The 102,965-nt window shown below is 44.9% G+C and overlaps 1 protein-coding gene and 1 pseudogene across 14 annotated transcripts; one reads left to right on the top strand and one right to left on the bottom strand.

The window, feature by feature from the left end:
• Positions 1-33,034: 33,034 nt before the first annotated feature.
• Positions 33,035-100,236, bottom strand: Ogdh (oxoglutarate dehydrogenase). 14 transcript variants are annotated; one of them, XM_087583870.1, is made up of 24 exons: positions 100,109-100,211; positions 93,008-93,255; positions 80,119-80,310; positions 76,615-76,705; positions 69,652-69,696; positions 60,423-60,538; positions 56,280-56,434; positions 55,916-56,062; positions 55,194-55,284; positions 54,534-54,713; positions 46,714-46,842; positions 43,871-44,050; positions 43,180-43,332; positions 42,308-42,410; positions 41,892-42,020; positions 41,448-41,598; positions 41,048-41,175; positions 40,781-40,959; positions 40,344-40,415; positions 39,675-39,803; positions 38,488-38,560; positions 34,582-34,745; positions 34,224-34,378; positions 33,035-34,120 (listed from the first exon to the last, which is right to left on the bottom strand). In XM_087583870.1, exons 2-24 carry the CDS (start codon positions 93,227-93,229, stop codon positions 34,000-34,002), a joined length of 3,105 nt encoding a protein of 1,034 aa, XP_087439996.1. In that variant the 5' UTR covers positions 93,230-93,255; positions 100,109-100,211; the 3' UTR covers positions 33,035-33,999.
• LOC120096860 (U4 spliceosomal RNA) lies at positions 63,234-63,303 on the top strand (annotated as a pseudogene).
• Positions 100,237-102,965: the final 2,729 nt, after the last annotated feature.

Below are 102,965 nucleotides of genomic sequence, written 5' to 3'. Positions count from 1 at the left end.
ACCCTGTCTTGAAAAGTCAAAAAAGGAAAGAAAAGGGGAGGTGGGGGAGGGTTGACCGGTTTTGCAGAGACCCAGGTTTCACTTCCCGGAGCCAACAGGTGGAATTTCCCAGAATTCAGACTTCCCTTCAGACTTCCATGGGCACCAGGCAGATAGTGTGCAAAGATGTAACAAGCTAGCAAAGTAATTATGTACATAAATAATTAAAAAACTATTTTCTAGCCAAACGAAATGGATCTATAGATACTTTTGGCATCCTGTAAACCTGGCAGGCTCATCCAGCCCTTTGACATTGCAACATGAGGATTGTCACCTATGAAGTTCGTACTAGAGAACCAGGCAATAGACTTAAAAATACCTCATGTGGGGGTTGGGGATTTAGCTCAGTGGTAGAGCGCTTGCCTAGCAAGCACAAGGCCCTGGGTTCGGTCCCCAGCTCCGAAAAAAAGAAAAGAAAAAAAAAATCTCATGTGTTAAGTAAATTCATGATTTTTTTTTTTTGGTTGGACAAAATCTGTAGAAATCATCTTCCACTTGTATGCATGCAGACCCCCAGGTGACAGATTAGACACCACCTGCAAGGCACCCACTTTTTCTACCTTAAGTTTCAAAAGAGCGCATTCTCCTGATTACCCACAATTATTATTGCTATTGTTCTTGCAAACTACACTGTACATTTTGATCATGCTCAAGTGTCCAGGTAGATACTCTCAAACACATGCTTTGTCATGCCACTACTCTCCATCTGCAGGATTTTATTTTCTCCAACAGACACTCTATCAATAAATCAACCTTACTAATGCTGGGAGCATCAATACTGTTCCTCATGTCACGGGGACCCCAAACATACAATTATTTTGTCGCTACTTCATAACTGTAATTTTACTACTGTTAGGAATCATAAATATCTGAGATGCGGGGTATCCATTATCCATCCAACATGTAACTGCCAAAGGGGTGGAGACCCATGGATCGAGAGCCAGGGCATTGCATAATAACCTCTTACTTCTCCCACCCACTCCACTCCTGTGTCCCTGCCTTTGTCTTCTTCTTCTTCTTCTTCTTCTTCTTCTTCTTCTTCTTCTTCTTCTTCTTCTTCTTCTTCTTCTTCTTCTTCTTCTTCTTCTTCCTTCTTCTTCCTCCTCCTCCTCCTCCTCCTCTTCCTCCTTCTCCTCCTCCTCCTCCTCCTCCTCCTCCTCCTCCTCCTCCTCCTCCTCCTCCTTCTTCTTCTTCTTCTTCTTCTTCTTCTTCTTCTTCTTCTTCTTCTTCTTCTTCTAGATTTAATTTATGAGTCCACTGTAGCTGTCTTCAGACACACCAGAAGAGGGCATTAGATCCCATTACAGGTGGTTGTGAGCCACCATGCGCTTGCTGGGAATTGAACTCAGGACCTCTGGAAGAGCAGTCAGTGCTCTTAACCGCTGGGCTAGAGAGAAGACTCAGCGGTGTACTCATATATAATAAATAAATAAATCTTAAAAAAAAAAAAAGAACCTCATATAAGTTGAACCACGGTGTTTGCTGTTTGGAGGCCAGCTTGCCTCACTAAGCTTTGTGACCTCGAGGTTCATCTGTGTAGCAGAACTCCTTTGGATGGGGAGAGGGTGAAATAGGTTTTCACGCTGTAGCTCAGGCCAACTTTGAACTTGCAACAATCCTTTTTGCCCAAGCCCCTCAAGGCCTGCATCTTTATGCCCTGACAGAATTTCCCCCCTTTTTATGGGTGAAGACCGTCTCATTGAATGGAGACAGCCCATTTTGCTCATCCATTAATGGATCCAGGGATCCCCTCTAATTCGATTTAACATGGCTGAAGTTTCTTTCTTGAGTCTTGTGTCTTGTTTCTTGAGAGAAATCATTAAAGCACTAGACTAATGTGACAGTTCTGCAACATGACAGCCTTGGATCTTGGCTCTGTGACTTAGATTAGCTCTCGAGGATATGGGCAGTTAATCTCCACAGCCCTTGGAACAAGTGGGCAAACAGAAGGTAGCACTCTATCAGGGAGAGTATCAGGGATTAAAAGCAGGATCAAATGAGGTGATGGGATAAGAAGAGGGGAAATATTCTGTGAGGAGCAGATGACAAAGACACCCAAATTAATGGAAGGGCGACATCGAAGTTCTGAACCATCTGCCTCAGAAGTTTTGTGTTTCGTGGTTGAAACAGGCTAGAAGAATTCTTTGGGGGGGGGGTGTTGGGGATTTAGCTCAGTGGTAGAGCGCTTGCCTAGGAAGCGCAAGGCCCTGGGTTCGGTCCCCAGCTCAAAAAAAAAAAAAAAAAAAAAGAGTTTGTCAGGGGCTCAGGCACCCTCAGCGCTGGCTGTTACCATCCTCTACCTGCTTTAGGAACTCTGGTCCTAGAAGATCCACATCATGCTGCTTCCTTTCTAGATACTGTTTTTGTTTGTTTGTTTCTGTCTTTTGTTTATGTGTTTGGTTGTTTTGTTTTTGAGCCAGTGTCCCATGGTCCCATGTGACCCATACTGGCTTAGAACTTGCTATACAGCTGAAGGTAATTTTGAACTTCTGATCTTCCTGCCTCTGATCTGTATTTGGAGGCGCCACTCTTGGTTTCCATGTGGGGTTAAGGACACCGAACCAAAGGCTTCAGGCTGTCTAGTCAAGCCATCTTCCCCTAGCAGTGATAGCCCAACCTTAGACAATGTTTTTATTATGTATATAGTGTATATAGTTAGGGAAGTGTTTGTTTACTAGAAAGAATAAATAACAAAACAACTTCCTTCCTAAAACCTTCCTTCTAAAACCAGGCAAGATAACACCTCATACTTTAATAACTGATAGTTCTTTGGTATTAGAAAAACTGGGTATGGGGGAGCACACCTTTGATTCCCATACTTGGGAGACAGAGACAGGTGGATCTCTGAGTACAAGGCCTAGGAGAGGGCCTCATTATGTTGGTCTGTCTGTCTTCTCTTTACTTCTTTGGTTTTATGAGACAAGATCTGATTTTTTTTTTTTAAGATTTATTTATTTCGGGCTGCAGAGATGGCTCAGCGGTTAAGAGCACTGACTGCTCTTCCAGAGGTCCTGAGTTCAAATCCCAGCAACTACATGGTGGCTCACAACCATCCATAATGGGATCCTATTTCCCCTTCAGGTGTGTCTGAAGACAGCAATAGTGTACTTACATACATGGAATAAATAAATAAAATAAATGTTAAAAAAAAAGATTTATTTATTTCATTTATGTGGGCACACTGTCGCTAACTTCAGACACACCAGAAGAGGGCATCAGATCCCACTACAGATGGTTGTGAGCCACCATGTGGTTGCTGAGAATTGAACTCAGAACCTCTGGAAGAGCAGTCAGTGCTCTTAACCGCTGAACCATCTCTCCAGCCCGAGATCAGACTCTATAGCTCAGGCTGACTTTAAGACCTCCGTCTTCTGGAGTGAGGAGTGAGTGACTAATCCCAGCTGCGAATCACCAAGCCCAGCAGCTCACTAGACTTAAGCTACCCTTCTTCATCAGCTACAGTCCTAGTGAGTGGTAACATTGTTTCCCTGCTCCCCCTCACAAAGCTCGGGATCTCACACATGCCACCCACAGACTCAGTCACCAAGGTCACCTCAGCATGTACACATATGCCATATACAGACTTTATTCAGTGACCTGTTGTACATTTGGTGGTGGTTCTATTCTACTACACTGCAAGTGACCTAGTCCTTTCAGGTTAGGTAGGTGTGCTCTGTGGCGTTTGTACAACCAGGACATCTCAAAATAAGTTTTCAGAATGTATCTGTTCATTTTTTTGCCTCTCTCTCTCTCTCTCTCTCTCTCTCTCTCTCTCTCTCTCTCTCTCTCTGTGTGTGTGTGTGTGTGTGTGTGTGTGTGTGTGTGTTTAATTACTTATTACCAGAAAGGCCCCCACATATCATTGCACATAAGTGGAGAACAGAGAAAAAAAACTCCTGGAAGTTGTTTTTTTCCATCCACCATGAGCCCCAGAGCCATCAGTCTTGGCAGCGAGTGGACCCGTGGCCCATCTTGCCAGCCTGTATCTGGTACTTTTCAACTTTTATCTTATGTGTATAGGTGTATTACCTGCATGCATGTCTGAGAACCATTTGCATGTAGTGCCCACAGAGGCCTGAAGACGCATGGAATTCTCTTGGAACTGAAGTTACAGAAAGATGGGAGCTAACATTGTCGGTGCTGAGAATTGAACCCAGTCCTTTGGAAGAGTAGCCAGCATTCTTACCACGGAGCCACCTCTCCAACCCCTGTATCTGGTTCTTTTTTTTTTTTTTTTAAGTTTAAAGATTTATTTATTTATTATATATAAGTACACTGTAGCTGTTCAGACACACCAGAAGAGGGCATCAGATCTCATTACAGATGGTTGTAAGCCACCATGTGGTTGCTGGGATTTGAACTCAGGACCTTTGGAAGAGCAGTCACTGCTCTTAACCACTGAGCCATCTCTCCAGCCCCCATGTATCTGGTTCTTAATCGACAGCAATCAGATTGTCATACATTTTCTCTCATTATTAACACAAGCATTTGTCTGCTTGTATACATTAACTGTAAGCCTCATGAAGTAAATGCTGCAAACCAGGCTCAATGGTCCCCACCTGGAACTCCAGTACCCAAAAAGCAGGTGTTGGGGTCGGGGGAGAAACTGGGGGTGGTGCACACTTTAATCCCAGCTCTCTGGGGGCAGAGGCAGATGGAGGGGCAAACTCTCTGTGAGTTTGAGGCCAGCCTGGTCTACCTATCGAGTTCCAGAAGAGCCAGGATTACACAGAGAGACTCTGTCTCAAAAAGCAACAACAGAAACAAAACAAAACAAACAGTACAGAGGCAGGAATATGATAATTTCCAGACCAACTTGGGCTGGACTACATAGAGCCTTTTTTTTTTTTTCTTCCTCTTTTTCTTCTATTGTTGTTGTTGTTTTCCAAGACAGGATTTCTCTGTGTGACAAGGTCTGACTGTCCTGGAATTTACTATGTAGACCAGGCTGACCTCAAACTCAGGGATCCACCTGCCTCTGCCTCCAGGGTCCTGTGACTAAAGGCTTCTGTGGGGGAGATGAGGTGGGGGCGTGGAGCACACCATTGTTTTGAGTGTAGTCTCCTGGCTAATCCCTGGGTAATCACAGTGGAACAGCCCATGGGCCCTGAACTCACTTCCTGTGTTTCATCACGTGACCTCATGCACTGTCTCCTCTCCCCCTAGGGAGCCCTCAATGTGCCTCTCATTCTTCGGTTTTCAGCCCCTCACTGTGGCCTCAGTTTATCGCTGGTGAGGGGACACAGCCCTGTGCTGTCACTCTCACCAGCCTGGGTCGTTCCTCTAGAATTTTAGGGACCTCAACTCAGGTCAGCCTGGAATCTGTGGCTTCGATGCTGAAAAGAAATTTCAGGACGGCGGGTGTAGCACAGTTGGGGTCTTTAATAAAGGCGTAAGCATGAGTGATAGAGGGGCTCAGGGGACACACCAGGGGACACACCGTGTGAAGAGAGAGTAGGGGAACATTGTTCTTAAGTGTGGGTCTGGACAATCAGTGATCTTAGCCATAGCCATACTGAGGTTTTGATGACTCTCAAGTTGCATCTCAGAAAGGTGATAAGAAACCTTTTTGTCCTCCTTCTGATGAGACACACAAGATGGACTCTAGACATCCTTGGATGGAGAAAGTGAGACCAGAAGCTACTAGGGCTACGCAAGGAGGTTAGTTCATATCTTTTTCCTGTAAATGGAGTTTGTAGTGAGATTCCTAGAAACTGCAGGTTGATGGCCAGATTGAGGAAAAAAACCTTAAACAGTTGCTAATTGTACTGGAAGTCTTGGTCTGCTGAGGTGAGAGGCTCCTTTTCCTCCTGAGGAAAGCTCAGGATCTTCCTGTCTTTCTTTACTGCCTCAAACTGACAGGGTCCAACAGTTGGCACAGCCAAGGTATGCTTCCAAATCTCTGGAAACCCTTCAGGCAAGAGGGCAGTATGTGTGAGGCAAAACAAGTCCTGCTTAATGCTTCCAGGGAGAATGAATGGCTGGACATCGCCGTGGTGCATGCCTGTAATTGCAGTACCCTGGAGGCTGAGGCAGGAAGATTCTAAATTTGAAGCCAGCCTGGTTTGTATATGTATAGTATGACTGTCTCAAAAAGAAAGAAAGAAAAGGGGCTGGGGATTTAGCTCAGTGGTAGAGCACTTACCTAGGAAGCGCAAGGCCCTGGGTTCGGTCCCCAGCTCCGAAAAAAAGAACAAAAAAAAAAAAAAGAAAAAGAAAAAGAAAAAAAAGAAAGAAAGAAAAAATCCAGGTGTGATGCATACATCAGGAATTCTGGAAAAGTCGAAACAGGAGGATCACCATGAGTATGAGGTGAGCCTGTCCCAAAGAACAATAACACAGTAACGACAAAGTGGAAAGAAGAAAAAAGGAGAAAGATTTTCAACTGAGCTCCTAGCTGTCCTTGGCCTTCCTCCCAACTGGCATCCCATACCAACAGCCCTCATCCTTCCTGACTGAGGTACAGTGTACAGATGAGGAAGAGAAGGGAGAAGAGACAGAGTCCTCACAGCCGAGCTCCTAAAGAACACTTGGAACACATTCAGGCCACTGACAAGGTCATGGCCATGTTTGAGCCTTAAGGTTTGTGCTGCCTTGAGTCTCTGCCCTCAAGCCTTGTCAAGCCCTCCCTCTCCAAGCCAGACACCAGCAGCGCATGGTGTCAGGGACAAAATCTTGGTCTTGCTGTCTGCCCTTGGCCTGACATTCTGACCATTGCCTTAAGAGAGTTCTGGGGTGATGGACCAGGTCCTCCAGTTGATGCAGTCTTCCTAGAGACTAGCTCCAATTGGCTCATAGCATAGGCCACTTTGCTCCTGAGTCCACAGAGTTGTGAAAGTGAGATGGGACCTCTGAAGGTGTTACCAGTTGGCCACCAAGCTGTCCTTGGATCCAGGTGTCCCTTGTTCGTTCTTCTGACGTTACCTTGAATGCTGCATTTGAATGCTGTCCACACCCCCAACCCCCAAATATCTCATCCTGATTTTCAGAACCTATCAACGTCACCCGCAGCCAAAGATGGGATTGAGAGAAGGAATGAGGAGGGAGATGGGAGGCCATCTGAAGGCAGGACAGAGGTGTGGCTATGATCAAGGGATAATAATGGAGCCGGCAGCAGCTACAAAGGCAGGAAGGCAACCCCCAGGGCCTGCTAACACACCATCTCAGCCTCTGGTGCTCTGGACCATGGGAACTGACTGTTAGAGCTCTTTGATCTATGGTCATTTGTTACGGTGGCCTCAGAACACTGGAACATCCCTGCAGCTCTGGTGCCCAGTTCCTGTGGCATCTGATGCATCCCGCAGACACCATCTGTTATCCACCTCTTTCTGCTTGGCTACTTCCTCCTTTCTCTGACCCCCAGGGGCTTTCCTGTCCTTTCAGTAAACCTGCTTCTCTTGGACGGGCCTCTAAGCTCATAGTTGAAGAGGAAGTCACCAGACGCTGTGGCCACCTGATGTCACCTTCCTGAGAGCTGGGACGAGCTTTCTCCCATGTTCTTCCTCCTTCCCTTCTCCCTGGAGACTCCTGAGAGCTCACGGTCTGAGCCTCAAAGCTTCCTCCTTCCCCTTCCCTCCAGGGACTTACGTGCTTTGACACTTCAGGCACTTCTTTGTAGAAGGACTCCCATACTCACATGGCCGGCTGTCCACACCCTTCCTGATTTATTTAATTGCTTGCTGCCTTGCCAACCTCTTCACTTCCGATGTGGATCCTATTTGCTTGCTTGCTTGCTTGCTTGCTTGCTTGCTTGCTGAGACAGGGCTTCTCTGTGTAGTCCTGGCTGTCCTCGAACTTACAGAGATGCACCTGCCTCTGCCTCCCAAGTGCTGGCATTAAAGGCTTGAGCCACCACATCTGGCTTCATTCCTTCTTGTAGCAAAGGTTTCATCTCATGAATAAGACACATTTGCTGCTCTGTCACTTGGTTGGTGGTTGGTGGCTGTTTGGGGCATTCTTCATATATACTAAACATGAGTCTCTCACACACACACAACACACATACAGCACACACACACACACACACACACACACACAATACACATACAACACAGAGATAGAGATAGAGAGAGAGAGAGAGAGAGAGAGAGAGAGAGAGAGAACTCTAGTTCCCTCTTCTGACATTGGCACCAGACACATGTGAGGCACATACATACATACATACATACATACATACATACATACAGGCAAAACAGTCATACACATAAAATAAGTATATTAAAAGAAAGGATGAAGTCATTCATAGGAATGGATGCAACCGGAGATAATCATAAGTGGATTAAGACAGGATCAGAAAGACAAACATTAAAGGTTATCAAATATTTGCAGCTTCCAGATTGTTCTGTCACATAAAATCATGTACACACACATAATATAATGAAGTGACAGTAGAGACAAATAAGATTAAAGGCAGGTGCTAAGGAACGGCTGAGTGGAAGGCTGAGGGAGGCGTGTCCAGCACACAGGGTAATACCGAGTAATAGCGTCTCAATATGTAGCCCTGGTTAGCCTAGAACTCATGATGTAGAGCAGGCTGGCCAGGAACTCACAGAACTCTACCATCTCTGCTTCTCAAATGCTAGGATTAAAGGCATGCGCCACCACACCCAACCAAAAGAGACTGCCTCTTCCTTTGCTGGTGGGGATGGGAAGAGATTACACTCTCCGTCTTTACCTGCACACCCACAGCGAGGGAGCCCTCTCAGAACCCCCTTTCTCTCAGTGAGGTGAGGGGTCTGATTTGCTGGCTTCTGACTTCATCCCTGTCACCTTGAGCTTTCCCATTTCTCCTTTGGCAGCTCCCCCTACTGTAAAAAGTCAATTTGGGCTGGAGAGATGGCTCAGTGGTTAAAAAATTTGAATTTATTTTTTTAAAGAGATTTCTTTTATTTATTATATATGATTTATTTATTTATTATATACGAGTACACTGCAGCTGTCTTCAGACACACCAGAAGAGGGCATCAGATCTCATTACAGATGGTTGTGAGCCACCATGTGGTTGCTGGGAATTGAACTCAGGACCTCTGAAAGAACAGTCGGAACTCTTAACCACTGAGCCATCTCCCCAGCCCGCAGCCAGTGCTCTTAACCGCTGAGCCATCTCTCCAGCCATGTTTTAGTTTTCTGGAAATCAGAGGTGCTTTGGGCCATGCATGAGACAGATTCAGAAGTCGGGGGAAATGGCAGGCCCATGACTTGACTGGGGTTTTACAGGGGTACAGACTCTGGCTTTTGTTGTCTGGAACCTGGTCCTTGGTTGGCTTAGAGCAGGGGGAGTATTTGTTTGGTGTGTTTGGTGTTTGAGAGGAAATGGTTGGGGATGGGGATGGGGTCTGGGATGGATGGTTTGCATGTAATGGCCATGTTCTTGGAGGTGAACTTTACTATCCGCTAGAGTTGACAGTCCCGGGAAGGGTTTTCCCAGACAGCAGCACCATGCGTAGCAAAGCATCTAGAACTCAAAGAGGGAGAAAACGCAGTTCATACAACTGACTGACGCCAACTGGACATGCTCCCAGACTAAGAAAAAGAGCCCCCTCTTCCTTCCCTCTTGGGTCAGTGGTGTCTTCTCTCTCTCCCTCTCTCCCTCTCTCCCTCTTCCTCTCCAGCCTTGTACTTTCAGAAACTTTGAGGGAACAAGGTGTGTATGTCTATAGACATAATCTATAATCTTAGGATGGGGAAACAGGAATGGGGACCAGGAGTTTCCTGTCATCCTCAGCTAGAAAGCAAGTTTGGGACTAGCATGGGCTACAGGAAAACCTGCTTCAAAAAACAAAATGATTAGCTAACCTTCTGTTTCCAGGAAGACAGAATAGGTAGAATTCTCTGTATTTCTTAATAAAAACAAAGTACCTGCACATCGCTATTTAAAACTACACAAGAAGACTCTGATGGACAGGGGATGGGAGAACGCTGAGCAGAAACACTGGAATCCGAGGAGAGCCCTCTACCTTTGCCTTCTCCCTCAGCTATTTCAGGCTCTGAGCTACAGACGTTGGCAACCTGGAACATAACAGGTGGAAACCAAAAAGGCCTGTTTTCTCTAGCCAGAGGACCCCGAAATGGCAGCTTAGAAAAGATAGAAATTTTAGCAAAAATTGCACCATCCCAGCCCAATGATGCAGAAAAGGCTATGGAACCTGGACTTCCCACCCCTGCCAACCCCACCCCCACCCCCTGTGTGCAGAGCCAGCCTCTGCTGCTATGGTTTCAAAGCCAGGACAGTGACTGGCCCTGAGGTAATCAATCTCTCTCTCTCTCTCTCTCTCTCTCTCTCTCTCTCTCTCTCTATCTCTCTCTCTCTCTCTCTCACACACACACACACACACACACACACACACACACACGGAGACCTCTACAGTATAGTACAGTAAGAGGCTCAGGCACAGTTAGGGAGATGAGGAGCCTTGAGCAGCAACCACTCCTGTCCCAGCAGCAGAGACCCAGCCCTGAGTGGGGAACAGGCCTGGCAGTGCTGGGCTCCCGTCCCCACCTCCTGCTGAACTGGAGCCAAACACCTTAAAAGCAAGGTTTAGGCAAGTTCCAGTCTTCTTTTGCTTCTTAAGTTATTTATGTGAGGGGTTGGGGATTTAGCTCAGTGGTAGAGCGCTTGCCTAGGAAGTGCAAGGCCCTGGGTTCGATCCCCAGCTCCGAAAAAAAGAACCAAAAAAAAAAAAAAAAGTTATTTATGTGTATAAAGTCCTTTCCACATCTCTGCACTGTGGTGTGTGTGTGTGTGTGTGTGTGTGTGTGTGTGTGTGTGTGTGTGAGTGTGTGAGTGTGTGAGTGTGTGTGTGTGGTGTGGTGTGTGTGTGTGGTGTGGTGTGTGGTGTGGTGTGTGGTGTGGTGTGGTGTGTGGTGTGTGGTGTGGTGTGTGGTGTGGTCTGTGTGTGAGTGTGTGTGGTGTGTGGTGTGGTGTGTGAGTGTGGTGTGTGTGTGTGGTGTGTGTGTGTGGTGTGTGTGTGTGGTGTGTGGTGTGGTGTGGGTGTGAGTGTGTGTGTGTGAGTGTGTGTGGTGTGTGGTGTGGTGTGTGAGTGTGTGTGTGGTGTGTGAGTGTGGTGTGTGAGTGTGTGTATGTGTGTGTGGTGTGTGTGTGGTGTGTGTGTGAGTGTGTGTGGTGTGTGGTGTGGTGTGTGAGTGTGTGTGTGAGTGTGTGTGTGTGAGTGTGTGTGTGTACTGCCTCAGGAAGTCAGAGTTGCTATAGATGGTTGTGAGTTGCAATGTGGTCATTGGGAATGGGACTCTGGTCCTCCACAAAGATTGGTCCATGCTCCTAGCCAGCAAGAGATCTCTCCAGCCTCAGAATCCCATTAAACAAAAACATTTAGTTTCCTTCCTTCCTTCCCCTCTCCACCCCACCCCCCTCTGGGACAGGATCTTACTATACAGTCTTAGTGACCTGGAATTCACTATGTAAACCAGGATGGCCTTGAACTCACAAAGATCTGCCTGTCTCTGGTTCATGAACGCTGGGATAAAAACTGTGCTACCTGCCAAGCCTAAAAAAGTCCAGTTTTTATTGTTGTTCTTTGCCCTTCAAGACAGGATTTCTCTGTGTAGCCCTGGCTGTCCTGGAACTTTCTCTGCAGACCAAGCTTGTCTGGAACTCAGAGATCTGCTTGTCTCTGCCCCTCCAAATATCTGTCTGTCTGACCGTCTGTCTGTCTGAGACAGGATTTCTTTGTGTAGCTATGCTATCCTAACACTCACTTTGCAGACCAGGTTGGCCTTGAACTCACAGAAATTCATCTGCTTCTGCCTCCCGGGTCCTGGGATTAGAGGCATTCTCTACCACACCTGGCTAATTTTCAACCAAAGATCATTTATCATACCAAGACTCAGGAAGATCTCAAATTAAATTTGGGAAGATAATTTAATAGATACCACCAACAATGTGACAGTTTTTTTAGAATATCTGAAAAGATTTTTTTTTCTTTTTTTCAGAGCTGGGGACCGAACCCAGGGCCTTGTTACTTTTCTTTTTTCTTTTTTCTATTTTTCAGAGCTGGGGACCGAACCCAGGGCCTTGAGTTTGCTAGGCAAGTGCTCTATCACTGAGCTAAATCCCCAACCCTGCCTTGTGCTTGCTAAGCAAGCGCTCTACCACTGAGCTAAATCCACAACCCCATCTGAGAAGATTTTAAATGGACTTCAACAACGGGGCTGGTGAGATGCTTCAGCAGGTAAGAATGCTCACTGCTCTTCCAGCTGGGTTCACACCAGCACCCATGCCGGGTGGCTCACAACTGCCTGTCAGTTCAGCTCCAGGAAGTGGTGGCTCACACCTTTAGTCCTACCACTTGGGAGGCAGAGACAGGTAGATTTCTGGGTTGAAGGCTAGTCTGGTCTACAGAGTTAGTTCCAGGACAGCCAAGGCTGCACAAAGAAACCCTGTCTGGAAAGAAAGAAAGAAAGAAAGAAAGAAAGAAAGAAAGAAAGAAAGAAAGAAAGAAAGAAAGAGCGAGCGAGCCTTGATATTTAAATAGAAGATCTAGACAGATATGGTGCCAATACCTATAATCCTAACACATGGTTATCCAAAGGGAGGTAGTTCAAGGGTAACACATACACATACACACACTGAGGAGGGGGGAGGAGGAGGGGAGAGGGGGATGGGAGAGGGAGAGGGAGAGGGAAGAGGAGAGAGGGAGAGGGAGAGGGAGAGGAAGGGAGAGGGAGAGGGAGAGGGAAGAGGAGAGAGGGAGAGGGAGAGGGAGAGGAAGGGAGAGGGAGAGGGAGAGGAAGGGAGAGGGAGAGGGAGAGGAAGGGAGAGGGAGAGGGAGAGGGAGAGGGCTAGAAGAGCCAAAGAACTAGATCAGACTAGCCTTGAACTTGTGAGACTTTGATAGTAGCATTAAAAACCTTTAGAACCTGATAGCTTTAGAACTAAGAAACAAAGTACCAAAAACCTTAAAACTCATGGACACATTCAAAGGCAGAATGGAAGGAACCTCAGACAGAATCAGGAGGATAGAACATAGAACAGCAGAAATTTCTCAATCTAAAAAGAGAGAAACTATTAGCAACTTCAGCCCGTGGTTGCTGGGTCCATCCTTTCTGGAACTTTGGTGAGGGGATGTGCCAAGGAAGAAGAGCATGGCAGAGCAAAGCTAATTCCTGGCCAGGAAACAGGGTCAAGATCCACTGTTCAAAGTCACGCCTGCGGAAACCCCCTGCTTCAAACTAGACCCCACCCTCTCTAGCTCTACCTCTGTCTGAATCTATGATAAAGTCAACCTGTGGTTAGGTCAGAATCTAATCCGCTCTGGAAAAACCCTCTGAGATACCCTCCGAGGTATGCTTCATTAATCTCCTAGGTGTTTCTTAATCCCATCAAGCTGACAGGGAAGACTAGCCCCCGTGGAGTTTTGGAAGAGGAGGAGAAAGAGGGCACTGAGTACAACTCCAGTGAGCATGGAGAGACCAAACCACATCAATGCCAAGAAACCCCACAAGCACACACCTGAAACTAAATATTCAAGCCAGATGTGGGCGTGAGGCCTGCAATCCCAGGGCTCAGGAGGTGGAGGCAGGAGGATTAGGAGCTCAGGGTCATCCTTAGATACTTAGAAAGTTCAAGGCCAGTCCAGAGCATATAAGACCTTGTCTTAAAAACAACAGAACTGAGGGGCTGATGGGAACTCATTCTTCTCATATAGAAGACCCAGGTTCAGTTACTAGCACAAATACCAGAAGCTCACAGCTGCCTGTAACTCCAGCTCCAGATCAGAAACCACAGGCTTGGGTTGGGGATTTAGCTCAGTGGTAGAGCGCTTGCCTAGCAAGCACAAGGCCCTGGGTTCGATCCCCAGATCTGAAAAAAAAGAAAAGAAAGGAAAAAAAAAAAAAGAAACCACAGGCTTCTGCAGGTTCCCACTTCCGTGTGCTCACCCACCACACAGACACATAATTAAAAATAGTAAAGGTTGGGGATTTAGCTCAGCGGTAGAGCGCTTGCCTAGCAGGCGCAAGGCCCTGGGTTCGATCCCCAGCTCCGGAAAAAAAATAAATAAAAAAATAAAATAAAATAAAATAAAAATAAATCACCAAAGAATTTTAAAAAAAAAATAGTAAAAATACGGGCTGGAGAGATGGCTCAGCGGTTAAGAGCACCGACTGCTCTTCCAGAGGTCCTGAGTTCAATTCCCAGCAACCACATGGTGGCTCACAACCATCTGTAATGGGATTGAATGCCCTCTTCTGGTGTGTCTGAAGACAGCGACAGTGTGTGTGTGTGTGTGTGTGTGTGTATTAAAAAATAGCCAGAAGTGGTGGAGCGTGACTTTAATCCCAGCACTCAGGAGGCAGAAGCAGTGCATCTCTATGAGTTCAAAGCCAGCCTGGAGCTCAATATAGAGTTCTACATCCATACACAGCCCTACATCCAGAGCTAAATGGAGAGACCATGTCTAAAAAACAACAACAAAATAATAAAATAAAATAGCTGGTCATGGAGGTTCACTCTTTAATCCCAGCAACAGGGAAGCAGAGGCAGGTAAATCCCGATGAGTTTGAGGCCAGTGTGGTCTTCATAGTGAGTTTCAGGACAACTAGGGCTATGTAGAAAGCTGTGTTTCAAAATAACAAAGAAATGAAACAGGGCTGGAGGGATGACTCAACGGTTGACAGCACCGACTGCTCTTCCAGAGGTCCTGAGTTCAATTCCCAGCAACCACATGGTGGCTCACAACCATCTGTAATGGGATCTGATACATTCTTCTAGTGTGTCTGAAGACTGCAGTGTACTCATATAAATAAAATAAATGTGAAAAAAAGAAATGAAACAAAAAATAAATAGATAAATAAATAAATATAATTTTTACAAAAAACTAAAACTACTGAATGGTCTGGCAAGATGATCTCTGGGTGTCTGAGTTAGGGTTTACTGCTGTGAGCAGATACCATGACCAAGAAAAGTCTTATAAAGATGACATTTAATTGGGGCTGGCTTACAGGTTCAGAGGTTCAGCCCATTATCATTAAGGCGGGAGCATGGCTGCATGCAGGCAAATGTGGGGCCGGAGGAACAGAGATTTCCACCTCTTGTTCCGAAGGTAGTTAGCAGAAGGCTGGCTTCCGGGTATTAATGCCCACACCTACAGTGACACAACTACTCCAACAAGGCCACATCTCCTAATAGTGCCACTCCCTGGGCCAAGCATATACAAACCATCCCAGTGGGTAAAGTCTCTTGCAGGCCCAGTGGCCTGAGGTTTATACACAGGACAAGGGTGGAGGGAGGAGAGAACTGACTCCCGAAATTTTTTTCTTTATTGGATATATTTCTTTATTTACATTTCAACCGAAATTTTATTTTGACCTCCACACACATGCTATGACATGTACACATGTATGTGTGCATAGGCATACACACATGTACACATGTATGTGTGCATAGGCATACACACACAGTAATAAATAAGTTTCTCTTGTGTCACAAAACTAGCCCTTCACACTTTGAGAAGTGCGTAATTTTATTACTGTGTAGTTTTACTGTGTTTGAATACCCATAGCCCCTTGTTCATCGATTTTTGTCTGACCACTGATCACCATTATTTAAATCTTCAGATGTTTGCTGATTTTTTTTTAGATGACCAAAGAGTTGGAGTCATGCATTATGGGTCCTATTCAGATTATTTTTCATTTATTAATATATGTTTAAGGTTTCTAAATCTCATTTTGTGTGGTGTAATGGCTTCTTTTATTTTTTTGTTTTTACCACTGTGAAAATTCTACTGTATAGTTGATCCATTCACCTATGGAAGGTCATTTTTTTTGGGGGGGGGCAAGGTTTTGCAAGTATGAGCAAAGCTGCTACAAGCATTATTTTCTCTCTCTCTCTCTCTCTCTCTTTTTTTTTTTTCTTTTTTCTTTTTTTTTGGAGCTGGGGACCGAACCCAGGGCCTTATGCTTGCTAGGCAAGCGCTCTACCACTGAGCTAAATCCCCAACCCCAAGCATTATTTTCAGGTTACTTTGCGGATGGGGATGTCTTTTGCTCAGCTGGTTTGATTCCTAGGGGGGTGTAACCACTGGAATTAGCATTGCCTGAGAATTTTAGTTTTTATCGGGGGCACATAAGTTCTTGAACCCACAGATCACTAGAGAAACCAGGAATGTTAATTACACAGGGACATCTTTTTTTTTTTTAAAGATTTATTCATTTATTATATATAAGTACACTGTAGCTGTCCTCAGATACACCAGAAGAGGGCATTGGATCTCTTTACAGATGGTTGTGAGCCACCATGTGGTTGCTGGGAATTGAACTCAGGACCTCTGGAAGAGTAATCGGGTGCTCTGAACCGCTGAGCCATCTCTCCAGCCCCGGACATCTTTTTTTTTTTTTTTTTTTTTGGTTCTTTTTTTTCGGAGCTGGGGACCGAACCCAGGGCCTTGCGCTTCCTAGGCAAGCGCTCTACCACTGAGCTAAATCCCCAACCCCTCGGGACATCTTCTTAAAGGAGGAATTACCCATTTTCTACCCAGAAGACTGGGGGTGGATACTTTTAACGACCTCGTGACCTTTTGCTGTCTGTTCAGGCAGACCTTACCCAAATCCCCCAGAATGTTTATTCCAGACTCTCCTTCCCTATACCTTTCTCGTTAGCTTCCCAGATCATAGAACCTTTGCTGGTGATAACCACCCGGCATCAGACTCTCTACAAGTTCATCCAACCTGGTAGACTAAGTCAGGCTGAACTGAGTTTCCATTTTCACCTCTTTGAGGTTCATTTTCCTGCTCACCGTGCCTCCTACAGGGACCCGCTCAAGTTTTGAAAGAAAGCATCCTTCTCGTTTCCAAATCGCACGCTCGCTCCATCATCTTGCGTTCCCCTGAGCTGTAGATGAGCTCTTGTTCTACATTCTTGTCCGCATTTGATGACGTCACTATGTGGCGTCTGCCCATGCTACTCAGTGTGTAGTGAGATGTCATTGCTGTCAAGCCGCACACTTTCTGAAAAGGATACAGGATCAGTCTTGCTGGTCTCAAAATCTGTCACTGTGACCAAATACTAGAGAAAACAGTTTCAAGGGAGAATTGACGTTGAAGCCTGAGCCCAGGTGTCTGGGTTTATGGTTGTTTGGCTCCTGGGTTCAGGAATTCATGGCTGGCTGCATCCACTGGCGTGGGCCCACAGTGAGGAGAACATGGCAGACAGGAAAGGACTGGGGACCAGAATAACTCTCAATGCAATACTCCAGTTCTCCTACCTTCAGATAGACTCTTCAAACTTTGAATCCATCTGTGGATCAGTCCATTCTTGAGGACCAAGCCCTTATGATGGAGTCACATCTCCCAAGCCCCATCTCTGAACACTGCTTGTACTAGGGACCAAGCTTTCAATACAAGAGCCTTTGGGGGCAAAGGTTCCATATCCAAACCATGGCATCAATCTAATCAATGCGGTGTAGTGTTGGAGAGAGGACAGAGATCAATGGGCAGGATAGTAAACCTAGAAATAGATGCTAACGAATAATGCCCAGCCGATGTAGTTTAGGGGTGTTTGTAGCTCAGGCTGGCCCATAATTCACTATATAGATTAAATTAATCTTGAACTTGTGACAAACCTTGCGTTTCTGCCTTCTGAGTGGCGGAATTACCGGTGTGGACTCACACTCCCGACTCCCCAGTTGATTTTTTTTTAAACAAACATAAAAAATAAGTTCAAGGGCTTGGGAAATTAGGTCAATGGTTATAGTGTGACTTTCAGGACCCGCCAGCAGCTAAATAATGACACAGAGACCTATTAATATTTATTCTAGCTTAGGCCTTTAGCTGAGCTGACTGTCAGCTAGCTCAATCTGAATCAACCTTGCTATTCTAGCCCATGACCCACTGTGTGACTAGTTCTCTATGCTCCTGGTCACATCGGAACACCTCTGTGTCCCGCTGGTGGGAGGCGTGGGGGGCTGGGGGGAATGGGGTGACGACACCCCTTCTGATTTCTCCCCACAGAGCCCCTTTCTCTGCCCGGAAGTCCCGCCCTCTACTTCCTGTCTGGCTATTGTCCTTCAGATCTTTACTAAAGGCAATCAGCAAGTGAGGAAGGTGAATGTTTACAGAATAGAAAACCCGGTGAGGGGCCACAGCTCTACACTGGTACAGAATTAACAACAGGACACGAAGAGACACACCTTCACACAGTGCGCTTCAACAAGTGGTAGTTGCAAGGTTTTGAATTTGGTTTTCAGTCCCAGGGACAACACAAAACAAGAAACAAATCAATACAGAAGCCTTGGTTTTTGTCAAATGGTACTGGAACTGCTAGACACACGTGGCCAAAAAAAGAACCCTGACCTTAACTCCACTTCTTATACGATTATTCAAGATGAGTCACTGGCAGAATTAGAAACAAAACAAAACAAAACAAAAAAAAAAGCCAACCACAAGTGTGGGAGGGAACTGGGTCAGTGTCTCAGCTCAGCAGGTAAAGAAGGGACAGTGTGAGCTTGACAACTTGAGCCTTGGAACTGATTCCACAGAGCTGACCTTTGAACTCCACGGGTGTGCCACGGCATGGGTGCCAACATATACATGGCCTGTGCGCACGTACACACACACACACACACACACACACACACACACACACACACTTATTTTTAAGTAGAGAGGAGCCTACTTGGCGGGGGTTGGGGTTGGACACTGGCAGGAAGTGAGGGGGCACATAAAGAGGGTGGTTGCCTGGTGACGGTAAATGATTGAAAGGCATTGCACACACACACGTGAAAAGAGCTTGAGGGAACTCATTCTTTATACAGGCCCAGTGGTATGGGTCTGCTGTTATAGTTAATGTTGAATGTCAATTGAACAAGATCCAGAATCATCCAGGAGACAACCTTGGGGTATGCCTATTGCTGGAGCTTCCGGCAAATGTACCCTATGTATAAGGAAGACACGAAGGGAGCTGGAGAGATGGCTCAGTGGTTAAGAGCACTGACTGCTCTTCCAGAGGTCCTGAGTTCAAATCCCAGCAACCACATGGTGGCTCACAACCATCTGTAATGAGATCTTCTGGTGCGTCTGAAGACAACTACAGTGTACTTATATAGAATAAATAAATAAATCTTTAAAAAAAAAAGGAAGACTAATACTGTTTAAAGCCTTAGGCCTTTTGCTGGAGCTGACTCCCAGCTAATGTTTAAACCTAACCTAACTATTTTAGCCTATGACTCTCCACGTCGACAGTTCTATACCTCCCTGCTCAGGTCCAGTTCACGTCTGACTCCTTCCATCTGCATTCTCAATTCTCTTGAGTCTCCCTGCCTCACATCTGCTCGGAAGTTCTGCCCCTGTACCTCCTGCCCCAGCTATTGGCATCAGATCTTTATTACAGCCTATCAGCAGCGAGACAACACCTGATACCTAATACATCACTTAGATTGCCTTTCGGTAGGTGAGGAAGGACAGAAATATACAAAATAGAGAACTTAGAGATGGGCGCAGACATGACAATACCAGGATCCTGCCAGCACTTAGCTCTCTGCAGATACAGAATCAACAACTGAAAATTCAGAGACATTGGGGTTGGGGATTTAGCTCAGTGGTAGAGCACTTGCCTAGCAAGCGTAAGGCCCTGGGTTCGGTCCTCAGCTCCGAAAAAAAAGAAAGGAAACCCCCCCCCAAAAAAAAGAAAATTCAGAGACACACCTTCATACATTGTGGGGACAGTCACCCCAACACTTGCCTGTAAGGGAGTTTCTATATTGAGTTGATTCAGGTAGAAAAACAACCCTAAAGCTGGGCTAGGGAGATGGCTCAGTGTTAAAGACTTACCAGGAATTCAGATCCTAAAACTGAGCTAAATCCCCAACCCAAACTTCCCTTCTTTAAGATGTTTTGGGGGGCTGGGGATTTAGCTCAGTGGTAGAGCGCTTACCTAGGAAGCACAAGGCCCTGGGTTCGGTCCCCAGCTCCGCTCCGAAAAAAAGAACCAAAAAAAAAAAAAAAAGATGTTTTGGTAACAGTGATGAGAAAAAGGGATGATACCGTTACAATCCTAGCTACTCAAAACCTTGGGGTGCACTTAAGACCAGTCCGGAAACTTAGTGCAACTATGTTTCAAAGCTTTAAAAAAAAAAAAAAGGGAAAGTTTTGCTGGGTCTGGTGGCTTTAATCCCAGGACTCCAGAGGCAGAGAAAGGTAGAACCCTGAGTTCCGGGCTAGTCTAGTTTAAGGCCAGCCAGAGTTACAGAGGAAGACCTAGCTTAAAAAAATCAAAACAATAAACAAACAAGAACAACAAACAAACAATAAATTTAAAGGATCTTAAAGAAATGTCAAATATACTTTTTTGTTTTTCCAAATGTTGTAAAACGTATGTTAACAAGGAATGTATATTCTTTTATTTTTTATTTTTTTGGTTTATTTGAGACAGGGTCTGCCTACTCAGTCCAGCTGTCCTGGAACTCACTGCAGAGACCAGGTTGGCCTCAAATTCACAGAGGTCCAACTGCCTCAGTCCCCACCCCCACCCCCCACCCCCGAGTGCTAGGATTAAAAGTGTTCATCACCATGCCTGGTGCCCGAGCCCCTTGGTACTGGGGTTACAGGTGGTGGTGAACTGATGTAGGGGTCTGGGAATCAAACCCTGGTCCTCTGGAAGAGCAGTCAGTGCTGTTAACTATGGGGCCATCTCTCTAGCCCTAAACTCAAACCTTTTATCTCTCCTACCCAGTAAAACTTTTTTTTTTTTTTTTTTTTTTTTTTTGGAGCTGAGGACTGAACCCAGGGGCTTGCGCGTGCTAGGCAAGCGCCACTGAGCTAAATCCCCAACCCACCAGTAAAACTTTTATGCAAATATTTTAATCCAGTAAAACCTGTGCTTATTGCCAACTGTCCAAGAGGAGAGTGAAGAAGAGGAGGTTGATGAAACGGGTGTAGAAGTTAAGGACATAGAATTGGTCATGTCACAAGCAAATGTATCAAGAGCAAAAGCTGTCTGAGCCTGAAAAACAACAGTAACGATATCGTAAATGCTACTATGGAATTAACAATGTAACTATTTGACAGCAAGGTCACCTCCCTCCCCCTTTTCCCCCTTTTAGTGTTTGAAAAGTGGAACTACAACTTGGTTTAAAATTTGTACTGTTTCTATCATTAATAAAGTTGTGGCTTCTTATTGGATGGAAAAAAAACAAAAACAAAACAAAAAACCTGTGTTTATACAAAGGCCCGATGGATTAAAGTGGTTGACCTCACCCCTTCTTCTTCTTCTTTTTTTTTTTTTTTTTGCATGGATTCTTTTAAAACTAGCCAATCTCAAAATACTGTGAGGTTGGATTGTAGCCAATGGGGAAAAGACCTTCACTACCTGAGTAGAAAAGAAAAACTGCACTTCCTGTCTCTGTGTATTTGCTTTTCTCGGCACACACCCTCTTGATCAAGAGCAAAGTTTTGTCTTGTGGAGACACTTTTAAAAAAGTTAGTTGAGCTGGGGAGTCCGAAAGCACTTGGAACAGTTGAGAGTTATATTAACAGTCACAGACTGCCTTACATTTTAAATGGATCTACAGATGCATGATTTTGGGCACTGGCCATCTGTGTATTGCTTTGTTGAGTTACAAAAATCTCCCAATTTTAACACATTTTAAGATGTGATGTTAAAATTTGTAAAGCAGGGCTGGAGAGATGGCTCAGCTCACTGGCTGTTCTTCCAGAGGTCCTGAGTTCAAGTCCCAACAACCACATGGTGGCTCACAATCATTTATAATATGATTTGATGACCTCTTCTGTACACTATGCAAGTGTACATGCAGATAGAGTACTCACATAAAATAAATAAATCTTTATATCTATATATTATCTTTAAATATATTATATATTATAAATCTTTAAATATATAATATATATTATCATGAAGCTCATCAATCAAAATTTCCATATTCTTTTTTCCTCATAAAACCTTGAATCTGCATGATAGAAACTCCCAGTTGTTTTCCTTGAAGTAGCCACCTCTACTACTTCATCGTCTTGTTCTTCTTTCTCCTCCTCCTATTCCAGACAGGTGTAGCCCTGGCTGTCATTCTGTAGACTAGGCTGGTTTCCAGCTCAGAAATCCCCCACCTCTGCCTCCCAAGTGCCAGAATTAAAGGCATACACCACCACAGCCAGGCCCATCAGTTCTTTTTAAATGTTTGCTAGACATCTGAGTTTGTAAGTCAGTTGTCTTTTCACATAGAAGTGACTTGGTGTGAACCAGGAACTGCACAAGTATATTTCTTATTTCTCAAAATGACTTGCCTAGACTGGCCCACTTTTTAGACCTAGTCTCCTTAACTGCCAATTTGAAATCTGTCACGGAATCAGCCTAACCTTTTCAGTACAAAGGCGCAGACTGTGGTGGGCTGCACGGACTTCTGGGGTTACCACATTAACACAGACCATATTCATGAGTGGCCAGGAGCATTCTAACAGGCCCAGCCAGTTAGACCCTTTCAGTCTCTGAGGTCGGGGGTCAATAAGGTCAAGTCAGTTTTCAGAACAAGACTTTACTTGTATTTTGTGTGTGAACTATTTGCTGGGAATAGTAGGGCCTTCCCTTGGTTACAGGCCCTAAACGAGAATGGCACATCACAGTGTGGCTCCACGCTTCCTCAGATGGCTTAAACCAGTTAGCACAAACCTCAAAGTTTACTTCAGAATTCCCTTGATAAAGCAACTGAACTTAATTTGTTAAATTTAACCACTTGATGCATGTATGAGAGGGAAAGGGAAACCCAGGTAGCTCAGGCAGGACAATTACTAAAAGAAAAACCCCCAGGCTTCAGCCTTCCTATCCAGGTAATGGAATGTCCCAGCCACCTGGCTTGTGGCAAGGACAATGGGTCAGCAGCAGTTTCCAGACTTCCTCAGCTACTTCCTCAGCAACAGTTTCAAGACCTCCCCAGCAAGTTTCCAGCTCCCACACCCTGGTAACAGAATGTCCATAGAGACGGACCCAACAGATTAATATAGAGGTCACCTACCCCGGAATTCCCTAATGTGCTTTTAAATCAGGCCTGCAGGCTCACTTGGAGTCTCTGTCTTGGTAATGGGAGACCCCAGCATGCTGGATTTCTGCGAAATAAAACACTCTTTGCGCTTATACGCTATTTGAGGCCGGGTGTCATTCTTTGGCGAATCATGGACCCTTACAGCATCAGTCTCCTCACCTTCCCAGAACTTGCCAGTCACTATTTCTCCAAGCCTGTCGTTAATGCCTCTCTTATTCCCTTAGGGCCTGTGGGCAAGGCTGACTGAGAGCTCAGCCCTGGCCTGCATCCTTCCTGGCTGCTGTAGTGGAGGGGCCTGACCTGGACATATGGAACAGTAGTCACCTGTTTTCTCTACAGGCCACCTTTGACTGTGTTCCTTTCATCCTGTTAATCTTTATTTTAATATTTACTGACCGTTACAATTTATTTTATAGGTGTGTGTTTTTGTGCCTGAGTTTATGTGTACTGTGTTGTGTGTGCTGTGTTCATGGAAGCCAGAGGGCACGGGGATTCCTGGGGCTGGAGTTACATGAAATTGTGAGGTACCATGTGGATAAACTGAACCCAACCTGGGTCCTCTGCAAGAATACTTAGTATTCTTAACCCCTGAGCCATTTCTTCACCTCCGTTTTGTTCTCTCATGCTGACTGTCCTGGCTTCAATTACCTTTGGTGGTCATGTGTCTAACCACAAACTCCTGCTAATGTCCCGAATTTTCTTATCGCATTGCCTTGATTCCTGTTAACTCCTGGCCCACACTCTTCAGTGGCATTGTTCTCAGTGCTGCCCTCTGCTGCTGGAAACGATGAATGAAAAACTCATTTTATTAGGAGAGCTCGACACCTCCCCCAGGCTGTTCACTGTTCCAAGTCTTACCAATTGCCTGTCCAGCAAGCACAGTCTGTCTGCAGTACACACGCATGTAGATGTACACATGCACTGTTTCATTTAACTTCACTGTAAGGCTCTCTCTTTTTAAAATAATTACTCAATTATTTATTTTTATTTCATGCACATGTATTTATTTATTTTATATGTATTCCCTGCTTGTATGCCAGTGTAGCATGTGTGTGCAGAATCCAGATCCCCAGGAACTGGAGTTACAGGCAGTTGTGAGCTGCCACGTGGGTGCTAGGAATTGAACCAGGGTCCTCTGGAAGAGCAGCCAGTGCTCTTAACCACTGAGCCATCCCTCCAGCCCCTCCCCCACAAAGGTTCCCAAAGGCAAAGATGGACAAGCAATGTCACCATCTTTCTGAGAAAGGAAGTGTGGTGGTGGGTGAGGAAAACGCAGCAAGACCACTGACAGATACTGATGTGGTCCTAGGTGAGGGTCGTGAAGTAGGAAGATGGGGGACTTCAGGCCACTGTAATAGTTTGAAAATGGCCCATAGGGACTGGCACTATTGGGACATGTGGCCTTGTTGGGGGAAGCCTAGTGTGGCTCACTCTCTTTCTGCTGCCTGTGGCTCCAGAGGTAGAACTCTCTGATACCCCTCAGCATCACCTCGGCCTGCGTGCCGCCATGCTTTCCTCCATGATGATAATGGACTGAACCAGCCCCAGTGAGATAGTTTCCTTTGTAAGAGTCGCTAAGCTCATGATGTCTCTTCACAGTAAGGAAACTAACTCAGATAGCCATCCCTGAGTACAGAGCAAGTTCCACCATCTCCGTGAGGGAGAGAGGGAATTTGGGGAGGTAGAGGCTAACCTCTTTGGTGGTTTGAATGAGAATGGCCCCATAGGCTCACGTACGCAAATGTTTAGTCACCAGGGAGTGGCACTATTTGAAAGGATTAAAGGGATTAGGAGGTGTGCCCTGGGGCTGTGCTTTGAGGGTTTTTTTTTTAAAAGCCCATACCAATTCCAGAGTCTCTCTGTTGCTATTTAAAAATATCTATTTCCCTAAGCTAGAGTTGAATCTAAGTTACATATATGAGAGTTGAATTATGTAGTAAACCTTTAGTTATAAGTTTTTTTTCCACATTTTTTTTCCCCAGGAGCTAAGGACCGAACCCAGGGCCTTGTGCTTGCTAGGCAAGCGCTCTACCACTGAGCTAAATCCCCAACCCCTAGTTATAAGTTTTAAGCCGTTTTGTTACAGATTTTATAAATCATATCTAGTGAACTTAAAAATCCGGAAATAGAGTTTATAGCATAGTATTAAGAGGTTTTTGTTTGTTTGTTTGTTTTTTGTTGTTGTTTTTTTGAGAGCAGAGTGCAGAGACTGATAGCTCAGTGGTTAAGAGCACTGACTGCTCTTCTAGAGGTCCTGAGTTCAATTCCCAGCAACCACATGGTGGCTCACAACCATCTGTAATGAGATCTGACACCCTCTTCTGGTGTGCACAAAGACAGCAACAGTGTACTCATATATAATAAATAAATCTTTAAAAAAAAAAAGAGTTGGAAATTGAACCTCAGAGATAAGAGGTTCTGGGATCATTTGCTTGTGGGAGAAGTTGTTACAATCTGCAAGAATTTGGAAATCAAGTGTGCCAATTGTTGGCCATTGATCTGTACTAAGTCCAAGCTGTAGTAATAAAAGCTGAGTCTGTGGAAGAAGAGAGAGGCTGGCAAAGGGAACACCACATGAAGGGGGAGGGGGTCACCACATGAAGGGGGAGGGGAACACCACATGAAGGGGGAGGGGGTCACCACATGAAGGGGGAGGGGAACACCACATGAAGGGGGAGGGGGACACCACATGAAGGGGGAGGGGAACACTACATGAACTGAGAGGGGGCGTTCAAGCTGGGAGACTTCAGGCTGAATGGAGAGACAGCTAGGAGAACACTGGGGAAAGGGAGCCAGTGAGTGTCTTTAGCAGAGAGATGGTGTGGGTGTGGGTCACATGGTGGGTGACCCAAGAGAATAGCAGGCTCCAGGAACCAGAGGGACACTTATGGCACAGACTAGGAGAGGAGACCAGGTCCCAGGAGGACTTAAAAAAAGCTGCTTAGCGGGCTGGAGAGATGGCTCAGCGGTTAAGAGCACCCGACTGCTCTTCCAGAGATCCTGAGTTCAATTCCCAGCAACCACATGGTGGCTCACAACCATCTGTAAAGAGATCCAATGCCCTCTTCTGGTGTATCTGAGGACAGCTACAGTGTGCTTATATATAATAAATGAATAAATCTTTTTAAAAAAAAGAAAAAGCTGCTTAGCAGGCAGCTCCTGGTGGGGAAACTCTCAAGGTACAGGCCCAGGAGGGCACAAAGAAAGAAGAGCAGGGTAGGCAAATGGTTAGAAGTAGGTAAAGCAGCTGCTGTAGAATCGGACTTTAGAATTTGGGATCGATTTTTGTGGTTGGCAGAAGCCAGCAGAAACAAATGATGTTGTTATTAAACCCTAACAAACGGTCCATACATACCTCAGGAGAGCCAAAAACCCTAACTTGAAGAAAAAGGGGGGGGGGGGATAAAAGGACCTGACTGGACAGGTAGAGGAGTTTATTGTAGATGTGTGAGCGAGCAGAGCCAGAGGCAGCAATATCTGAGAGAGTCCAGGGTGGACATGTCCCTGAGCCAAGTGGAGAGAGAGGAGAGAGAGAGGGAATAGAGGGGAACCAAGGTGCAGGAGTCTCAAAATAGAGAAGTCAAAAAGGCGAGGTCACCAAAATGGTTGGATTGTATAGGGAAGGGTGGGGTGGAGGGGCAGTTAAGGGGCAGCTGAGGTGCCAGTGAGGAGGGCCCAGTGACAAGTGAGAGAACCTGGAGGCTTCGATATGTTAAATAGCCTTTTGTCCCAGGTTTGAAACCTAATACCTAGGAATCATGACCTAGCTCTCAGCTACTGCCCCAGGCCTGTCTGCTCACTGCCATGGTGATAACGGAGTAAACAGAAACTGTAAGCAAGTTCCCAAAGAAACAGAACTTTCTTTTATAAGAGCTGCCTCGGTCATGGTGTCTCTTCACAGCAAGAGAAGAGTGACTAAGACTCTCTCCAAACAAAACAAGCCATGCATCCTACCACACCCCTAAAGTGGGAACTTAAGGGCTCTTTAGAAATCCAGTTGGATGCTGTTTTGCCGGGGCAAACTCGGGAAGGAACATTTTGTTCAAGTGGACAAGGGAGTGAAAGGCTAAGGCGGACTCATAAAGCAACGTTTCACTGAGGCAGACTCAGGAGAGAGGATGTTCTGCTAAAGCAAGCACACGAAAGAGCACGTGATGAAAGATTCTTCGCTAACAACATGCATGTGTCGGTCCACCTAACATTGCGTAGGTGAGCTGCGTTTGCCGGACTCCATAGAGAGAAATGGAGTCTGCTGGTGTGCTCCAGTTTATTGTCGCTTCTGGAGACTCAGGGCTGATTGGTTGCATGGGATGAGTGAGGCAAGGCACGAGCTGAGGCACAGCCAAGAACTTCTCCCTCCTCTAGCTGCCTGGAGCTGAGGCTGAGGCATGGCTGTTTCTGCTAGGTCGTGTCACAGCTGTTGCTAATCTGACTCTACCAAGCTCTTCTGGTGTGTTCATGAAGTGTCTGTGGATCGGGAGGCTGCTGCCTGCTGTCCTGTGAACTGAACTGCCGATTTCCAGACAACCAGACGGGAGTTGCTCCTAAGAACTTTTCTAAAGAGGTGCAACTCTTTCTTTCCCACTACCTCTGGTGGGTGGTGTGGGCTACAAGGGAGGTTAAAGCGTTTAAGAAACACCATTAAATAAGGTTTGAAAAGACTGAACACCAAACACCAAACAAAAACTAACAATAATAACCCAAACCCTAAGGGGCTGGGGAGATATTCTAATCAGCCTGCAAACATGAGGTTGTGGTCTAGCTCTGGAACCTGGGCTAAAAAGCTGTGATTGACTGTATAGGCGTATAATGTCAGAGCTAGGGAGGTAGCCAGGTAGAGTCCTGGAGCAGCCACCAGGCAAGAGGTTCCACCGAAAAGGAGAAAACCTTTACATTTGAGAGGATTAGTTTCTAGAATATATAATGAACTAAAAAAAATTAAACACTAAGAAAACATACAATTTGAAAATGGGTTACAGAATGAAATATAATGTTCTCAAAAGAAGAGAGAAAAAAGGCTAGGGACATTTTTAAAATGTTCAGTATCCTTAGGCATTTTGGAAATGCAGACTAAAACCACTTTAAAATTCCGTCTGGGGCTGGAGAGATGGCTCAGTTAAGAACACTTGCTGCTCTTTTTTTTTTTTCTTTCCTTTTTTTTTTTTTTTTTTTCGGAGCTGGGGACCGAACCCAGGGCCTTGCGCTTGCTAGGCAAGCACTCTACCACTGAGCTAAATCCCCAACCCCCACTTGCTGCTCTTACACAGAGGACCTGGGTTCGATTCCCACATGGTGGCTCACAACCATCTTTCCTATTCCAGGGGATCCTATACTCCCGACTCCCACAGGCACCAGGCATGGGACACAGACATACAGGCAAAACACTCCTAAACATAAAATCTAATTAGCTGGACCGTGGTGGTGCATGCCTTTAATCCCAGCACTTGAGAGGCAGAGGTTGGAGGATCTCTGAGTTTGAGGCCAGCCTGGTCTACATGATGAGTTCCAGGACAGCCAGGGCTACACAGAGAAACTCTGACTTAAAAAACAAAATAGAAAACCAAAAAAATCCCATCTGACCCCAGTCTGAATGGTTTTTAATGTCCCTTTTGCTCCCAAGTAACCGCAGAGTGTTTCTACAGCTCCTGGTCAGTTTTAGTTCCCGAGCAATGGCACAGAGACCTTTATTTTTTACTAAAAAGCTGTTGGCACCATTGGCTGTTAGAACTGCTCACTGGGCAAGTTCTGAGCTATTCTTTATATTATTATTATTATTATTATTATTATTATTATTATTATTATTATTATTATTTTATATGAGTATTATTAATTTATATGAGTACACTGTAGCTGTCTTCAGAGACACCAGAATCTCAACACTTCAATCTCATCACAGATGGTTGTGAGCCACCATGTGGTTGCTGGGAATTGAACTCAGGACCTCTGGAAGAACAGTCAGTGCTTTTAACTCTCCAGCCCAGTTCTGGGTTACTCTAACCCTTTAAGGCTGCTAATACCCAGACAAATGCCCCATTACTTGACAATCTGGTCTTGTCCCTGCTTGCTCTAATGCGTGTGTGTCCTCATGGTGACTCCTTCACCTCCTGTTCCTACCACACAGTCTCTCCACATCTTCTCTCCAATTGGGACCCCTGGCTAGGACAGGAAGTCAAGCCTTTCTATCTCCTCTGCTCAGCTAATTGGCTGATCAGCTCTTTATTGACCAATCTGAAGATGATGGAGGAGAATATTTACAAAACACACCAAGGCTGGTGTCACTTCATAAAAATAACAATACCAAAGTCCAGTCCGGCCTGGACTCAACTCTGCTGAAATGCAGAGAACTCGGCATTTGTACAGAGAAAATCCTTACACAGTGCACAAGAAGATAACAGTGTCCATCACCAAACCACCAGTAACAGAAAACCCTGCCATCCTGTGGGGATGGAGAACCCTTCTACATAGTTGATAGGAACATAACAGTATAGTCACTTTGGAAACCAGTTTGGAGGTTTCCCAAAGTTAAAAATAAAAGTACTGGGCCAGCAGTGAAGAACTCTGGTCTTCCAGAGGAACTGAGTTCAATTCCTAGCAACCACATGGTGGCTCACAACCATAAAGGGTCCTCTCTTCTGCCATGTAGATATGCAGATAGAGCACTGTTACACTTAATATATGAACAAACAAACAGATAAATCTGTCATATGCCTCAGACATTCTACTCCCAGGCACATACCCAAAGGACCTTCTACCCTACAACAAGGATACCTGCACGTCCACATTCCTTGCTGCTCTATCTGCAAAGGCTAGGAAGTGGAGGCAGCCTTGATGCCCAACAGTCGGTGAGTGGATAATGGAAAGGTGGCATATATGCGAAGTACAATATTACTGTGTCCTACTTAGCAAACTGTCAATGTGACAGTATAGCATCTCAGGTGCGGAACTGTCATTTTTAGGTTGGTGTGCTGGATACTTGTGTGTCAACTTGACACGAACTAGTCATCTGGGAGGAGGGAACCTCAGTGAAGTAAATACCTCCAAACAGGCAACCTTGCAGGCGTTTCTTAATTACTCATTGATGAAGGCAGGCCCATCACATTGTGGGTGGTACCATCCCTGGGCTGGTGGGCCTGAGTTCTACAAGCAAACAAGCCATGAGAAGCAAGCCAGGGAGCAGCATTCCTCCACGGTTTCTGCATGGAGACTTCCTGCCCTCCAGGTTCCAGCCGTGTTTGAGTTCTTGTCTTGTCTTACTTCGATGATGAATAATGGACAGTAATATGAAAGTATAAGCCAAATAAATCCTTTCCTTCCTAAGCTGCTTTGTTCATGGTGCTTCATCACAGTAACAGAAACCCTAACTAAGATGGTTTGTGTCATGTCTGAAAGGGATTATCTTGATCATTACTTGATATAGGAGGGTCCAGTCCGCTGCAGCCAGCACCTCCTTGGCAGACGGTCTTGGTCTAGCTGCATATGAGCCCAGCCCACCAGTGAGCCAGCAAGCAGCATTCATCCATGGGTTCTGCTTCGATTATTATTATTTTTTTTTTGGTTCTTTTTTTCGGAGCTGGGGACCGAACCCAGGGCCTTGCGCTTCCTAGGTAAGCGCTCTACCACTGAGCTAAATCCCCAGCCCCCTGAGCTAAATCCCCAGCCCCCGATTATTACTTTAAGGGTTTAAGTATACGTGTGCTTTTGTCTGCCTGTCTGCACACCAGAAGAGGTCATTGGATACCACAGCCCTACAATAATGGACAGTTGTGAGCCCCAACTTGGTAGGTGCTAGGAATTGAACTCAAAACCTCTGGAAGATCAGACAAGGTTCTTAATTGCTGAGCCGTTTCTACAATCTCCAAATTGTTTATCTTTTAATGATTTATACTTATTTTACATGCATTGTTTTGCTTGCATGTGGGCTGTAACTGGCATTACACACAGTTATGAGCTGCCACGTGGGTGTCCTCTGGAAGAGCAGCCAGTGCTCTTAACTGCTGATCCTTCTCTCTGGCCCCCAAATTACGTTTTTTAAAAGATTTATTTTTATGAGTACAAGTGTTGTGCCTGCTTATATGCATGGATACCAAGTGCCAAAGGAGGTTAGAAGGTGGTATTGCCTCCTCTGGAACTGGAATTACAGATTGCTGTGAGCCACTGTATGGATGCTGGGAATTGAATCTGGGGCCTCTACAAGGACAACACATGCTCTAAACTGCTAAGCCATTTCTCCAGCCCCCTGCTTCAAATTCTTTTTTTAAAATTAATTTATTCCCTTTACATCCCAACATTGGCCCTTCCTCTCTTCCCAGAACCCTCTCACACAAGTCTTCCCCAATTCCCCTTTCTTCTCTTTTGTTCTGAGGTAACCGAGGCCCCAAAGGGACAAACTGCATGTTCTCTCTCATGTAACTCTTAGGATGGAGTGTCTTAACATGGGGAACCTATGCAAGCTGGGCACCAGGGAAAGGCACTCCTGAAAGGAGACGAGAAAGTAGGAGACAGGCACAAAGGAAGGAAGGAAGGGGAGAATGCCGTAGGTGGGAAATGTAGTCGGGTGAGATGGAGGAATAACCAGGATAAAAGGAGTACAAAGAAACCAACTGGAACGCAAGATACACGCATGTGTGCAATAGTGTCTTGATTTGTGTGTGGGGGCTTAGGGGCACAGATGCACGTTGAATGGATTCAAGACTCCTCCATGGGGGTGTGGAGGACCAGTGGCTGATTGTAAGCTTGGCTAACAAGCCAGGTCTGTGGAGGTAGACGCCGCTGTGGGATTAACTAAACTGTGCAGTAGCACAGTTGCTCTCTAAATACTGTTCAAATCCTTAGACAAAAGAGGTGCCCAGCTTTCATCAGGAAAGCATCTTCTTACAGTGAATGATGTGAATGAACACGGAAGGCAGATGTTTAGCAGCCCAAGATGCAGAAAATGAGTCACCGATGTGGCCAGCCCCGAACAACGTACTCATGCCACTGTCTGGAAGGCTCAGAACACTGCAGGAGGGGAAGCATGTAATAGCTGCCCTTCCTTGGACATGACACCCCCATTGCCGTTGACCGTAGTTACCTGACCCACACAAGACCAGTCAAGGAAGAGAGAGCCTCCAAGGACCCTGCCCGTCATATAGTTCTACCCTGTTTATTACTAAGTATATGAATAAGAAAAGCCAGTTTGATTCTAGAAAAACAAAACTCTCAAGGGTCTATGGCCACATAAACCTTGCCCCAGAGTTCTTGGCCACCTCCCTAGGGGGCATAAATAGCTCCTCCCAACCCCCCACCCCCAAATAAATGCACTAGTTCTCCTGCAGCTGTTCCCAGGTGTACTTACTGCCAGCCCTCTTACTGCTTACGGACAGCCTGTGCTGCACTCACCCACACCTGCCTAAGCTTCTCTCTCTCTAGTCCAGTTCTGTGTGCAAAACATTGGCTGTTCCAAGGGAGAAGGGGACACCAGGTGGCAAACAAGTATACACTGACCACAGGCAGAAACAACTACTCCTGTCCTCCCACCTCTGAGAGTAAGGGGCACTGTTCCTATCCTAGGACACTCTCTCCTGGTGCTGACTGTAGTTATTAGGCCTGCCTAAAATCAAGATACACAGGGTAGCAGGAGGAATGAGCCATTGAAGGCTCAGGCTTGGGTTGGTACAGCCTAGAAAATGAGGACCTGTGTTGATCAAGGCTCATAGTCAGGCTGGGTGTCCAGGCCTCAGATTTGCAGTCTAAAAGACTGCCATTAAGATAAGCCCACGTAGAATGCAGACTCAACTATCAAATGCACAGGCCAGAGTGCAGAGTACGGTCCAGGCAGAGTTGCTAACCTGCGTCTCATCCAGTACCTACCTACAATGGCTGCTGCCCGTGAGGGAGTACAGCAAACTGTGCGGTACACATCCAGTTGGCAAACGCAGCTAGCAGCCCCACCCCAATGAGGAGTCTGTTCTCAGGCAGGTGGGGGAAGGCGGAGCACAGAATGACAGCAGACAGGCTGGCCATGATAACTTAGTTTATGGGTCAAGCCGATGCAATGCAAAGTTGGTTGTTCTTTTTTTCATTTCCTTTTTTTTTAAACCAAAATAAATAAATCAGGTCTGTCCCTGTGGAGGTCTAAAGAGGGAGGAAGGACAGCTGGCTCCTCGGGACACCTTGCCCTTATCCATTGATCTGCTTCTGACCTGCCTTGGCACAGCAAAGAAAAGGATTCATCAACAGCTTCCGTGTGTTTGAGGGAACAACAGAGAAAATTAAGTGGCTGGGGTTAGGAGAGAAGAGTCAGCAGGACCAAGAGGCAGCCAGTGCCTGGGGTTTGGGACCCAAGGGAGCTTCTGGGCCTTACTCAGAGCCAATCACTCCTGACTCGGTAGTTAGGGCAAATTTCCCACATGTAGCCCGAAATCCAAGAAGGGTAGCAGAGCTGACCTAACACCACTGCTAAAGCCTCTCCAAAAACCCCACGCCATTCTCCACGCACTTAACGTCTAGATGACACCCAAACCCTGCCAGCTACAGCTCCTCCAGGAGCTCTCAGCTTGGCCCTAGCAAGACAAAACTACTCCTAGTCTTGAATCTGTGACTTGATGGGTGACAAGGACTGAGTGCTAGTACTGTGGGAAGCCACATAGGATTTCTGTTCCTACCCTGGAGGATTACACAGTGAGGATGGGGGGGCCAGGTCTGCCTTCCCTAGGATGTCCTGAGAGGGCTCCCTTTCCTCATCCTGCTCCTTATGGTCTTCGTGAAAGGTGTGCAGCCTGAGAGAAGTCAGCCAGGCTGGGCTGTGGCCGGGGAGCAGCTGGGCACTGGAGTGGACAACTTAATTCCTATGAGAACAGGGGCGGTGTGTGGCACAGCGAAGGGCAGACGTGTGGACAGTGCAGAGGCACTATTCTTTAGTTGAGAAGCAAAGAGCGTCATGGACACAGGGGGGCCATGGCCGGATCAACTCCAGGAGCATCTAAGAGAATTTCTTGAAGGCGTCCAGGTCAAAGGCTGTGTCCAGAAAGCGCTGCAGCTCTGTCAGGTGGGTCTTCTTGTTGCCAGTGGCTGGAGCGGCTGCTGGGTCTCGGCCAGCATACCTGAGAGAAACAGAAAGGGAGCAACAAGGATAAAGTCGGAGGTGGCTCCTGCCTCTTCTCTATCTTGCCTTACAGGCCTCCCCATCAGGGACTTGGGTCTTACCAGACAGGCTTAGCACGGTCAATGGTGGTCCGAAGTCTTGGCTTGACATAGTCATAGTAGCCTTGATTCTTGTGCTCTTCCTGGCACCAGGCCAGCTCAGCATTGGGATACTTCTGTGCCTCTTTCAGCAGGAGGTCGAAGGGGAATGGTGACAGCTGGAGAAAGCAGGGTGAGATCAACCAGGGGACACAGAGGACCGGTAGGGTAAGCAAAGGGAGGCTGGGATTCCAGAAGGGAAAGCCTTGCAACTACTGTAGATGGGAAAGGTTAGGAATCCGTTAATGATGTTCTGCCAGAGCACCGTGTGCAAAGACCCCACGGTGGGACTGATACCTGGCTGCTGAGCCACACGGCTCACCTGCTCAATCCTTGTAATAGCCACCTCCTCTGCCATGTCCCTGGCTTTGCGCTCTCGGGTGAGGTCATAGTACACCTTGCCAGTGCAGAAGAGAAGCCTCTTGACTTTGTCTGGGTTCTGAGCTGCAGGTCCATCTTCTGGGATCACACGCTGGAAGTGGGTTCCTGTAAGAAAATTTCCATATCTGGACTGGACTGGTTCTGTCTCCAGGCCTATTCCACAGTGGTTATGAATGATCTGAGGGCTGTCACACAGTGGCTGGAACCTATGGTTTCTGAGGGTTAGAGATAGTTCTCTCTCACAAGCTTCTACTATCTGTGCCATTTGCTCAGACTAAGAGTGATGCAAAACCAGGCCTGGGGATACACTCCTTTAACCCTAGTACGCAGGAGAAAGAGGCAGAGGGTGGGGGTCAGGTCTCTGGGAGTTTGAGGCTAGCCTCCTACATAGCAATTTCCAGGCCAGCTAGCCAGCTAGGGCTACAGAGACAACAGCACCAAAAAAAAAAAAAAAAAAAAAAAAAAAAAAAAAAAAAAAAGCAAGACGCTGTACGGATGTGATGTAATGTGAACAGAACAGCCTAGCATGGCATAGCAGGTTCCTTTTAAAAGGCCCACCTATTTACACTTTAAGAACAGATAAATCAAATCATCTGATGGAGGGGACCTAGAGAGGTGCTCAGCAGTTAGGAGTCCTGGCTTGTCTTCATAGGACCCAGGTTCAATTCTCAGCACCTACACGGCAGCACACAGCTGACTAACTCCAAGGAGTTAGGAGTTCCAGGTGATCTGATGCCTCAAATAAACATAAAAACAGGCAAAATACCAATGCACAGAAAAGAAAAAAAATTAAACAAACCACCTCCAGCCGCAAATCTGACAGAGGGCTGAAGAACTGGCTCGGGTTAAGAGTCCTTGCTGCTCTCGCAGAGGACCTGCTCGGACTCCAGCACACGCATGGCAGCTCCCGTGGATGCTCTTCTGACCTCCTCAGGCATCCACACGGTACACATACATATGAACATCCAGGCAAAATATTCATATTCATCTTTGAAAAGATTTATTTATTATATAAGCACACTGTTGCTGTCTTCAGACACATCAGAAGAGGGCATCAGATCTCGTTACAGATGGTTGTGAGCCACCATGTGGTTGCTGGGAATTGAACTCAAGACCTCTGGAAGAGCAGTCAGTGCTCTTAACCACTGAGCCACCTCTCCAGCCCAATAAAATATATATTAAAAATAAATAAATAAATAAATAAATAAATAAAACAGGCCTAACAGCACGTGCCTTTAATCCCAGCACTTGGAAGGTAGAGGCAAGTGGCTCTCTGTGAGTTTAAGGCCAGCCTGTTCTATATACCAAGTTTCAAGACAGCCAGCACTATCTATATACTAGAGAGACTGTGTCTTAAACTATCTATCTAATGGCTACTTACACAAATACCGCATAAGTTTACAAATAAAAAAAGTTAGTATGTTCAAGGGGGTGTATCCAAACAACTGTTGCAAGAACTAGTGTTCACAAAACAGAAGACTGTTTTCACAATTAAACATTCAACTCGAGATGACAGAGGGTACAGATGGAAATCCATGGCAGAAATCATATTCAATGGTGAAAGACTACAAACTGTTCTTCTTTTTTTTTTTTTTTTTTGGTTCTTTTTTTCGGAGCTGGGGACCGAACCCAGGGCCTTGCGCTTCCTAGGTAAGCGCTCTACCACTGAGCTAAATCCCCAGCCCCTACAAACTGTTCTTCTAAGGTCAAGAAAGAAGCTCTCGGGCCCACGCTCACCACTTCTGTCCCACACACTCCTGGAGCCCTAGACAGAACATTGGGCAGCAAAGAAAATACAAGTGACGTCAGTTGCAGAGTGGAGAGTGAGGGTGAGTGAGCTGTTTAGAGAGCAAAGCACTTGTCCTGCAAACCTTGCATGGGTTTGGTCCCTGGAATCTACATAAAAGCAGAAGACCCAAGTCCTGAAAAACATACGCCCTCCTTTCAGACAGACAGACACACACAAATAAATAAAAATAAGATCCAAATGATAACACTGTAGGAGAGAACATTTCTCTCTAAAATTCACATAGCAATTCAAGGAACAACGATTAACCAAATAAAAATTTTAAGACAGAGGGGTTGGGGATTTAGCTCAGCGGAAGAGCGCTTGCCTAGCGAGCGCAAGGCCCTGGGTTCAGTCCCCAGCTCCAAAAGAAAAGAAAAAAGAAAAAAAATTTAAGACAGAAAAAAAAAATTTGGAAGAGACAGTTTCTGCTTTGAAAACACTGTAGAAGCTACAGTACACAGTGTGGCACTGTCACTAAGACAGCCCAATAGAGTGAACAGAATAGAGCACAGGAACACGGCCTCACACACGATCAGATACCTTTCACCACAGGTGTCAAGGCCATTCCATAGTAAAGAATAGTCTTGTCTAATGGAGCTCAAAAACTGGAAATCCACAAGCAAAAGAATGTCAGGATCTTTTTTTTTTTTCAGGAGCTGGGGACCGAACCCGGGCCTTGAAGCTTGCTAGGCAAGCGCTCTACCACTGAGCTAAATCCCCAACCCCAGAATGTCAGGATCTTGAAGGGTTATTTGAATCCCCATGTTCAAAACAGTGTTACTCGCAGGAGCTAAAACCTAATGCAGCAGATCTATAAAACAGGTCGTCTCTTGGATAAGATCAAGTGTGCAGAGTGGATACTGTTCATCTTAATGAGACAGGAAATGATGGCATACACTGTGTCACACATGAACCCTGGGGATGTCACACTAACTGAAACAAGTCAGTTATAAAAAGAACTGTATAGACTGAGCACTCCTATTCTTTAGATCCAAAATCTGAAAACGTTCTGAATGCCAACATTACATCTCAAGTGGACTCTTCATTTGCGACGTGACAGGCTACAACCAATTCACGGTGTGCTGGAGACAGGGTGTTGCATGTACACAGGCTACACATAAAGTAAGGACAGTCCGCATTTGGACCAAAATCGAGAAAACTCCCAAGTCCAATCATCTCTGATCCTAAGCATTTTGGAGAAGAGTTGCTCCTGTCCTCTGATTCGAGTAGAACGCGGTTGCCAGAGCGAAAGCAGGGAGGTGTGGGAGTGCTTACTGGGCAGAGTTTCAGTTCTACCTGACGTAAGTTCTAGGACAGATGGTGAGATGGCTGTACAGCACTAGGAATGTTCTCTAGTGACACTCAACACTTAAAAATGGCTGATGGTAGATTCCACATTATGTAATTTTACCACACACAAAAAATAGAAACCAACAAACAAGAGGTTCACTGTATAAGGCTCTAGGGGCGTGGTGGTTGAGAGGAGACAGCCTTCCCGGCTTCATGAGCATTTGGGTGGCTACAGGCTGTATGAATTAGCACCTGCTCCTCACTTTCCATGTAGAAAGCTCAAGCCATAGACTCCCATCTCAGCAGCCCAGCTGACCCGCTCCCTCCCCCCTCCCTCCCTCCCTCCCTCTCCCATATCTTCTCTTTGCAAAGGACTTACTAAAGCTTGCACTCCTGAGCTGCAGTGAGCTGTCACAGGCGCCTATTTTCTGGCCCTAGACCCTAGACTCACTGACTGGTTTTTTTTGAGACAGGGTCTCACCATGTCATTCTGGCTGACTTGAACTTGCTCTCTAGAGGAGGCTGGCCCGGAATTCAGTCAGAGATGGGCTTGCCTCTGCCTCCATAGTGCTGGGACTAGAGGCATGAGCTACCAAGCCCTGCTATTTTAATGCAGTTCTAGGGGAACTCAGTCAGAGGTCTTTATATCATGACTAAAAATCCAGAAAGTCACAGGAGATCGCTAAGTACAACCCATAAGCCCCACAGGACAGCAAAGCAGCCCCAGCACTAACACCCTCCCAGGAAACACCTATGCCTCACACCTACCTGGCAGCATCTCATCAAAGCTAGTTCTTGCCTCAGGGTGGCGCAGGAGGGATTTGGGAGTGAAGACGATTAACTGAAAGACAAAATATGCTCACAGTAGACTATGTCTTAAAGATTTTAGAATGACGGCCCGAGATAAAGAACATCTCAGCGGAGCCAGGACTCCCTGTCTTCCAGACCTAAATGGGAGACTCACTCGCAAAATGCAGGAAGAAAAAGAATTAATTTCTCTGCTCTTTACCTTCTCTGGTGGTTGTTTACTCTCCAGGGCCATCTTCCTGGCCTGTAGCCTCTCCCAGGTGAGCTGAGCAGCTCACAGGTGGCCTCAGAGCTAACACACCTGGTCTACAGCTGTGACCAGGCCTACCACCAGGGCTGCTCTGTCTTGCGGACCTGCAGGCTACTAGGGACATAGTAGTCCTGAGTCAGCCTTGCACCACCCCCTTGTAGTATCTCGGGGCAGCAAGGCCCTCCCCGTATTCTTTTTTTTTTTTTGGAGCTGGGGACCGAACCCAGGGCCTTACGCTTGCTAGGCAAGCGCTCTACCACTGAGCTTAATCCCCAACCCCTCTCCCTGTATTCTTTTTTTTTTAAGATTTATTTATTTATTATATATGAGTACCCTGTCACTGTCTTCAAACGCACCAGAAGAGGGAATCGGATCCCATTTACAGATGGTTGTGAGCCACCATGTGGTTGCTGGGAATTGAACTCAGCACCTCTGGAAGAGCAGTCGGGTGCTCTTAACCGCTGAGCCATCTCTCCAGCCCCTCTCCCTGTATTCTTATCCCAGGTACCCTTTCTGATGCTTCAACACTCAGCTCGAGAGCTACTTTCTGGGGCTCCTGGGACTCCTTTGTCACCTCTTTCCCAGCCCTCAGCATAACTACATGACGACCTGTCTTATTTCTCAGTGTACTATGACTATTGTCTTCCTTTTGGACTGAGGATTGTATCTTGTCTGACTCTCTTACGTGCTGTGCTCATAAGCACATGAGGGCTCAGTTGGGCGTGAGAATGTTTCGTTCCCTGGCATTCACAGCAATAGAACCTGGCTTTGGAGACCACGCATCATTCATGTGGCATCACTCAACCAACCTAAAGCAAAAGACACCAGAGCAGTCCTTCCTTGTGCTAACACACGAAGGCGCCTGGCACCCTGTCATTCTGGAGACCCCAGCACTGACCGGCTTCCGGAAGGGCAGCAAGATCTGTCGTCGCAGCACGTGGAAGAAGTTGCCAGGGGTGGAGCAGTTGACGACAATCCAGTTGCAGTCGTAGAGCTGACTGATGTCAAAGTTTTCCTCCTGCAGGTTCTAGAGCATGGCAGGAAATGGCCAGAGGTCAACAGCAGTTGTGAGCATTCTGCCTGGGACAAGAGACAGCGTGGGGCGGGGGGTCTCCGGAAGTCTCATGGGGGACTAGAGGACTCACTGGAGATAATGAGGCACAGGTTCTCTGGGTCTGAGCCCCATTTAACCCTTGGCAGCTTCTGAAGGCTACTGTTTAGCAGAGGGTGCATGCATGGGACATAGGAGACACGGGTGCTGGCCCAGTCAAGTCTACTTTTCCTTAGAAACTGATGCTCTAGTGGTCCGAGTTCTTTTAAAACTGACCTTAAGCAATGGCCCTGTCACCTAAGAGTTCAGTCTGAGGACTGTTGACTTTCTGTAACAGTAGGATACAAATGAAGTAGCCTATTTCAGTGAGGTCATAGGGCATGGGGCCACTCTGGTCCACCCACTCTAATTCCTAAGGCAGAGAACAGTGAGCTGAGATCTGACCCCTCAGGACTTCCAAATGGAATTCTTTCCTAGATGCCTACGCAGCTGAGTACCCGGGCCCACTCTACTCACAGGCAGGACATCTGGGTCATCATTGCACATCTGCAGAAACCTCTCTGGACGGGCAGAGGAATGCTCGGGACCCTGAAACCAGACACACGAGTTACTTCTCAAGTTTTCACACGCTGACATCTGCTGTCCTTGCCGTTTCTTTTCCTTGATGTCAGGACTCATTTGATTCCCCTTCTTCTCACTAGCAAAGCACAGGGCAGCAGGGATGAGGGAACTGAGTACTTGAAAGACAGCATCAGCACAATTTGTTGTTTGCCCAGAGATGGCCATGCAGGGTGCATCAGACGGGCCATCCTTGCCTTCCAAAGTGTTACCACCCAGTCTTACCATCTAAAATGCCACCCAAGCACCAACAGAACCCTCTGGTCTCCTCAGGGATGGGGTCCTGGACAGGCTGTTCCCAAGATGTGAGTGTTGTGGACAAGGGAAGTTCTCACCATGCCTTCCATGCCGTGAGGTAGCAGGAGCACGATGCCATTCTGCCGCACCCACTTTGCCTGTCCTGGGCAGATGAACTGGTCAATGATGCACTGTGCCATGTTGTTGAAATCACCAAACTGGGCCTCCCAGAGAACCAGAGCATTAGGGCTAGCCATGGCAAAGCCCAGTTCAAAGCCTTTAATGCACAGAAAGGAAGAAAGGCAAGTTCAGGACCACCACGCAAGGAATGCAGAAGACTGAGGTGGGGCTGGGGCTGGCCTTACCCAGGACACCATATTCAGACAACGAGCTGTTGCACACGGTGTAAGGGGCCTGGTTAGGCCAAAGGTGGTTCATGGGGATGCAGGTTCTTTTGTCCACATTCTGGTCATGGAGCACATGGTGGCGATGGCTGGGGCAGAATGACAAGATTAATAAGCAAGAGTACAGATATCTGAGCCAACCATTTGAGCCTTGAAGAACTAACAGACCCATTGTGACAGCCTGGCTTTCTGCCAGGTACTGCAGGGCAGAGTCCTCCCGGCATATAAAAGGAACATCCACAACAAAACAAGGAAGGTGAGGCAGCGTACACATTGAAATGATTCCTCATCCCTGGAATATAGATCCCAAAGCCCTTCCTTCCCTTCTTTTTCCAACTGCAGGATAAACATTTTTGTTTACCTGAAGGTACCCCGCTCCACGTCCTGGCCACTCAGCCGGACATGGATGCCTTCCTTCAGGAGTGATCCGAACGCCATGTACTCTGCCAGGGCCCAGTCCACAGTCCGGTTTGTCACAAGCTCTCTGCGAGTCTTCAAGATCCGGCTCAGCCCTGCAGAAAGTGAGCATTCACAGTACTGTAGCCCAGCTCCTGTGGGCAGCTTACTCCCTGTGCTCCAATGACACAAGCACAGCCTTTGTCCCCAGTGTTAGGAGAGCAGAGTGGTAGCCTCTTAGCTGCTTCTCTGCCTCTTTCCATGTGAAGGAACTCAAGTGGGAGCTGAGTCTATCAACCCACCCATGGGCTCTGGACGGGGCATCTCTAAAGGGCATGGCTGGGGACACTGTCTTCAAGAGGTGCTGATCTAGGCCAGTGTTTCCACATGCAAGTATGGGGTTGGTTACCTCCATGGATGGTAAAGTTCTCCACAGGTACAGAACTGGCCACATTCCCAATGTGGGTCAAGACGTCCTCCTCCAGGCCAGTGGAGGGGCAGGTCATGCTCCTGGGCTGTCCATCCAGGGTGAAAAAGCCTAGGAGAACAAACATATGCTCTAAGGAACATCTATAGAGCAGACCAGGGCAATAGCTCTGCCTTTCTAGAAACTTCAGTACAGAACCACATGGCTTTGGGCAAGTAGAAGGTAGGAGACAATAAAGCCTGGATGGGAGACCACGGAGGCTCTGCTGAAATAGAACAATCACTATGTGTTATCACTAGAGTGGAGCGACAGGGGAGTGAGAGCTTTCTCTGGGAAGGGGGTTTATGGTTACATCCACTTCACAAGGAGTCTGTGTGTTGTGATGATCCCTTGTTTACCAGGCCAGGGGGAATCCAGCCAGTGCTTGATGTGCAAGATCTTCTCATCTTTGGATCTGGTAAATGCTTCCTCACAGATCTTATCGTACTTGGAGATTTCCTCCTGGAAGAGTGGGTACATACAGCTGACTGAGCACGGCATACTCATGTTGTGCAGGCCTATTGAGCCCTAGCCCTCCAGTCTCTCCATACTTTTTTTTTTTCTTTCTTTTTTTCAGAGCTGGGGACCGAACCCAGGGCCTTTGAGCTAAATCCCCAACCCCCCCCCCCCCATACTTCTGCACACCCAACAACATCTGTCTTTATTCAGACTTGTCAGTCTCCAGCACACACAGCCTCTTTAACATCTAAAAGAAGCCTGTAAATTCTGCTCCTCGTTCCGACGTCACTGGCTGGAGACTCTCTTTAGTCTGAGCCCTGAACATTTTTCATAGGAGCTCAGGTTTTATGGCTTTATGTGTTTTTAGAAGCCTGGGCTTTAGAGCTGTACCTTCAGCAGCTGTCCAATCTGGGCCTGGATACCACCCCATGTTTCTAGAACTGCTGCTCATACTGTCTGCATGGGACAGATCTGCTGCTCTGTGCAGATCATATAGGATCTTTATCAAGCTGGATGGATCCTTGTTCATACATCTCTCAACCCAAATGGTGTCAACAGAGAGAACCTATGGAGTAGCCCCTCATCACTAGAATACCTTTCCCCGCCTCTACTAAATCTACCTTCCTTAAAAAGCATTTGATACCCCAGATCCCCACTGAAGTTGGAATGCTAAAATGCTGTGGTTGCTGGGACTTCACATGTTTTCACTTGGGTCCTAATAATAAGACTGGTCTGGAAAAATCTCTAGCTTGCCACACAGCTAAGGACGCACCTCATATTCGGGCTGGTTGACGACCCCCTGGGATACCAGCAATTCTGCATACTTCTGCAGTACCGGCTTCTGCTTACGGATCTGCTTGTACATGAGTGGCTGTGTGAACATAGGTTCATCCATCTCGTTGTGGCCATTTCGTCGATAACACACCTAGTCAGAGTGGCAAGAGAGGTCCGTGAGAGAGTGTGACCAGTCTGCGCGCGCGCGTGCCCGTGTGTGTGTATATGTGTGTGTGTGTGACATGTAGTCTGTGTGATACAACATGTTGTCGCTGCTTTGCCTTAATTTACTTCCTCTATAGCTAAGATTTTTCTCTTTTTCTTTTTTCTTTTTTTTTTTCCGAAGCTGGGGACCGAACCCAGGGCCTTACGCTTGCTAGGCAAGCGCTCTACCACTGAGCTAAATCCCCAACCCTAAGATTTTTCTCTTTTACACAGTGGATTTGCTCTATCAAATGAGACAAGAGAGCGACTTGGGAATACAAATCCTCGATTTGTAAAGCAGTCATAGATAGGACCAGATGGGTTATAGAGCACTCACTGATGGGTATTCAGAGGAGAGCCTGGCTTCGAACATTCTGGTACTAGAAGGACTCTACCTTAAGTATGACATAAAGCCCCTCGTGACTTAGCAAGCGTGAGAGGACAGGCCAGTGTCGCTCTGGCACACTTACCCTGGCATCACTTACCAGATCAACAACAACATCCTTGTGGAAGGTGTTTCTCCACTCAGCTGCCACCTTGCATACATACATGACAGCTTCAGGGTCATCTGAGTTGACATGGAAAATGGGGGCGTTCACCACTCGGGCCACATCAGTGGGGTAGGGAGAAGAGCGGGCCATCCGAGGGTCTGTGGTGAAGCCAATCTGTAATTATGGAACAGAAGGTCTGGCAACAGGGTATGGAGGGTGGTAGGCACTGTTGGGCAGAGCCCGCACTTCCTGCTGCTGTACTACGAATATGTGCCCTAAGTGGTGTCTTTGCTGAAATTTTGCTTGTTTCCCTACTCTGACGACAAAATTCATATATGTTTCACATAGGGACTAGGTCATAATATGAGCATTTTTATGTTTTCCAGATTATTTTTTCTGGAGGCATATTTACGGAAATACACCTAAGTGTACATTTAAGATCTCACTTCACTAATGTGTAACTCTTCTATTCCTCTGCTATGGTAGAGTAGGGGAGTGGGAGCATGCTTCCCCAGTGTGCAGAAAGCCAATCTGTAATTATGGAATAGAAGGTCTCGCTAGGGGGCAGAAGCAGTATCCCCGTGAGTTCTATGCCAGTCTGGGCTACAGAGTGAGTTCTTGACCAGCCTGGGCTATATAGTGAGACTGTGCTAGAAAGAAAGAGAGAAAAAAAGAAAAAAAGAAAGAAAGAAAGAAAGAAAGAATAAATGAAAAAACAAAAGAAAAACCGCTAATGCTAATTCCACCCCCAGTGTGTGGGTAGCAACCCAGGGATTAAGTTAATGCATGTGAGGTGCCGAATTTAAATCATGGCTGGTCAATCATATCACTCAGTCAATGGCCGCTTTGCCACGTTGTGTGGTATCTCTTTGTCACTCACCAGTCCTGCCCAAACCTCACAATGCATCTGGACTGCAGCTTTCTTTGTAGATGCATGCATGTGTGCACTGGTATGTGTATATGTGCATGTGGTGGGCAGAGGACAACCTCAGGTGTTACGCTCAGGACTGCCGTCCATTTGGTTTGAGAGAGGTCTGCATTGATCTTGAGTTCACTAATTAGGCTAGAGATCCTCTTGTCTCCACCTCTGGAATTATAAGTGTGTGTGATTGTATGTACCTTTTTTATAAATTAATCTGTGTATGAATATTTTATCTATCTATATCTATCTATCTATCTATCTATCTATCTATCTATCTATCTATCTATCTATCTATCTATCTATCTATCTATCTATGTATGCATCATGTGTGTGTCCACAGAAGCCAAAAGATTTGAGGCTCACGGAACTAGAGTTACATACAACTGGAGCTGCCAGGTAGACACTGGGAATTGAACTTGGGTCCTCTAGAAGAACAGCCAGTGCTCAGTAATTGTTGAGCCATCTCTCCAGCCCTCAAACACAGCTTCTTGTATGTTAGGTGGGGACTGAGCTTGGGTCTACAGGCAAGTGCTTCGCAGTCTGAGCTATCCATCTCCCTGCAGCTTTCTCTGGGCACTGGCTGATGCAGTTCAGGCTCACTGAACATCTGGGATGAACAGATTCCCTCAAGACATAAAGACTTCCTTCCTCTCTGCCTGTCCCACTGCTGCCATTTGTCTACTCGACCTTTAGGTTTCCACTTAGGCATCAAGTTCTCAGGGACTTCATTGCTAACTCTGGCCTCCTTATCCTTAGGGACACTCTGAGTCTCCGCCCCTCAATAAATTATAAGCTCTGTGTTAGGGGCACAGGAGCCCTTGCTCTGTTTGATGTCTAAATGATATTTATATTGACATACATATATGACACCACATATTCATACGCACACACACACGAACACACATACACACACACACACACACACACACACGCACATGATACCACATATATATGGTCAGGAAGAGTTACACGTATTGAGTGAGATGTCCCAATGGGTAATAGATAACAAGTGTCAACACTGGGCAGAATTAAAACAGTGAGAACTAGAAGAATACTAGTAATTGAAGCATTACTAGAACAAAAAACCCTAAGATTAGAAGTCTGTTTTATCGGAGGTTAAGAGCACTGACTGCTCTTCCAGAGGTCCTGAGTTCAATTCCCAGCAACCACATGGTGGCTCACAGCCATCTATCAGGTCTGGTGCCCTCTTCTGGTCCGCAGGTGCATACATGCAGGCAGAAAGCTGTATGATGTATACATAATAAATAAATAAATGTTTAAAAAAAAAGTCTGTTTTATCAAACAAGACTTCTGTAATGACAGCTGCAAATAATGTGGTAAATAAAGAGTGGATAGTAAGATGTGTATATAGGATTCCAGTTTCTTTCTTTCTTTCTTTCTTTTTTTTGGGGGGGGGAGGGGGCTGAGGACAGAACCCAGAGCCTTGCGCTTGCTAGGCCTGAGCTAAATCCCCAACCCCTAGGATTCCAGTTTCTTAAAGAGAAAACTACCTATAACTGTGGCTCTAGACAGAAAAAACTCTAAAACTGTAATGCCCCTTCCTTAACTAATGTAATTAAAATCTGTCCACTATAAAAAGTGGCTATGTTATTCAAAGAATTTTTTAAAATCATTTGTTTATTTTGTGTGTAGAGGTGTTTTGCATACACACCGAAGAGGGCATCATATTGTAAGGACTATAGTTATAGACGGTTGTAAGCAGGCATGTAGGTACCGGGAATTGAACTCAGACATCTGGAAGAACGACCGATGCTCTCAACTGCTGAGCCAGCTCTGGAATCCCATGTGTTACCCAAATGTAATAAAAACCCATTTCTGTATATAATCATACAGCAGTGAAGGTTTTAAATGACCAGGAGGACATAGCAGGGGCTCATTGGACATCCGGGCTTACCTGGTTGTTGACAACCACGTGAACGGTGCCGTGGGTTGTATAGGATGGCAGGTCGCTGAGATGGAAGGTCTCATACACGATACCCTGGCCAGCAAAGGCAGCGTCCCCATGCAGCAGGATAGACATCACCTGCAGAGACCCCCAAGGTAACACATCTGGACTGTTCAATCCGAAAAACAAACGTTTCCCCCCCAACTTGTTTCCTGTGTGTTTGAATGTAGGATACGGGAAGAAGGGCGCACAGCACACTGCAAGTGTGCAGGTCAGAAGACAGCCTTTCAGAGTTGGGTTCTCCCAAATTTCTGTAGGTTTTGGGGATCAAGGGAGTTCCTTTACCTCCTGAGCTATTCCATGCAATAGTTCATAGCTCAGACGGTTCCCATCCTTACTAGCCCCTAACTCGTCACCATATATGCCACCATTTGCCAGCCAGCACTTGCTCTGAATACAGAGAAAGCCACATACCTATTGTGTCACCCCTTCTGCATCCTATAAGAATCCTCCTACACCTTACAAAACCTCTTATCCAAGAAGCAACTCCAGCCGCAGCCACTCAGCTACCCCAGGAAATAGGTTTCTTCATCTGTCATGACTCTGGCTGCTCCAACATCCAGCCTGGTCTGGTTACGTGGCCTGGTCACCGCCTGCCAACTTCCCTTCAAATCATCTTCTTGGCAATGAGTACAGCAGTGATTTCGAAGGGAAGAACTGTATCTTACTCCTTCTCACACCTTCGTCTAGCCTCAGCCTCAGCAACACGGGGACCCACCTCAGCTAGTTCCCTGAGTGGCTAATGGACGATTGTAATGGTTTGTATGTGCTCCGCCCAGGAAGTGGCACCATTAGAAGGTGTGGCCCTGTTGGAGTAGGTGTGTCACCGTGGGCGTGGGCTAGAAGTGAATCTTCCACTAGCAGCCTTCAGATGAAGATGTAGAACTCTCAGCTCTGCCTGCACCATGCCTGCCTGGTTCCTGACTTGATGACAATGGACTGAATCTCTGAACCTGTAAGCCAATCCCAAATGTTGTCCTTATAAGAGCTGCCTTGGTCATGGTGTCTGTTCACAGCAGAAAATCACCAAGACAACGATGATCCTGATTTGTGACTCCTGCATCTCTCAGCTGGCATCCTCTCCCTTCTCCCCAGTTTATGATCATTCCCATCTTGCCCTACAGGTGCACATAAGAAACCCTTAATACCATCTGTTACTCTGATATTTCTATATATTATAAATAAAATATTTATAAAAATAACAGGTTATTTCTGTGTCCTTGTGTACCACACCTCACACCTATCACAATCTCCTCCGGCAGCCCAGTGTTTACCTATTGGCTTAGGCATCCCTAGGAGGAACCATCTTTGGCTACACAGCCCATGCTCTCTCTATCCCTAATACTAGTCAGGGTTCTCCAGAAACACAGAACCAATAAGGCAAAGACCGGTATAGGATTGCTTAACTGATTTTAAGGAAGTGAGCTGGCCTGTTTAAGCATGAAGCAGGGCAGGCCAAAGATATAGGGAAGAGTTGAGGATGCAGTGAGTGTGAAACTATTTAAGAGGCAGAATTACTTCTCCTCTTGGTACCCCAACATTTAAAAGACAGGATTTCATGATCTAAGGCTAGTCTAAAATTTGCTATAGACAAGAATATCCTTGTGTGAATTTTCAGCCAACTAGGGGCTAGCTAACTCCCTTGACTAAGATCCTAAAAAAGACCAATAATGTTGTATACTTCTCTGCCACCTTTCCCATTATTTTATTCCGTGTCATTTAACATTTTTATCTTTATTTTTTATTTCATTTTATTTTTTTTATCTTTATTAACTTGAGTATTTCTTATTTACATTTCGATTGTTATTCCCCTTCCCGGTTTCCAGGCCAACATCCCCCTAGTCCCTCCCCCTCCCCTTCTATATGGGCTTCTCCTCCCCATCCTCCCCCCATTACCACCCTCCCCCCAACAATCATGTTCACTGGGTGTTCAGTCTTGGCAGTACCAAGGGATTCCCCTTCCACTGGTGCTCTTACTAGGCTATTCATTGCTACCTATGAGGTTGGAGCCCAGGGTCAGTCCATGTATAGTCTTTGGGTAGTGGCTTAGTCCCTAGAAGCTCTGGTTGGTTGGCATTGTTGTTCATATGGGGTCTCGAGCCCCTTCAAGCTCTTCCAGTCTTTTCTCTGATTCCTTCAACGGGGGTCCCATTCTCAGTTCAGTGGTTTGCTGCTGGCATTCGCCTGTGCATTTGCTGTATTCTGGCTGTGTCTCTCAGGAGCGATCTACATCCGGCTCCTGTCGGCCTGTACTTCTTTGCTTCATCCATCTTATCTAGTTTGGTGGCTGTATATGTATGGGCCACATGTGGGGCAGGCTCTGAATGGGTGTTCCTTCTGCCTCTGTTCTAAACATTGCCTCCCTATTCCCTGTCAAGGGTATTCTTGTCCCCCCCCCCCCTTTTTTTGGTTCTTTTTTTCGGAGCTGGGGACTGAACTCAGGGCCTTGCGCTTCCTAGGCAAGCGATCTACCACTGAGCTAAATCCCCAACCCCATCTTGTTCCCCTTTTAAAGAAGGAGTCCATTCCTCTGTTGAAGGGCATCTGGGTTCTTTCCAGCTTCTGGCTATTATAAATAAGGCTGCGATGAACATAGTGGAGCATGTGTCTTTGTTATATGTTGGAGCATCTTTTGGGTATATGCCCAAGAGAGATATAGCTGGATCCTCAGGTAGTGCAATGTCCAATTTTCTGAGGAACCTCCAGACTGATTTCCAGAATGGTTGTACCAATCTACAATCCCACCAACAATGGAGGAGTGTTCCTCTTTCTCCGCATCCTCGCCAGCATCTGCTGTCACCTGAGTTCTTGATCTTAGCCATTCTCACTGGTGTGAGGTGAAATCTCAGGGTTGTTTTGATTTGCATTTCCCTTATGACTAAAGATGTTGAACATTTCTTTAGGTGTTTCTCAGCCATTCGGCATTCCTCAGCTGTGAATTCTTTGTTTAGCTCTGAACCCCATTTTTAATAGGGTTATTTGTCTCCCTGCGGTCTAACTTCTTGAGTTCTTTGTATATTTTGGATATAAGGCTTCTATCTGTTGTAGGATTGGTAAAGATCTTTTCCCAATCTGTTCGTTGTCGTTTTGTCCTAACAACAGTGTCCTTTGCCTTACAGAAGCTTTGCAGTTTTAGGAGGTCCCATTTGTCAATTCTTGATCTTAGAGCATAAGTCATTGATGTTTTGTTCAGGAAACTTTCTCCAGTGCCCATGTGTTTGAGATGCTTCCCCACTTTTTCTTCTATTAGTTTGAGTGTATCTGGTTTGATGTGGAGGTCCTTGATCCACTTGGACTTAAGCTTTGTACAGGGTGATAAGCATGGATCGATCTGCATTCTTCTACATGTTGACCTCCAGTTGAACCAGCACGATTTGCTGAAAATGCTATCTTTTTTCCATTGGATGGTTTTGGCTCCTTTGTCAAAAATCAAGTGACCATAGGTATGTGGGTTCATTTCTGGGTCTTCAATTCTATTCCACTGGTCTATCTGTCTGTCTCTGTACCAATACCATGCAGTTTTTATCACTATTGCTCTGTAATACTGCTTGAGTTCAGGGATAGTGATTCCCCCAGAAGTCCTTTTATTGTTGAGGATAGTTTTAGCTATCCTGGGTTTTTTGTTATTCCAGATGAATTTGCAAATTGTTCTAACTCTCTGAAGAATTGGATTGGTATTTTGATGGGGATTGCATTGAATCTGTAGATTGCTTTTGGTAAAATGGCCATGTTTACTATATTAATCCTGCCAATCCATGAGCATGGGAGATCTTCCCATCTTCTGAGGTCTTCTTCAATTTCTTTCTTCAGAGGCTTGAAGTTCTTATCACACAGATCTTTCACTTGCTTAATTAAAAATCACACCGAGGTATTTTATATTACGGGACTATTATGAAGGGTGTCGTTTCCCTAATTTCTTTCTCGGCTTGTTTCTCTTTTGTGTAGAGAAAGGCTACTGATTTATTTGAGTTCATTTTATGCCCAGCCACTTTGCTGAAGTTGTTTATCAGCTTTAGTAGTTCTCTGGTGGAACTTTTGGGATCACTTAAATATACTATCATATAATCTGCAAATAGTGATATTTTGACTTCTTCTTTTCCGATCTGTATCCCCTTGACCTCCTTTTGTTGTCTGATTCCTCTGGCTAGAACTTCAAGAACTATATTGAATAAGTAGGGAGAGAGTGGGCAGCCTTGTGTAGTCCCTGATTTTAGTGGGATTGCTTCAAGTTTCTCTCCATTTAGTTTAATGTTAGCAACTGGTTTGCTGTATATGGCTTTTACTATGTTTAGGTATGGGCCTTGAATTCCTATTCTTTCCAGGACTTTTATCATGAAGGGGTGTTGAATTTTGTCAAATGCTTTCTCAGCATCTAATGAAATGATCATGTGGTTCTGTTCTTTCAGTTTGTTTATATAATGGATCACGTTGATGGTTTTTCGTATATTAAACCATCCCTGCATGCCTGGGATGAAGCCTACTTGATCATGGTGGATGATTGTTTTGATGTGCTCTTGGATTCGGTTTGCCAGAATTTTATTGAGTATCTTTGCGTCGATATTCATAAGGGAAATTGGTCTGAAGTTCTCTTTCTTTGTTGGGTCTTTGTGTGGTTTAGGTATAAGAGTAATTGTGGCTTCATAGAAGGAATTCGGTAGTGCTCCATCTGTTTCAATTTTGTGGAATAGTTTGGATAATATTGGTATGAGGTCTTCTATGAAGGTCTGATAGAATTCTGCACTAAACCCGTCTGGACCTGGGCTCTTTTTGGTTGGGAGACCTTTAATGACTGCTTCTATTTCCTTAGTAGTTATGGGGTTGTTTAAATGGTTTATCTGTTCCTGATTTAACTTTAGTACCTGGTATCTGTCTAGGAAATTGTTCATTTCCTGCAGATTTTCAAGTTTTGGTGAATATAGGCTTCTGTAGTAGGATCTGATGATTTTTTGAATTTCCTCTGATTCTGTAGTTATGTCTCCCTTTTCATTTCTGATTTTGTTAATTTGTACACACTCTCTGTGTCCTCTCCTTAGTCTGGCTAAGGGTTTATCTATCTTGTTGATTTTCTCAAAGAACCAACTTTTGGTTCTGTTGATTCTTTCTATGGTCCTTTTTGTTTCTACTTGGTTGATTTCAGCTCTGAGTTTGATTATTTCCTGCCTTCTACTCCTCCTGGGTGTATTTGCTTCTTTTTGTTCTAGAGCTTTTAGGTGTGCTGTCAAGCTGCTAATATATGCTCTCTGTTTCTTTCTGCAGGCACTCAGAGCTATGAGTTTTCCTCTTAGCACAGCTTTCATTGTGTCCCATAAGTTTGGGTATGTTGTACCTTCATTTTCTTTTCTTTCTTTCTTTTTTTTTTTTAAAGATTCATTTATTTTATTTATATGAGTACACTGTAGGTATCTTCAGACACACCCAAAGAGGGCATCGGATCCCATTACAGATGGTTGTGAGCCACCATGTGGTTGCTGGGAATTGAACTCTGGACCTCTGGAAGAGCATTTGGTGCTCTTAACCACTGAGCCAGCTCTCCAGCCCTGTACCTTCATTTTCATTAAATTCTTATTTTTTTTAAAAATAATTTAAGATTCAGATCTGATAATTTTGCTATATCTTTTTTTTAAAATTAATTTATTTATTATGTATACATCATACAGCTTTCTGCCTGCATGTATGCAACTACAGGCCAGAAGAGGGCACCAGACCTGATTATAGGTGGTTGTGAGCCACCGTGTGGTTGCTGGGAATTGAACTCAGGACCTCTGGAAGAGCAGACAGTGCTCTGAACCTCTGAGCCATCTCTCTAGCCCCATTTTCATTAAATTCTAAAAAGTCTTTAATTTCTTTCTTTATTTCTTCCTTGACCAGGTTATCATTGAGTAGAGCATTGTTCAACTCCATGTATATGTGGGCATTCTTCCCTTATTGTTATTGAAGACCAGCTTTAGCCCATGGTGGTCTGATAGGACGCATGGGATTATTTCTACCTTTCTGTATCTGTTGAGGCCTGTTTTATGACCAATTATATGGTCAATTTTAGAGAAAGTACCATGAGGTGGTGAGAAGAAGGTATATCCTTTTCTTTTAGGATAGAATGTTCTATAAATATCTGTTAAGTCCATTTGGTTCATGATTTCTCTTAGTCTGTCTATGTCATCATCTAACTTTCTAAACAATGTCTGCCTGAGTGGCTTGTTGTCCACATTTTCAAATGCAGACATCATCCAAACCTACTTACAACTTCATTTTATTACCCAGGACTAAATATCTGGGCCAGCCCCATCACAAAACCCTAGTGTTCTAAGTGGGTGAGAGGCTACATTTAAGACAAGGAGCCTCACTGTAGACATTCTGTATCTACTTAAAAGATTTTCTGTTCAGGCACCACCCAGCCCCTGAACTGGAACCCAGTAAGTATCCTTTATGTGTCCGTGACAGTGATCATCATAAATGAGAAACTGCTTTCAACTCCCAAAGCTATCCCAGCCCAGCTCTGTCACCTTCCTCTAAGTGGCTAAGCCTGATAATGTGATTTACAGGGCTTTTAAACTTATGTGTAGGTGTTTTACCTCCTATGTACCACATCTTCAAGAGCAACAAGTGCTCTTAATGGCTACAACATCTCTCCAGCCCCGAATTAGAGTATTTTAAGTATAAAAACCAGGTATGGTGGCTCACATATACAATCCTAACTCTCAGGCTGGGCAGACTCTCTTAGATGAGACCAGCCTGTTCTAAACTGAGTCTTTATCTTTAAATTAAAAAAAAAAAAAAAGTATTGCAGACCCCAGTAAGAGGATTGATTCTTCCTACTAAAACTGAGAGGTTTGGCTTGCTGCTATGGTCCAAAACCTCTCTTCTTAATATATCTGTACAGAACATTCATTTCTTCCCATCTCCCTAAATCATATTGTTTCTTCAATTAAATATTTTAATTTTTGTGTGTTTTAATCATGTGTGCGTGCATGTGCACTAGTGAAGGGTGTGCTGAGGCAGAAAGCGTTAGATTCCCTGAAGCTGGAGTTGCAGACAGTCACTGAGAGGTCTGACGTGAGTGTTGGGAATTGAGTGGCAGGAGTATCATGTATTCTTAACTACAAGTCAGTTCTCCAGCCCTGATATATCCGTCTGTCTGCCTTAGTCCTCATCCACTACAACACATCTATGAATGCTTATTCTACAGTGCTATGCCTCACTTTGCAGATCTGCTTCCCTTACACATGTTCCCTGACTTCCTGACATTTGCCTCCTTTCATTTACCCCTATTTCTTCAAACAGAATAAAGTTGCTTGAAAGGTTAACAGTGCCTTTTTAACTTGTCAATCAATGTACCATGTAAACTGAGCTTTTCTCCTTTCACTTCTGTATCACTATTAGTAAGAACTATACAATTTACTATACAGATACAAAATTTGTTACAACTAAGAATTACATCCTGAGGTTAAATAATAATAAGACTACAGTCAGGTAAGGGTTTTTATATTTGAGCAAGCCAGCCAACCATTACCCAGTATTCTGTCACACAAAGGAAACACCATGGCAGTTTGGGGCTGTCTATTACACACTTCTGGCCTCACCAGTGACAAATCTCTCCTGACCATCTGCGCCCCACACCTTTTCTTTGCAGTCCCCTTTTCTGTCCATAACCAAAACTGGCTTCTACATCAGTACTTTGAAGACACAAGGTAAAGCCTTCCGTGGTTTTGGTGATTATAAGTGTAGGAAGCCATGGGACGACACCTGTGCTCATAGACCTTTTAGGGCCTCACCTTTTTCCCTTCAGTGTCTCCACAGTAGAACTGTTCAGCTTTGGTCTTTCCCATCACTACAGGGTCAGCAGCCTCTAAGTGGGAAGGGTTAGCCACCAAGGACAGAGTGATGTTTCTGTCGGTCACACGGTTGATCCTTCGGTGATACATGCCCAGGTGGTACTTCATGTCCCCGGAACCCTGAAGATAAAAATGAGAAGTGATGCCAGGCAGTGGTGCACACACCTTTAGGCCCAGTGCTTGGGAGGCAGAGACAGATGGATCTTTGAGTTTGAGGTCAGCCTGGTCTACATGTTCCAAGACAGCCAGGACAAACAGAAAATAAAAAGACAAGTGATATTGGTTGGAGAGGTTCATTCTCAATGGCAGTACCCATGGGACTTTGACTCCTAAGACCTAACTGTGGAAGGATGGGGAGGCTCTCCCCAATATTATACCTCCCATGCACAAATATAGAGTTACTTGGGCAGAAGGAATATTGTTGCCCCAGCAGGAGGAATATAAGGCTTCACGGTAGAGGAGGTTGGCCAATTCTGATAAGGAAGGCAAACTGTAAATGGTGTGTAAGAGCAAAGCTTCAATTAAGACATTCTGAGAAACCTGGGAGTCTCAAGCAGGCTGAGACGACTGTAGCGGACATTCCTCCTCACAGAAGCTCACCTCATCAGCTGCCTCCAGCTTCGAGTCAAACTGACAGAATATCTGCTCCAGCTCCTTCCTGATGACATTGGCTAGCACGTTCAGTCGTCCTCTGGGACACAGGGAACACTGAGTAAGCTCCAGGGGAAAGCTGCTCCACCCTGCCCCTACCCAGGACACAGCAGCATCTCCTTGGTTTATAGCCCAAGAATGTTGTGATTCAAAGTTGATGTGGACACCAACTCTCTGGCTGTTGGGCATGCAGAGCCATAGCACACAGACAAGAGAAAGGCAGAAAGTACAGAACTACGAGCCCAGCTCCCCGTCTCTCCCAGATCTCAGAGAGCAGTCATTGTTACAAGTGAGACAGCAGCAATGGCACTGGGTTTACTTATGAGACATACTTTTATTCTGTAGTAAAAGCTAGTTTAGAACTTACTGTAGCCCAACATGGACTTCAAATTTGTGATTTTCCTGCCCTAGCCTCTCAAGAACTGAGATTATAGGCACATACTACCATGCCCACCTAGATTTAATTTTAACAAAACTCCTATAGAATGAAATACAAGTGTAATTATATTTGGCTCTGAGACTGACTCTGTAGTCATCCCGACGTGGGAGTGTAAGGGCCTTGGAAAGCAACACATCCTAATACACTCAGGCATTCTCAGATCTCTAGCTGCCACTCCATGCAGGAGCAACAGGGCCTTCTGTCCCTTCCAGGCTCTAAGGGTCTGAAGTACCTGTGTGGCATCCCCATGATCACATAGTCCACTCCATTTGCACTTGACATGTCAATGATTGTCTTGAGGGCAGGGATCAGCACCTCACAGCCTTCCAGACCAAAACGCTTCTCAGAGGACCACTTTCGCTGCAGGAACTCCTCAAACCTGGATGGAGAATCAGTCAACTTGAAGAGCGATGCCTACAGGCCCAGCCTCAGTATAAGCATTCTCCAATGACAAGAGGGTACAATGGAGGCCAACTTTATTCGCCTGGCCAAACCTATCACATACTTGTCGATACAGCCATTCCCATGCCTGGAGGACAGGCGACCAACACCCCATAAGTGGGCCTGGGAGCCCATGGCCCGACCACATGCTTTACCTGGTGGACCGTACAAGCCTGGCCAGCAGGGTCCGCTTCTCCTCATTGGTGAACTGCATGATCCCAGGGGTCTCAAACTTCTGCCGGATCCACTGGCATTGCTCCAAATCGTTAATGAACATGAACTCCACACCAATGTGCTGGCAGTAGGCCATCTGTCCACATATATACAGGGACACAAGAGTCAATGATGAACATAAACTATTCCAGTGTGTCAGCAATAAGCCATCTACCTGTCCACTGCCCTCCATACTGGCAAGGGTATGTTTAACCCAGCCACACTGTGTGAAGATTACCACTGCCCTTTTATTCAGGCCAGGGAGAAGCAAACTTCCTTTTTCCAGCCAAGGTGCTCTGACAGAAGGCAGAAATCAAGTTGTAATCCTCCTGCCGTGGCCTCCCTCGTGCCAGGATAAGCCACACTTAGCTTCTGAGGTCCTTCTAACATAGCCATAACCTTTTCTTAGGACTGGGAACCTGAGGGGTAAGAGGCCAGGCTAATGAACAACAGGTTCATTATTTTCACAGAGGTAGTGAAGACCATGCCAGCTTTTGGACTGGATCCTTTTCTAAGAAAGGTAGGCTGACTTTACAGTATGTCCACCATCCATGAAAAGAAAAGCTAGTGAGCTTGGTGGTTACTTAAAGACTTAAAACCTTTTAACCTCAACTTTCTAATAACGGACTCCTCTGGAAACTTCAGGTCTGAAGAACGGGACAGCTCAGGGAAAAGGACATGACTTCTTTTCTGAGACTGTATAGCTTGGGCTAGCTTCAAACTCACTACGTAGACCAATTTGGCTTCGAACTCACAGAGACTCACTTATCTCTGCCTACCAAATGCTTGGATTAAAGGTATTCATCCCAATAATTTAATAATAATAATGATAATGATGGTGGTGGCATGTGACACCATGCCTGGGTAAAAGCACAGGTCTTGAATAGACCCAATAAGTCTTGAATCACACCTGAGGAAGGAGGTAGCGGTCAGTTCTGCAAAGGTGGAGACCAGCAATAGAGCTGGCTCTTATGGAAAGGAAGTTAAGAAGAGAAGAGAAATAGCCTATACAACTGGAGGGATCTTGTAAGTTCCCCTCAGGGATGCCTAACTCCGGTATTCTCGCACACTCACGCTCCTTGCTGAGCCTTTACCACTTACACGACTAGATTGGAGGCCCAGACCACAGGTGCGCAAGCCAGGAGCGCACTGAACTAGCAAAGGCAACAGCAGACCCTCCACCCCAGCCGTCTTCAGAGCCAGAATCCGAACACAAGCCCAGGGACTCCATCTGGTTTAGACAATGAGGTCAGCTGGCACTGGTAGTTAAAGGCTTGTTGAATTTATGGTCAGGTGTCTGTCCTTTGAACAATAAAACAGACTTTTCCTGAACTTCTGTTCACAATATACTACAGCTTTTGTAGCCAAAAGAAAAATCAAATTGCTGGAAAGACTTTTGAAATTAAAGGTGTTTTTTTTTTTAAATATTTATTTATTTAATGTACACAAGTACACTATATCTGTCTTCAGACACACCAGAAGAGGGCATTAGATCCCATTACAGATGGTTGTGAGCCATCATGTGGTTGCTGGGAATTGAACTCACGACCTCGGGAAGAGCAGTCAGTGCTCTTAACCACTGAGCCAATTCTCTAGCCCCGAAATTAAAGGTTTTAATCAATCTACATGACATTTCTTTTTCCTTTTAGTTTTTCTGAGACAGGGTCTCACTATGTAGGCTTGGTACTTTGCTATTAGACCAAGCTGGCCTCAAGCAGAGATTGTTCTGCTTCTACCTCCCCAGAACTGATGATGTAGCATCTAAGATAATAAGCCTTAGAACTGCTAAGTCAGATTGAGCTACCCTTAGCTTCACAGCTTCACCAATCTATTGTCATGTCTCAGTTCTGCACATGACCAGCAAAATAAGGTGTGCTTCTGTATAACTCAGCCCCAGAGAGGCTATTAACACCAAGTGTCCCACAGGTTCTTCCTGCTACACCAACAACGGGCTTCTCTGCCTCTCACTGCCATGTGGCCTGCTGCTGGGGTAATGCTGAGGACAGAAGACTTCCCTTGGTCACTACTGAGCTGACCCCTGCACAGTCGTCTGTTGCCCAGAGCCATCCATTATGCCCTTTAAGTCCACTAGGCAGAACTTCCATCACTGAACAACTAAAAGCTCAGAGAAAACTACTGAGTCAAAGCCTCCAAACATCAACATTCTCCCTAATTTGTCAGCATTACTTCAGAAATGCAGTTAGACATCTTGTACCGGCTGGTTTTGTGTGTCAACTTGACACAAGCTGAAGTTATCACAGAGAAACGACCTTCAGTTGAGGAAATGCCTCCATGAGACCCAGTTGTAAGGCATTGTCTCAATTAGTGATCCAGTGGGGAGGACCCAGCCCATTGTGGGTGGTGCTGTCCCTGGGCTGGTGGTCTTGGGTTCTATGAGAGAGCAAGCTGAGCAAGCCAGGGGAAGCAAGCCAGTAAGTAACATCCCTCCATGGCCTCTGCATCAGCTCCTGCTTCCTGACCTGCTTCAGTTCCAGTCCTGACTTCCTTTGGTGAGGAACAGCAATGTGGAAGTGTAAGCTGAATAAACCCTTTCCTCCCCAACTTCTTGGTCATGATATTTGTGCAGGAATAGAAACCCTGACTAAGACAGATCTGGACAGTAGATAACGTTTTTGTTCCCTCTGTCCTTGGCTCAGTTCTCAGGAGAACTCAATTTGTTTTGGAAAGTTGTGTAAGTTTTGGGAAGTTATGTGAGTTTTGGGAGCTCTTAGCTTTCTGCTCTAATGAAACTAGTTTAAGGAGGTTGAGAAGTGCTACTTCTAATGTTTTTCAAGAGCTACCAGATGTGACAAACAGAGGGAAAAAGGGGAGGGCCCTTGAGCATGCTATGGGCTGTTTACTCCTTCACACCAGTATCAAGATTATTCAGGACTCATAATCTTGGGAAATGAACAGGAGACATGAGCCACTCTTCCTTTCCCAGAGGAGGAAATGGAGGTGCCAAAGGACCTGGGAAAAAAGGCAATAGATTTTTTGTTTTGCATGAAGTGGTGTGTGCACATCCTCACCAGACTCCTAGAAAGTGACACAGGTTCTTGGTATAAATGGCTCTCATCTGACTGCTGTCCTGACAGCACTAGAATAAATAAGATAAAGGTTGGGACACACAGAAAAGCCAAGTCACTTGGGACATGGCTTCTTGTGGGAGAACCGGCTTATCTGGGCCATTATCTGTGTGGTTTGGATGATAGAGCTTCTATGTCCAAGAGCCAGGAGAAATACACAAGACCCCAGAAAGCCTAAGCCCTAACTGTTGTCCAAGAGCAATCCCAACTCAAAATAAGGAATGCACATAAACCTCTCATTATCATAACATGTAGTGTGTGCATGTGTTGTGATACAATTAAACAGAGCTTAGCAAATATATCTTTAGTAAGCTCAATTTTCCAAGTAGAAACAGGTGAGATTAATTGTCCTATTTTATTTGAGCCAATATATTAAACACATCATTTTGACAGTTAAAAGTTGTCCAGGCATTTTGCCCACTTCAAGTTCTGTGGGCCAGGTTAGCCTCAAACTCAAAGATCTGCCTGCCTCTGCCTCCTGATGGTGTGCACCACCACCATCCAGCCAATAGTTAGCGCTCAATAGTTAATAATGGGCCAGGGCCTCTCAGCAAATCTACTCCCTTCTGAAACAGGCACCACAATTACCCTTATATACAGAACAGAGGCAATAACTTGTCCAAGAGAGATGGGCGGCACATAGCAGCCCAAGGCCAGGCTCTCAGCTGCTGCTTGTAGTACATGTAAGCGGGTCCCCTGAATACTGATAAGTTCAGGAAGGAAGAAAAAACAGAGGGACGGAGAACTGAAAGGAAGGAGTGGTACTCCAGGCCTGTACAAAGGTAGAAGAAATTTCCAGGCTGACAACTTGCACCTGAAAAAAAAATCTAGGGAATCTGAAAACAGGTTTTTAATGTTTTTTAACCAAAAAGTAGGTTTCTAGCTATAAAACAGAAAAACAAAAAAGGTTATCTTTCAGTTTCTAAAAACATAGGACCAAAACCAAACACATAGCCAGGTCTAACATCTGTTAGACTTTTTCCTAATAACTGCTCTTACCTCCAGCCGACGGATGATCTCCCGAAGAGGAAGTGCTGGCTCCTGTCCCCCGATGAAAGTGGTGGTGGGTAAGTGGAAGACCTTGTCAAGGTCAGACTCGTGTAGGCCATAGAACCCTACAGATGATGAGGGATAAGGCATAGCCATGCAGGGGTCACAGTTTATAGGAAGGGATGCCCCAATGAGCAAAAAAAAAAAAAAAAAAAAGAAAGAAAGAAAAGAAATATCACATACCCCTGATGTATATGAAAACAAACAATATTTACCATCAGAAGCAGAAACCTTAATAACTACACACGAAGATTATTACTCGGTAAACCAGAATAAAGCGATTATGCACATATTAGTCTAGTATTTGGCAATTATTTACAATTTAGAGTTAAATTTATTTCAAAGTCCAAAGATAAAAGCCAATTTGGAGAGGTGGAAGGAGTCAAAGAAATCAATCAAAAAGTAAATAAAAAGTTAAGAGAGTAGAAAATGGGGAACTGATAGAGAATAGCAGACCATATACATGAGTCATTTAACAGTAATGTGAGTACATATTACACAGTGAGTGACCAAGCTGGGTCTCCAATGTGAGGGAGAAATAGTCACTGGGAACCAAGCGGCTGGTGGGAGACCTGTTCTTCAGGATACAACTAGGGCAGCAGAGAAAGGGAAACAGTCTTGGATTAAGGGCAAGCCTCTTCTCCTGGAACATCCAAACTGCTAGACATTCCAGGGATATTCTGCAGTGCTATTACAGAGCTAACCCTCACTTTGACTATCTATGCTCCCTGAAGCAGTCTCTACAGGGGAGAGGCCTCTTCATCTGAAAGCTGTTTCAAACTGGAAAGAACAGTAGGAGGCTCTTTTCTTGAGCATCATGCTTGTTTCATCTTGAAATCATTAAAGGAGCAAACTATCAAATGATACCATTAGTTTGTTTCCAGTTTGGCACTTACTCTGAAATAATGTATCAATTCAAGAAGAGCAAAGAGCACAGTGTAAGTCACTAGCACTTGAATACCTGCTGCCAGCACTTTCTCAGGCTCCAGAATGAAAGCTGAACCAGCAGACAACATGCAGAGCCTGGCATTGGATGGCCTGAGATAAAAGCAGTCTCGTTTCTGCCTGAGTTAAGTGTAACTAAGGCTGCTGTGAGACCTATGAATCAGGGAACCAGAATGATGCCAGAAGCCTGCAAGCATAAGCAGGGACACAAATCTCCAGGTGACTTTGTGGCTCTGCTCCCTGACAGTTGTTATTTAGCTCTCAACTTGCCTTGCTATGTAGACCAGGATGGCTTTGAATGTTCTGTAGTCTTTCTGCCTCTGGAGTGGAATTACAGTGTGCACCACCATGGCTGCTTCTCAGGGGGGATTTATAAAAACTCCTTGTCAGTCTTTAACATCAGTGGCCCAGGAATCAATCTCTTCATGTTTCTTTCAAGCTAGGTTGGGAAATTATGTTCTTTCCCTCTTTTTTTGAGGCAGGGTCTTTGTGCATAGCCCTAGATGTCCTCAAACTCAGAGATAAGCCTATTTCTGTCTCCTGAGTGCTGGGATTAAAGACGCACACCACTATGCAGCTGGGGTAGTATTATATCCTTAAGTCTTCAAAAACAAGGTATATTTTTCCCTAAGCCCCTTTAATTTCATTAAAGCAAAAGACAAAAAACAAACAAACCCCCAAAACAAACAAACAAAACCCCCCAACTCCCCTCCCCACAACACCAAGCCTGAAGGAAGAAGGTGGTGAAAGTGGTTTACTTAGGCTCACTCACTCACTTCCATTATATATCATCAATAAAGGACCAGCAGCTATGGGCATCTGGAAGCACAAAGCTCTTGCCTCTTATAACCCAGCTTGTAAGCCACAACTCCATGGTATTTATGGAGAAAAACTAAGTTTTTTTCTGTAGTTTTGTTTTTTAAGGTGGGCTCATGTTATACAGATTAAACCAGCTTTGATCCAGCAGCAGCAGCCTCCAGCAGCAGCCTCCTAAATGCTTGGTTTATACAATTATTTTGAGAAACATCTTAGGTTTACAAAACTCAGCCCAGGCTGGGCATGGTTACTGTAATCCCAACACTTCAGAGATGAAGGCAAGAGGATCAGGAACTCAAGATCAGTGTTGGTTTCAGGAAGACTGTATTTCAAACAAACCAGCAACAACCACCAAGTAAAACAAGACAAAACACTGGAAATGTCCAGATCAGTGGACGATCAGTGGACCAGAGTGTCAAACAGTACACTATTCAGTGCAGAGTATCCAGGTGTGACTGATGTTAACCAGGCACACATTCACCTGCAGATGACAACTGTGCTGCTGCACCACCAGCATGAAGATCTGATGGAGGAGGCATGAGCTTTTTTTTTTTTTGGGTTCTTTTTTTCGGAGCTGGGGACCGAACCCAGGGCCTTGGGCTTCCTAGGCAAGCGCTCTACCACTGAGCTAAATCCCCAACCCCAAGGGATGAGCTCTTGATGCTCCCTCCTTCAGGTATATGTAAAACCTTCCGTGCTAACTCACAGCTCTTGTGCCTCCCTGATCAGCATCAGAAGTGCTGGACCCACTTCTAGATCTTCAGTCATTTGAGAAATGAAACCCGTACACCTGCTTTGGGGAGGTGGGAAAAAAAAATCACCTTTCTTTCTGTTTCTTTACTAATTCTTTTTTTTTTTTTTATTTTGGTTCTTTTTTTCGGAGCTGGGGACCGAACCCAGGGCCTTGGGCTTCCTAGGCAAGCGCTCTACCACTGAGCTAAATCCCCAGCCCCCTACTAATTCTAACTACAAACTTTAGACTTTAAAAAAAGAAAAACAAGCTTTGCGCAGTGGCAGTATCGTAGCCAATGAGGTTTATCTGAGGCGCGATTATTGCTAGTGGAAAAAAGGAGAAACAAACAAACAAAGGTAAAGGAGCCCTGTTGAAAGGGCGAAGGAAGGCAAAGACAGCCAGGGACGTCCTGGGGTCTCTTCTGCTCCCACATCCCAGACAGGGAGTAGAGAACGAGCAGCAGAGGAATCTCAGGAAGTACAGACAGCAAAGCCCCACAAATGCTGCTCTATGTGAAGATCAGGGGGGGGGGGGGGCTTCACAGGACCAGAAAACGTGAGGCGATCCCTGCTGCACGCTGTCCCACTGTTTCTCTCTACTTGTTACAACCTGAGCATCCACACTGAGTCTTTAGGGAAGACCCAAGCCTGAGTCTAAAACATCCTCCTCTCCAAGGATAAAACAGGAACAAGGCAGTGCTCCTGACAGAAGCCTGTCCAGAGGGCTGTTATGACAGACCTATATAAGATTCCAAAATCCACAATACCAAAATGTCTTTGTTTCTATTAAAAAAATGTTAAAACACAACAGAGCTGGTAAGATGGCTCAGTGGGTGAAGGTGGTTGCCACCAAGCCTTATGAATGAGTTGATCACCTAGTCCCGTGAAGTGGAAGAGGACGGATTCCTTCAAGCTGTCCCCGTATCCCTACACACTACACACTACACTTGGTGACCGACATGGCAGTGTATTCCAGCACTTGGGAGGTGAGGAGGAGGTGAGTAAGGGGTCAAGGTCAGCCTCGGGTACACAACGAATTTGAGGTTAGCCTGGGCTACATGAAAAAGCCGAAAAAATATAAATAGCGATCATCACTATCAAGCCTACTGTATAAAAAATAGAAATGGAGCCCTTAAAAGGTAGGCATAAAACCCCTGCACGACAAGAAGTAAAAGGAAAGAAGGAGAATGAAGTGAAGTGGTGCACACTTTTAATTCCACATCTGGAGGCAAAAGGAGGGCCTGTGAGTCTGACATACAGCCTGGTCTATGTGACAAGATCCTGTCTCAAACAATAAAACAAAACAAAATCCAAACAAAAACTAAAAGCAAAACTAAGCAAGAATATTTCAGAATGAGTGAGACGCAATAGCCAACACTCATCCCAGATACAGATGTTAGAATTACCTAAGAACCAAATAAAGCCAGCACAAAACTATCTCAATGAGTAATTATAAATACAGTGACAAAAAAGCTGACTTACAAATTGAAATTCCTGGCAAAAACTGAAAACATATTAAAACACCAGATGGAGGGGCCAGTGTGATGGCTCAATAGGAAAAAGTGTCCGCCACCAAAACCTTATGATCGGAGACTAGTCCCCAGACGGTGGAGAGAATTGACTTCTGCAAAGGGGCCTCTGACCTCCACAGATGTACTGTAGCATCTCATGTACAGAAATATGACTAAATACATTTTTAAAAAGGCAATAAAAACCCCACAAAAAATTTCACCAGACGGGCTCAATGGCACGGGTAAAGAGACTTACGGGTCTGAAGAAGGAAAGACAGATGCCCACCGACTGGATGAAAGCTAACGTTAAAAAGCACTGAGGACATGTGATAATGTAATTAAAGATTTTCCATTCATGTGGGGCAAATTTCTGAAAGAAAGTACCTGAAAAGGTGCTTAGAAAATGGCTGGAAACTTCCTTAAATATATCAAAAGAGTTAAATTTCCAGATTGAGAAAGCTGGTTGAATCCACAGGATAAGGCACCGATGCCAAAATGTGTAACTTGAGAAAATTAAAAACCAAGGAAAGTCTCCACTTACAGAGAGAAATGATACAAAACAAAACTGAAAGGGATTTAGAGGCTTTCTCAACATAAGTCCTGAAAGTTAGAAAAAAGTAGTACACTGCTCCATAGCTGAAAGATATCACATCTCTCTACTCAGAATCCTACAAACAAAGCAAGGGGAAATGAAAAGATTCTCAGGAAAGAAAAACAAAACAATCCCCCTGCCCCTGAGAATCAGCTAGGAGCACAAAGAATGGCCCTAAAAGAATGGGCAAAGGAAATGAATTCTTCAGACAGAGGAGACAAGAAAAAGAAGCAATCTTACAAAGAAGCAGCACGCAAAGCAGGAGTAACGTAACAGACTCTCCTGATCACTCCTGATCGTGGGTCCGCTAAATAGTGGTGGTTGAGGCGACTGTCTGACACTGTCTACTGTGGCTCCATTTCAAATGTATGTAGAAAAAGTATCTACGACTGACACTTTATAAATGGAGATGAAAGGAGGTAAGTGTTCTACTCTGGCTGAGTTCTGTCTACATAATGTAATACACAGAGCAGCTAAAGGAGCTACATGACAACCGCTCATAAAGACAGGGTTTAAAATAAGAGTTTAGAAATCCAGGGGCTGGTTCAGTGGGTACTTGCCACACCGGACTGACAACCTGGGTTTACCTCTCGGAAGGCATGGAAAGGTGGGTGGAGAGAAGTAAATCCTAAGTTGTCCTTGGGTCTCCATATCTGTACCATGGCTTGCACATGCCCCTCTCCTGCCTGCCTCTCATAACATTTCTCTAAAGATCTATAGTTGACGAGAAGGTAAAAGCCAGAATTCTTTTAACTGCTTTGCAAGAATAAAGATACTCTGTAGTGATACTTATAACCCTCCTTTGGTTATACAAGATAACTGGAATTTCCCAGGAGTTCTTCCTGAGAAAGGAAAAGCTGGAGCCTGGTGCTTGGGCAGTGACTTGTCACCTGGAGACTGACAGCCTGTCAGAGAGCAGGTCTGAGATGATGATGGACACAGCTTGACCAGGCCTCTGAGTTATGCATAGCGCTCACCCTCCTACTTAAACCTAGACTGACTTTATGTTAGGATCCCAGAGATGGTCTCAGGAGGGCCACTGGGCCACCACTTTACTCCTCTTCCCAGTGTGACCACATTGAATAAATTGTTTTCTGTTTTTCACCATTACTTTCTTTAATTGGCCTTTTTGAGGATGAGTTCTGCACCTACCTTGTTATGGCTTCCAGGGCCCTGGCTGACACTAACAATGCCAATAACAAAATGAAAAACACAAAAAACAGGAAAGAATAAAATAGTACACTTCTAGGGGAGGGGGAGGGATTAGGGGGATGTTTGCCCGGAAACCGGGAAAGGGAATATCATTCGAAATGTAAATAAGAAATACTCAAGTTAATAAAAAAAAATAATAAAAAATAAAATAAAACAAAACAAAAAGAAAAAAAATAGTATACTTCTACTCTTAATATATCAGTAGCCATACTAAATATAATAACATTAAATAAAAAGAATTGGCAGAGTAGATTTTTAAAAACTAACAAAATAAATGTCCATAGAAAAACTAGGACCTACGCATATGACTGTTTATAAGAAACTTACTTATAATACTGTGACATGAATAGATGGAAAATATCAGAAAAATATATTATGTAACATCAAGCCAGTACAAAGTTGGGAATACAGTGTCAGATAAAGTAGGCTTCAGAGTAAAACATTATTAGAAGCACAGAAAGATATATTATGACAAAAGAGTCAATATATATACTGAGAAGACAACAACTCTAAATGCACAAGCAGCAGATTTTATATACATTTAATATATTAAAAGCTTGGATTCACAACACTGAGGACAAGGCAGGAGGATTGCTACAAGTTTAGAGGCTAGCCTAAGTTCAAAGCCAACCTGGGCTACACAGTGAAACCATGTCTTGAGGGAAAAAAAAAGCTACAAACTATCTAAACTAAAAATGAATAAGAAAGTCAAAGGAGAAATGGACAAATTTAGCTAGGTAAAATTGGAAGATTTCAAAATCCGTCTGTCTCAGGAGTACTTAGAAAAAAAAATCAAAAGATTACTAGCTCTAGGAGAACAAACTTCAAACAAGAGCAAACTGATGTTTACAGAACACTCCATTGAATAACAAACAACACTCTTTCCAAATGACCATGGGCCACACATGAAGACAGGTGACAGACTAGGCCATTAACACTAACAAACGTATGTAGAAGGACTGCGATCCTAAGAGAATCAAATTAGAAACCAGTAATACCTAGATACTAAACAATAAATACTTCTAAATAAACTAAAGGTATTCAAAACTACACAAAACACCAAGTGTGGGAGTGGGCACTGAATTTATCAAAGCTTGCGGGAAATATAAAGGGGTACTTAAAGTAGAAAAATATATACATCAGAAAAAACAAAAACAAAAAAGGGCTTTAATCAATAATCTGTTTCTAACCCCGGCCCTAGGACTAAGAGGGAAAAACAAACAGAACCCAACAGACAGGCATAAAAACTAAAAGAACAGAAATTGATAGGGTTGAAGAGCACAAGACAGCGAAAACCCAGGGAAACGAAGGACTGCTTCTCTAAGATCTGTACACAGACAAGGGCAACACAAGTCAGGTTGTGAATGAACCATGCTGTCACTAAAGACCCTCGAGATATCAAACAGATAAAAAGGGAATGTCATAAATTCTTCAGGTAATTTACAGCTTAGAAGAAATGAACCATGGAGGGACACTTCTCAATTTCCCTGTAACTTTAACCTAATTCCTAACAACATAAGGCTTCATGTAGACAGAAACACTTATTCTAAAAGACTCTAAAATTGTCAGAATAATGGTAAAAATAAAGCGTAATAATCATAATAATCTAAATGTGAAATTGGTGGGAGGATATGAACAACTAAAAAAAAAAATCTGAAGTCTAAAGTAGATCCACACAGATAAGACCGGATGACTTTTAAAATAATTTTTTTTTTTTTTTGGTTCTTTTTTTCGGAGCTGGGGACAGAACCCAGGGCCTTGCGCTTCCTAGGTAAGCGCTCTACCACTGAGCTAAATCCCCAGCCCCTTAAAATAATTTTATTATGCATAGTCATGTGTGTGTGAGGCACACATGTTCCAAGGCCCGCGTGTGGAGGCAAAGGCTCTCTTCCTCCACCATTTGAGTCCCAAGAATGAAATCGGCTTCGTCAGGCTTGGCTGCAGGTGCCCTAACCCACCAGCCAGAGTCTACTAAATCTCACTCAAGACAGACTTTCCAGCTAACAATGTCAAAACAATTAGCGACTACAGGCAGAGTAAATATTTAAATAAATCTCAATTTAAACGTTGATCTTATATATAAACACATTTGAAATGTATTCTAGACTCATTTAACATAGTGTAAAAAAAGAAAAAAAAATTTATAGCCCAGGCTGGTCTCAAACTTAAAGCAACGCTCCTGCCTTGCTCTCCCAGTGGTATGATTATGGGTGCAGTCCACTGAGCCAATCGGAATATATGAGGGAAGAACTCTGGGATCCTAAGGCTAAGGGAAAAGTTAAAATTGACAACAAAAGCACAACAGGATGAAAAGTTTAATAAAGTGTACATCACAAAAATAAAATCTTTGTGCTTTGTAGAAGATCAGAAGTCTTTACCATGTAGATCCTTTAAAATAACTGCATTTCCATACCATGTGATAGCATTCATCATTAAGACACTAACAACTTGGGGTGTCTCTACATAGCCAATCTCAAAATGTGAATACTGAAGTCCCATTTCTATAGCAGTCATAACTGACAACATCACAGAAATGAAGAAGACAAGAGCAGCTCCCAGGCGTCAAGCTTTGTGGCAGGGTGAGGCTTGACCCTGGTGTGATGTGTGCTACAGTCATGATACTGCTGGGAATACTATTAAAGGTTATGAAAGTCATTAATTCTTACAGCTGCACGAGTCTTCATTTGTCTCAAAATGCAAGTTTAATAATTCATAGATATTATGAATAAGACAAAGGGAAAGAAAAATGTCTTAAGAGAAGACTGAAGAGAAAGAAACTGGCCGTGAGAGTGAGGCAAAGGTAGAGAAGATAGCAGGCAGATGGCCCCAGCACCTCAACTCTGGATTCCTCAAGGGCATTCTCCACAGAAACAAGGGTCACAAAGTACCCCTAGAAAGTTTTTACTAATACTCTGGTTTTCTTTTAATCAGAGGACAGTTTAGAAACCTTGTTCAAAAGGCCCGGAAGCTGAATCTGAAGGAATCCAGAGTCTAGCAAACCCACAAACAACAGAGAGGAGAGGACAAGCCACCATGCAGAGCTAATGCGGTCTCAGGCTCCCAGCTGGCTCCTGCAGGAGCTAAGGGTGAATAATGCTGCAGATGGACGTTTACAGCACAGTGGAGGTAAAGCACGTGGATATACGATGGAAATGCTCTTCAGAACACAAAATGAGCAGAAACAAGCCTACACCAGGGCACAGTTCTACTAGGTTAATAACTAAGTGAAAGGGAAAAAAATATTTTAAAACAGAAAACACTGATAGATGTTGTGTCAACTTTCCCAAAATCACATGCTAGGAAAAGTTGCACATACTAATCAAATGAAGTCCTCAACTCCAGAAAGGTCAAAGGCTCATTATTTTCATACCTCCTACTGTTAGCATTCGAAGTCGCTCCTTGAAAACTGCAAGATCTGAGAGGCAGAGTGGGGTAGCATGGGTGAGCGCAGAAGGAAAAAGACAGATGAGAGTTAGTTTCAAACCTCAACACCAAAATTCTATCCCATCACCATAGAGATAGGCAACACAGACACCGTAATACCAATGGAGGGATGATGGACAGATGGGTAGACATGGAGATACACACACACAGACACACAGACACACAGACACACAGACACACACACACACACAAAAGGATACAAGGATGAGTTTTGTGATCTGGGGTTCAATTGCAGAGACCTGTTCTGATAAATGTGGACATGTTTACAGAAGAGCTGGCATAAGGGAAACCAAGGGACAGGAAGGCCACTTTCCTGACACTGGAAAGCCACCAGGCAGCATCATTTGATCCTAACCTCTAAGAAGCCACTGTCATTTATGCGCTTCTAGAGCACTATGTGGTTGAAGACGGAGAGAAAGTGAAGAGAGCTGATGTGAAGTGGCGGCCTTTAGAACTGGATTCAGGGAAGTCGGCTGGAAGAGTAAGAGGATCTTTAGTCTCCCTGTGCAAGGTGGCAGAACTGGAACAGAAGAATCCAACACCCTATGATCCTTAACAACACACAGCTATGTACACCTTACACTGCATTCTACCTCTGAGCTTTTAGGTGTTTCTACCCCAACTTTCCTGGCCACTAGGGAAGCTCAAAACATTTACCAGGTATATAAAACTCTCCACCCAGAACGTGGCCAGGGTGTGCCTACGAGGGCAGCCAGGTACTTACTTCCCTTCAAGCAGAGGTTCAAACTGAATAGGTCCCAGTGAGCAGCGGCATGCATCTAAGACCTGAGCACCAAGCTCTTTGCAAAAGCAGCAATGCTCTGCTTAAGGTGAGGGTGACCATTTTAAGTTTAGAATCCAGACAGACCAGGTCAGCAACTTGATCCTGAAGAGCTCAGACACAGGGGAAGGTCTCAAAGGGAACTGAAATTGCCCATCTTGTTAAAAATATCTGAATACCATATGGGATACTGCTTGCTCTCTAGGCACTGGGTACACTGATACTTTTATCTCTTTTGTAATTTGAAAACAAAGACAAAGGACACAGCCAAAGAGTGATGCTGTCATTTATAGAGAGCACAACTGTGTCCCAGTGTACCTGAGTGCTTTCAGGTCTTCTCAGCAATGACGTTTAGTGTAGACCTGTCACTGGAGAAGGTAAGGACACGTATGGGGTGAATGTGATAGATTTACCAGTTCTTAGGCATACACAGGAAATCCCTGTTGAACACTAGCGGCTTTGATGGCCTTTGAATACAGACAGCTTCAGGAGACCTGACTGTAGTCACCTAAGGAAGCTTTCGGCTGCTACTCTCCAGCTACCTGACGTTACACAGCAGGCAATGCTAAACAAGCTGGTAAAATCCAAAACTGTGATGAGAAAGCAACTGCAGAACCAGGAGGTGTGGCAAACAGGTGTAGTTGCAGCCACCTGAAATGATGGAGGAGGTCGTCTGAGTACATGGTTTTGAGACCAGTCTGAGCGGTAAGAATGACTGCACCACCAAATAAACTCTAGACAAACTGAGGGTTCACACTGAGTTTCCAGCTCATCCTTCTCAAGGCCTCAAGGAAGTCAGGAGGATACAGAAACACTGGTATACTGTGTGCAATGCCACACAGGCAAATGCACATTCATTTAAGTAGCTGAAATTCTGACATAATTTTGAAATTAAAATTGACTTTTAAACTAAATGTAAGCTCATATCTTAATACTATTAAGAATTTACAAACACTAAACGTACAGTATGTTTGAGAATTTTCACATTTTCCTTATATTTGTTGACAAAATGTTCATTTGAATTCTTTAATTATACCTAAGGAAGATTAGGAAAAATAGTCATTATGTCCGTGTGAGAAGTTACCATGGAATACGTAACACAAGTCACATCCGATGGCAGTTTTAAGCAGGAATTTAGTTTGGATACAATACTTGAAAGGAAAAACTGAGGTCGAAAGATAATGAGAACAAGATGTCACCCCCCCACCCCCCCATGGCAAACTGAGCAAGAAAGAAGTGACTAGCACAGAATGCAAAGCCCGAAACAACAGGGCCACAGTGCAGCCAGCCCTGCTGCAGCCAGCCCTGCGGGCTGACGGCTTCTGGCTAAGCTGTCTATCTCCAAAGGACAACAATGATGGAGGCGCACTGTCTAGACCTGTCCACTCATAACAACTCAGTCATTTTGTAATATACACTCGTTTCTACCTTGGTACCTCAACCCATGAGCCTTCTTTAGAGTCATCTAGGGAAAGCCTCAAAGATCTTCCTGCCAGGAGGCCATGGGATGCCTTACCTGCACTACAACAGAAGCAGAAAACACATGGAGCAAACCATGGCTGTGGAGGACAGGAAATGTGTCCTAAAGGGAAGTCCACAACCCTGCACACATGAAAAATGTATCCCTAGTCCAGACACCATGAGTACAACCATGGAATATAACCCAAAATTCTTAATGAAAAGCCCAGTCCTAGTTATTCAGGAGGATGAGGCAGCAGGGCCCTCTGAGCCCAGCCTAGTTGAGGGGTCAGGGGAGAAGTGGAAGGCATGGAGACAGACAGGAAGGAGAGAGGTACCAGGTATGCTGGCTCACAAACAAAAGCCCGGGCGGGATCCCAGAGACAGGAGGATCACCCTGGCTTACACAGAGAGCTCGTGATACAGGCATGCTCCTCTATACACAGCTTAACTCTTAGCCTTAGGTGAGATCGGCACATCTGCCTTAAAGATGAGGAGACTTGAGACACAGAGGTTAAGTATCTAGCTTAAGGTCATCCAGTCAGGGATTACAAAGTTAGTATTTCAAGAAAAAGGAGATGCTGGGATTTGTGTGCTGTCTAAACTTCTATCAGACCTATGTACATCAAAGGTGGTTGTTCAAACTACTTTTCCTACAGTTTCACACATCTAACAACTGACACCTTTTTAACTTACAAATATCTTTATGTCACATTATTTAAAATTCAGAGTATCAGAGATGGGATGTAGCTAAATGGTAGAGTATCTGCCCTGCTTACTAGAGGCCCTGAATTTGATGGATGGACTTTAGGAGGAAGGTGATCATGGTGGCAAAGGGCTGCATTAACCCAACACTTGCAAAACCCAGGCAGGAAAACCGTAAGTTTCAGACCAGCCATGACTATACAGAGAGTGTAAGATCTGCTTAGGGGTTTATAATTTTACTCATTAAAATAAATAAAACTTACAGGATCAGGTGGTACATCTCTGTAATTTCAGAACCTGGGAGATGAAAACAAGAAAACTCAGGAGTTCGATGCCAGCCTGGACTACAGAGCAAGTCCTATGCCTGCTTGGGTGATATGAGACCCTATCTTAAAAACAAACACACCACACAACATCAAATGTCCTTTTCTCACCCCTGAATCTTAGCTTATCCACATGCTCCTGTCACAGGGAGTTGTGAAGAGGATCTCAGAGAGCGCTGAGCTATTTCTATGCACTTGAGCTTTATGATTTATAAAGTCTTCAACTATGATCCTCACAGAAGCACAACAACACTGAGGACATGAAAAAGTGGATATGAAGCTAAGCCCCAAGGAGGGTGTTGGGGTGCGGGGGGAGGGGAGAAAGGCAGGGCAGACTACTAGAATAGAGACTTAGGAGCTGGACTCTATTGGAATTCCTTTAGGTTTTTAACTCTTCAAGGACTGCTAAGCTTGCCTTGACCTAGAAGTCTGAGGGGGGGGGGTAGCCTGAAGGCCCCCAATTATTTAATGCACAGATAGAGCTACGTTTTAATGCAGGTTCCAAGGGTAGAGAGAAGGGCCAGTTTTTCCTCTGCTTCTCTCTAGTACAATTTTTTATTATCAATGGAAAACTAACCCTTGTGGTCTCTAGCCTGACTGCTATGGGGGGTGCTCCTCAGAGGAGGCTCCTAGAGTGCTTCTGTTTACAAGTGGGGTAAGAAGTCCACAGTCAGTGGCTCACTCTGAACCAAGCTCATGAAGAGGACCCTACAGGAGAAGGTTCAGAGTAGTCACTGAACTGATAGGATACAAACAGAAGAGTGAAGAGTCTTGGGATTCCCACTTAGTGGAAGGATGACACAGAGGGAGAAGGTACTAAGAACACCTAGAAACCATGCAAAGAGACCAGTCGTATGAGCACAAAATTTTCATCACTGAATCCCAGAGCAAGGGTGAACTCAAACCCAAGTCTACATCCAGAATTTGGCCCTATTTGGTCAGATTCAGAGGAGTTCCTCTACTTTCCTCCCATGATATTTTATGTTTATGTTTTTGTCCATGGTTCCTGACTCATAACTTTCTGCCCAAGTTAAGCCACAGATACAGAGTTCCTCTTTCTCAAGGTAGAAGAACATAAAGATCCTTAATCTTCCCCAGTCTTCCTATCACAATTGACCATAACATCTTTGATCTACCCTCTGATCGCAGTTCAGGCCTCATTTCAGAAGGTTCCTGCCCTATGCCTGAGAGGAAGAAATGCCAAGAAAATGTAAGCATTAAGTCCCTGGTATCCAACTGCATTTTAGCATGCCGGTCCTTGCTTTGATCACACCCGTGCAATAAAGTCTACACAGAAACCCACAAGGATAGTGTACTGCAGGCTATGTACTGTGAAACATGTGACAGCTGAACAGAATCTTGTCTACATGCCAAGATGGTGGTGTACTCCAAATCCATGCTACAGAGTACCTGAGACACTTCCAGACTTGCCCTCAGCTTCTCTTCACCTGACTGATTATTTACATTCTTAAAATAGCCTTTATAATAAGGTGGTAAATACATGCAAGTGTTTTGCTGGGTTCTGAAAACTATTTGAACATCCAGAGCATAGTGACATAAACCTTTAATGCCAGCACTTGGAAGGAGACAGACTTTGGAAGTACACCCCGATCCTGAATCTGATTCCAACACTAGGTAGACAGAAGTTAGACTGTCTTTACATTTACTTGTCTGTCTGTCTGTCATCTAAATGCCAGCATGGGTGTCCGTCTGTCTGTCTGTCTGTCTGTGTGTACACACTACGAGGTCAGAGCAGTACTCGCAGTAGTAGTGCTTCTTCCACCACGCGGGCTCCAGAGACCAGACTCAGGCTGTCAGGCTTGGCACAAAGCACCTGCCAAGCCATCTGGCTAGCCTCAAGTAGTTGGTCTTTGTCCATGGTTCCTGGCTCATAATTTCTTCCTTAACGCAAGCCATTGAAGTTAGAATTCCTCTTATCCAATAAGGATAACTTTCTGTTTTGGAGTTTACCATAAACAAGTTCTTCTCATGCTTGTTTGCTGGTGGGAGAGGTCTCTCCACCCCCTCCCTCGTTCACTCAATGTGTGTGTGTGTGTACACAGTAGGTCATTGGGTATCTCTGCCTTATTTCCTCGAGATGTGGTCTTTCACTTAACCTGCAGCTAGGCTAACAACAAAACCCCAGTAATCTCTTTACAGTGTTGGCATCGCATGCTCATGTGGCCTTGCATGTGGCTTTACACAGAGCTGTACTTAGGTCCTCATGCTTGTACTTCAAGCGTTCTTAGTCACTGAGTGACTGGCCCAATACCACCTTATACCTTCTGAGAATACAAGTTTTTTGTGTAGATTACCAAGAAAAAGAAAATGTTTATTTTTCTACATATTTCCCAAGTCTGCTAAAAGGGTATATAATATAGAGGAAATCCTGTAATATCCATGAGTGTTTTTGAAAATGAAAGAACAATTTATAAGCTGTAAATGCCAATTCCAACATCAATAATGTCCACTGTCTAACTGTAGCTGATTAATATCCAAATCCTTGGTTACAACTCACCAATGCCTGGAAGACCACAGGGTGTGTGCAACGCCCCAGAAACTATTCCTCAAAGTGCCTTCAAGGACACTAATTTTACCTTCTCCCCAAGAGTATTAGCAAGTTGGTGATCATCGATTCATTAGCATGCAAGGTGCCTGCTGTGAGCACTCTGGTCATTTCGTAATTAGTCACATCGTTGTTTCTTTAGTACAGGTTAGCAGCATGGTGACATAGCAAATTAACTTGAAGCAGCTTCAGTGAGCACTGCAATGCCGATTCACCTCACAGGGAGGAGCAGGTACAGGGTGGCATATCTTCTGGCAACAGTGACAAAACCCCAATTCTCCACACATGCACCTCCCCAAGGCCCTGGTCTCCTGACGCTGTAGGGAACGTCTCCCAAAGTTTCCTCAGTGTGATCACCAGCTTTTACAAATCAGGAGACCCAGATAGCACACCTTGCTCTGGAACTGGTTCCTTTGGAATATGAACACCCTCTAGCCCCACCAGGCCCCACCAAACTCCAGAACAGGACAGTCTCGACAACAGCAGCCTTGCAAGGCTCATCAGTGGCCTTGTGAAAGGCAGTGTTGTGCAGGATGTGAAAAGCTGGAGTCAGAAGAGCTACTGTCTGAAGCAGTTGGCCAGGTTTTCTCGGTACCACAGAACCTTCCTTTGAAAAAAAATTGTCCAGATTGAGACTTAAAACAATCTGGCTGAAAATTGAGATAAATATTATCTTTAAATACACTAAGACTATATTACTGCTGAATTTCAAGTGATCAGAACAAAGGAAACTTAAGAGTCTTTCCCTTCTGTCTGGATGTCCTGGCTAGCACAGGCTGTGCACAGCGAGAGGAGCTCAAGCAGCGCAGCTGACTGCTCGCAGACCCTCACCAAGTTTGTCTGTGGATGAGATAATGTCAGCGGGCACGGAGGAGTCCAGATCAGCATCCAAAATCCCCAGGGGGTCCAGCTGTGCTACATGGTGCCCTCGTATCTATGAGTGGGCCAACGATGAGAGGGAAGGACACACACAAAAGGACAGGAGAAAAAAAAGAGGGAAGGGGCAAAAAAAAAGTAAAATTACATTAAAATTAGCATTTACATATTAATTCTCACCCACGTTTGAAGAAACAGTTACCGGAGCATCATCAAAATTTACACAACTAATTCCGAGAGGATCAAGTTTTGCAATTTGGTGACCCCTGACCTGGAATAATAACACAAGCAAGTCATTAAGCAGATCCAATGAGCTGTGGGGAGGGGTAAAAGACTTATAATTCATACAAATCTTTCTTAGACAGGAACATAGCTCAATGAACCCATACAACAGAATTATTGACTACATGAGTACACACCAGAAGAGGGCATCAGATCTCATTACAGATGGCTGTGAGCCACCACGTGGTTGCTGGGAATTGAACTCAGGACCTCTGGAAGTGCAGTCAAGATGGCTCTTGACTTCTGAGCCATCTCTCCAGCCCCAGAATTTGTTTTTTTTTAAAACAGTTTAGAACAGTTTATTTTAAAATGCATTACTATGAGTTGGGCCTGGTAGCACAGCCCTATAATCTAACCTACAAACAAGGTTGAGGCAAAGAATCAAAAATTTGAGACCTACCCGGGCAACTTAGTTAGAGTTTGTCTCAGCATAAAGAGAGCTAAGGGTACGTGCAGCTCAAGCTCCATGGAGAGCAAAGCCATTGCTTCAATTCCCAGTATGATACACACACACACACACACACACACACACACACACACACACACACACACACACACACGCACGCACACACACACAGCGTATAACTGCTCTTTTATAAGGATAAAAAGATGAACAAATTTCTCAAGTTATAATAAACTTGGATATTTGAAAAGTGATCCTGGGATCCTTACAGGTTTTCTAGATCAATAGAAATGAGATATGCTGGGAGAATTGTTACTCCAGTATGAAGATAATTACTTCCCTGAGGAGGGAAATGAAAGCTTAGGCTATGACTCAAAAGGGTATAAACAAGGCACCATCTTATTAGAAGGTCTGCTTACAATATATTATTATTACATTATCTGTCTATTTTTGTGTGTGAAGGAGTAAGGGTTACAGCCTAATGACTACTGCATGGATTAAAAAGCAATTGATTTGAATTTAGAAACACAGGAGATGGGCCTAGAGAGGTTGCTCAGCACTTAAAGAGTTTCCATACGACCCAGGTTCCATTCCCAGCACCTACATGGGGGCAGACAACCACCTGTACCTCTAGGTCCAGAGGACCCAATGCTCTCTTCTGGTTTCTATGGGCACCAGGCACATGTGGTGCACATATATACATGTACACAAAATATCCAGACGCATAAAATAATACAAAATTAAAAATCAGAGGATGGGAACTAGCTCAGTGGTAGAGTTCCTACAAACCACACCTATATCTATGTGCTGTACACAACCTCCAACACCATCAAAACAGAAAGGGACAGGGTGTTAAGCTTATTCTGTTGCTATGTATTACAATATTGAATTCTGCACCCGAAGGTCTAGGCCTATAGGTGAATGCTCACATTTACCAGCTTCTGCTGCACACACCTTGCTCCTTAATTTAAACTGATGAGGTTTGGTCTGTTGCTGTGTATGCCAAACACTGGCCCTGGCTGCCTCAGGGATGAGGAGATCCTTACTTAGACCCAGTGATGCTATGTAAGTTTCCCCCAACTTATCCCTGATGGGTCAATAACAATGCCTACAGCCTGTAGCTGGGCAGAGGAGAGATGGGGAGAGTTGGTTGAGGCAGGGACCATGAAGAGAGGACAAGGTGGAGCGAGGAGAAGACTCCTTGGGGTAAGTGAATGGTGAAAACATGGCCACAGGGCCTAGGCTGCAGTGGCCCAGGCAGAACAGGGCAGATGTAGCTTGGGGCTATTGATAGGGAGGTGGACTACTAGCTTAGAGGGTAGACATCTGCCCAGCTCTAGTGCTTTAAAGTCTTATCATAAATGTAAAGGTTTTATGTTTTTCTTCTGGGAACAGAATGATCAAAGGCAGGGTAGAAACCCCAAATTGGGATTAAATATTTACTACAACAGCAGGATACTGTGGGGAAATCCTATTCATTTTTCAATTTTTTAAATATGTAATTAGTTTTAAGACAGAGTCTACTATTTAGCCTTGGTTGGCCCAGAACTCACTCTGTAGATCAGGCTGACTTGAAACTCAGAGATCCACCCACCTGCCTTTGGTTCTCAAGTGCTGGGATTAAAAGTGTGTGTCAGTCACCATGCTCAGAAAATTCCTTCAGGTGTTTTCCTTTGTTTTTTTTTTTAATTAACTTGAGTATTTCTTGTATACATTTCCAGTACTATTCCCTTTCCCGGTTTCTGGGCAAACATCCCCCTCCCCCCTCCCCTTCTTTATGGGTGTTCCCCTCCCCATCCTCCCCCCATTGCCGCCCTCCCCCCAACAATCTAGTTCACTGGGGGTTCAGTCTTAGCAGGACCCAGGGCTTCCCCTTCCACTGGTGCTCTTACTAGGATATTCATTGCTACCTATGAGGTCAGAGTCCAGGGTCAGTCCATGTATAGTCTTTGGGTAGGGGCTTAGTCCCTGGAAGCTCTGGTTGCTTGGCATTGTTATACATATGGGGTCCGAGCCCCTGTTTGTTTGTTTTTTTTAAGTTCTAGATATTTCTGTCACAAGTTCTTGCTAGCAATATGAGATCAGCAAGTGCTGAGAAGTCACCGGAGAACCAAATTCAAAATGTTACTGTAGCCAACTGTATGAAGGATGTAGTCAGGACTACAGTATTTACAGCATTCTGTACTTCTTCCCATGTAAGCACACATGTCCCAAGAAGAGTCCTCAAGGGAGAGCATGGCAGGAAGTAGACTGAGGACCCAGGATGGTCCTGAGCAACCACCACAGGGAACTGAAGCATGAGGCAGAAGCAAGAGCTCAAGGCAAGCTCCTGGGCTGCTGCTGCTCCAGCATCCATTCTAGAATAGGCTGTGGGGCCTGAACTCACTCCCACTGGAGCTTCTAGAAGGAAGCTGCTTGGCTTGTTTTTCTGTACTTTTCCTCCTTATGTCTATTTTAATGTCTCAATTCTGGCTTCCCAACAGAAGTGGGCATGAGGAAGATCTTTGCTTATTGTGCTTGGATACAGGAAGGACAAGGAAAAGCCCAGTCAGTCCTGCTGCCCATATGTGTGAGGCTGGCTGCTTACTGGCAGAATTTAGGTATGACCTCCTCATTTCACCCGCATTTTGCAGACTCAGTTCCTCTTCTCCACCCTCTGGCTTCTGTCTCTAAACTGTGTGGATTTACTTTTGCACACTATTCAATTGTTAACTGCGATGGGACATCGATCCACCCACAGCACTGCCCTCTCATCAGCTGTGAGCACCTCACTTTCCATGCCTGCGGATATCCTGCCTTGCCTTGGGCTATGAGACAGACATTAAACCTGAAGATTTGCTCAACTAGGCGTCTTGCTTCTGTTTTCTTGTACTTGATTTAGCCTCACTAAGATCGAAGCAAAGAGGAAACAGCTGGACTCGGAAGAGAAGTAAGACAATGCACACCCAGAGAGGGCCAGGGGACACTGTATTCCATAAGAGGTTCACAACCCTGCTCACCTGATACGCCCTGATGAGAGACTGCACCGCCAAGTGGTCCTCCACGAGCTTGTCGACGTTAGGCTGTGCTTCCACCAGGGACTGTGCATGAGCCATGGTAGCCAGGGAGCTTCGACTCAGGGAAAGGGGGCTCTGGTAGGCAGTGCCCGGTGGGGCTCCAGCATTGGTGTTTCGGAAAAAAATGTCCCATGACTAAAGACAAAAAAAGCACAGTTACCTGAGTCTTCCTTAAATGTCATATACAACTGTCCTCTGCAAGAAGGCAACATTGCCATATCCTTACATTCCTATTTTTATTTAGATTTCAATAATCTATCCTGCATTTTGTATTGAAAATTATATATTATTACTTAATCCACCTTACACAAGATGTAAATTTTAAAATATTTAAAGATATATACATTTTATATATTTTATAATTATATTTAATATATTATATATTTTATATATTTAAATTTTTGCCTATTTGTATTTCTGTGTATATGTGCATGCTTGCTTACCTGTATGTATACCATGTATGTGCCTGTGGAAGCCAGGAAGGGTACTGAATGTCCTAGAAATGTAGTTCCAGGTAGTTATTCATTGCCCAATGTGGAGTTGGCAACCAAACTAAGGCCTCTGAGTGCTCCTAACTGCTAAGCCATCTCATTAGCCCCTTACAAGTTTAGAGACAGAGATGAAGACTTATTTCATGGAGAAAAAAATAAATTGTTGGGGTTGGGGATTTAGCTCAGTGGTAGAGCGCTTGCCTAGCAAGCGCAAGGCCCTGGGTTCGGTCTCCAGCTCCGAAAAAAAGAAAAAGAAAAAGAAAAAAAAATTGTTAAAAGACAAGTTTTTTTTTCGGGGTGAGTTTGAGGGAAGTCTCTGACTATGGGAGTTACTATTTGGCTTTGAATTCAAGATCCGCTTGTTTCCGTCTTCCCCGTGCTGGGGTTACAGGCTCATGCTACCATAGCGCACCTCTGAAAGCTCAGACACTGCCTCCTCTGCAATGAGACTATTCTATTGGACTTCTGTGCTGCCTTCCTGCAATCTCTACAGAGACATTCCCAGATGTTTTCATGGTGTGGGGATGTCTGCCTATCAAAGGGATTCTGTCTGTGCCTGGGGCAACTGGTAAAGATGACTTAATAAAGTAATTGTTTTCTCATGCTAGAAATCAAACCCCAGGCCCTAAACATGCTAGGCAAGTGATCTGCCACTGACCCTCCTACCTACCCCACCCAATCTGGTCATCTGGGTTTTGTAGACTTAGCTCTTTCATAATGATAACCAGGTACATCTGATTTATGAATCTATCTATAAATTCTTGGTATATAAACCAGGAGGCTCTGCAGCTACACAAAAGCCTTACTCTTACTGAGCAGGATAGTCTCTCATTCTAAAATATTTATGAAAGGTTTTCTGAAATGCCACAGTAAGAACATATTCCTTTGGTATTCATTGAAACAATTTTTAAGGGGGCTGGAGAGATGGCTCAGCAGTTAAGAGCACTGACTGCTCTCCCAGAGGTCCTGGGTTCAGCTCTCAGCACCCCCATGGCAGCTCACAATTGTCTGCAACTCCAGTTCCAGGGGATCTGGCATCCTCACAGATGTACATGCACACAAACACCAATGCATATAAAAATAAATACATCTTTAAAAAGGAAAGAAAACAATCAAAACAAAACACCACAGCCATTTGGGCCGGGCGTGGTGGTGCACACCTTTAATTCTTGCACTGCAGAGGCGGAGGCAAGGTGGTCTCTGTGAGTTAGAAGCCAGCCTGGTCTACAGAGTGAGTTTAAGGTAAACTAAGGCTCCACAGTAAAACCTTCTCTCGACACCTAACAAGCAAACATTAAACACTGGGAATATGACTGCACAGCCTTATGAATATGGTAAAGACTGTACTTTAAAATGACATCTGTACTCTATAAACTATACTCCAATGAAAATTTTTATAACAATTATAAGCTTTCTGGTTAATTAATTACTGGGAACTCAATGGGGAAGAGAGGTCTGATGTTATCTTCAGATCCCCACCATGAAACCTTATTACAGAAACATTCACACTAAGCTGATTGTGTGTAACATCATAAGAATTACAACTTTCCTTTCAAAGGAGCTTATCAAGTATTTGCAATTTCAGGATGTAAATTTCTCAAAACCAGGATCTCAATCTTCCTCTATCAATTTGGCTTCCACCAAAATTCACTCTGGCTCTTTCTCTAATGTGAGAGAAAACAAAATTTCTACTGAGGTGGTAGAGGGGAATGGAACAGAGGACTGTTAGCATCCCACTCAGACCCTGTCAGGCTCTACATGAGGCATCTAAAGGGTGACTATACAAGAACTCGATGGAAATCCCCAGGTGCTTCTGACTGCGTGGAGCCTTTCCAGCAGGTCCAACCAAGATCCCTAGTCTTGGAAGCAGAAATGGCCTAGGGGTTGGGGATTTAGCTCAGTGGTAGAGCGCTTGCCTAGTAAGTGCAAGGCCCTGGGTTCTGTCCCTAGCTCCGGAAAAAAAAAAAAAAAAGGAAGCAGAAATGGCCAATGACAGCATACTTTGGCTGTCTATTCTTCTTCCGGAAGCAGACATTAATAAGGACTGCATACCTGGCTATAGGTGCTTGTGCTAGAAGCAGAGGTGACCAGAGAACCTCAATTGTCCATCCTTGTGCTAGAAGCAGAGGTGATCAATGACAGCACATGGGGGTGTCTATCCTCGTTCTAAAAGAAGAGATGACCATGGACCACATGGTTTAGTGGCCCATCCTCATAATACACAGTCCAAGAAATCATTAGATAGCTCTCCCTGGCCTACACAGGCCTTCAGTAAAAGCCTTCCCAATGTAGCAGCAAACTGGGCAGGAGATAATCCAACCCTCTCCCACCCAGCACTGCATGAACTAACAACAAGCAGCTCTTTCTATATAGACCTTCGGGAAGGCTCTATCACTCTAAACAAGCCACAGAAGCTGGCTTACTTAGTCCAACCCTGTCAGCAATTGGCCCGTGAAGAGCAGTACAGCCCAAACCATCTTCTTACCTTCATAGCAGCCTGCAGGGCTGAGGAATCAAACCCAGGGCCTCGCATACAAAGCAGGCTCTCTACTACTAAACTAAATGCCAAGAATGATTTCTTCTTTTATTTTCTGACAAGGTCTCATGTGTCTCAGGTGGTCTTAAACTTGCTACACAGCCAACGATGGCTTTGAAGTTCTTACCCTCTTGCTTCCATTCCTAAGAGTGTTAGAATTCTAATGGTATGCCACCATGCCTGGTTTTGCAGGCTACTCAGAAGACTAAGAGACAGGAAGAAGAGTTTAACACTAGAGCTGCGGATACAGCTCCACTGATACATAATCATGAGAACCTGCGTTTGATCCTCATAATAAAGGAGCCATGTAAGATCCTGTGCACCTGGATTTTTTTTTTTTTAATTTTAAGCTTTATTCATTATGTAAGTGTTCTGCCTGTATGCCAGAAGAGGGCAACCAGATCTTATTACACCACCATGTGGTTGCTGGGAATTGAACTCAGGACCTCTGGAAGAGCAGTTAAGTGCTCTTAACCACTGAGCCATCTCTCCAGCCCACACCTGTAATTCTTATGCTGGAAAGGTGAAGATTATCCCTGAGGCTTGCTGGCCAACCAGTTTAATCAAAAAGACCCTGTTTAAAAACACAAGGTAAGGGGGTTGGGGATTTAGCTCAGTGGTAGAGCGCTTGCCTAGGAAGCGCAAGGCCCTGGGTTCGGTCCCCAGCTCCGAAAAAAAAAAAGAACCAAAAAAAAACAAACAAACAAACAAAAAAAACCCCACAAGGTAGGGAAGCTAAGGTCTAAGGTCAGGGCTCAGTGCTTCCTGCACAAGCATGAAGACCTGAGTTCAGACCCCAAGCACACAAGTAAAAAGTGGGGGATGGTGGCATCCCATCCAGCTCCCTGTGACTTTCTTTTGTGTTTAGAAAAACTGCAGAGATTTTCAATTAAGATAACAGACACAAACTGCTGATACTAGAGCCAGGTCAGGGAAGCGAACCAACCAACGCAGGTCCATCTCAGTTCTCTTGAGTGTCCTGCGAGGAAAGAAGGGGAGAGCAGCCCCACTGGCTCTTTTGTCGAAGACAAACTGGCACTAACAGAGTGGCTCCTATACTGGGTTGGGACTGCTTCTAAAGATCCCCTTTGCACCATGACTGGTGTCACACTAATAGGTTTTCTGATGTGGGTAATCACCAAGGGCTTCAGTATACAGCAAGCTGACTACGCCTACTTGGCAAAACTCGCACTACATACACCGAGTAAATTTAAACAAGTTAAAGCTTTTAAAGAGAAAGTAAAGGTCATTATTCGGCCCTCATGGATGGTCACAGATAACCCAAACACACACGTCCAAGGCCAGCCCCTGCTGACCACACTTTCTTTCCAGTAGCCTTAAACAACTTCCTTCTTGGGAAGGTCAAAGGCCATCCCCATTTCTCTCTTGCCCCTGCCACCCTTCGTCTTACCCATGGTTCCCATTTCCCCAGCAGCCCTGCCTTCATCTGTTCCACCCTGTTACCACCATCCATGTCGCTGCCAATTAATATCCTACCTCTGGGTTTGGGGTCTCTGTAGTCCTTAGAGACCTGCTGGCCACCTACTTCTAGACACCCCCTCACCTTCCCTACCCTGTTCTGAGATGCCCAGTCATTCACCTCACACAGGGTACTGTTAACACCTGGATTTATCCCTATCTTGAAAAAGGTCTCCTTTATCCTAACATTCCAGCCTTGCTGGTCTCCTACATCTATCTGAACAATGAGTCTATGTATTTATCATTAGTCTGTCCCATGTTACCACTGAGATATCAGTGTCTGGCCAGCACAAGAGGAAACTTTTGTATATGTTCAAAAAACTTCAAGGGAAAAATGTCACACACACACACACACACACACACACACACACACACACGCCCAGCCCCCAATCCCTGCTCAGTGTGAACTGGAGGACAGAAGGCCACCCACTAAGAAAAGTAGCAGCACTGGTGGCATCAACAAGAACCTGCCCAACCCCAATCTTCTGGTGAGTGAAGAAGCCTGAGCGACCCACTTCAGTTGTTTCTCTGAACCAGTTCTTCCCTCCTTCACTACCTCTGCTAACACCTGAACAAAGCCCATGGTCAACATTAACAAGGGCAGCAGTTTCTACCTCAGAAATGTCTCCCTGTACCAGGTAGAAGCTAAAAAGGACAGCAGCAGCTGCTTCTCCAGAAAATGTGACCTCACTTCCTACAACAGGAACAGCTTCTTGATCCCAAGACAGAGATGATGTTGGACTCTGGCTTCTGGGTAATGCTGACCTGTGCTCCTGTCCCCAGGTCCACCACACCCATTCCTAAGGTCATTTGCCTCTGGAATCTCTTACTTGGCATGTTTTGCAATTAATAAAATGAGGAAAACATCTGTCTCTTTGCCTAGATTAGTACTAGACCGTACAAAGTTCACAACAATCAAATTTCATGAGAGATGAAGCTGTTTATAAAAAGAAAAAAGTTAAAAGGTCACATGGTAGTTGGGCAAGGTTACAAATGACACAGGTAGCCGTCAGGAAAACTGGTTCTGGACAAGACAGGGGCTGCAGGTAGAAGAGGTGCCTACCTCAGATCATCAGTCTCTGCACCGTAAATGGTTTTGGAATTCTAAGTAAGTCTACACAGCTGTTTTCTTTTTCTTGTATATGATACATGTATGCATACAATCATGCATATGCAAATTAGGCCAAGTGTGTGCATGTGGAGGTGGGAGTCAGGGGTATCATCTTCAACAAATATTCTTTACCACAACCTTTTCAGACAGGGTCTCTCACTGTACTCTGGGCTCACTGGTGCGGTTGGCTGGCTTGCTAGGAAGTCCCAGAAATCCTATTGTCTCTACCTCCCCTTCAGGTGCGATGGGACTAAGGTGTGCACTGACCACTGTGCCTCTTTACATGGATGTAAGGGACTCAATTCAGGTCTTTGCTCCACTAACTGATCCACTGCACTAGTCTAAAATACACATTTTTTTTTTCATTTAAAAGAATTGTATAGTGTGTGTGTGTGTGTGTGTGTGTGTGTGTGTGTGTGTGTGTGTACACGTACTGTTCTTTGTGGCTACAGGCACTTGCTGCCAGGCCTGGCAATCTGAGAGTGATCCCTGGAACCCACAGTGGAAGGAAAGAACCAACTCCAAAGAGGTGTCCTCTGACTTCCACATGCATACCATGGCACCTACCCCCACGCTCAAAATAAATGTAAAAACAATTTTTAAAAATCAATTTCTGGGGGTTAGGGATTTAGCTCAGTGGTAGAGCGCTGTCCTGGGTTCGGTCCCCAGCTCTGAAAAAAAGAAAAGAAAAAAAAATCCATTTCTGGTCCAATTCAAGAAACATTCATTAAAGGCTAATATCTGCATCATGCTCTAAGGTTTTGGGAACAAGAAGATAAATTGAAATGAGCTTCTCAGTCTCAAGAAAGACAAGAAAAATAACTATGTGAGTTCACAGAATGTACAGTGTATACAAATGCTGAGAGGACAGGGCGCCCATTTAAAGAGCACCTCAGCCCAAGGCTTGCAGAGCAGGTGGGACCTAAGGAAGCTGAAGATAGAATGAAGGTAGCTGAAGACCACTGAATAGCCACAGCAGAAGGTAAGATGCTATTGGAGAACCAGACCAGGAAGCTGTGCTGAAGCCAGTCCCTGGGACACAATACTTGGGGGCACAGTGGTTAACCATTTTGTGGAGAGTCAGCACTGAACACTGGGTAACCTTTGCTACCCAAAGCTAACAGGAGGGAGCCTGCAGAAGAGGAGGGCCTATCTTCCTGCCAACCTCCCATAAGTGGACTTAGGGTTATAACCTTTCTGCTAGGATGACTTAAAACAGAGCAGATTTCAAATGCAAATAGTTTTAATACTATGGTTGAAATAAAATGAAATCTAGCTCCTACTTTATTTATAGAAAATCAAAGGCACTTAGTAATTCTGTACTGGTGCCAGCCAAGGACTAACCAAGAGCATGTGACAATAAACCAGGATAGGGGTGGGACAGGCTCAAAGGCCTACTTACCACTGATAAATTTTAGATAAAGCCCAGCACTATCAAATACAGCCTCAATTATTAAGTTCAAATGCAATTATACTTACTGTTATCAATAAGCTACAGGGAAATGGGTGAAAGCCAGAACAAAGCTTCCTTTTAGCTTTCGGACCAATGAAAAGGCAGATAGATAGATGCTCCCTAAGTGACCCAGTGTCCACCCAATGTCACCTACCTACAGGATAGCTCATACTACATCAAGGGGCAAGCCCTGCTGTCCTAGCCACAGCACACAGACGAGGTTGGCTTCATGCTCTCTACCTACCCCCCTCCAAACCTATGAATCTGTTCCGACTTGTAGGAGCTTGAGTTCTTCCAGAAAATGTCCTGGGAATGATTTCAAGTGTGAATATGTGACTACCTTATATGAACAGGTCTCAGACCAATATGAGAATAGCCAGAGAAAAGGCAGACTACAAATGTTCAAAAGAATTTAAGAGGCAGAGCAGAACTTGGAACACTTCTATCCACTCCGTCAGTCCCTGGGCAGGAAGCCTCTTCCCCAGCCAGGGTAGGACCACTGCCCATTACCACCCCATCTCATGGTATGCTGTGATCCATGCTTACTGATACCCATCCCAACAAGCCAGTGAAAACCAGAGGCCTGATGGAAGTATACCTGTAATCCTACTATTCTTGAGGCTGAAGTATTGTTACACAGCAGGCAAAAAAGTCAAAAACCAAACTAACAAAAAACTAGGGCAATCATTAGATGTCAGTAAAAATGCACATTTCATTCCAATAGCGTTGTTTTTACTGTATAGTAGGGTGACAGAAGTTTCTAAACTTCCTGTCTGGGTATGTGAATTAAATTGTGATGGATACCTAAGAGTAACAAAGTAAAGCTGCCTGACCGCTGACCTATAGGATGCACTCTAAGTATAAGGCATGCTGTACTGAACTATAGGGGCCACATTATCAGACCACAGAGAAGCAAGTTGGCAGCTAGCCATTCATTCCTACACAATCTTCAATCCATATACATTTCCTGCCTCTCCATCTCTCAGGAGTACAATCTGTCTCTCAATGTGCTCCAACCAATGTAATGAGCACCACTATGGGACCTGAGCCCAGACCTCAGGGACTTTGCAGCCACTCCTTATAACTGGAATTTCCCTACACTGCAACTGAGGAGCAAGCCAGCAATTAATACCAGCTATGACTGAGGCTTCCACAGACCCTACCTGGAGATGTCTTGGCTACATGGGACTACTATGAGAGACCAGGGACCTTCAGCTGATTCAATCAAGAAATACATCACACTGATACCACTTTAAGATGCAGTTGGGGGCTGGAAAGATGGCTCAGAGGTTAAGAGTACTGGCTGTTTTTCCAGGGGTGCTGAGTTCAATTCCCAGCAACCACATGGTAAAGGGATCCAATGCCCTCTTATGGTATGACAGTGTACTCACATACATAAAATAAAAATAAAATCTTTAAAAAAAAAAAAGATGTAGTCAGGGGAGGGGGCTGAAGAGATGGCTCTGTGGTTAAGAGCACTGGCTGCCCTTCCTGAGGTCCTAAGTTCAATTCCCAGCAACCACATGGTGGCTCACAACGTCTATAATGGAATCTGATGCCCTCCTCTGGTGTGCATGAAAACAGAGCACTCATATGCATAAAATAACTTTTTTTGGGGTTGGGGATTTAGCTCAGTGGTAGAGCGCTTGCCTAGGAAGCGCAAGGCCCTGGGTTCGGTCCCCAGCTCCGAAAAAAAAAAGAACCAAAAAAAAAAAAAGTTTTTTTTTTTTTTTTTTTTTTGGGCTGGGGACCGAACCCAGGGCCTTGCGCTTCCTAGGCAAGCGCTCTACCACTGAGCTAAATCCCCAGCCCAACTTTTTTTTTTAAAGGTAGTTTGGGAATGATTTGTTATACTAATGCTCTTGGAAACCAGGCTTCTCCCATAGGGAAGTATTCTAGGCAACACACCACACTCTTCTCTTAAGCAGACTTGAGACATTCTGTAGGAAAGGGCCCTTATCTGCACATGACATAACTCATGAGGCCACTGAAAAGTGATTATCTGTAGTTACCAGTGCTGATTTGGCTAGGGCCTACCTGGGTAAGTACCAACCAATTTCGTCCTCACAGTACTGACTGGACCTTTTAAGGGGAGCATCGAGGTTTCTTGTAGAATGTTCAAGTCTTCAAGTCACCACCTCCTCACAATCTAAACACCGAGTTAAGCAAGAGTCTCAAGGGCCTAAGACCTGCCTCAAGAAAGCCTTGAATGGGGGGAGGAAGCCAAAGTACAGGAAGCCTTAAGGCTGAACAGGCTGGCTGTACAATGTGATATCTTCTACTTTCTAAACACTGGCATTGGCCCCTTAGGGCCATGTGGGAAAAAAAAAGAGAGCTGTTTCTTGGACTTAAAAAGGTAGCTCTCTGATTTTCTCACAAGGAGAGCATTCTGGCTGCTCAAGATAAACTGCCCTTGAGCAACTCAATTCTCTACACTCTTGGTGCTTACCTTTCCCTTAAGATCTAGTTCAGTTTCTCCCTTTCTATCCTGATTTTTGGTTTTTATTTTTGCTTTAAAGCATGTCCTGAAAGATGTAGTAGTCCTCAGAGTAGCTTCTCCATTCCCCCTGGCCTGAATTCTCCAGCCTGCCCTGGCCAGTCTCACTTTCCTACTGAAGAGGATTCACACACTCATGGTACCTAACAAAACACAAGATAAGCAAGTACCTTTTGACTTAACTATGAAACTTCTTTTAGATTCCACTAGAACATAAATATTATCCTGTGTGAGAGCCTTTCCTCTCAATCTGTCACTTGGAGGACAGCAAGGGCTACACAGAGACTCTGGTCTCAAGCAAAACCAAACCAAACCAAACCAAACCAAACCAAACCAAACCAAAAAGAACCTCAAAACCCCCTTTCTGATACTGGAGATTAAAGAATTCTTTTTTTTTTATTTTTGTGTCAGTAATTACAGTCAGAACTGTAATTACAGATGGTGGTTAGCCACCATGTGGCTGCTGGGAACTCAACTTAGGTCCTCTGCAAGAGCAACAAGTCTTCTTAAACTGCAGACCCATCTCTCTAGTTCCTTTAAAGACAGTTGTCTCATGTATCCCAACCTGTGCTGTCCTCTAACTCTCTGATTTTCTTGCCTCCCAAGCACACACTTAGATTATCATTTGCCATCACCACGCACAGTTTATAAAGTGCTTCAGGACTGACAGCAGGATTCTGTGTGCCAGGCAAGCACTCTACCAACTGAGCTACACCCGTATTCTTTTGTATATACATGTATGCATGTTGTTTTCATACACATACATGTGTGCAGAGGCTAGAAGCTCACATAGGGTGTCTTCCTTGACACTTTCTATCTTATTTTTTTTTAAAGTATTATTTATCAATGCAACATTTTTTTAAAGATTTATTTATTGTATATGAATACACTGTAGCTGTCTTCAGACACACCAGAAGAGGGCATCGAATCTCATTACAGATGGTTGTGAGCCACCATGTGGTTGCTGGGATTTGAACTCAGGACCTCAGGAAGAACAGTTGGTGCTCTTAACCACTGAGCCATCTCTCCAGCCCACTATCTTATTTTTTAAGGCAAGGTCTTTTACTAGACTTGGAATTTGCCAGTTAGTTAAGCTAGCTAGCTAGGCAAACTCACAAGGACCCTCTAATCCCACCCCCAGCATTGGAATTATGGGTACATGCTGCTTTTTAGGTTTGTGCTGAGGGCAGCGTTTGTGTGATTAGGTCCTCATGGTTGTATACCAAGCACTTCACCAACTGGATCATTTCCCCAGCCCCAAAGCATTTTCTAATAAAATGAAGTATTTCTAAGGTTGCGGGACATAACATTCTATAGTCATAGGTATCTCTGAAAATGTGACCTAAATTATGGGTCATCACTCAAAAAATGTGCATGCACTGTATGTGTACATAATACGATTTCAAGAGCTGTAAACAAGGCAGGAGAGAGATCAAAGTCCTGTCAGTCTACAACCAGGATCTTTAGTGGGCCCAGCCCTTCAATCAGCCCTCTTGTTCCTTGTTCCACAGGTAGAAGGGACAGAACAATGTCTGAGTTTGTAAGAGTAACTCAAACTCTTAGTAACAGATAAGGGCATAAACTCTGCTCCAAGGACCTTCAACCTGCACACATCTTCAATTAGAGAACAAAATCTCTTACATGTATACTATTCCCCTCCCAACAGTGTTTCCAAGAAATGTTCATACTGACCCCAAGACTCCAACCCCACAACCAACAGTCTCTATGGGGGCCAAGCAGATGGTGGCTGAGTTTTCTTGTCCCACTCTAGGTGTCATGACAGACTTTCTTCAATACCCTCTCACCCAAATTATCACATGCTGCTTTCTCTAATAACCACAACCATGGAGGGAGAAGGGAAAACCAAAACCAAATCCTTTTCAAGGAATACTGTCCACGTGTTTAGAGAACAAAAGCTATCATGCCCCCATAAAATCTCCTCTTTAGTAGGTAGGAGTGCCAGTGTATGCCCTGCCATCTCAGCACCACAGCAGTAAAAGCAAGAGGACTCAGAACTCGAGGACAACCTGGACAACCTAACACATTTTGGATTAGCCTGGACTACGCAGCTCTGAGGCTCCCTGGTTACACTTTCTTCAAAGTCCACAAGGAGAACATGAAGAGTGTTGCTAGGAATTTCAGAGCAGTTACGATTTAAAAAGTTTGGGGGGGAGGTAGTAAAAGTGTGGTCCTCCCTCCTGCATGATAAAGTCCTGAATTTAAAACAAACAAACAAATAAATAAATAAACAAAACTAAAAACCTAGTCACAGGTAAATGGATACAGGCTGCCTTCGGGTGAGATGACTGTTGTTCAATAATGCAGACAGGCCCAGCCCATAGTGAAGACAATATCATGACGGAGCATGGCCTCCATGAAGACGGTATGGTGACTGTGACACTTCCTTCCATTCTCCCAAAGACTCAGAGATGGAGAGCAGGGGGAGAGCTGTGGGACAGAGACTCTTACCATTGCACCACACTGCACCCCTGCATCAAGCTGGCTTCTATATCCAAAAACTAAGAAATGACCATCAAAACCCATAAACAGGCCCTGGCCATGAACAGAACAAAGCAGTTCTGGCACTAAGATGCCTGCACTAGCCCAGGGGAGGTGGATACAACATGGCAGTTTGGGATTCTCCAATTTAAAGCACAGCACATCTCCACATAGTCTGAACTAGTCACCCTCAGAAAGGGTTCAGGCAAATATCGAAGAAAAAGGTCTAAGAAGAAAGTGCCCATGTAGACGATACAGAGAAATCACAAAGACAGGAGAAACATAGAAACACAAGGATCTAACAGCTGTTTATATAGAAAATCCATGTGGTGAATTAAAATGTCACAAATACACATGTTCTCTCAGAGCGGTCAGGACGGAAGAGCCTCTCGAGGTCCCACTCTTCCCACAGACTTTCCTTCTTCAGAGAGCTTCATCCCAAAGCAGCTTTCAGGGAGATTCTGGAGGAGGGCCAGTCTTGTGCTTCCTCATGTGTTCGCAGGAGCACACTGGTATTTCCTCTTATCCTTGAAGGGTTACACAGGCTTCACCTTGTGCTTTGAGTGTTGCGCTCATTGCTGGATATCGCTCAGGAGGACTGTGGTTTCCACTGAGGCCACCCGGAGTCTGATGCAGTTGCGGTGGTGATGGTGCTGGTTCTAGCCGCCTGCCTGCCCACTGACTCTTGTGGATACACTCACTTACCTGGCAGTCAGTGAGCACCTGACCAACATCCAGAGCAGAGGAACTACTCTGTGAGCCTTACCTTATGTACACTTTTGGGATTCTCCAACCAGGCACAGTACATTTCCTCCACATAGTTCGAACTAGTCCCACTAAGAAATGGTTCAGCAGCTACAGGTGCAGAATAGCACCGAATCTGTTGAAACGTCCTAATTGCTGCTGGTTTGTTTTGTGAAAATGTCTTAACAGTCTGGGAGGCTGTCAATGGCCTTAACTTAGCAGCACAAGTCCTTAAATGAAACATTTTGTCCTGAAGCCTTCCACAAATACCTGTTTAAAAGAAAATAGAAAAGTTTTAAAAGAATGTTAAAGAGATAAAACTTGCTCAGCTGTTCAGGAAAGAGAAACTAGCTTAAAAAGTGTTCACAACAGCCTGTTCAAAGCCTAGCCCACACGCCCAAGAGCAAGACAGAGCATGACAGTCAAACTGGCGTACCCACATCCCCTAAGATGCCTGGACTAGCCCCAGAGATGTAGGCAGAGTTGCAAGCCTTACCATCGGACTAATAAGATATGAATGACTGCAGGAAAGACAATAAGGATTAATGTTAACTGCAAAATGACATTTTCTAACGAATGCAGAAACTATCAAGGGTTCTCTGTGCTCTTCGTATTCTTGCAAGTGGAAGAATTTGACTTTGCTTATCCTCAAGTAAGTTACCCCTGGAGAAATAAATATAAAATGCCAGAGAAAGCTTGGCTCCAACAGAACAAATATCTAGAGAGCTTCAAACCCTCCTTAAAATGACTCATCACAAAGTTTGTCCTTTGGCAAATAGCACAACAGTCTACCTAAAAATGACCAGAATACCTGCTTGTTATTCGCACTGAGATTTACATTACAATTAGCTTAGTATATGCAGCCTGTCCTTCAGCCTTCTCTCTTACATGTATGGTGGACAGGTCTTAAGATACCAGGCGCTTTGCCTAATACATTAAGAACAATATGTTAGGGCTGGAGAGATGATTCAGCAATTAAGAGCACTTGTGGTTTTCATAAAGGACCCAGGTTTGAGTCTTAGTATTGATATGGCTCCTAACATTCTGTGACTCCAGTTCCAGGGGATCTTGTGTCCTCTTCTGACCTCATGGCACTAGGTATGCACACAGTACACATACAGACATGCAGGCCAAATACATACATAAAATTTTTAAAAAACTAAAAAATTAAAACAAAAATACATCAGTGGGGGAGTGCTGGTACAATGCCTTTATTACCAGGAGGAGGGAGAAAGAAGCAGGTGGATAACTGAATTCCAAACCAGGGCTAAATATTGAGACTGTCTCAAAACAAACAAACAAACAAACAAACAAATAAATAAATAATAAAAGGGAAAAAGAAAAAAGATGTGGAACCCTTTACACACAAAATTCAAAACAAATCCAAGTCTTAACTATAAGAAGTAAAACTGGAGCTGGAGAGCTGGCTCAATGATTAAGAGAGCTTCTACTGCTCCTTCAGAAAAATCAGGTTTCATTCCCAACACCCACAGGGCAACTTATAGCCACTCCAGACCCAAGGACTATGACACCTCCTTTTAACCTTACAGGCACCAGGCATATACATGGCATAAACACACAGAGGAGGGGGTTGGGGATTTAGCTCAGTGGTAGAGCGCTTGCCTAGCAAGCGCAAGGCCCTGGGTTCAGTCCCCAGCTCCGAAAAAAAAAAAAAAAAAAGGAAAAAAAAAAAAAAGGAAAGAAAACCACACAGAGGAAAAAAAATAAAGAGAAGATTTATTTGGGGGAAAAAAGATGAAATGAAACAGTGGCCTAGGTTCAAAGGTACAGTGCTTGTCTAGCATAGGCAAGGCCTTATATTAGAAATCAGAAACCTACTGCAGTTGGAATGCTAATATATGAGAGAGTAAAAAAGAAAAGGAAAGAACAGAACCAAGAAAAATGTATTTTTAAGTGTTAAATGGTATAACCTTAAGAAAGATAAACTTAAATATTTAAGCAGGTGCCAATAAGCAGATAGACTAGTGAGGGTGGATATGAAGAGGCACTTTTAAGAGGTGTTGCATAGGGGCTGGAGAAATGGCTCAGCGGTTAAGAGCACCGACTGCTCTTCCAGAGGTCCTGAGTTCAATTCCCAGCAACCACATAGTGGCTCACAACCATCTGTAAATGGGATCCGATGCCCTCTTCTGGTGCGTTTGAAGACAGTGAGGTGTTGCATAAAAACCAGCACCTGCAAACCCAGCACTCTGGAAACTGAAGCAGGAACATTTAAATGTTATCATATATATATATCATATATATGCTATATACACTTATATACTAGATATAATCTATTAAATGGGTATATATTAAATATAAACATGTGTACATATAGGTGCATGCACTGACACACGTGTGTATAGGCCCAAGGTCAATCTCTGAAGTTGTTCCTCAAGTGCTGTACTCTTTTTTGGAGACCCTGTAGCTTACTCATCTACAACTTGTCAAATGAGCTATGCTTGCTGGCCAGGGAACCCCAGGGATCCACCCTCTTCTGCCTCCCAGCCCTAGGATTACAAGCATGTACTACCACACCCAGGTCCATGCCCAGTAAGCACTTCACTGATAGTGCCACAGGTATCAATGACACCAACTTGCTATGTAAGCATTACATTCGAGGCCTGACCTGTTTTGTCTCTTTGAACCAAAGAGATAGTAAATTACTCTTTTCTCTCTCATTTTTTAAAATTATAATACAAACATTACAGCATTTTGTAAATACCTTCAAGTATTTTTATGACTAAAGAATTATAGCTTACAAGAAGCCAAAAGAGATGTCTAAGAAATTTAAGGGTCCAAGATAAGTAAACATCAACTACATTGGTCTGACAATTACTCTAACATCTAAAACATTAGTAGAGTGTCTCCATTACTTAGCATACCAGCATACTTAGCCCATCTACTACATAACTACAGGCTTTCATCCAGGTGCACTTCCAAAGTCAGACCACTGAACAAGCTTCTTTAGCTAAGTCTGAAGACTGCTGTGGTCTTTCTCTAGCAGCATCAGAGGTGACCAAGACTGCAGAGGTCTAAGCAGGTGGACTGGTAAGGGTGGAAGTGGAAAGGCACCATTAAGAGGTGTTGCATAATGCTGCATATTGTAATCCTAGCAGTATGGAGGCTGAGACTGGAACATGTAGATTTCCAGACCAGTCTGAGTTACTTAGACCTATTTCAAAGAGAAACACAATATGTTTTTAAAGAGTGAAAACTATGAAGTCTTTATAGAAAGCATGATGATCTGTCAACATTTTATTAAATGTTGACATACAGAATTTCCTGTTTCTTGCTAAATTCAGCCCCAAACATAAATGTTAAATTTAAAACAAAAGTCTGTGAAAGGGTCAACAGAGGAAGTAAACAGACTTGAACCTTGACTCTTGGAACCTGGAGAAACAGACAGAGCATTCCCCTTGTGTCACACGTCTCAGATTAATTAGTAGAGAAGCTCTAAGATGTGTGAAGAGGAACCACAAAGCCTATGCTCTTAAGCCAAAGGACAGTGACAGGTGAAGCAAGATGGGAAATTAAACAATCGTCCTAGCACCACAGTACCATCCTCAGTGATGTCAAAACACAAATCAGGAACCTCTACTCCAACAACAATCGGCTGAGAGCCTCATTCCAGCAATGAGGGCACACTCCTTTTACTGGGGAACGCATAACTACTGTAGTAACAAGTTCTTAGACATGAGACAGCATTCCTTGACATCTGGCAGTCAGGAAGACCCTGCTCTAATTTGCTTAGAAATCTAAGGGCCATGTGAAGTGATGGGTGCTTTTTTCCTAGCACCTGGAGGCAGAGGCCAGAGGATCACTGAGTTCCACGCCAGCCAGACATACACAGTGAGACCCAACTTCAAAAATAAATAAATCAATCAATAGATAAGATAAATTCTCATAACTTCTTGACTTAATATTATTAGCACCAATATATTATAGCTGTCAGGACTACTGGATAGGGCCAGGTTGGGTAGTAAACGCCTTTAATCCCAGCAGTTGGGTGACAGAAGCAGACAGAAATTTGAGTTTGAGGCCAGCCCAGTCTAAGAAGCAAGTTCCTGGACAGCCAGGGCTACACAGAGAAACCCTGTCTCAAAAAAAACCACAAAAGAACAACAAGAATCCTTAATTTGGTAAAAGACTTAAGCAAACAGATTTAAGAAGATAAGCAGATGCTAAAGCCAAGCACTACAGAAGACATCAACTTATGAAAACCTTGTGAATTGCTACAATAATGCTGGATGCCCACAAAAATAACACTAAAAGGAAAAGGCCTAAGAAGATTGTTTAAGTGGGTGAGCGTGCTTGCTCATGCGAGAACTTGAGTTCAAATCTCTAGAACCTACTCTAAGGGAGGCAGAGAGTGGACAACCACAGGGGTTTGCTGTCAGTCTAGCTCCTGGTTCAGTGTGAGAGATCTTGTCTCAAGGGAATAGAAAAACTTTATCAATATAATTCTCATCAAAAGCTAGAAGAACAAGAAAAACTGACACAGTTTTCAAATACTGAAGGAACAGAACTCTCAATCTGAAATCACCAAACAAAAGCGGCCAAGAAAGCCCAGCACTTTGATAAAGGCACTTGCTCCCAAGTAGGACAACCCAAATGGGATCCCAAGGATCCATGCTGGATCTCTTTAGAAACGAAGTGACGTTCTAAAATTGTCCACACCCACCCACACCCACTCACACACACACCCACTCATACACACATCCACACACACACTCACATACACTCACACACCCACCTACACCCACACACACTCACACTCACCCACACACTCACACACCCACCCACACCTACACTCACCCACCCACACCCACACTCACACACCACCCACACTCACAGACACACACACACACACACTCGCACCCACCCACACACCCACACTCACACACCCACCCACACTCACAGACACACACACACACTCACAGACACACACACACGCACACACACTCGCACCCACCCACACCCACACCCTCACATACTCATACACACCCACACCCACTCACACTCACACTCACCCACTCACACACACTCACCCACCCACACCTACCCTCACCCACCCACACCCACCCCCACTCACATACACACCCACTCACACTCTGTCAGGTATGGTGAGGCATGCCTGCAAATCCTAGCATTTAGTAAGCCGAGGCAGGATAACCATGGACTCAAGGCCAGCCTGGGTTGTATATGCTAAAATAAACCAAAGGAAGTTAGCAGAAAGAAAAGAGACAGGATATTAGAAGAAAATAAGCAAAATGGAATAATTAACATTTAACATATCACTATAAATCCTAACACCTCGTCAGGAGAAGCCTGATAGGCAGGTATACAGAATGAAGTATATGCTTGTCTACAAGAGTATCATTTCCCAGACAGTTAACGCTGAAAGTAGGGCTGAGAACACACATTTCACGGAAATATTAACCATATTTCCAAGAATAGCCCCATTACTATTTGGTAAAATAAACAGCACAGAAAAGGAAATTACCAGGGACTGAAAGGCACATAAATAATAAAAATATCAGGGTTGGGGATTTAGCTCAGTGATAGAGCGCTTGCCTAGCAAGCGCAAGGCCCTGGGTTGGGTCCTCAGCTCCAAAAAAAAAATCAATCTACCAAAGAGATAAGCAACATACCAAGAAAGAAAGTAGGGGCCTGCAAGATGGATCGGCGTCACCAAAACTGACCACCTGGGGTCAATCCCCAAAACCCACTGGATGAAAGGAGAGAACCAGAGCTCACAAGTTGCCCCGTGACATCTATACTAGCACTGTCACACATGCACGTCTCCCTACTCACAAATAAACGTAACTTTTTAAATTAAAAGAAAAGGAAGCTGCATAATATGTGATGCAAAGCGCCAAGGGTAGAAAAAGACAATTATAGTGTCACTCATCCTAATGCCGCTTACTAAAGTAAAGTAATCTACCTGGTTCCACCTTCAAGGGCAAGGCTAGAGGCTCAGACAAATGGGGAAACTCCAACGGCGTCCTCTGCTCAATGTCAGAGTACAGGATGTACAGACACAAGTAGGGCCTCTAAGGGTAATGAAATCCACAGAAAAGCTGGGGAAAAAATTTTACTTCTGTTTTTAGTTACATGCTTCTACTTAAGGTCACGAAGCCCCGTTGCACATTCGCAATAGCTTTACCACATAGATACTTATGTACTTAGAGACCTCAATGGAAAACTGGTTGACCCCACTGGGGCCTATAGAGGTGTTCCTTGAGTGACCTTTTGACGTCAAGGGTCTAAAACTCCACCCTCCAATGATGATTAACGCCGCCATTTTCTGATCTTACAGTCAGGAAGTTGGGTTACGCATGCGCACAGCACCTAGCCCATCGCTTCTCATTACCTTTAATCCCCTTTCTCCACACCTCACCCTGCTCCTTCACCGTGTAGAGACTCCTATGCCCTACCCTCCGCTCTCCTGTCTAACACTTGTGTCCACGTGATGACTCTTCCCGAACTTGTCATTTCAAAGACTGGCACAGTGCTCGGTGGGCAAAAGGAACAAGATCTGGTAACTCATGCGAGGGTACGGTAGCAGGCTTCCCAGTCACTCAGAGGATAACTCACATCTGTCACACACTCTCGCGAGGAAAGCGGTGCGTGGATGGTGTTTCTAGGGAAACCAGTGTCACCTTGGCCGACAGCCTGGTTTACCTCATACCGGCAGGTGGGGCTGCCGCAGGCACCAAGGTCAGCGCCGTGACCGGGCGCGGCGAACACTGGGGACGGCGGCCTGCTGGGGCCAGAGCACGCAGGACAAAAGAACGCGCGCGGGCCGGAGGAAGCGACCGGGCCACGTGACACGCCGCGACCTTGGGGCTCTCCCGGGCCGCCGGGCCACCTACACCCTAACCCGCCGCCTTCGCGGCTCCGTCACCAGAGCCAATAGCGCTCGGCCCCGCGACCCCCGGCGCGCGTCCGCGTCCGCCAATCTCCGCCCGCCTGGCGGACCCTGCCACTCCATTGGCTACGATGCATGTCCATCAGGCCTCGTCCCCCGCCCATCATCGCCGCCCTCCGCCAGCCCGGCTCCGTCCGGCTTCACACCCGTCACTCAGGCACTCGGGCTGCAAGGACGAATTGGCCTCACCCTCGGCCGCGAGCTCCGGGTGTCAAGCGCCGAGCCTCCCAGCACTGGACGGAGCCCGTCTGCCGCACAAGGTTACCTGTCTCCTGTTCAGCTCCACCCGAGTGAGGCGCCGACACCCCACTCCGGGCTCCAAACTCTCGGCCCCGCCCCGGCGTGTGGCGTCAACGCGTAGCCCGGCCCCAGAGGAGCGGCCTGCTGGACAGGCTTGTGGGCGTAACATGACGTCACAGAATTGGGTTTCAGTCGCTCCGGCTTCGCGCCAATGCAGAACTTTGCATCTGGCCAAAGTCAGCCTGTTGCTCACTGCCTTTCGGCTGTCATTAGAAGGCACACGTGAGAAGCTTCCAAAGCTTGTTAGGCACCTAGTAAATCAGGGCGCGTGATGCAGTCCGATAATTGCAGCGTTTGGCGAGCCGAAGCAGGAGCGTTGTGACTTTGAGGCCCACCGACTTTGTATCCAAAACAAGCTGCATTGAATAATAGTTGGGTTGGTAAAATTTATCACTGCACAAAATAATTTCAATAACAAAATCGGCTATTTTGAACACTTGTTTTGCAGGAGTCTTTGTGAAGATTAGAGAGGCCTAACGTATAGTAACATGTGACTTGAGTGTTCTTACCAGTTCCTACCAGTCAGGGAGCGGTGCTGTTGAAAGACTGTTTCAGAGTCACACAGAGAAACTCTGTCTTGAAAAACAAACAAAATTAAAAAAAAAAAACAATAACAAAACCAAAAATATTCAGCCAGGTTTCAAGATACACACCTGTAATTTCAGAACCGGGAAAAACTGACCAGTTGGAGGTTAAGATGGATTTCATAGAGTTCTTGCAGGCAGCCCCCGCTATGCTATGTAGTCGGGTTAAGTTTCAAAAAAGAGACTCATTTCATATTCATGTCTTTTGTTGTTGTCCTTTGTTAGAGAGAATGGCATACAGCTCAGCCTGGCTTCAAATTCATAATGTAGGCTGGCTTTGAACCCCTGTTTCTTTTGCCTCCATTTTGCTAAGACTATAGATATAAGTCACCATGCCCAGCTTCATGCTCATGGCCTTTAACTCCCCACTCGTTTCTCTTTTTTTTTTTTTTTTTTTTTTTTTTTGGTTCTTTTTTTCGGAGCTGGGGACCGAACCCAGGGCCTTGCGCTTCCTAGGTAAGCGCTCTACCACTGAGCTAAATCCCCAGCCCCTCGTTTCTCTTTTTAACAGAGTGCAGATTAGAGGCTCAAGGTTTTTGATGGGCAGTAATACAGACTGTCAAAATACTTTATGATTTGAGGCAGTTTATCCTTGATGTGTGTGGCAGTGGCACCAGCGCTGAGTGAGCTGACAGGGGAGTCCCTTTGCCCTACTGAAATAGAAGTCACGAGTATGCCAGAAGCTCTTCAAGCTTTGGTAGCAGTGACAGGCCGCGGTACAAGGGCAGAAGCACCAGCAATGGTATGCATGAGTTGTCCTTGCATGGACCTTGGGTCTATTGCCCTACAAATGATATCGCTTGTAGGCAGGCCTAAGAAGCCAAGATTCCTCCGCCCTTAGTTAGAACTTGCTATTGCAGCTTCAAGGCAGCCTAGGTATTCAAATTCCTCTATCAGGATTGCATAAAGAGTTATAGGGATGGAGAGATGGCTCGGCAGTTAAATGCACTGCACTGACTGCTCTTCCAGAGGTCCTGAGTTCAAATCCCAGCAACCACATGGTGACTCACAACCATCTGTAATGAGATCTGATGTCCTCTTCTGGTGTGTCTGAAGACAGCTACAGTGTACTCATATAAATGAAATAAATACGTCTTTAAAAAGTTACATAGAGGGGGTTGGGGATTTGGCTCAGTGGTAGAGCGCTTGCCTAGCAAGCGCAAGGCCCTGGGTTCGGTCCCCAGCTCCGAAAAAAAGAAAAAAGAAAAAAAAAAAAGTTACATAGAGGTGTCAAGTCTTTATGGTGGAGGATCTTCTAGCCCACACTGTAATACTGGCTGATATAGAGGGCTAGGGAATCCTGCTCTCCTAGGCCTACACAAAAGGCTTTCTTTGTGTTATAGCCTCAGCCCAGAAGTAGTCAAGAAAGGACCACTCAAGAGAATCCTTTTAAAGTTTGGCCTGACCAAACTGAGTTGGAGGCCAGCCTGATCCATAGATTGAGTCCCAGGACAGCCAAAACAACATGGAGACCTTGTGTCTTATTAATGGTTTCCATTGCTGTGAAGCGATACCATGACCAAAGTAACTTTTATAAAAGACACTATTAGTCGGGGCTAGCTTACAGTTTTAGAGGCTCAGTCCATTATCAGGAAGCATGGCGGCATCCATGGGGGCTGGAACAGCCTGAAGTTCATCCAAAGGTAGCCAAGAGAAGACTGTCCTCTAGGCAGCTAGAAGGAAGGTCTCAAAGTCCATCCTCCACAGTGACACACTTCAACAAGGCTAAAAACAAGGTCATACCTCCTAACAGTGTGGAAGGACCCTAGTTCTTACTGAGGTGTAAGAGCTTTTAAGAAGTTTGGCCTAGGGCTGGGGATTTAGCTCAGTGGTAGAGCGCTTGCCTAGCAAACGCAAGGCCCTGGGTTCGGTCCCCAGCTCCGAAAAATAGAAAAAAGAAAAAAAAAGAAGTTTGGCCTAGTAGAAAGTAGGTAGGTTATGTGGTTCCTGTGAAGGACCCTAGGGGCTTTTGCCAGCCTTATACCCGCCACCTCAGGTCAGGATTAGGCCAAGTACCAGCTTCCCGCCTCAGGTCAAGGCTAGACCAAGTTCCATTCTCCACCCACAGTTCTCAGTAGGAGCAGGGACATTCTTGAAAAACCACAGAATGTACTCATAGTCACCTGACCCTCTGGTCCCAGATAGAGTTTGAATGCATGTCA

Source organism: Rattus norvegicus, chromosome 14 (assembly GCF_021556685.1).
Source record: "Rattus norvegicus strain SHRSP/BbbUtx chromosome 14, alternate assembly SHRSP_T2T, whole genome shotgun sequence".
Taxonomy (NCBI): Eukaryota; Metazoa; Chordata; class Mammalia; order Rodentia; family Muridae; genus Rattus; species Rattus norvegicus.
Note: the sequence above shows the minus strand (reverse complement) of the source record. Positions and strands in the feature narration are given on the sequence as shown.

Bases quoted from the DNA above. Each gene is read 5' to 3' on its own strand.
- Ogdh (XM_087583881.1), bottom strand. From the start codon at position 93,229: ATGTTTCATTTAAGGACTTGTGCTGCTAAGTTAAGGCCATTGACAGCC. The intron at 55,285-55,915 runs GTACTTCAGACC...CCTGTGTCCCAG, and splicing joins ATCATGGGGATGCCACACAG to AGGACGACTGAACGTGCTAG. The intron at 34,746-38,487 runs GTAGGTGTGAGG...ATTTTCTTACAG, and splicing joins CTTTGATGAGATGCTGCCAG to GAACCCACTTCCAGCGTGTG.